A 144179-nucleotide genomic window follows, 5' to 3' on the forward strand; every position below is an offset into this window, starting at 1 on the left:
GAGGACAAGATGTTCACACCGGTGTGCTCTCAAGTCTCAACCCACAACGAGAATCCACTTAGACCTTTTTCTCAAATCAAAACTCCCCAGAGATCCAATATTTTTTACCTTGAAGACTCCACCTTTTTCTTATCATCAACCCCAACCCAGCAAAATCAAACTCGAACCCTTCAAAATCCGTGTTTCATCTCCCTCTACCACTCATGAATCATCGATCTTGGATAATAATAATCATGATCTTGACAATAATAAAAAAGTAAAGAAGAAACTGGGAGTTGTGGTGATGCCTATGGAGGGACCGAGGCTGGTTTTGAAATTCTTTTGGATGGAAAAGAACATAGGGATAGCTTTAGATCAAGTGATTGCGGGAGGTCATGGGACTGTTCCTTTGAGCCCATATTATTTTTGGCCGAGGAAAGATGCGTGGGAAGAGCTTAAAATTTTTCTGGAGAGTAAGCCTTGGATTTCCCAGAAACAGATGGTTGTTCTGCTCAATCAAGCTACTGATATCATTAATTTGTGGCAGCAGAGTGGAGGGAACTTATCTTAGTAAGATTTTCTGAGTTATTGTTCCCCTTTTTGGTATGATCCAGGCAGACCCTCTTTAACTGGACGAAGAGACTTTTAAATTTTCATGTGTCTTATAGAAATTTTTTGGGTTTGCCTCTTGAATCAACTTCCAAATTTTTTGGGTTTACCTCCCTTGTGTTATTAATTATTATCAGTGCGATGTTCGGACTAGTTTCGTGTCAGTTTGAGAGAATTCGAATAACTTTTTTTTGTGGGGAAATCAGATATTATACATTAATTAAATCAACAGTAGCTAAATCCATCAATCACGATGGGTAAAAATCTTCCATCCAACATGAACGAGAAGGATGAGATAAAGCAAAACGCGCTAAACAGTGCGCTAACTTGTTTGCATTTCTACTAACATGATCTAACTTTTTAAATCTACCAGAAGTTAAAATATCCAATATGTTCAAGACTAACAGTCCTTGATGGTTGCGAGCCTCAGACTTCGACGTCACCTCTTTAACAGCATTACAGGAGTTCGAGAAAACCCAAACATCAGAAAAGTTACCTCTCACAGCAAGCATCAAACCAAAATGAATAGCCGAGAGTTCTGCCTCCAACACTGATCCTGGTTTTCGTATGCCAATGGCTGAGGCAGCAAAAATAATTCGAAAATGATTTTGAATCACATCACCCACACTATATTTACCAACAGTATCATTAAACCCAGCATCGACATCAAGTCGCCACTGCCCCAACGGAGGAGGCACCCACCTCATATCCCTGCTACTCTGCACCTCCCCTGAAGCTAAATTTCAAGCACATCTAGCTGTTCTAAATTGCTCAAGATACGACATAACCCACTCAACTTTAATACATTTGTTGGGAATATGTCTATTATGTTTTAAAATACAAATCTCTTTCCAAATTTCCCAAGCCAGCATTGCAAACAATTCAAATTCAGCAGGTGAAACTTGATCCATTAGGCACAACTCACATGATATAAACAACAACACACCACATTTCTTTAGATATGGCCAAAAAAGCGTACCTTTCTAGATATGCCTTACAAGGGGACAAAAGATTAGACAATGGCTTGTTGAAGCATTCGAAGAGCTACAATAAAAGCAACATCTATTGGTATGTAAATGTCTTCTAAACAAGTTCAGTTAAGTGGGAATTAATTCATTGCTCGCACACCAAAAAAATATTCGAACTTTATGTGGGATGTTTAGCTGCCAAATCTTTTTCCACCGCTTTTCCAACGAGAATGCGATAGAGATTCATGTGGATCGAAGCATCCAATTTGAGCCAGGTAGCCTGATTTAACTGTGTACTTGCCTTTCTTTCCCCACTTCCAGAATCTATCATCTTCAGTGTGCTGATTTCTCAGAGGTATATCAAGAATACATTCTGCTTCGAACGAAGGAAATTTGGAGCGTACCTCAACTTCATTCCACGTTCTGTCACATGAAATAAGTTCTTGAACCTTACTCAACCACTTGAGCCTGTCATCGAGCTTTTCCCAGAAAAGAGATTAGGAATCCAACGATCAATAAGTGCATTGATGTGGGATCCATTCCCCACTCTCCACATTAATCCTTTTTGAATAAGATCTCGACTCCAAAGGATCGATCGCCATATGTAGGATGGATTCGATCCTAAAATAGCATCCATAATGTCACAATATTTAAAATATCGAGATTTGAGCGTTTGTGCCATAAGCGAGGAAGGATCCGTAATAATTTTCCATACCTGTTTAGCAAGAAAAGCACGATTAAATTCAGAGAGATTACGAAACCCCATACCTCCATATTGTTTTGGTCTACATAATTCCTCCAGCTAGCCCAATGCATTCCCTCTCCATCGGTTGTTTTATTCCACCAAAATTTAGCGCACAACTGCTCCAGTTCATGGCATAATGAAATAGGTAGCTTAAAGCAGGACATTGCATAAGAGGGTATGGCTTGCAAGATTGATTTAATCAGAGTTTTTTTTCCTACAGCAAAGAAAAACCGTGATGCCCAGACATTGATCTTCTTCATAAGTCTTTCAATAAGATTAGAGAATTGAATGCGCTTACTACGAAGAGAGAACGTAGGAAGGCCCAAATAAATTTCATGGCCTTGAACCACAGGTATAGAGAAGGTAGTCTGGATTGCATTTATAGTATCCAAAGAAACACTCGGACTGAAGGTGAGGGCCAATTTATCATAATTTACTGTTTGTCCATAAGCTATTTCATAAACTCTCAAACATCTTCGAAGCTGTATGCACTCTGTTTCCTTAGCACGAAAGAAGTTTAATCTATCATCTGCAAACAGTAAGTGAGAGATTTCTTGACAATTATGGGCAATTTTAACTCCTTGAAACAGTTTATTTCGCACCGCAAGAGATAATATGGCCGAAAGTCCTTGAGCACATAAAACAAATAGATATGGAGATAAAGGATCACCTTGACGAATACCACGCTTTGGGATCAGCTTACCATAAGTATTGTGATTAACACGGATGAATAAGAGACAATAGATATACATTTTAAGATCAGCCTTACAAAACTCGCAGCGAAGCCTAACTTCAGCATGATGGCTTCCAAGTATCTCCATTCTACGCGGTCATATGTTTTGCTCATGTCTAACTTCAAAGCTCCAAATCCCTTCTTGGCTTTCCTTTTATTGCGAATACAATGCATACATTCAAATCCAATAATAAAATTATCATGGTAACCAATGCAAGAGTCCAGTGGTCCGTGTAACATGTATGGACAACTGATGATTAAACAAGACATAGAAAAAAGTATTAAAGGAACGATCAAGAGGGGATAGTATTACATTTGTGATATTGGCACACGGAAAACACTGAAAAAATCTTCAAGAAAAAGCACCGATAAAGAAATTCAAATGGAGAACTACATACAGTTATGTAAGACTCAGGGTTCAAATTACAACGCTGTATGAAAGCATCTACTGCGGCAGAACTTTGACCTGGAAGAATCTCAAGAACATCGCCCACTTCATATTCTATTGACTGCAGACATGAACACAACACATTAATAGAAAAGAACATATGTATGGTTTTAACCATAAAAGAAAACGGACAACTGCCTATTTGAGAATGTTTAGCATGACTTACAGATGAAACAACATCGAACTCAAAGTGGCGCACATCCTTCCCACTGCCCTCTCTACTTAATCGAATATTCTTGGTCTATAATTACAAACAAACTTGATCACTAAGGTGCAAGTTCGATATATATGATAACTGTTCATATCTATCATATTTTCAAACAACTCAATACTCATGTTTACCAGTAGGAGCATGTGTAACCTATGGATACTTATATACCTTGCACATGAGTTTCAAATAGACAGATGAACTGAAAAAAACAAATCAACTCATCCCTCTAGTACCCAAGCATTTCTTAAGAAAATTAACTAGCTGGGAAAAACTCAGTGCACATGAAACAAAATGCAAGTCAAAGGTTTCCAGATCAACCTGTAGCTAAAACACACTTCCATCAGCCCCTCAACCAACCAACAACAAAAAGCATTTGAATGTTGTCAGCAAGAACAAACAGACAAGAGTTGTTTGATCAAGTGCTTTGTCATTATATTGTAACCAATCAAATTCATGAACCAAAAGAAGTTGCTTTTGGAAGCACGTGTGGCCTCATAAAAACTTTGGTATCTATATATACATCATTACAAATTTACAATCAGTGTTCTTGTCAGTAGGTTGTGGGTAAATTATAGTCAAAACAGGCTTCCTGTGGATCGGAAACCTTTTCTATTTCTGTCAGAAAAACACACTTTCAAATATTCTCAAGTCAAGGATTTATCCCTAGGAAGAAAGATATGCTATACTGCTGAAATTTGACGGAATAGTTTTGAAAGACTCAAAACACTTGTAGATGAAGAAAGCACAACTGAACAGGTAAACAGAATATCACGACAACTATTTTACTGCTAAAGACAAAATATGATGATAATACCATTTTCAGGAAGCACTCAGGCCTGTTCTTCCCAGAAGGTACTGCAGGAGTCATTGAACGGGTCCTCTCAACCTGCATCTCAAGATACTTCAAACCTGTACAGAGTTTTCACTTCAATACGATCTTATAGTGGCAGAAACATAGACATATTTCTAATAAAATAAAAACTTCGGATATCATCAATGCATTATAATATCGAGGAATAATGAAACAATGAAATATGGAAGACTTGTTGGACTTTCAAGTTCACCAAATATCTAAGAAACAAGTAACCTGTGGCATTTGAAACTGGTGGTACCCCTTCATTGATGTCATGATATATAATTTGTGCTCTAGGTCGATCAATTAAAGCTGCATCTGGATTGACAAAAACTGGACCATTTGGAAGTAATTTGGGATTCATTTGATATAATATATTCCACAAGGAGGACATCCAGGGATCCAAAGCCCCTTCATACCTATGAACGAAATGCCAATCATAAACCTTTTATGAGAATGAATAATTTAAAATCTTCACATTAATTTGAATAAATGAAAATTAAAAAGTTGAATATCTTAAAATATGCAGGAAACAACATAAAGTGCACAAATCATCTGAGAGCCATTGTCACAGGAATAGCCAGATGAACAATTAGCATCATACTACAAGCATTTTGGCAAGTGAAAATTAGTACCAAATGACACAGCCATTAAAATACACCATCAAGACTAAAATTTCGTGTTCTACACATATATGGACTACACAAAACTAGAAGGTTATTCGAGCACACTAAACTTGACTTCATATATAAGAGGAAAATAATTAGGTAGGAGGAGTGGAATTCCTAATGTTAGATGCACACTCCATAATTGCTCTGATATCCATAAAATGTTTATAATGCAGCGAAAATGTCCTATTGCAAACTGACACGTTTCCCTGTAAATTGATTACACGCTAACACCATTTGGAAGTTGAATTTGCATCTCACTGGAATCCAAACAACATGAAGTGCTTTCATTTCTCATGTTTTATTGAATTAAACGGGGAAAGACCGTAAATTCCATATTGTAAATTTCATAAGAGCTAATGGTTAATCATCTAAAATCATGTGAATAAATATTGTACCCTGAAGGATGCTGATCATCTCCCAGACCTCTTTCAATAATTGCCAATGCACCAAGATCTAACAGCCGTTTATCGAGCTTCTTCGCTACAAACTACGACCAGAAAATCCATTTATGTCATGGAATTAATAAGCAAGGAAAGATTATGGAAAAAACTTTTTGAAGATGCAATCTGTTAAAACAATTATGACGGAACATTCCAATGAGAATTTACAACCAAACATATGATACCTATCCAATAACAATACACCCTGGTAATCTGAAAACAGGAGAACCAAAAATTTCCTCTATTTATGACAATTGAAAAAAAATAACATCAGGCCAATTATATCAAGAAGATCACTTTTTTTTTCATCATTATATTTAGAATGTTCAACAAAAAAATACATGTTTACAGTGCGGAAGAAGGAATACCTTCCTTTAGAAATAAGTTCATGAATTGTAATAAGGTGTTGATCTAGAAATAAGGTCATAAGATGATTTAATAAAGTAAAAATAAAAACTTTACACTATATTTTTGGTAACTTGAATCACCCAATCCAAAAACGGCATAACAAACTCCATTAAGCCACCCATGTGACAAATTGTTTTGCAGCAAAAACCTCCAAAACCCCTGCCAAATAATCTTGATTATGACGGATTAAAGCTAAGCACAAAAACAAAGAATTTATTATCATTAAACATAAATAAAACCTTAATAGAATCAGGGGCATCTCCTTGTCCTGTGGTTGACACCACAAAAATCACTTTCTCTGTTTTTGGTAAGTCACTCTGGCCAAGTAACCAATATAATCAGCCTACAAAACATTTAAAAAAACTGAAAGTTGGTATGTTCTGAAATAACGAGTAGAAGTATACCGGATGAAACTCATCCACAGAGAGGACAGAGACAGAAGGGCAACCGCGGCGCTCTGCCTCACGACCAACCTGCTCAGCAGCATCTATGGCATTTCCTGTTTCTGAAGCATACAATATCAGCAGATGCGTATTTAATTTCCCGTCCATTGTGCCAATCTGTTTTTGCATCATCAGATCTTTTAGGCACAGGAGCTGATCGTTGTAACATTACTAAAATAACTAGCCAAAATACCTGATTCTCGTAATCATTAATGATCCAAATAAAAACAAAGTAAGAAATTCAACACGTACATCATTGAGTAAATCGCAGATAAAGGTCAGTGAGGTACAGCAAAACTGCTGAATACAACCATAAAGAAAAGTAAATAGTAAGACAAGACATTCAACATATCAATACTTTCTGACTGAAGAACTCTTTTCCATTTCTAAATGTCAATTCTTAGGCACCCAATTGTGCTGCCCATATTAACCTAAGAATCAAAAAAGTTTCCCATAACCTTATTCTAACAACCAGATTTGGTAACCAATTCAAAATGGTGCTATTAAATTTTACTTCTTTTGCATTGAAGTTTATCATTATTTCTAATGATATGATATTACTGCTTCAAAAGAATATTATTTTTTAAGATCAACACATATATCATGTGAGCTAACAAATTGAGTTTGATATATTTATTTAAGCTTTGGAATCTCTGGCTTTTCATGGATCAAGTACAAATGTTTTTACTCTCATGGTATTGTAAAATCACGAAGATTTAATATATTATTCTCATATATTAATGACACACGCAACGCGTGTGTCTTGGTGGCTAGTGCCATATTAATGTAGATTGATGAATAATGAAATTATTTAGAACTGTTAAAAAATAACATAAAATAATTCTTTTGAAAACATAATTATAAAACTGATATATTTATTCAGCCAAGAACCATCTCAAAACTGCTCGCGATATTTCTAGGCACAGTTTGCTCCCGCTTTTTGAGTTGGCTCACAGTTTGCTGTAATTCAGTGTAAAGAATCGAACTTTATGTGGCAACGGAGTTTTAGCTAAATCCTGGGCATATAGATCTCTCTCAGTACCACTGTTTCTGTTTGAAATGAATTATCACTGATCTTAGATCAGTTAGCCAAAGTTACTGGATTTTTTTTATACACATTAATCTTGACATCTCTATCATTCATATAGGGTTCTTAAATTTTTTGAAATTCGTTAAAGTTCAACAAAATTCATCACCATCCTCGATAAACAAAAAGTACATAAGCTTTTGTTTCTAAATTTTTTTTAAAAAAATATTAATTGTTGTAATCATTTAGGTCTGAATTCGATAAAATTTTAACAAAATTCATCACCATACTCAGTAAACAAAATGTACACAAATCATCAAGAGACAACCTTTAGTTGTCCAATAAACATAAAAACACATTTTGAATAATTTATTAATGGGAAGGCCACTCATTGCATAGATTCAATAAAATAAATGATATCAAAATAAGACTATCCCTAGCGCAAAATAAAGACAGTCAACACTCCTCCAAAAGTTACAAATGTGAAAGAAAAGCATACTGAATTCGTCTTTGTTTTCACTAAATTTAAATCCTCTATGTAAGAGTACCGAGAAAAAATGTTCAAGCCTTATTTGCTGAGAAAGCATACCAGTATAATCGATCATCTTCTTCAAATACTCCCAGAAGATTTGAAAGATTTGAATAAAAGTATTTAATATGATTTATTAAATATTTCATAAATAATGAATATGGAGATAAGCCACTATGTGTTTTTCAGGTATAAATTGATTTTCGAGTCATATGACCTATACAGGTGAGGCTTCACCTATGCTGCTCTCTTTACCATCTACTTTCCTGATTTATTCTGAACAAAAAAGACTTAAATCATCTTTTCTTCCTCCTATTTCTGAACATGATTATAATGTCATATATCAAATGTGCAGGGAGAGGAGCTGAGAAAGATGATTGGTTCTCCTGCTTACACTGAATGTAGTTAAATGTATTCTCGAGATTCAATATTCAAGTTTTTAGTTTCTTTTATTCGTACCTTCACTCTTTCAACATGCTGCACTCATTTACCCCATTATGTTTTCCCAACAGAATGTCACAAAGTCTGGATTAAATGGGTAGCATTTAACCACCACTGGCCTGAATCCCGAACCTAACCCATGATCTCAGTTTGGATGTGACAGTCCAAACCTCTGGAAAATTTAATAGACTGGAATGAAGAACAAACCTTCTCTTGCAGCTTTCAGCTCATCTGCCTAAACGAAAGAAAGGAAAAAGATGAGAAAATGGAACCAAAACATTTAGCATGATAGCACCATCCTTCAAGTGTATAAGCACAGTTTCATCATTTCCTGTTATTTTCTAAATAAATGAAAAGAGTGATTCAAGTCTCTGCTGGTTTTGGAAGCCACCAATCTAACATATTGTTTTAATTCCTCCCTAATAAAGGGATCAATATTTGAACTGTCAAAAGGCAACAAAAAGTTGGCGGTCTATTTAGAATAGAGAACCGTAAAACTTACAATGGAATATGTGCACCATGCATGAGGTGTTTAAATAGCTCAGCAGTTCTAAGGCTCTTAATTTTTTGGTATTTCAATTTTTACATGTACAGAGTTTTTTGCAACGACAAAAACTGAGAAATTTTTCAATGTTCTGATAAATATATATATTTTTAGTTAAGAAAATATATTTTCCCAACATGCTAGTTTCTAGTTTCTTTTATTCGTACCTTCATTCTTTGAACATGCTGCAATCATTTACCTCGTTATCTTTTGCTATCAAAGTCGTGCTCCAGCCACCCAAGCAAAAGAAAAAGAAGAGTAAGGCTCAAAAGGCATGTTCTATATTGTGATCAGCATTATGCACAATAAGGACAATAACCCACCATTGTTTCTCCTCCATCAACTTCATTTGCTTTTCCCTCCTCAAAGTAGGAACCGTTGTCTGCCTTCGCTTGCTCCAAGTTCTAGCAATTCGTCTAGATGACTTAAACCCGAATAGTTAAGTCATATGTAGTCAATTGCCCATTGTGTTTTGATTTGTTTTATCTTGTTAATGTCCATTTTGATTACACACAACTGCAATATTTTAATACATGTGAGAACTGAGAACATAAGTCAGCCATATGAATCGCAATTCTAGAATCTAGAAATAAATTAGATTGACGCAAACGATTACTGCTTTAATTGATGGATCGAGACAGTTTCCAGAAATTGCAAAAGAACGTTGTCATATTAACAACTACGTGCCGTTTCAGCCCGACATTAAACGCAATTCGAATTAATGAGAAGCCAAAATTCAACCAAAAAATACATTACCTCAATCAAGCTTGTGTTCTCTCGGCACCTTCCTTGGTAAAGTAACTCGAATCTTCTGCAAGAGGACCAGATAATTTTCAAAATACCAAATTGAAGTACCTTTCGAAACTTGTCTTTGCTTGAACATAAAATGAAAAAGATTACAAAAACTTGCATCTGTGGCTATTCTGGAGTTAGCTCATCATGCGAGTCAAAATCCAAAGCAAACAGATTAAAGAATCTGTAGTGCCTTGTTATCCCGATCACTTCGAAAACTTGAGGATCAAAGAGCTAAAAACAACATAGTAATCTTTCATCAATCACGGAAGGACCCTTATGATTTCTTGGCCGGAAAATTAAATTTGAACCGACAGATAGGAGGCTGGCGATCGATTGCAATGGATGTGGTGTTGAGTTCGTCGAGGCCTCAACCGAGTATTTGTTGGAGGAGATCGTGGATTTGGAGGAGATCCACCTTGTCGAGACGATTTGTGAAGGTAAATCAATTATATCTGAGAGAATCGTGGTGCGTAGTTGTGTGGAACGGTTTGCTGGAGATGTGGATTGATTTTGAATGAGATATTTTTGAGCTGAAACAAAAGGGCAAAATGGTCAATAAAAAATTGGTGTCCGCTTCGACAGTTTTTATGTGCCTCTCATCTTTAATAAAATAGTAGAGATATTGGCATAAAAAAAATGAAATAAATTTTCTACATTTTTTCAAAATATTGCATATAATTAAAAAAATTAAGATCTTTTTTTGATAACAAAATATAAGATATTTCAACTTATTGATAATTGTTTTATTGTGTTTAAAATAATATTTTTTTGAAAAACTTTGTGTGAAAATCCATAAATTAAATATTTTTCTGTTTCATATAAAAATCTCACCAAATCAAAGTCCCATATTTTCTTTCTCTGTTACCTTATTTATTAATCATTATATTGCAAAAAATTTCATTAGAAATTTTTAAAATTGTTGTGAAAAAGTAAAAATTTATGGTAAAAAGTAAAAATCTCAAACTCTCAAAATTTACCAAACTACACACTTTATAATATTTTTCTCTCTACTCAATTGTTATTTTCTTCACAAATGAGAGATCTATTTATAGAGCTTCATTACACATAATCCAAAAATAAATTCATCATTACATACATCATCACACACTAATTTTCAATATTCAACACCTAATTTTACCTAATTTTCAACATTCAACATACACATTTTAATATTATATTTTCAACACTCCCCCTTGTGATGATGATCATAATGATTGTCTTCATTACGTGTTTTTATACTGCCTCGTTAAAAACCTTACTTGGAAAAACCCATTGGGATAAAAACCATAGTAAGGGAAAAAGAGTGCAGTCACGTAAACTCCCCCTGATGTTGACATGAACAATTCTTCACAAATTTCGTAGATTGCGCATCCCAATATTATATATGTGCTTTCTGAATATTGACGTAGGAAGTGCCTTTGTGAAGAGATCTGATGAGTTTTCACTTGATTGAATGTGACGAACATCAATACATTTATTCTTCTCAAGCTCCTTGGTGAATGCGAAGAACTTAGGAGGAATATGTTTAGTTCTGTCGCTTTTTATGTGTCCTTCTTTCATTTGAGCAACACATGTAGCATTATCTTCATATAGTATAACAGGCTTCTCATCGAATGATAATCCGCATGAAATTTGAATATGTTGGGTAATTGATTTTAACCACACACATTCACGACTTGCTTCATGTAGTGCAATAATCTCGGCATGATTTGATGAAGTTGTTACGAGCGTTTGTTTCTGTGAACGCCAAGATATTGCAGTGCCTCCACGAGTAAATACATATCCAGTTTGGGAACGTGCCTTGTGTGGATCGGATAAGTATCCAGCATCAGCATAACCAATTATACTTGGATTAGCATCTTTTGAATACAAAAGTCCCAAGTCTGTCGTTCCTCGTAGATAACGGAATATATGTTTAATTCTGTTCCAGTGTCTCTTTGTTGGATATGTGCTAAATCTTGCCAACAGATTCACGACAAAAAATATATATCAGGCCTTGTACAATTTGTAAGGTACATAAGGGCACCGATGGCACTTAGATATGGTACTTCTGGACCAAGAATATCTTCATCATCTTCACATGGACGTAATGGATCCTTTTCTATGTTTAATGATCTAACAACCATTGGAGTACTTAAAGGATTTGATTTATCCATATTAAAACGTTTAAGGATCTTTTCTGTATAATTTGTCTGGTGAACAAACATTCCACATTCTTTTTGTTCAATTTGCAAACCCAGACAATACTTGGTTTTTCCAAGATCATTCATTTCAAATTCTTCCTTCAAGTATGACACAACTTTTTAAATTTCCTTACTCGTTCCAATGATGTTTAAATCGTCAACATATACAGCAATAATTACGCATCCGGATGTTGTTTTCTTAATGAAAACACAAGGGCATATTGAATTATTTACATATCCCTTCTTCATCAAGTGATCACTTAGCCGATTATACCACATTCGGCCAGATTGCTTTAACCCATATAATGATCTTTGTAATTTCACAGAATAACATTCTCTGGGTTTTGAACTTTGTGCTTCAGGCATCTTAAATCCTTCAGGGATTTTCATATATATATATATTACTATCAAGTGATCCATATAAGTAAGATGTAACAACATCCATAAGACGCATTTCTAAATTTTCAGATACCGCCAAGCTAATCAAATACCGAAACGTAATTGCATCCATCACGGGAGAATACGTTTCTTCATAATCAATTCCAGGCCTTTGAGAAAAACCTTGTGCAACAAGTCGAGCTTTATATCTTACGATTTCATTTTTCTCATTTCGCTTTCGAATAAAAACCCATTTGTATCCAACAGGTTTTACACCTTCAGGTGTAAGGACTATAGGTCCAAAAACATTACATTTATTTAGCGAATCTAATTCAACCTGGATAGCATCTTTCCATTTTATCCAATCCTGCCGATTTTTACATTCACCAAAAGATTTTGGTTCATGATCTTCGTTATCATTTATGATGTCGATTGCCACATTATAAGAAAATATATCATCAATTTCATCTATATCTTTTCGGTTCCATATTTTTCCAGTATTAATGTAATTGATAGAGATTTCATGATTCTCGTCAGTTTGTGGTTCTGACAGAACATTTTCATCATCATGTGTTTCTTCAGGAACACCATTCTCTATTTTGTGATCATCATGTGTTTCTTCAGAAACATCATTCTTTATTTTGTGATCATCGTGTTTCTCTATGAATTTTCTTTTTCGAGGATTTTTATCCTTGGAACCGACTGGCCTTCCACGCTTCAGGCGTTTAATGACATCATGAGTATCTTCCATTTGTTTCTTTGGAATTTCAATTCGAGCAGGGGCATTTGCAGCATGTATATATGATTTAGTTACCCTTTTGTGTCTGCAAATGCATCTGGTATTTGATTTGCTATTCTTTGCAAGTGCACAATTTGTTGTACATCCTTTTCACATTGTTTTGTTCTTGGATCCATATGTAACAATGATGATACATACCACGTAATTTCCTTTTCGGTATGTTTCTGTTCTCCCCCTAACATTGGGAAGATTTCCTCATTAAAATGACAATCAGCAAAACGTGCTGTGAACACGTCTCCTGTCTGAGGTTCAAGATATCGAATGATTGATGGACTATCATAACCGATATAAATTCCAACCTTTATTTGAGGTCCCATTTTCTTTCGTTGCGGTGGTGCAATAGGCACATACACCATACATCCAAAAATTCTCAGATGAGAAATGTCTGGTTCTTTACCAAATGCAAGCTGTAATGGGGAGTATTTATGATATGCACTCGGTCTGATGCGAATTAATGCAGCGGCATGTAAAATTGCATGTCTCCATATAGAAATAGGGAGTTTTGTTTTCATAATCATTGGTCTAGCAATCATTTGCAGACATTTAATCAATGATTCAGCCAATCCATTCTGTGTATGTACATGAGCAACAGGATGCTCAACAATGATTCCCATAGACATACAATAATCATTGAAAGTCTGGGAAGTAAATTCACCAGCATTATCAAGTCTAATTTTCTTGATTGTATAATCGGGAAATTGATTCCTCAATTTTATTATTTGAGCAAGTAATCTTGCAAATGCAACATTTCGAGTTGACAATAAACATACATGTAACCATCTGCTGGAGGCATCAATCAATACCATAAAGTATCTGAATGGTCCACATGGTGGATGGATTGGTCCACAAATATCACCCTGAATACGTTCAAGAAACATTGGTGATTCAGTTTGGATTTTGCCTGGTGATGGTCTTATAATAAGTTTTCCGAGAGAACAAGCTTTACATTGAAACTTATTATTCTGAAAGATCTTCTGGTCTTTCAACGGATTACCATGTGTATTTTCTATAATTCTTCGCATCATTGTTGAACCAGGATGTCCCAATCGATCATGCCAATTGATCAGTATTGAAGAATTATCAACTACCATGTTTGATTCAATTGGACTTATGTTTGTATAATGCAATCCAGTAGAGAGCATTGGTAGTTTTTCAATCACATATTTCTTTCCTGATTTATATGTGATAAGACACATATATTTCTCATTCCCTTCATTCATTGTTTGAGTATCATACCCATGGGAATATATATCATTAAAACTCAACAAATTTTTTTCGATTGTGGTGAATATAAAGCATCATTGATCAAAAATTTTGTACCATTAGGTAACAAAAATTGTGCTTTACCACATCCTTTAATCAAGTCTACAGGACCTGATATTGTATTCACCGTTGTTTTTGTTGGTTTTAGTTCCAAGAAATATCTTTTATCTCGGAGGATAGTGTGCGTTGTACCACTATCGGGTATGCAAACTTCAGCTTTGCTCATAGCATTTTCCATATTTGAACTTCAAAAAAATATATGCAATGAAATAAATTACTGGCAATATATATTTAAATATAACACATATCATAATTATACAATAAAACATTATTCTATGAATACATGAAAATAAATTATTGTACATTTATATTCTCATTATATTGTTCATTTTCAGAGAAATCGTTGAGAAAATCTGCAGCATCAATATTGTTCATTTCTATCCCACCAGCATATTGATCATTTCTAGAGAAATCATTCATAAAATCACCAGCATCAAAATGAGTTGAATCACTCAAACGGTCACTGCGTTCAGTGAAGTTGGTCTCCTTTTCTTTCCCCTTTAATGATTCTTTATAAAGTTTACAAAGGTGCTCAGGGGCTCGACAAACTTTGGACCAATGTCCTGGAGTATCACATCTGTAACAAGAACTTTCATATCTTTTTGAGTGATTCTCATTAACACTTGTATTCTCATGATGCCTTTTCAGTGGATGGTTTGGGACGCTCTTTTGAGATGAGTTATAAAAATAACTATCTCTATTATTTTCAAAACCACGGCCGCGTCCACGACCACGACCAATTCCACGTCCACGTCCACGTCCACGACCTCGAACTCGACCAAAACCTTGTCTTTGAAATTGATTTTGGTTTCCAGGTTTAAATTCATTTTTACTTACAACATTTACTTCTGGAAATGCTGTTGATCCAGTGGGTCGGGACTGATGATTTCTCACTAGAAGCTCGTTGTTCTTTTCCGCCACAAGAAGACAGGCGATGAGTTCAGAATATCTCGCGAATCCACGTACTCTATATTGTTGCTGTAGAGTAATATTTGATGCATGAAACGTGGAAAATGTTTTTTCAAGCATCTCAGATTCTGTGACCTCATGTCCACAAAATTTTAATTGCGAGATTATTCTATACATCGCCGAATTGTAATCACTGACTTTTTTAAAGTCTTGGAATCTCAATGTATTCCATTCATCCCGGGCGGTCGGAAGTATAACTTCTCTTATATGTTCGAATCTTTCTTTTAATCCCTTCCACAAAGCCATGGGATTTTTTTCAGTCAGATATTCACATTTCAATCTATCGTCGAGATGTCGACGCAAAAATATCATGGCTCTTGCCTTTTCTTGTGACGAGCATATGCTATTTTCTTTAATGGTCTCGCTTAGACCCAATGACTCAAGATGCATTTCTACATCTAGAGTCCATGGCATATAATTTTTCCCAGTAATGTCAAGAGCGATGAATTCGAGCTTTGTCAAGTTTGCCATGGTGGTACTAAAAATCACGATGCATTTTATTAGTTAATGAATATTGCAATACAAAGTAATGGATAAACAAGTACAAGTATTCGTAAAAATAAAGAAAACACACGAGGAGGATATTCTCCGATAAATACAAGACTCGTGAGTATGATAACTAAAATAATTAAAAATAACCTTGCGAAAGCCATCTTCTTTTTTTCTTCGAAAAATTTGATGATGAATAATTTTTAGAGAAGAAGAGAAAGTTGGAGTGATTGAATGTGTTTATGAGATCATATTTATAGGGCAAAAACTAGCCGTTTTTTACCATTTATGACCGTTGGTGTACAAAAAAATAAAGGTATGTATTTGTATAATTTTATGGTAATAATATGGTATATATAATATTAAACATGTTTAAATAATTATGTATATCATATCATAATATTATAATGAGTGTCATAATTTATTTTGTTTAAAAACCTTATAGGCTTTTATACTTGTCGTATCCATTACCGGGAGTGTGGGATGTCGTCCTAACATCCTCCCAGGATTTATAACAAGTTTATGAAAAATTTATTTTATTATTTCTAATAATAACATTATATTGTATATTAAATAAATACACAATAAATAAATAAGTAAAATAAATATAATTACTTTTGTTACCTTTTTCTTCTGTTTGGAGCTTGGAAAAGTATGTAGGACTTTTAGAGCTTCGTGCTGATAACGTGTTGTGAAAAAGTAAAAATTTATGGTAAAAAGTAAAAATCTCAAACTCTCAAAATTTACCAAACTACACACTTTATAATATTTTTCTCTCTACTCAATTGTTATTTTCTTCACAAATGAGAGATCTATTTATAGAGTTTCATTACGCATAATCCAAAAATAAATTCATCATTACATACATCATCACACACTAATTTTCAATATTCAACACCTAATTTTACCTAATTTTCAACATTCAACATTCAACATTCAACATACACATTTTAATATTATATTTTCAACATAATTTATTAGGTTTATTATTATATAAAAGCTATAACTCACTTTTTGTGTTTTTTAAAAATACTTTTAAATTTTTATGTTTGTATCAATGAATAAAGATTCGTGATTCAATTATGTATACGAACATATATCTCTATATTATATTTCATACGCATAAATCATAATATAAATATATTAACTTGATATGTTTTTTTCCCTAAAAATTTAAGATTTTTTAAATAAAGTTATTAGGTTTAAAATTTTAAATTAAATATTTTTGTATGAATTACATTTGTTATAATAATAAAATTGATAGAAACTCCTAAAATATATTGGGAATTTGTTTCTGGAAGTATCATCCATTCCATGGAAAGATGGTTTCCGAGTCAGATACGCGCTTCAATTCAACTTGAAATCACTGTTGAAACCTACCCAAAATTTGTGGCTGCGCAGCCACAGCCTCCATCGAAAGACACGTTCTTTGAGAACTTGTCGTAGAAGCCCGCCGGTGCAGTGGCATCCCACTAATTATGGCCTCCAAAACTGTTGTTATTGCATGGTCTCCCCCATTACCTCATCAAACTACAGTCTACCCTACATGCTCTTTCTCAATTTTCACTCGTATCTAGGTTTCAATGGTTTTTTAGGGGTTCTGGAGAAGATGGGCAGTTGGGAATTGGAAACAGTGAGGAGAAAGAATGGGTTTGTGCCATTTCTGCTCTGAGTTCTAGCAACGTTTGCTCTGTAGTGGCCGGCAGCCGTAACTCCCTTGCTATATGTGATGACGGAAAGGTTCTAATTTTGAACTCCTTTATCTTGGTTTTACTGTATTTGATGATATGTCTATACTGTGTTTGATAGTGTGCTTGTTTGCTTGATGCTTGTGATGATTTAGTTATTTACATGGGGCTGGAATCAAAGGGGAACACTGGGCCATCCACAGGAAACCAAAAATGAGAATGTTCCCAGCCAAGTTAAGGCACTTGCCAATTTCAAAATTATTCAGGTGTTTCATGGTTTCTTTTCTGTGACTTATTTATTTATTTGTTTTTTTGACAATGGTGTAGACTTTGGCATTCTTTGTAAGTAAAGTGTTCTGGTTTTGATCATAGGCTGCTATTGGTGGCTGGCATTGCTTGGCCGTTGATGAACAAGGTCGAGCTTATGCATGGGGTACGTCTACTGTTTTTGCTCAGTACCTTTTTTTAATGTGTTTACATTTTACAGAGGCCAAGTGAGAGTGGAAAATGTTGAAGTTTCAGCTTTCAAAGTTATTTGTGGTTAATAAGTGGAAATTTTGATCTCGTGCTAGGATAGTTTCGTGATTCATATGTGGACTAAAAAGTAGAGTTAGCTCCTTTTATTTCTGAACGGTGAACCTTCTTCGGTGCAGGTGGGAATGAGTATGGACAGTGTGGTGAAGAACCTGAACGGAAAGAAGACATGGGCAAACCTGTCAGAAGAGATATAATCATTCCACAGCGATGTGTGCCAAGACTTTCTGTTCGTCAGGTGGTTAAACTTCCGTATCTCAGTTTTAAGCATGGAAAATAATCATTTTAATACTTCATTCCCCTCGGATAATTGGGTTAATTAATATCAAAAAAATTGTTGCAGTGAACTTGTACTGAATGAAACATTTCAATATCAAGCATAGCTGATAATTATTCTTCTAGATGATCTATGATTACCATCGACATTTATTCATGTTTGGCCCCAAAGACTTAGAATTATTTTTTATCAACCCAAGAAGCAGCATTTGACTGTTTTTGCCATGTGTTTGATTTTCTAATGTATATGCAATACGCATGCGCCAAGCCACTAGTCAGATTCACCGGTGACAGTCCTAACTTTTTCACCTCACAGGTAGCTGCTGGTGGAACTCATTCTGTTGTTCTTACCCGAGAAGGACATGTATGGACATGGGGTCAACCATGGCCTCCTGGAGACATGTATGTTTGGTTTACTGAAGTCTGTGATAAATATATTATTTCTTTTCTGATTTTTTCTTATCTGTTACTGGCATTCATTGGATTAAGTAGCTTAGTTAGTTGCTTACACTTGTTTAACGTCAATCAATCTACAGAAAGCAAATTTCGACCCCAGTTCGAGTGCAAGGTCTTGATAGTGTTAGGTTAATTGCAGTAGGTGCATTTCACAATTTAGCTCTTCTTGACGATGGAACTTTGATGGCTTGGGGCAATAATGAGTATGGTCAGCTTGGAACTGGTGATACCCAGCCAAGATCACAACCTATTCCTGTCCAGGGCCTCTCTGATCTTACTTTGGTTTGTGTTACCATCCTCTATATATACTCTGTTGGCCATTAGTTTCCTTTTTCCATTGCATAGAATCTTGTGAGCATTTTATTTTTGCCACCAGTCAGTGATTGTTTCATTATATCAACTTCAACTAACTTTTGTGGTTGATTTTTATAGTAATGATAATTTCTGAACAAAAGACGGTGAATAGAGATGGAATTTTGAAGGTTATACGTTATGAAATTACTGATATCACATGGCAATAACAATTTGGAGTTCTATGGAAAAGAGTATAGTCTAGAACTTACCGTTATAATAAATTTTGAGAAATAGAACATCTTTGATTTTACTTATGGTTGGACTTAAGCGATTCTCTGCATTGTTGTCCAGGTTGATATTGCTGCTGGAGGATGGCATTCTACCGCGTTGACTGATGATGGAGAGGTATATATTATGTCTCTTCATTCAGCTAAAAATTTGTGCATTTGAACACATGTCGGTGCTTCTATCTAGTTCATGTTTTTCTTTAGGTGTATGGATGGGGCAGAGGGGAGCACGGAAGACTTGGATTTGGAGATGACAAGAGCAGCAAAATGGTTCCTCAAAGGGTTCAACTTTTAGTGGGCGAGGACATTGTTCAGGTTCTTACATGTATCAGCATCCTTGTGATTCTTATATTAAAAATTTGTAATGACTTAAATAAAAATGCAACAAACGAAATGCTCCTTCAGCCTTCCATTCATTTCGTTGCTTTCATAAAAATTGAGTAACATCAGTTTTGCGTGACTGCATGTGTGTCATGGTACTTAAAACACCTTAACTCACATTCTTATAGTATCATGAATTTGGGTATAGACTAAGCCAAATTCTAGCTTTTGCTCTTTAAGACTGTGTTGACATATCTATGTTTGTTACGAATTTAATATATCTGTTAATGGCTTCTTTTCTTTTCTTTGTTTTGTGGTTTGTCCCTTTGAGTAATTAGGCAATTTTATGATGTGAACATTTTGTTTTGTTATTTATAGCATGCTTCTTTGGAAAACCAAATATAAAAACTTCTGTTTTTTTTTTGCAGGTTTCTTGTGGAGGTACTCACTCCGTTGCATTAACGAGGGATGGCTGCATGTATTCAGTAAGTGCTTTACACATCTTTTAATCTTTTTTATGCAAAAATGAACGTACCATCAACCCACCCAGAGGTATACGCTCTTCAGAAAAATAAACAAGCAATATATGCATCTTTTTTATGCATCAAATGGACATACTATCAGCCATTCAGCCCACCAAACGGTATATGCTCTTCAGAAAAATAAACAATCAATATATGCCCTTCAGGAATATAAAAAACAATGTAGATAGCCGCAAACAAAATAAAAATGTTTGGAACATCAACTCTAATGTTATATATTTTCTATCCCTGACCATTTGATATAGGTTTTATGTACATAGTCTTGAATAAATATTGATGAACAAAATTCACCAATTCGACTTAATTCAGTTGAAATCGGAAAGTTCTGTTTTTCTGTTTTGGAACATCAGCTCTTGTGGTTATTACAAGGTATTTATTTAATGCATCTCTGTAACACTCAATAAATGCTTCGTTTTCTCTCTGCTGTACATTTTTCCGAGTGTTGAAACTCAATCAGGAACCCAAGATGAGCAAAACTTTCTATTTCCAATTCACGTTTAACTTGAATCCAAGTGGTTTTCAAGGCAGTCATGCAAAACACATCTGACTTATCTTGATGCTTGCAGTTTGGACGAGGGGACCATGGACGTTTGGGATATGGACGAAAGGTGACAACAGGGAATCCAGCTGAAGTTCCGATAACAATTCCACCTCCTAAAGGCATCAGCGGCAGTGCAGCTGAAGGCCGGTGGTGTGCTAAACTAGTTGCTTGTGGTGGCCGTGATACTCTGGCGATAGCCGAATGGCACTCTTCTGAGGCGGATCACGAACTCTGAAGCGCTAAAAAGGTAATGGGTCTACGAGAAATGGCCTAGTTTGTTATTTTGTAGTAGAAAACCTTGTATATGAGATATGGGGTACTGTGAGATACCTTGGATTTGCGTCTTGTACTCTTTCCATCTGCCGTGTAACTTACTAACACTAATATTTGTTTTACAATATTAGTTTTTTGGAGGGGAAAAAATACCCTACTAATTCGCTTTTTGGGTAAATTGCACGATCTAATTGCCATAAATACCATCGGAGGTTTGGGGAACTAAAATGTCCCCTGAAAGATTGTTCTAATCGCCATAAATACTTGCGAGGTTTAAAGAACTACGATGTGTTCCAAAATGTTACGGAAGATGTGACACCTCGACCCAATTTTAAATAAAATACAGCGGAAATTTTAAACTTTTTTTTTTTCAAATGAGGAAGGCTAACATTTTATATCATAAAAACATTTACAAATATTTTCCAACAGAAGTAAATACATGATCATTCAAATGATACAACAAAAATACAAAATATCATTCCTATGATCATGTCAAAATAGCCTTCACTTCATTCCTCTATGCATATGACTCCAGCCCACATCAACGTCCCGGCTGATCGCTCTTATCTGCATCACATGAAAATAACTGAAATGAGTATAAAACTCAGCAAGTGGAACTCTTACATAGCAATATCATAATCTGTAAAACATGACTTTGAAATCAAAATACCATCCTCTTGAAACATAACATATCATAACATAGCATATCATAATAAAACTGTAGTGATGGTATTTCTCTTTGCTCTGGGGATTGATATCAATAGTATCTCTGTCTGTGGGTGCAAATATCCCATCGATATAAATCGATAACTGTGAGGGATATAAGACTATGGGCGATGATCATCTAATTGCATGCAATTCTCTGACTATGTATCTATCAATCCAATAAAACCTTTGAAACTCTCTCTTGGTATTTAAACCAATACTTTGAAACTCTATCTTTTCTCTTGTATTCCCTTTTCAATACAATTGAGACATAACAATGCCTCTACTATATATACAATGAAATCAATACATAACAATTGAACAATTGAAGGGAATAACACATTTAAACTCTTTGAAACACCATACATATATCATCATGTGAGCAAAGGAATGAGATTCCACTTACAACTCACTTGAACCTCCAACCTATACTCTTGGATGAATTCCTACAACAACAATCCATAAATAACACCAACATTAACTCAATATCCAAGAATCTAAGTCACATAATCCATTAATCAACTCAATAATCAACCCAAATCGTCTCTTCACCAAAACCATGAAATAAAGCATCCAAAAGCTTACCTTAGCTTCCTAGAGCAACCAAGAACCTCAATCTTAACTCGAATCACCAACCAAATCCAAGAATCAAAGGTTTGGAAATCATAGAAAATGGAAAACCCTAAGCTTCCATGAGAGAAAATCGGAAATGGAGTAAAGAAGAAGGAGGAAAATGATCCAACCACTCCAAAAGTACACTTAAAATCTCGACCATGCCTCTACTGTACACGACCGCGGGTGCGCTCCAACAAGCACCGCGGGTGCGCTGATAGGCCAGAATCAACAAACATCACCCTGAAAATATGACCGCGGGTGCGGTCCTGAATCTACGGCGGGTGCGCTGCTGCACCGCGGGTGCGGTACCAACTCTGCCGCGGGTGCGGTACATAGGCAGAACCACCACTTTTCATAAGGTATGACCGCGGGTGCGGTCCTTGCATAAGCGCGGGTGCGGTGCTGTCACGGCAGAAAAAAAAACCAAGGCAACTGAAATCGAACCGAAACGACGCAACAACAACCACACATCTAACAATATCCAACAAGCCAACAAACAATCATATCAACTATACTATAACCCATAACACAACTATAAACATCTAAATCACATAAAACCCAATAAACAATAATCATACGAAACTTAAACCGTACCGTACACCGGGCTAGGTTATTACAATCTCCCCTCCTTAAGGGAATTTCGTCCTCGAAATTGACGTCACTGCAGGAACAACTCAGGATACTTCTCTCTCATCTCATCCTCTGGTTCCCACGTAGCCTCTTCAATCAAATGGTTCTTCCAAAGGACTTTAACGATGCTGATCTCTTTGTTTCTCAACACTTTAACTCTGCGATCCAGAATCTGAATCGGAATCTCTTGGTACGTCAAATTCGGCGTCAAGTCCAATGGCTCGTGGCGAAGAACATGGGAAGGATTCATAACATACTTCCTGAGCATCGATACGTGAAAAACATTATGGACTCTGTCAAGATCTGGCGGCAAGGCTAATCTGTAGGCTCGATCACCAACTCTGTCTAAGATCTCAAACGGGCCTATAAATCTCGGACTCAACTTGCCCTTCCTGCCAAACCTCATCACACCCTTGAGAGGTGCAATCTTCAGAAACACGTGGTCGCCAACCTCAAATTGCAAAGGTCTACGACGAACATCTGCATAGCTCTTCTATCTCGACTGAGCTGTCTTCATTCTCTCTCTAATGACAGCAACAACATCGGCCGTCTGCTGGACCAACTCTGGACCCAACATCTTCCTCTCACCAACCTCATCCCAAAACAAGGGCGATCTACATTTTCTGCCATAAAGTGCCTCATACGGTGCCATGCCAATCGTCGCCTGGTAGCTATTGTTATACGTGAACTCAACAAGAGGCAACTTAGAATCCTAGCTACCAGAATAATCAATAGTACAAGCTCTGAGCATATCCTCTAGAATCTGAATGACTCTCTATGACTGACCGTCGCTCTGAGGGTGATATGCTGTACTGAATGCTAACCGTGAACCCATAGCTCTGTGCAAACTCTTCCAAAACTCTGAAGTAAATCTAGGGTCACGATCAGACACGATCGACACTGGAACACCATGAAGTCTAACAATCTCTGCTATGTACTCCTCGGCATACTGATTCATGGAGTACGTCGTCTTGACTGGGAGAAAATGCGCTGACTTGGTCAATCGATCAACAATGACCCAAATGGAATTAAAACCTTTCTGCACTCTGGGAAGACCAGTCACGAAATCCATCGTAATATGCTCCCACTTCCACTGAGGAATCGGCAATGATAGCAATGTCCCAGCAGGTCTCTGGTGCTCAATCTTCACCTGCTGACAAGTAAGGCACTTAGAAATGAACAAAGCTATATCTTTCTTCATACCTGGCCACCAATAAAGTCGACGAAGATCCTGATACATCTTGGTGCTGCCTGGATGTATCGAATATGGTGCGGTATGAGCCTCTGTCAAAACATCTAGCCGAATATCATCGCCATTAGGAACTCAAATACGGCCTCTGAAAGTCACCAAACCGTCTCCATTCAAACCAAACTCTGAATTACCTCTCTCCTCTGCTCTAGCTCTCAACTCTATCAACTGAACATCAACAGTCTGCTCTCTACGGATCCTGTCCGTCAATGTAGCCCGAATGACCAACGCTGAAAGGCGAGCAATGGTCCCCGGAACCACCAAATCTATCTCCTCTCTCTGCAAATCTATCAACAATGGTCTCTGAATCAAAGAACTCAAGGAAGAACTCGACTTACGGCTCAAAGCATCTGCTACAACATTCGCCTTCCCTGGGTGATAACTGATCGTCACATCATAGTCTTTGACCAGCTCTAACCACCTTCTCTGTCGCATATTGAGCTCTTTCTGATAAAACAGATACTTCAAACTCTTGTGGTCTGTGAAGATCTCACACTTTTCGCCATATAAGTAGTGTCTCCAAATCTTCAGGGCGAAAACCACAGCTGCTAGCTCTAAATCATGCGTCGGATAATTCTTCTCATAGTCTTTCAACTGGCGAGAAGCATATGCGATAACCTTACCTCGCTGCATAAGAACTGCACCGAGACCCTTCTTCGAAGCAGCAGTGTAGACAACAAAGTCCTCTGAACCACTGGGCAATGCTAGAACAGGAGCTGTCGTCAATCTATCCTTCAACTCCTGGAATCCACTCTGGCAATCATGAGACCACTCGAACTTCACAGTCTTCCTCGTTAAATTGGACAATGGCAGGGCAATCTTGGAAAAATCTGAAATAAAACGACGATAGTAACCCGCCAAACCAAGGAAACTGCGTACCTCTGAAACAGTAGTAGGAATAGGCCACCTCTGAATCGCCTCAATCTTGGTCGGATCAACAGCTATGCCATCTTTCGAAACCACATGGCCTAGAAAAGAAATCTGCTCCAACCAGAACTCACACTTCTTCAACTTGGCATACAGCCTCTTCTCTCTCAACAACTGCAGAACAACTCTGAGATGCTCTGAATGAAGCTCTCTGGTCTTGGAATAGATCAGAATGTCATCAATGAAGACAATGACAAAACTATCCAAATATGGCTTGAACACACGGTTCATCAGATCCATAAAGACTGAAGGGGCATTAGTCAGACCAAATGACATCACAAGAAACTCATAATGACCATACCTGGTCCTGAACGCCGTCTTAGGGATATCAGACTCCCTAACCTTCAACTGATAGTAGCCAGACCGAAGATCAATCTTCGAAAATACAGTAGCACCATGAAGCTGATCAAACAAATCATCTATCCGTGGCAACGGATACTTATTCTTGACAGTCACTTTGTTAAGCTCTCTATAATCGATACATAGCCGCAACGATCCATCTTTCTTCCTGACAAACAAAACCGGAGCTCCCCAAGGCGAAGAACTCGATCGAACAAAACCTTTATCTAACAGATCCTGCAATTGCGCCTTTAGCTCTTTCATTTCTGTAGGGGCCAATCTGTACGGAGCCTTAGAAATAGGAACCGTACCTGGGACTAGATCAATCAAAAACTCAACATCTCTGTCCGGCGGCAAACCCGGCACATCATCCTCAAACACATCAGCAAACTCTCTCACAACATCAATATCATCAACATTCGACTTAACCAATCTATTCATATCCACAATAGAAGCTAGAAACACATCACAACCTCTACACAAAAACTTCTCAGCCTCAAGACACGAAATAAAAGGAAGGACCAGCGAAGTACCTGCACTGGCGAGCATACCTCTCTGGCCATCATCTGCAAAGGTCACCGTCTTAGCAACACAATCAATAACAGCACGATAGGTCGATAGCCAATCCATGCCAAGAATAACATCAAAGGCAACCATCGGTATAACAATCAAATCAGCAAAAACAACTCGCTCCTCAATACGAACAGGACATGCAATAACAATCGAAGTCGGGCACAAAACATCCCCCGAAGGCAAAACAACACTAAGCTGGAGGGGAAGAACAGAAGGAACTATACCCAAAGATCTCAAAAACATATCAGACATAAAAGAATGAGTAGCACCTGTATCTATCAATGTCGTAGCTACCCTGTCTGCAATTAATATAGTGCTAGAGATCAAATAAGAATCATGATTAATACCTTCCTTTGTCATCGTGAAAATGCGCCCCTGAACTTTCTCTTTGCTCACTCCTCTTGGACAGTCTCTGGCAACATGGCCTGCAGTGCCACAACGGTAACAAGTATGAGTGCCAAATCTGCACTCTCCTCGATGATGCCTGCCACACTTTGGACACAAAGGCTTCTCGGGATCGAAAGGAACTGCTGGTGGCTTAGGACTCTGCTCTAACTTGCCTTTCCCTTTGAATTGTTCTTTGCCTCTTTGATTTGATCCCTGACCTTTCTGAGTAAAGGCCTGATGCCTCGCCTGTCTTTCTTTAGCAATGTCCTTCTCGTCCTGTTCAGCCAACAAAGCTTTAGACACGATCTCTTTGAAAGTCACAGCCTTGGACATGTTGATATCTCTTCTGATCTCCGCTCTAAGGCCTCTAATGAAATGAGCACCTTTGTCTTTATCATTCGAGGCAATGTACGGAGCAAACAGACATCCCTCTTCAAACTTCAAAATATACTCATCCACGTTCATGCTACCCTGACGAAGCTCCAGAAATTCAGTCACTTTCCTAGCTCGAAGTGCATCGGGAAAGTACTTATCATAGAACAGATCAGTGAACTCTGACCACTTCAGTGTCGGTAGATCAATACCAACCTTGGTTGCATTCCACCAGATTCGGGCAGCTTTGACCAACATGAATACTGCACAGCTGATTCTGTCTCTGTCTGAATAATTGAGATGATCGAAGATCGCCTCAAGAGCCTTGACCCACTCGACTGCCATTAAAGGATCGGTGCTACCTGAAAATTCTGGCGGATCCATCCTCTTGAAAGAAGTAAAGACACTGTCTGAACCAACTGCCTGAGCCACCTGTCCTCTACCCTGACCTCTGCCCTGACCAGCACCTTGCATACGAAGTAACTGCTGGATCTGCTCACTATGAACTTTGGCCTGCTCTTTAAGCAACTTGCCGAACTCATCGACAACTCTCGAGGAAGAACTATCCTCACCCTCTACGGCTTTCCTCTTAGGACCCATACTCTACAATGTGCTCACAATGTATAAATCAATAGATAACAATGAATAGATGCAAAAGAAAACATACCCGGACCATTGAACGTAGACGAAGTCATATGCATTGGTCCGAAGAACCGGTGCTCTGATACGACCAAATGTGACACCTCGACCCAATTTTAAATAAAATACAGCGGAAATTTTAAACTTTTTTTTTTCAAATGAGGAAGGCTAACATTTTATATCATAAAAACATTTACAAATATTTTCCAACAGAAGTAAATACATGATCATTCAAATGATACAACAAAAATACAAAATATCATTCCTATGATCATGTCAAAATAGCCTTCACTTCATTCCTCTATGCATATGACTCCAGCCCACATCAACGTCCCGGCTGATCGCTCTTATCTGCATCACATGAAAATAACTGAAATGAGTATAAAACTCAGCAAGTGGAACTCTTACATAGCAATATCATAATCTGTAAAACATGACTTTGAAATCAAAATACCATCCTCTTGAAACATAACATATCATAACATAGCATATCATAATAAAACTGTAGTGATGGTATTTCTCTTTGCTCTGGGGATTGATATCAATAGTATCTCTGTCTGTGGGTGCAAATATCCCATCGATATAAATCGATAACTGTGAGGGATATAAGCCTATGGGCGATGATCATCTAATTGCATGCAATTCTCTGACTATGTATCTATCAATCCAATAAAACCTTTGAAACTCTCTCTTGGTATTTAAACCAATACTTTGAAACTCTATCTTTTCTCTTGTATTCCTTTTCAATACAATTGAGACATAACAATGCCTCTACTATATATACAATGAAATCAATACATAACAATTGAACAATTGAAGGGAATAACACATTTAAACTCTTTGAAACACCATACATATATCATCATGTGAGCAAAGGAATGAGATTCCACTTACAACTCACTTGAACCTCCAACCTATACTCTTGGATGAATTCCTACAACAACAATCCATAAATAACACCAACATTAACTCAATATCCAAGAATCTAAGTCACATAATCCATTAATCAACTCAATAATCAACCCAAATCGTCTCTTCACCAAAACCATGAAATAAAGCATCCAAAAGCTTACCTTAGCTTCCTAGAGCAACCAAGAACCTCAATCTTAACTCGAATCACCAACCAAATCCAAGAATCAAAGGTTTGGAAATCATAGAAAATGGAAAACCCTAAGCTTCCATGAGAGAAAATCGGAAATGGAGTAAAGAAGAAGGAGGAAAATGATCCAACCACTCCAAAAGTACACTTAAAATCTCGACCATGCCTCTACTGTACACGACCGCGGGTGCGCTCCAACAAGCACCGCGGGTGCGCTGATAGGCCAGAATCAACAAACATCACCCTGAAAATATGACCGCGGGTGCGGTCCTGAATCTACCGCGGGTGCGCTGCTGCACCGCGGGTGCGGTACCAACTCTGCCGCGGGTGCGGTACATAGGCAGAACCACCACTTTCCATAAGGTATGACCGCGGGTGCGGTCCTTGCATAAGCGCGGGTGCGGTGCTGTCACGGCAGAAAAAAAACCAAGGCAACTGAAATCGAACCGAAACGACGCAACAACAACCACACATCTAACAATATCCAACAAGCCAACAAACAATCATATCAACTATACTATAACCCATAACACAACTATAAACATCTAAATCACATAAAACCCAATAAACAATAATCATACGAAACTTAAACCGTACCGTACACCGGGCTAGGCTATTACAGAAGATTTCTGTTTCCGTCACCGATCTGTCACATCAGTATCACAAAGCTTTACTAGAATAAATAGATATTTTTTGAAGCAACGAAACATCTCTAGTTATCAAAAATCTTGCAATTTTCCACTTCTTACAACTCAGAAATGCCAAGATTCTAATATTCACCACATGATAATCACTTGGTTCAGACTTACACGGACGTTAACCTTGTGGAAACCCGAAAGATTGTGAACTTGGAAATTGTGGTACTATTTTTTGAGGTTCCCTTAACGTTGGTAAGTCGGCCCGAATCTGCTGTTAAAGACGCCAGCATGCAGACGAAGCAGGTAGAGTAGTTGGATGAGACCCGATATCGCAATAAACGCTTCCAGTGTTTGCTGTGATTTGCAAGCTTAAAATCAAGAACCGGTGATGGATGCAATGGATATTCTATGTTAATTTAGACACCTTACCAAGCTAGCGTTTACCCGTGTCCTCCCACTATGGTTTGTTTGCAAACCAGGCGCTGTTTCAATTAGCAAAGAGCATATTGTATGTTTAGAACACAAACAAGCTTGGGGAACGCAGGATATGATGCAGGCACGAGCAATTGAAATGCATAATATTTTAGACTATCTTTTGACAACATTAATAATAAACATATTTTATATGGTGGAGATTGAAGATTAATATATGTGATGCATACCCAAAAGCAAGAGCAGTAATCCCCCAAGAGCAGTAATCCCCCATGAGATAACAACTCAAAAAGCGGGAGCAAACTGTGCCTAGAAATATCGCAAGCAGTTTTGAGATGGTTCTTGGCTGAATAAATATATCAGTTTTATAATTATGTTTTCAAAAGAATTATTTTATGTTATTTTTTAACAGTTCTAAATAATTTCATTATTCATCAATCTACATTAATATGGCACTAGCCACCGAGGCACACGCGTTGCGTGTGTCATTAATATATGAGAATAATATATTAAATCTTCGTGATTTTACAATACCATGAGAGTAAAAACATTTGTACTTGATCCATGAAAATCCAGAGATTCCAAAGCTTAAATAAATATGTCAAACTCAATTTGTTACCTCACATGATATATGTGTTGATCTTAAAAAATAATATTCTTTTGAAGCAGTAATATCATATCATTAGAAATAATGATAAACTTCAATGTAAAAGAAGTAAAATTTAATAGCACCATTTTGAATTGGTTACCAAATCTGGTTGTTAGAATAAGGTTATGGGAAACTTTTTTGATTCTTAGGTTAATATGGGCAGCACAATTGGGTGCCTAAGAATTGACATTTAGAAATGGAAAAGAGTTCTTCAGTCAGAAAGTATTGATATGTTGAATGTCTTGTCTTATTATTTACTTTTCTTTATGGTTGTATTCAGCAGTTTTGCTGTACCTCACTGACCTTTATCTGCGATTTACTCAATGATGTACGTGTTGAATTTCTTACTTTGTTTTTATTTGGATCATTAATGATTACGAGAAGCAGGTATTTTGGCTAGTTATTTTAGTAATGTTACAACAATCAGCTCCTGTGCCTTAAAGATCTGATGATGCAAAAACAGATTGGCACAATAGACGGGAAATTAAATACGCATCTGCTGATATTGTATGCTTCAGAAACAGGAAATGCCATAGATGCTGCTGAGCAGGTTGGTCGTGAGGCAGAGCGCCGCGGTTGCCCTTCTGTCTCTGTTCTCTCTGTGGATGAGTTTCATCCGGTATACTTCTACTCGTTATTTCAGAACATACCAACTTTCAGTTTTTTTAAATGTTTTGTAGGCTGATTATATTGGTTACTTGGCCAGAGTGACTTACCAAAAAAAGAGAAAGTGATTTTTGTGGTGTCAACCACAGGACAAGGAGATGCCCCTGATTCTATTAAGGTTTTATTTATGTTTAATGATAATAAATTCTTTGTTTTTGTGCTTAGCTTTAATCCGTCATAATCAAGATTATTTGGCAGGGGTTTTGGAGGTTTTTGCTGCAAAAAAATTTGTCACATGGGTGGCTTAATGGAGTTTGTTATGCCGTTTTTGGATTGGGTGATTCAAGTTACCAAAAATATAATGTAAAGTTTTTATTTTTACTTTATTAAATCATCTTATGACCTTATTTCTAGATCAACACCTTATTACAATTCATGAACTTATTTCTAAAGGAAGGTATTCCTTCTTCCGCACTGTAAACATGCATTTTTTTGTTGAACATTCTAAATATAATGATGAAAAAAAAGTGATCTTCTTGATATAATTGGCCTGATCTTATTTTTTTTCAATTGCCATAAATAGAGGAAATTTTTGGTTCTCCTGTTTTCAGATTACCAGGGTGTATTGTTATTGGATAGGTATCATATGTTTGGTTGTAAATTCTCATAATGGAATGTTCCGTCATAATTGTTTTAACAGATTGCATCTTCAAAAGTTTTTTCCATAATCTTTCCTTGCTTATTAATTCCATGACATAAATGGATTTTCTGGTCGTAGTTTGTAGCGAAGAAGCTCGATAAACGACTGTTAGATCTTGGTGCATTGGCAATTATTGAAAGAGGTCTGGGAGATGATCAGCATCCTTCAGGGTACAATATTTATTCACATGATTTTAGATGATTAACCATTAGCTCTTATGAAATTTACAATATGGAATTTACGGTCTTTCCCCGTTTAATTCAATAAAACATGAGAAATGAAAGCACTTCATGTTGTTTGGATTCCAGTGAGATGCAAATTCAACGTCCAAATGGTGTTAGCGTGTAATCAATTTACAGGGAAACGTGTCAGTTTGCAATAGGACATTTTCGCTGCATTATAAACATTTTATGGATATCAGAGCAATTATGGAGTGTGCATCTAACATTAGGAATTCCACTCCTCCTACCTAATTATTTTCCTCTTATACATGAAGTCAAGTTTAGTGTGCTCGAATAACCTTCTAGTTTTGTGTAGTCCATATATGTGTAGAACACGAAATTTTAGTCTTGATGGTGTATTTTAATGGCTGTGTCATTTGGTACTAATTTTCACTTGCCAAAATGCTTGTAGTATGATGCTAATTGTTCATCTGGCTATTCCTGTGACAATGACTCTCAGATGATTTGTGCACTTTATGTTGTTTCCTGCATATTTTAAGATATTCAACTTTTTAATTTTCATTTATTCAAATTAATGTGAATATTTTAAATTATTCATTCTCATAAAAGGTTTATGATTGGCATTTCGTTCATAGGTATGAAGGGGCTTTGGATCCCTGGATGTCCTCCTTGTGGAATATATTATATCAAATGAATCCCAAATTACTTCCAAATGGTCCAGTTTTTGTCAATCCAGATGCAGCTTTAATTGATCGACCTAGAGCACAAATTATATATCATGACATCAATGAAGGGGTACCACCAGTTTCAAATGCCACAGGTTACTTGTTTCTTAGATATTTGGTGAACATGAAAGTCCAACAAGTCTTCCATATTTCATTGTTTCATTATTCCTCGATATTATAATGCATTGATGATATCCGAAGTTTTTATTTTATTAGAAATATGTCTATGTTTCTGCCACTATAAGATCGTATTGAAGTGAAAACTCTGTACAGGTTTGAAGTATCTTGAGATGCAGGTTGAGAGGACCCGTTCAATGACTCCTGCAGTACCTTCTGGGAAGAACAGGCCTGAGTGCTTCCTGAAAATGGTATTATCATCATATTTTGTCTTTAGCAGTAAAATAGTTGTCGTGATATTCTGTTTACCTGTTCAGTTGTGCTTTCTTCATCTACAAGTGTTTTGAGTCTTTCAAAACTATTCCGTCAAATTTCAGCAGTATAGCATATCTTTCTTCCTAGGGATAAATCCTTGACTTGAGAATATTTGAAAGTGTGTTTTTCTGACAGAAATAGAAAAGGTTTCCGATCCACAGGAAGCCTGTTTTGACTATAATTTACCCACAACCTACTGACAAGAACACTGATTGTAAATTTGTAATGATGTATATATAGATACCAAAGTTTTTATGAGGCCACACGTGCTTCCAAAAGCAACTTCTTTTGGTTCATGAATTTGATTGGTTACAATATAATGACAAAGCACTTGATCAAACAACTCTTGTCTGTTTGTTCTTGCTGACAACATTCAAATGCTTTTTGTTGTTGGTTGGTTGAGGGGCTGATGGAAGTGTGTTTTAGCTACAGGTTGATCTGGAAACCTTTGACTTGCATTTTGTTTCATGTGCACTGAGTTTTTCCCAGCTAGTTAATTTTCTTAAGAAATGCTTGGGTACTAGAGGGATGAGTTGATTTGTTTTTTTCAGTTCATCTGTCTATTTGAAACTCATGTGCAAGGTATATAAGTATCCATAGGTTACACATGCTCCTACTGGTAAACATGAGTATTGAGTTGTTTGAAAATATGATAGATATGAACAGTTATCATATATATCGAATTTGCACCTTAGTGATCAAGTTTGTTTGTAATTATAGACCAAGAATCTTCGATTAAGTAGAGAGGGCAGTGGGAAGGATGTGCGCCACTTTGAGTTCGATGCTGTTTCATCTGTAAGTCATGCTAAACATTCTCAAATAGGCAGTTGTCCGTTTTCTTTTATGGTTAAAACCATACATATGTTCTTTTCTATTAATGTGTTGTGTTCATGTCTGCAGTCAATAGAATATGAAGTGGGCGATGTTCTTGAGATTCTTCCAGGTCAAAGTTCTGCCGCAGTAGATGCTTTCATACAGCGTTGTAATTTGAACCCTGAGTCTTACATAACTGTATGTAGTTCTCCATTTGAATTTCTTTATCGGTGCTTTTTCTTGAAGATTTTTTCAGTGTTTTCCGTGTGCCAATATCACAAATGTAATACTATCCCCTCTTGATCGTTCCTTTAATACTTTTTTCTATGTCTTGTTTAATCATCAGTTGTCCATACATGTTACACGGACCACTGGACTCTTGCATTGGTTACCATGATAATTTTATTATTGGATTTGAATGTATGCATTGTATTCGCAATAAAAGGAAAGCCAAGAAGGGATTTGGAGCTTTGAAGTTAGACATGAGCAAAACATATGACCGCGTAGAATGGAGATACTTGGAAGCCATCATGCTGAAGTTAGGCTTCGCTGCGAGTTTTGTAAGGCTGATCTTAAAATGTATATCTATTGTCTCTTATTCATCCGTGTTAATCACAATACTTATGGTAAGCTGATCCCAAAGCGTGGTATTCGTCAAGGTGATCCTTTATCTCCATATCTATTTGTTTTATGTGCTCAAGGACTTTCGGCCATATTATCTCTTGCGGTGCGAAATAAACTGTTTCAAGGAGTTAAAATTGCCCATAATTGTCAAGAAATCTCTCACTTACTGTTTGCAGATGATAGCTTAAACTTCTTTCGTGCTAAGGAAACAGAGTGCATACAGCTTCGAAGATGTTTGAGAGTTTATGAAATAGCTTATGGACAAACAGTAAATTATGATAAATTGGCCCTCACCTTCAGTCCGAGTGTTTCTTTGGATGCTATAAATGCAATCCAGACTACCTTCTCTATACCTGTGGTTCAAGGCCATGAAATTTATTTGGGCCTTCCTACGTTCTCTCTTCGTAGTAAGCGCATTCAATTCTCTAATCTTCGTGAAAGACTTATCAAGAAGATCAATGGCTGGGCATCACGGTTTTTCTTTGCTGTAGGAAAAGAAACTCTGATTAAATCAATCTTGCAAGCCATACCCTCTTATGCAATGTCCTGCTTTAAGCTACCTATTTCATTATGCCATGAACTGGAGCAGTTGTGCGCTAAATTTTGGTGGAATAAAACAACCGATGGAGAGGGAATGCATTGGGCTAGCTGGAGGAAATTATGTAGACCGAAACAATATGGAGGTATGGGGTTTCGTAATCTCTCTGAATTTAATCGTGCTTTTCTTGCTAAACAGGTATGGAAAATTATTACGGATCCTTCCTCGCTTATGGCACAAACGCTCAAATCTCGATATTTTAAAGATTGTGACATTATGGATGCTATTTTAGGATCGAATCCATCCTACATATGGCGATCGATCCTTTGGAGTCGAGATCTTATTCAAAAAGGATTAATGTGGAGAGTGGGGAATGGATCCCACATCAATGCACTTATTGATCGTTGGATTCCTAATCTCTTTTCTGGGAAAAGCTCGATGACAGGCTCAAGTGGTTGAGTAAGGTTCAAGAACTTATTTCATGTGACAGAACGTGGAATGAAGTTGAGGTACGCTCCAAATTTCCTTCGTTCGAAGCAGAATGTATTCTTGATATACCTCTGAGAAATCAGCACACTGAAGATGATAGATTCTGGAAGTGGGGAAAGAAAGGCAAGTACACAGTTAAATCAGGCTACCTGGCTCAAATTGGATGCTTCGATCCACATGAATCTCTATCGCATTCTCGTTGGAAAAGCGGTGGAAAAAGATTTGGCAGCTAAACATCCCACATAAAGTTCGAATATTTTTTTGGTGTGCGAGCAATGAATTAATTCCCACTTAACTGAACTTGTTTAGAAGACATTTACATACCAATAGATGTTGTTTTTATTGTAGCTCTTCGAATGCTTCAACAAGCCATTGTCTAATCTTTTGCCCCCTTGTAAGGCATATCTAGAAAGGTACGCTTTTTTGGCCATATCTAAAGAAATGTGGTGTGTTGTCGTTTATATCATGTGAGTTGTGCCTAATGGATCAAGTTTCACCTGCTGAATTTGAATTGTTTGCAATGCTGGCTTGGGAAATTTGGAAAGAGATTTGTATTTTAAAACATAATAGCCATATTCCCAACAAATGTATTAAAGTTGAGTGGGTTATGTCGTATCTTGAGCAATTTAGAACAGCTAGATGTGCTTGAAATTTAGCTTCAGGGGAGGTGCAGAGTAGCAGGGATATGAGGTGGGTGCCTCCTCCGTTGGGGCAGTGGCGACTTGATGTCGATGCTGGGTTTAATGATACTGTTGGTAAATATAGTGTGGGTGCTGTGATTCAAAATCATTTTCGAATTATTTTTGCTGCCTCAGCCATTGGCATACGAAAACCAGGATCAGTGTTGGAGGCAGAACTCTCGGCTATTCATTTTGGTTTGATGCTTGCTGTGAGAGGTAACTTTTCTGATGTTTGGGTTTTCTCGAACTCCTGTAATGCTGTTAAAGAGGTGACGTCGAAGTCTGAGGCTCGCAACCATCAAGGACTGTTAGTCTTGAACATATTGGATATTTTAACTTCTGGTAGATTTAAAAAGTTAGATCATGTTAGTAGAAATGCAAACAAGTTAGCGCACTGTTTAGCGCGTTTTGCTTTATCTCATCCTTCTCGTTCATGTTGGATGGAAGATTTTTACCCATCGTGATTGATGGATTTAGCTACTGTTGATTTAATTAATGTATAATATCTGATTTCCCCACAAAAAAAGTGATTCGATTCTCTCAAACTGACACGAAACTAGTCCGAACATCGCACTGATAATAATTAATAACACAAGGGAGGTAAACCCAAAAAATTTGGAAGTTGATTCAAGAGGCAAACCCAAAAAATTTCTATAAGACACATGAAAATTTAAAAGTCTCTTCGTCCAGTTAAGAGGGTCTGCCTGGATCATACCAAAAAGGGGAACAATAACTCAGAAAATCTTACTAAGATAAGTTCCCTCCACTCTGCTGCCACAAATTAATGATATCAGTAGCTTGATTGAGCAGAACAACCATCTGTTTCTGGGAAATCCAAGGCTTACTCTCCAGACAAATTTTAAGCTCTTCCCACGCATCTTTCCTCGGCCAAAAATAATATGGGCTCAAAGGAACAGTCCCATGACCTCCCGCAATCACTTGATCTAAAGCTATCCCTATGTTCTTTTCCATCCAAACGAATTTCAAAACCAGCCTCGGTCCCTCCATAGGCATCACCACAACTCCCAGTTTCTTCTTTACTTTTTTATTATTGTCAAGATCATGATTATTATTATCCAAGATCGATGATTCATGAGTGGTAGAGGGAGATGAAACACGGATTTTGAAGGGTTCGAGTTTGATTTTGCTGGGTTGGGGTTGATGATAAGAAAAAGGTGGAGTCTTCAAGGTAAAAAATATTGGATCTCTGGGGAGTTTTGATTTGAGAAAAAGGTCTAAGTGGATTCTCGTTGTGGGTTGAGACTTGAGAGCACACCGGTGTGAACATCTTGTCCTCCGCTGGCAGAATTATTCGAGGGAGAAGAAAATGGCTTCGGGGACTGCGCTTGTTCAACTGCGCTCGTACTCTTAATAAATAACTAGTAACCGTGGCTAATATATTAAATATTTATGATATTACAACATAATGACGTCACAACATAAAGAAGAGAGTTTATTTTTCACGGTGGTTAGTTTGGAGAAGAAATAACATTATTTTTCACGTGAGCAGTTTCCTTATGACGGTGAATATAATATTATTTGTTAAGAAAAAATATAATATAAAAAATGAAAAGGGTAAAATAAGAAAGAAAGTTGGTGTTCTCATAGAGCGGTTATTATTAGGGGCTCAACTATAATAAAATAGTAAATAGTAAATATAAAAAATTAAAAAGGGTAAAACAGGAAAGAAAGTTGGTGTCTTCACAGAGCAGTTATTATTAGGGTCTCATACTTAATATAATAGTATAGATAATTTTCATTTTTTAACTTTTACAAAAATACAGTTTATTTTTTTCCTTCATAATTTATAGATAGATAATTATTGTTTCCCAAATTTGTTTCATCGTACTACATTTTAAGACAACTGTATTTTCCTTCCAAACATCATATATACACTAGTAACCGTGGCACACACGTTGCGTGTGTCCTGAATACATGTGGCTAATATATTAAATATTCATGATATTACAACATAATGACGTCACAACATAAAGAAGAGAGTTTATTTTTCACGGTGGCTAGTTTGGAGAAGAAATAATATTATTTTTCACGTGAGCAGTTTCTTTATGACGGTGAATATAATATTATTTGTTAAGAAAAAATATAATATAAAAAATGAGAAAGGGTAAAATAGGAAAGAAAGTTGATGTCCTCATAGAGACGGTTATTATTAGGGGTTCAACTATAATAAAATAGTAAATATAAAAAATTAAAAAAGGTAAAACAGGAAATAAAGTTGGTGTCCTCATAGAGCGGTTATTATTAGGTCCTCATACTTAATATAATAGTATAGATACACACACACACACACACGATGTTTCATATCTTTGATTGTGATAAATTGATCACGAATATATTATATTTACATCTTTTTCCTTCAACATTTCAAATACCGAAAAATAATAATGCATATATAAATGTAATTCAAAAATATCAAAGTTAGAATATCGCAAGAATCAATTTCTCAGACCAATAATGTTCCTAATCTCTTTTCCAACCATTTTCTTGTATTTAAATGAGAGAATCAACTCTATTAAAAAAAATAAGAAGAGAAAATCAACTATTTTCAAGACCAGGCTTCGACATAATACTTGCCGGCCTTCTCCAGTGCTCGAATCCATCTCGAAGCAACCTCTTTCGAAACCCCACTTTCAGCAGAAACTATATCTTCAAAGGCTGATAATACATCTGAAGGCATCTTATTTGACGATCCAGCAATGTACACAGAAGCACCTTGACTAAGCAAACCCCATATCTTAGTGCTTTGCTCCTTAATTTTGTGTTGCACATACACTTTCCGTGGCTGGTCCCTTGAAAACGCAGCATAGAATCCTCCACCCTTGTCTTCGGATAGTACCCCTCCGTTCTGTGAATGTTTCATCCAAAAATCTTGATAGAGAAAGTCATTGTCTCTGTTTCTGCATCCGAAGAAAAAAATCATCGGAGCTGTTGGGTCAGATTCATTTTGAAGTGCTCTTACTTCCACAAATCCACGAAAAGGTGCACATCCCGTTCCAGGACCAATGAGGATAAGAGGAAGGGATGGCGGTGGAGGAGGAAGCGAACCTTTCTTAAACCACACTGCTACTAGTACATCTGATGAAGATTAAATACAATTTGTGAAAGTATATAACAGGAGACTAAGATTTTCTTGGTATAATAGATTGAAGTCAGAATATGATAATGGACTACACTCTGCTGAGGATCAAGACTGGCTAGCCAAGACGAGCAAAGACCTGAACGCTTCCTCTTGTATGGGGTCTTCCACGTGACCACACTTACCGTTAAGTGCACTTGATTTGGATGAGCTGAATGACAAGAAGAGATGGAGAAGGCCCTTGTTTTTAATGGAGGAACCAACTGTACCAACCATTCGAAGGGCATTTGCACAGAAGGGAAATCCTCCAATACCTACATTACATTACAGCTCCGGTGAAAAATGAGTAAGAATGCAGAGTAGAAAAGAGTTCATAAATTCTCCTCGTCCTTCTAACATAAATATGAAGCACTTGAACCTATCAAAGAGCACGTTATCTGAAAACCTAAAAAGATTACCTATTATATCTCTGATATGAAGCAATATTTAAAGACGATGCTCTTATTTTTCCTTTGTTCATCAATAGAAAGAAATCACAGTTTATGCGTACAAAACAAAATTATTTCCTTGATGCAAATGGTTTAGTGGTATATTTTCCGAAATATAACAGGTCAGAAATAAAAGTTGCAAACCAAGGACACTACCATTTTCCCGGGACAAGATGAAACATCAAAGGAGAATATCAGACAAACGTCTTGCATTTTCCAGGGTTGATCGCATAGTACATTTTACACGTAAAAAGACGTTGAAAAAGGTTTACATAAGAAATAAGAAAATCTAAAGGACAAATGAATGCAAAATAATACTTGTAGAAAATTAACAATATCTTGTCACCTCTAAAACAGTCCTTCGCTCCTTCTGGTTGTATTGGTATAGATCATCTCTTCCTTCTGGCGAGGCAAAATATTGAAGCCTTTCTTCTCATGTTCAGCACTGGCAAAAAAACTCATGACCTAAAGAAGCCCATAGATTAGAAACAACAACTGAATGTGTTATGGAGAACATCAGAAACAATTGTCTTGATAATAAAGCAGATGTGCAAGATTAAGATATTGCGACACAGGATACACCAATCAATCATATCTTCAATTCAGAATAAATTGACAAAGCAAAAGATACAAATCAATTGGTACAAGCTTACCTCAAAGAAGTAACGTCTAGGAGAAGCTGAGGCCACATCCATATTCAGCTCAACAAAAGTTTTTAGTTTCACAGGGAACAGGGAGGTATTTATCCCAGCTTTATTCCCTTTATCTCGCGGCTGAATCTAAAGACAAGTATTGTAATGAAAATAAAATTGGAGAACTAGTTAAACAAACCAAATCCACTTAGATAAAGCACCAAGCAGCAATTTATCATGGTAACCAATGCAAGAGTCCAGTGGTCCGTTTAACATGTATGGACAACTGATGATTAAACAAGACATAGAAAAAAGTATTAAAGGAACGATCAAGAGGGGATAGTATTACATTTGTGATATTGGCACACGGAAAACACTGAAAAAATCTTCAAGAAAAAGCACCGATAAAGAAATTCAAATGGAGAACTACATACAGTTATGTAAGACTCAGGGTTCAAATTACAACGCTGTATGAAAGCATCTACTGCGGCAGAACTTTGACCTGGAAGAATCTCAAGAACATCGCCCACTTCATATTCTATTGACTGCAGACATGAACACAACACATTAATAGAAAAGAACATATGTATGGTTTTAACCATAAAAGAAAACGGACAACTGCCTATTTGAGAATGTTTAGCATGACTTACAGATGAAACAACATCGAACTCAAAGTGGCGCACATCCTTCCCACTGCCCTCTCTACTTAATCGAAGATTCTTGGTCTATAATTACAAACAAACTTGATCACTAAGGTGCAAATTCGATATATATGATAACTGTTCATATCTATCATATTTTCAAACAACTCAATACTCATGTTTACCAGTAGGAGCATGTGTAACCTATGGATACTTATATACCTTGCACATGAGTTTCAAATAGTTAGATGAACTGAAAAAAACAAATCAACTCATCCCTCTAGTACCCAAGCATTTCTTAAGAAAATTAACTAGCTGGGAAAAACTCAGTGCACATGAAACAAAATGCAAGTCAAAGGTTTCCAGATCAACCTGTAGCTAAAACACACTTCCATTAGCCCCTCAACCAACCAACAACAAAAAGCATTTGAATGTTGTCAGCAAGAACAAACAGACAAGAGTTGTTTGATCAAGTGCTTTGTCATTATATTGTAACCAATCAAATTCATGAACCAAAAGAAGTTGCTTTTGGAAGCACGTGTGGCCTCATAAAAACTTTGGTATCTATATATACATCATTACAAATTTACAATCAGTGTTCTTGTCAGTAGGTTGTGGGTAAATTATAGTCAAAACAGGCTTCCTGTGGATCGGAAACCTTTTCTATTTCTGTCAGAAAAACACACTTTCAAATATTCTCAAGTCAAGGATTTATCCCTAGGAAGAAAGATATGCTATACTGCTGAAATTTGACGGAATAGTTTTGAAAGACTCAAAACACTTGTAGATGAAGAAAGCACAACTGAACAGGTAAACAGAATATCACGACAACTATTTTACTGCTAAAGACAAAATATGATGATAATACCATTTTCAGGAAGCACTCAGGCCTGTTCTTCCCAGAAGGTACTGCAGGAGTCATTGAACGGGTCCTCTCAACCTGCATCTCAAGATACTTCAAACCTGTACAGAGTTTTCACTTCAATACGATCTTATATTGGCAGAAACATAGACATATTTCTAATAAAATAAAAACTTCGGATATCATCAATGCATTATAATATCGAGGAATAATGAAACAATGAAATATGGAAGACTTGTTGGACTTTCATGTTCACCAAATATCTAAGAAACAAGTAACCTGTGGCATTTGAAACTGGTGGTACCCCTTCATTGATGTCATGATATATAATTTGTGCTCTAGGTCGATCAATTAAAGCTGCATCTGGATTGACAAAAACTGGACCATTTGGAAGTAATTTGGGATTCATTTGATATAATATATTCCACAAGGAGGACATCCAGGGATCCAAAGCCCCTTCATACCTATGAACGAAATGCCAATCATAAACCTTTTATGAGAATGAATAGTTTAAAATCTTCACATTAATTTGAATAAATGAAAATTAAAAAGTTGAATATCTTAAAATATGCAGGAAACAACATAAAGTGCACAAATCATCTGAGAGCCATTGTCACAGGAATAGCCAGATGAACAATTAGCATCATACTACAAGCATTTTGGCAAGTGAAAATTAGTACCAAATGACACAGCCATTAAAATACACCATCAAGACTAAAATTTCGTGTTCTACACATATATGGACTACACAAAACTAGAAGGTTATTCGAGCACACTAAACTTGACTTCATATATAAGAGGAAAATAATTAGGTAGGAGGAGTGGAATTCCTAATGTTAGATGCACACTCCATAATTGCTCTGATATCCATAAAATGTTTATAATGCAGCGAAAATGTCCTATTGCAAACTGACACGTTTCCCTGTAAATTGATTACACGCTAACACCATTTGGAAGTTGAATTTGCATCTCACTGGAATCCAAACAACATGAAGTGCTTTCATTTCTCATGTTTTATTGAATTAAACGGGGAAAGACCGTAAATTCCATATTGTAAATTTCATAAGAGCTAATGGTTAATCATCTAAAATCATGTGAATAAATATTGTACCCTGAAGGATGCTGATCATCTCCCAGACCTCTTTCAATAATTGCCAATGCACCAAGATCTAACAGTCGTTTATCGAGCTTCTTCGCTACAAACTACGACCAGAAAATCCATTTATGTCATGGAATTAATAAGCAAGGAAAGATTATGGAAAAAACTTTTTGAAGATGCAATCTGTTAAAACAATTATGACGGAACATTCCATTATGAGAATTTACAACCAAACATATGATACCTATCCAATAACAATACACCCTGGTAATCTGAAAACATGAGAACCAAAAATTTCCTCTATTTATGGCAATTGAAAAAAAATAAGATCAGGCCAATTATATCAAGAAGATCACTTTTTTTTTCATCATTATATTTAGAATGTTCAACAAAAAAATGCATGTTTACAGTGCGGAAGAAGGAATACCTTCCTTTAGAAATAAGTTCATGAATTGTAATAAGGTGTTGATCTAGAAATAAGGTCATAAGATGATTTAATAAAGTAAAAATAAAAACTTTACATTATATTTTTGGTAACTTGAATCACCCAATCCAAAAACGGCATAACAAACTCCATTAAGCCACCCATGTGACAAATTTTTTTGCAGCAAAAACCTCCAAAACCCATGCCAAATAATCTTGATTATGACGGATTAAAGCTAAGCACAAAAACAAAGAATTTATTATCATCAAACATAAATAAAACCTTAATAGAATCAGGGGCATCTCCTTGTCCTGTGGTTGACACCACAAAAATCACTTTCTCTTTTTTTGGTAAGTCACTCTGGCCAAGTAACCAATATAATCAGCCTACAAAACATTTAAAAAAACTGAAAGTTGGTATGTTCTGAAATAACGAGTAGAAGTATACCGGATGAAACTCATCCACAGAGAGGACAGAGACAGAAGGGCAACCGCGGCGCTCTGCCTCACGACCAACCTGCTCAGCAGCATCTATGGCATTTCCTGTTTCTGAAGCATACAATATCAGCAGATGCGTATTTAATTTCCCGTCCATTGTGCCAATCTGTTTTTGCATCATCAGATCTTTTAGGCACAGGAGCTGATCGTTGTAACATTACTAAAATAACTAGCCAAAATACCTGCTTCTCGTAATCATTAATGATCCAAATAAAAACAAAGTAAGAAATTCAACACGTACATCATTGAGTAAATCGTAGATAAAGGTCAGTGAGGTACAGCAAAACTGCTGAATACAACCATAAAGAAAAGTAAATAATAAGACAAGACATTCAACATATCAATACTTTCTCACTGAAGAACTCTTTTCCATTTCTAAATGTCAATTCTTAGGCACCCAATTGTGCTGCCCATATTAACCTAAGAATCAAAAAAGTTTCCCATAACCTTATTCTAACAACCATATTTGGTAACCAATTCAAAATGGTGCTATTAAATTTTACTTCTTTTACATTGAAGTTTATCATTATTTCTAATGATATGTTATTACTGCTTCAAAAGAATATTATTTTTTAAGATCAACACATATATCATGTGAGCTAACAAATTGAGTTTGACATATTTATTTAAGCTTTGGAATCTCTGGTTTTTCATGGATCAAGTACAAATGTTTTTACTCTCATGGTATTGTAAAATCACGAAGATTTAATATATTATTCTCATATATTAATGACACACGCAACGCGTGTGCCTCGGTGGCTAGTGCCATATTAATGTAGATTGATGAATAATGAAATTATTTAGAACTGTTAAAAAATAACATAAAATAATTCTTTTGAAAACACAATTATAAAACTGATATATTTATTCAGCCAAGAACCATCTCAAAACTGCTTGCGATATTTCTAGGCACAGTTTGCTCCCGCTTTTTGAGTTGGCTCACAGTTTGCTGTAATTCAGTGTAAAGAATCGAACTTTATGTGGCAACGGAGTTATAGCTAAATCCCGCTTCTGATTCTTTCTGGGCACTTTCATTTTTGGTAAATGGGCATTTTGCAATTTAATTTTGGATTGCTATGTATTTGTTGGAATTCCCCTTTCAAAAGTCGTTGTAAACTTGTTCCTTGTTGAATAATGACTTTTTATTCTGATTCTCTAGGTTTTTTTGTGGCTATAGGCTTTGGTTGTTTAGTTAAAGAAGCATTGCAGTTTATGATGGTTTTGAATCCATCAAATAAGAAGTTCATGTATTGTATTAACTTTTTATTCGCGATGTGGAATAAGAGTCTTTGAAGTTTTATATGTATGATCAAACTCATTTCGTGGGCTTGTCTATGTTTTTTCCATTTCCTATTTGTTGGGAATCTGCGAGGGAAAGGGAATCCTTCAGTTTCTTATGATTTCATTTAGTTCAGTGCCAATTAAATGTTTAAAAAAAACTGACAACCAGATTTGGTAACCAATTCAAAATGGTGCTATTAACTAGATTATCATTACATACAATGTCCACTAATGTTGAAGGCTGGTTTTTGGCTTCCCCTTTTAATCTTAATGAGACAACTAAGATGTTAATATTCGACCATCCTACTATGTCCTCGTCAGAACTCAAATATAACATTATTATTCACAAAGAGTAGATACCAAACCTTGTGGCCTTAGGAACTAAACTCGGGCTTCAGATTGAACAACTTGAAGGCTCTACTACCTCGAGCGTAAAATTTGAACGGGGGATCTAGCAACCATGGGCATATAGATCTCTCTCAGCACCACTGTTTCTGTTTGAAATTAATTATCACTGATCTTAGATCAGTTAGCCAAAGTTACTGGATTTTTTTTATACACATTAATCTTGACATCTCTATCATTCATATAGGGTTCTTAAATTTTTTGAAATTCGTTAAAGTTCAACAAAATTCATCACCATCCTCGATAAACAAAAAGTACATAAGCTTTTGTTTCTAAATTTTTTTAAAAAAATATTAATTGTTGTAATCATTTAGGTCTGAATTCGATAAAATTTTAACAAAATTCATCACCATACTCAGTAAACAAAATGTACACAAATCATCAACAGACCACCTTTAGTTGTCCAATAAACATAAAAACACATTTTCAATAATTTATTAATGGGAAGGCCACTCATTGCATAGATTCAATAAAATACATGATATCAAAATAAGACTATCCCTAGCGCAAAATAAAGACAGTCAACACTCCTCCAAAAGTTACAAATGTGAAAGAAAAGCATACTAAATTCGTCTTTATTTTCACTAAATTTAAATCCTCTATGTAAGAGTACCGAGAAAAAATGTTCAAGCCTTATTTGCAGAGAAAGCATACCAGTATAATCGATCATCTTCTTCAAATACTCCCAGAAGATTTGAAAGATTTGAATAAAAGTATTTATTATGATTTATTAAATATTTCATAAATAATGAATATGGAGATAAGCCACTATGTGTTTTTCAGGTATAAATTGATTTTCGAGTCATATGACCTATACAGGTGAGGCTTCACCTATGCTGCTCTTTTTACCATCTACTTTCCTGATTTATTCTGAACAAAAAAGACTTAAATCATCTTTTCTTCCTCCTATTTCTGAACATGATTATAATGTCATATATCAAATGTGCAGGGAGAGGAGCTGAGAAAGATGATTGGTTCTCCTGCTTACACTGAATGTAGTTAAATGTATTCTCGAGATTCAATATTCAAGTTTTTAGTTTCTTTTATTCGTACCTTCACTCTTTCAACATGTTGCACTCATTTACCCCATTATGTTTTCCCAACAGAATGTCACAAAGTCTGGATTAAATGGGTAGCATTTAACCACCACTGGCCTGACTCCCGAACCTAACCCATGATCTCAGTTTGGATGTGACAGTCCAAACCTCTGGAAAATTTAATAGACTGGAATGAAGAACAAACCTTCTCTTGCAGCTTTCAGCTCATCCTTCAAGTGTGTAAGCACAGTTTCATCATTTCCTGTTATTTTCTAAATAAATGAAAAGAGTGATTCAAGTCTCTGCTGGTTTTGGAAGCCACCAATCTAACATATTGTTTTAATTCCTCCCTAATAAAGGGATCAATATTTGAACTGTCAAAAGGCAACAAAAAGTTGGCGGTCTATTCAGAACAGAGAACCGTAAAACTTACAATGGAATATGTGCACCATGCATGAGGTGTTTAAATAGCTCAGCAGTTCTAAGGCTCTTAATTTTTTGGTATTTCAATTTTTACATGTACAGAGTTTTTTGCAACGACAAAAACTAAGAAATTTTTCAATGTTCTGATAAATATATATATTTTTAGTTAAGAAAATATATTTTCCCAACATGCTAGTTTCTAGTTTATTTTATTCGTACCTTCATTCTTTGAACATGCTGCAATCATTTACCTCGTTATCTTTTGCTATCAAAGTCGTGCTCCAGCCACCCAAGCAAAAGAAAAAGAAGAGTAAGGCTCAAAAGGCATGTTCTATATTGTGATCAGCATTATGCACAATAAGGACAATAACCCACCATTGTTTCTCCTCCATCAACTTCATTTGCTTTTCCCTCCTCAAAGTAGGAACCGTTGTCTGCCTTCGCTTGCTCCAAGTTCTAGCAATTCGTCTAGATGACTTAAACCCGAATAGTTAAGTCATATGTAGTCAATTGCCCATTGTGTTTTGATTTGTTTTATCTTGTTAATGTCCATTTTGATTACACACAACTGCAATATTTTAATACATGTGAGAACTGAGAACATAAGTCAGCCATATGAATCGCAATTCTAGAATCTAGAAATAAATTAGATTGACGCAAACGATTACTGCTTTAATTGATGGATCGAGACAGTTTCCAGAAATTGCAAAATAACGCTGTCATATTAACAACTACGTGCCGTTTCAGCCCGACATTAAACGCAATTCGAATTAATGAGAAGCCAAAATTCAACCAAAAAATACATTACCTCAATCAAGCTTGTGTTCTCTCGGCACCTTCCTTGGTAAAGTAACTCGAATCTTCTGCATGAGGACCAGATAATTTTCAAAATACCAAATTGAAGTACCTTTCGAAACTTGTCTTTGCTTGAACATAAAATGAAAAAGATTACAAAAACTTGCATCTGTGGCTATTCTGGAGTTAGCTCATCATGCGAGTCAAAATCCAAAGCAAACAGATTAAAGAATCTGTAGTGCCTTGTTATCCCGATCACTTCGAAAACTTGAGGATCAAAGAGCTAAAAACAACATAGTAATCTTTCATCAATCACGGAAGGACCCTTATGATTTCTTGGCCGGAAAATTAAATTTGAACCGACAGATAGGAGGCTGGCGATCGATTGCAATGGATGTGGTGTTGAGTTCGTCGAGGCCTCAACCGAGTATTTGTTGGAGGAGATCGTGGATTTGGAGGAGATCCACCTTGTCGAGACGATTTGTGAAGGTAAATCAATTATATCTGAGAGAATCGTGGTGCGTAGTTGTGAGGAACGGTTTGCTGGAGATGTGGATTGATTTTGAATGAGATATTTTTGAGCTGAAACAAAAGGGCAAAATGGTCAATAAAAAATTGGTGTCCGCTTCGACAGTTTTTATGTGCCTCTCATCTTTAATAAAATAGTAGAGATATTGGCATAAAAAAAATGAAATAAATTTTCTACATTTTTTCAAAATATTGCATATAATTAAAAAAATTAAGATCTTTTTTTGATAACAAAATATAAGATATTTCAACTTATTGATAATTGTTTTATTGTGTTTAAAATAATATTTTTTTGAAAAACTTTGTGTGAAAATCCATAAATTAAATATTTTTCTGTTTCATATAAAAATCTCACCAAATCAAAGTCCCATATTTTCTTTCTCTGTTACCTTATTTATTAATCATTATATTGCAAAAACTTTCATTAGAAATTTTTAAAATTGTTGTGAAAAAGTAAAAATTTATGGTAAAAAGTAAAAATCTCAAACTCTCAAAATTTACCAAACTACACACTTTATAATATTTTTCTCTCTACTCAATTGTTATTTTCTTCACAAATGAGAGATCTATTTATAGAGTTTCATTACACATATTCCAAAAATAAATTCATCATTACATACATCATCACACACTAATTTTCAATATTCAACACCTAATTTTACCTAATTTTCAACATTCAACATACACATTTTAATATTATATTTTCAACACTCCCCCTTGTGATGATGATCATAATGATTGTCTTCATTACGTGTTTATATACTGCCTCGTTAAAAACCTTACTTGGAAAAACCCTTTGGGATAAAAACCATAGTAAGGGAAAAAGAGTGCAGTCACGTAAACTCCCCCTGATGTTGACATGAACAATTCTTCACAAATATCGTAGATTGCGCATCCCAATATTATATATGTGCTTTCTGAATATTGACGTAGGAAGTGCCTTTGTGAAGAGATTTGATGAGTTTTCACTTGATTGAATGTGACGAACATCAATACATTTATTCTTCTCAAGCTCCTTGGTGAATGCGAAGAACTTAGGAGGAATATGTTTAGTTCTGTCGCTTTTTATGTATCCTTCTTTCATTTGAGCAACACATGCAGCATTATCTTCATATAGTATAACAGGCTTCTCATCGAATGATAATCCGCATAAAATTTGAATATGTTGGGTAATTGATTTTAACCACACACATTCACGACTTGCTTCATGTAGTGCAATAATCTCGGCATGATTTGATGAAGTTGTTACGAGCGTTTGTTTCTGTGAACGCCAAGATATTGCAGTGCCTCCACGAGTAAATACATATCCAGTTTGGGAACGTGCCTTGTGTGGATCAGATAAGTATCCAGCATCAGCATAACCAATTATACTTGGATTAGCATCTTTTGAATACAAAAGTCCCAAGTCTGTCGTTCCTCGTAGATAACGGAATATATGTTTAATTCTGTTCCAGTGTCTCTTTGTTGTATATGTGCTAAATCTTGCCAACAGATTCACGACAAAAAATATATCAGGCCTTGTACAATTTGTAAGGTACATAAGGGCACCGATGGCACTTAGATATGGTACTTCTGGACCAAGAATATCTTCATCATCTTCACATGGACGGAATGGATCCTTTTCTATGTTTAATGATCTAACAACCATTGGAGTACTTAAAGGATATGATTTATCCATATTAAAACGTTTAAGGATCTTTTCTGTATAATTTGTCTGGTGAACAAACATTCCACATTCTTTTTGTTCAATTTGCAAACCCAGACAATACTTGGTTTTTCCAAGATCTTTCATTTCAAATTCTTCCTTCAAGTATGACACAACTTCTTGAATTTCCATACTCGTTCCAATGATGTTTAAATCGTCAACATATACATCAATAATTACGCATCCGGATGTTGTTTTCTTAATGAAAACACAAGGGCATATTGAATTATTTACATATCCCTTCTTCATCAAGTGATCACTTAGCCGATTATACCACATTCGGCCGGATTGCTTTAACCCATATAATGATCTTTGTAATTTCACAGAATAACATTCTCTGGGTTTTGAACTTTGTGCTTCAGGCATCTTAAATCCTTCAGGGATTTTCATATATATATTACTATCAAGTGATCTATATAAGTAAGCTGTAACAACATCCATAAGACGCATTTCTAAATTTTCAGATACCGCCAAGCTAATCAAATACCGAAACGTAATTGCATCCATCACGGGAGAATACGTTTCTTCATAATCAATTCTAGGCCTTTGAGAAAAACCTTGTGCAACAAGTCGAGCTTTATATCTTACGATTTCATTTTTCTCATTTCGCTTTCGAATAAAAACCCATTTGTATCCAACAGGTTTTACACCTTCAGGTGTAAGGACTATAGGTCCAAAAACATTACGTTTATTTAGCGAATCTAATTCAACCTGGATGGCATCTTTCCATTTTATCCAATCCTGCATATTTTTACATTCACCAAAAGATTTTGGTTCATGATCTTCGTTATCATTTATGATGTCGATTGCCACATTATAAGAAAATATATCATCAATTTCATCTATATCTTTTCGGTTCCATATTTTTCCAGTATTAATGTAATTGATACAGATTTCATGATTCTCGTCAGTTTGTGGTTCTGACAGAACATTTTCATCATCATGTGTTTCTTCAGGAACACCATTCTCTATTTTGTGATCATCATGTGTTTCTTCAGAAACATCATTCTTTATTTTGTGATCATCGTGTTTCTCTATGAATTTTCTTTTTCGAGGATTTTTATCCTTGGAACCGACTGGCCTTCCACGCTTCAGGCGTTTAATGACATCATGAGTATCTTCCATTTGTTTCTTTGGAATTTCAATTCGAGCAGGGGCATTTGCAGCATGTATATATGATTTAGTTACCCTTTTGTGTCTGCAAATGCATCTGGTATTTGATTTGCTATTCTTTGCAAGTGCACAATTTGTTGTACATCCTTTTCACATTGTTTTGTTCTTGGATCCATATGTAACAATGATGATACATACCACGTAATTTCCTTTTCGGTATGTTTCTGTTCTCCCCTTAACATTGGGAAGATTTCCTCATTAAAATGACAATCAGCAAAACGTGCTGTGAACACGTCTCCTGTCTGAGGTTCAAGATATCGAATGATTGATGGACTATCATAACCGATATAAATTCCAACCTTTATTTGAGATCCCATTTTCTTTCGTTGCGGTGGTGCAATAGGCACATACACCCTACATCCAAAAATTCTCAGATGAGAAATGTCTGGTTCTTTACCAAATGCAAGCTGTAATGGGGAGTATTTATGATATGCACTCGGTCTGATGCGAATTAATGCAGCGGCATGTAAAATTGCATGTCTCCATATAGAAATAGGGAGTTTTGTTTTCATAATCATTGGTCTAGCAATCATTTGCAGACATTTAATCAATGATTCAGCCAATCCATTCTGTGTATGTACATGAGCAACAGGATGCTCAACAATGATTCCCATAGACATACAATAATCATTGAAAGTCTGGGAAGTAAATTCACCAGCATTATCAAGTCTAATTTTCTTGATTGTATAATCGGGAAATTGATTCCTCAATTTTATTATTTGAGCAAGCACTACAAGAAATTTTCAAAACAACAACACACATACGACAACGGTTTTTGCTAAAACCGTTGTTGTAGATCAAATTTTAAACAAAAAGACAACGGTTTTTATAAAACCGTTGTCTTTTGGGGGTCAAAGACAACGGTTTTTAGGATAAATGACAACGGTTCTACAGAACCGTTGTCTTTGAGCGCTTATGACAACGGTTTATAAAACCGTTGTCTATTAGCGTGTTTTTTTGGACAATCGACAACGGTTTTCTAAAACCGTTGTCTATTAGTGTGTGAAATGGCAAAGCACAACGGTATTTAGCGACGGTTTTGGTAAACCCGTCGCTAATGTTAGCGACGGTCATCTCCATCCGTCGCCGATTTAAAATTTGCGACGGTTGTTCCAACACCGTCGCTAATTTAGCGACGGAATTTGTTCAACCGTCACTAAATTTAGCGACAGTTATATACAACCGTCGCCGATGTATAATTTAGCGACGGTTAAAATTAAAAACCGTCGCTAATTTCAAAATTTCCATCCCGCCAAAACTTCCCTCCATTTTCTTCTTCTACCTTCTATAAATATCTGCAAATTAACTCCATTTTCTTCCACTTCACTTTACAACACTTAAAATTTTTCTCATTTACACGATTTTACAACACTTAAAATTTTTATCTCTTACACAATTTACCACTTCACAACAATTAAAATTTTTATATTTCACAATATTTTATAACTTCACGACACTTAAATTTTTTTATCTCTTACATTATTATATTAATTCACAAAACAGATTTATTAAATTATTAATTTTTTTTTATTTTACCTAAAATTGTAGCGACGGAATTCATGTATATACCGTCGCTAAGTAGCGACAGTTTTGGACATGATGTCCGTCGCTAATTTGCGACGGAATTCATGTATTAAACCGTCGCTAATTTGCAACGGATTATATATGAATACCGTCACAAAATATATTTGCGACAGTTGTTCAAAACCGTCGCAAATTGTAGCAACGACAACGGTGAAAAACCGTTGTCTTTGAGCGAGACATTTAACCACAGGGGCTTTAACAACAGTTTTAAAAGGGCTACGACAACGGTTAAAAACCGTTGTCTTTCGCCTTTTTTCTTGTAGTGAAGTAATCTTGTAAATGCAACATTTCGAGTTGACAATAAACATACATTTGACCATCTGCTGGAGGCATCAATCAATACCATAAAGTATTTGAATGGTCCACATGGTGGATGGATTGGTCCACAAATATCACCCTGAATACGTTCAAGAAACATTGGTGATTCAGTTTGGATTTTGCCTGGTGATGGTCTTATAATAAGTTTTCCGAGAGAACAAGCTTTACATTGAAACTTATTATTCTGAAAGATCTTCTGGTCTTTCAACGGATGACCATGTGTATTTTCTATAATTCTTCGCATCATTGTTGAACCAGGATGTCCCAATCGATCATGTCAATTGATCAGTATTGAAGAATTATCAACTACCATGTTTGATTCAATTGGACTTATATATATATAATGCAATCCAGTAGAGAGCATTGGTAGTTTTTCAATCACATATTTCTTTCCTGATTTATATGTGATAAGACACATATATTTCTCATTCCCTTCATTCATTGTTTGAGTATCATACCCATGGGAATATATATCATTAAAACTCAACAAATTTCTTTTCGATTGTGGTGAATATAAAGCATCATTGATCAAAAATTTTGTACCATTAGTGTAATGCCCGAGATTTTAATTAGATTAATATGAGATTATGGATTATGACTTAATGTGGTTATAGCCGGGCCAGTCTGAGATTTTATTGGACCAAGAAATAGGAAGAGCCAAGATGTGGGCCGAAAGTGTCTCGCCCGGGCGGAAGTTTTTGTCCGCTCGAGCGAGACAGAATTATGCAAGAGGGCCGAGAGTTACTCGCCCGGGCGGAAGTTTGTGCTCGCCCGAGCGAGACTGAATCGCGCAGAAGGGCCGAGAGTTGCTCGCCCGGGCGGAAATTTATGTCCGCTCGAGCGAGAGACGTGTTTTGAAAAGGAAGAGGCCACGTTTTGAAATCATGCAACGTATATATATACATATATACGAACGAAATTCTTCAGAAGCTTCAGAATATAACCGAGAAAAGGGTTTGGGAAAAAGAGTGAAAATCCTTACGTCTTTATATTTCAATCTGTCCGTTAGATTTTAAATCCGACTTCGGTGTTGTGTTCCTAGCAACGCAGGCTTCAACTGGACGTAAGTTTTACTACGTTTTGACATGTTTTGAAATTATGATGTTGTTAGAATTGAACACACGTCATATATGTTATTCTTGACATGTTAGACAACGTAGAATCGAAGTCAGATTAAGAAACGGACTGAATATGGAATTGTTATGAATTTCAGAATGAAATTGACTAGAATTGACATCAGATTTGGATGGTGGTTGATTGTAAACGTTTGGAATTGATATAGACTGATATAGTATTATCAGTATCGCAAGATTGTACGATTGTACCGTCAGAATTTGATAAAACAGAGATGTTGTGATTTGATTAGAATATTGATACAGAATATTGATATTGTCATTGCCAGATTGAACAGTGACGGACTTCGATTGTATCAGAGTGACAGCAAGAAAGGTATAAATAAATGTTGATTCGGGATTGCACAACTCGAGTTGGGTTTGACTTGAGTTTCCCTAAATCACATACTTTATTTTATTGCATTGATATTTGCAGATTATCAGATTGATATGTTAATGTATTGACTTAGAACAGAGTCAGAGTCCGAGTCTAGGGCAGACAGCCTAGCTAGGGCAGAACCGCCGAGTCTTTCTCAGAACCGATAAACTCTAGACTTACGGTGTATCGAAGAGCTTTAGTTGTAGATCGACTTCTATCTCAGATACTCGATACAGAATACCAAAGTCTAAATTAGATTGGGATCCCTAGATTTGAGATAAGATAAGATTAGATCACGAGTCATTGATTCATGTAGTCAGACTGGATACATGTTTTGATGTTTGTTTATGTTTTTATATATGATTTATATGATTGCATTTAATACATTGTTTATACTGGGATATTTATATCTCACCGGAGTTATCCGGCTGTTGTCTTGTTTGTATGTGTGCATGACAACAGGTGGGACATGTACAGGGTCACAGAGATGAAGACAGACTGAGATTAGAGTGGTGATACAGGACTTGGACTAGAGCTAGGGTTTGAACACTTGATAGTAGTTGTTGAACCTGAGTTTGTATGATTGTATATTTTATCAGATTTATACTTTTATACTGATATGTATAGGAGTTTGATTCCATTACCTTCCGCATTTTAAAGAAAAATTAGACCCTGTTTATTATAATTGATTAATTAGTCCCAATCATGATTGAAAAGATGATTAGCGTCCGGGTCCCCACAACAGGTGGTATCAGAGCGATAGATCCTTTAGATTGAGATAGAAGAGGCTAGTGAGCGGGGTAGACTGAGGTTTTCTTTCCTGCTTTTGAATGCTAGCATGTCTTCCTGCTTTATTACATGTTACTTGTTTATCTGATTGATATAGTAATATGTTTTATTGAAATTGGATCAGTACTGATTCTAGATCAGCAGTAAGATGATCAGAGAAGGATTGAAACAGAATTGTTGTACTTGTTACTAATCTATTTGATTATTAGTTATGCCTCCGAGACGAGTACCAGAACAGGGAAGTACATCAAATACTCCAATGGATGTCACACCGACTCCAATGGAAACGTTACTGAAACGATTTCAGTCATTTCATCCGCCGACATTGAAAGGAACAGAGAACGCTGTAGAGTGCGAGAGTTGGCTCGATGATATAGAAATGTTGTTCGAATCCTTGGAGTATACAGATGAGAAGAGAGGGAAATTAATTGGACACCAGTTACACGACATTGCTAAGGACTGGTGGATTACGAGGAAAAGAGCCATGGAGCATAGAGGTACGATGATTACCTGGAATATATTTAGAACTGAATTTTATCAACGATTCTTTCCAGTGTCGTACCGGAAGGATAAGGGGGCGGAGTTTGCCAATCTAAAGCAAGGACCGATGAACATAGAAGAATACGTGTCAAAGTTCTCCTCCTTGCTGAAATTTGCTCCACATGTGGCTGACAGCGAAGAAGCTACTGCTGACCAGTTCATCAATGGCCTGAACCCCGACATTTTCACATTGGTGAACACCGGGCGACCGGATAATTTTACTGATGCCCTGAACAGAGCCAAGGGAGCAGAAGCCGGTCTGATGAGACAGAAAGGGGCTTCATTTGTGCCTCCAGCACCGAGACCACAGCAACCACCTCCCAGATTTGAGAGTGGCAGCAGTAGCGGAGGAAAGAAAGAATTTTTGAAAGCCAGGGGAAAGCAATTCAAGAAATCTGGCAGTAGTTCTTCCAGCTCCGGTGGTTCCAGACTGAGCCAAAGTTACACTGGAGTTTATTGCAAGACTTGCGGAGGAAGACATGCTACTGAGCAATGCCAGGGAGTGACTGGTAGTTGCAATTTCTGTAAACAGCCGGGGCACTTTGCTAAAGTGTGTCCCCAGAGAGGTTCCCAAAGATCGCAGGGGGCCGAGTCATCGGGATCAGCAGCACAGACTGAGAGACGATCCGCTGCTGTTCATACATTCCAGCCAGCGCCAGCTCAGTCACAGCAGAGGCCAGGAGGAAGCCAGACAGTTGGCCAGCCTCCGAGACAGCAGGCCAGAGTCTTCGCTTTGACAGAGGAGCAGGCCCAGGAAGCCCCAGATGACGTTGTAGCAGGTAACTGTTCTTTATGTGGTTACTCTGCTTACGTATTAATTGATACCGGTGCTTCACACACATTTATTTCTGAACGATTTGCATTAAGTCGTGCATTGCCTGTAGAGTCTTTAGCTACTGTAGTGTCTGTCTCTTCTCCGTTGGGGATGGGTTTGATATCCGTAAATTCGGTTAACCATTGTATGCTACAGTATGACGGGCATGAGATTGAGTTAGATTGCATCGTACTTGGGTTGTCAGATTTTGATTGTATTATCGGTGTCGATATGCTAACCAAGTACAGAGCGATAGTTGATTGTTTCCACAAGATAGTGAGATTCAGACCAGATATGGCTGAAGAGTGGAAATTTTACGGTAAGGGTTCTAGATCGAGAATTCCTTTAGTATCCGTATTATCTATGACTCGATTGTTACAGAAAGGAGCAGAAGGATTCCTTGTATATTCAGTAGATTTACTGAAGTCGAGTCCAGCATTGGCAGATCTGCCAGTGGTACGTGAGTTTGCTGACGTCTTCCCAGATGAGATCCCGGGATTACCTCCAGTTAGAGAGATAGACTTCAGCATTGAACTGATGCCAGGTACAGTACCGATTTCTAGAGCTCCGTACAGAATGGCACCAGTTGAATTGAAAGAATTAAAAGACCAGCTGGAAGATTTACTGGCCAAGGGGTACATCAGATCGAGTGTGTCTCCTTGGGGTGCTCCAGTACTGTTTGTAAGAAAGAAAGATGGTTCGATGAGACTCTGCATCGACTATCGGCAACTGAACAAGGCAACGATAAAGAATAAATATCCCTTGCCTCGTATAGATGATTTATTCGATCAGTTGCAGGGTTCTTCAGTATATTCCAAGATTGATTTGAGATCGGGATATCATCAGCTGAGAGTCAGAGATTCTGATATCTCAAAGACGGCATTCAGAACCAGGTATGGACACTATGAATTTATTGTCATGCCATTTGGTCTAACGAATGCTCCAGCTGTATTCATGGGATTGATGAACCGTATCTTCCAAAAATATCTCGATGATTTTGTGATTATTTTCATCGATGATATATTGATTTATTCAAAGAATATGAGTGAGCATGCTGAGCATTTAAGAACTGTGTTGCGAATTCTAAGGGCTGAGAAATTATATGCTAAACTGTCGAAATGTGAGTTTTGGCTAAGACAGGTAGTATTTCTGGGTCATATTATATCTGGAGATGGTATATCTGTTGATCCCAGTAAAGTGGAAGCCGTGATTTCTTGGCCAAGACCGACATCAGTACCTGAAATTCGCAGTTTCATGGGTTTAGCCGGATATTACCGTCGTTTTATTAAAGATTTCTCGAGTATAGCTAAACCAATTACTCAGCTGACTCAAAAGAATGCTCCATTTGTTTGGTCTGAAGAATGTGAGACCAGTTTTCTGGAGTTGAAGAAGAGGTTGACCAGTGCACCAGTGTTGACTATTCCATCCGGTACTGGTGATTTTGTGGTTTATTGCGACGCTTCTCACAGAGGGTTGGGATGTGTGCTGATGCAACGAGGGCATGTTATCGCTTATGCCTCAAGACAGCTTAAACCACATGAGACCCGTTATCCAATTCATGACCTAGAATTGGCAGCCATTGTCTTTGCATTAAAGATATGGCGACATTACCTTTACGGTGAAAAGTTTGAGATATATTCTGATCATAAGAGTTTGAAATATCTGTTTTCACAATCTGAATTGAATATGAGACAGCGAAGATGGCTTGATTTGCTTAAAGATTTTGATTGTGAAATCAAATACTATCCGGGAAAGTCTAATGCAGCAGCTGATGCACTAAGTCGAAAGGTATGTTCTTTATCCTTGTCGACGATTGGTGTTTCAAATTTAATAGAGGACTGCTGTTTGTCTGGATTAGAATTTGAAACAGATTATAGACCGTTAAGACTTTATACGGTGCAAGTAGAACCCGAGCTGATACTGAAGGTAAAGGCAGCTCAGAAAGTGGATCAGAATATACAGAAATCAGTATCGATGGTCAGAGCAGGACATCGATCAGAGTATCAGGTACGTGATAACGTCTTGTATGTCAATAATCGTCTAGTTGTGCCAAATGTTTCAGATTTGAGACGACGGATATTGTCAGAAGCGCACAACAGTCGATTTAGTATTCATCCTGGTGGCAGAAAGATGTATAACGATTTAAAAAGACAGTTCTGGTGGAAACAAATGAAGACTGACATTGCCGAATTTGTTTCCAGATTTCTGAATTGCCAGCAGGTGAAGGCAGAAAGAAAGAAACCAGGAGGTTTATTACAGAGTTTGTCCATTCCCGAATGGAAATGGGATCACATTTCCATGGACTTTGTGACGCAATTGCCGCGTTCCTCCAAAGGTTGTGATGCGATTTGGGTCGTAATTGACAGATTGACCAAATCCACATGTTTTATGCCGTACAAGATGACGTACAGATTTGACCAGATGGCAGAGATCTATGTCAGAGAAGTGGTCAGATTGCATGGAGTGCCGAAGTCGATTGTATCAGAACGCGATCCTCGATTTACTTCGCACTTCTGGCAGAGTTTGCAACAGGCTCTCGGTACGAAGTTACATCTGAGTACCGCATATCATCCACAGACCGACGAGCAGTCAGAGCGGACTATCCAGACACTGGAAGATATGCTGAGAGCGGTGGTGCTAGATTTTAGCACTACTTGGCAAGATGCATTGTCTCTTTGTGAGTTTTCGTACAACAACAGCTATCAGACGAGCATTGAGATGGCACCATTTGAAGCGTTGTATGGAAAGAAGTGTAGATCCCCTCTTTATTGGGATGATATCTCTGAAGTTCCTGAGATTGGACCAGATATGATCAGAGATATGACCGAAAAAGTGAAGCTAATTCAAAAGAAGATGAAGGCAGCACAAGACAGACAGGCCAAATATGCCAATGCTCGACGTAGACCGTTGGTATTTGAGGTTGGGGACCTAGTATTTTTGAAGATCTCACCTTTCAGAGGAGTTGTCAGATTTGGCAAGAAAGGAAAATTATCTCCACGATATATTGGGCCTTATGAGATTCTCGAGAAGATAGGAGATCGTGCCTATCGACTAGCCTTACCGCCTTCATTATCAGGAATACATGATGTCTTTCATGTATCGTTACTAAGAAAGTATCTTCCTGATGCTTCACATGCTATTCAACCAGACGAGGCCGAACTGGATGAGACGTTGAGCTATATTGAAAAACCGATTCAGATTATCGATCGTAAAGAAAAACAGCTCAGAACGAAGATGATTACACTTGTAAAAGTGCAATGGACTCGTCATGGTGTTGAAGAAACAACCTGGGAAACTGAATCAGATATGAAACAAGAATTCCCAGAGTTATTTCGATGATGTAAATTTGCATACAGTTTTGTATATACACTCCTTAGTGATACGAATAAAATACCTGTGATTTCGAGGACGAAATCGTATCTTAGGAGGGGAGAAATGTAATGCCCGAGATTTTAATTAGATTAATATGAGATTATGGATTATGACTTAATGTGGTTATAGCCGGGCCAGTCTGAGATTTTATTGGACCAAGAAATAGGAAGAGCCAAGATGTGGGCCGAAAGTGTCTCGCCCGGGCGGAAGTTTTTGTCCGCTCGAGCGAGACAGAATTATGCAAGAGGGCCGAGAGTTACTCGCCCGGGCGGAAGTTTGTGCTCGCCCGAGCGAGACTGAATCGCGCAGAAGGGCCGAGAGTTGCTCGCCCGGGCGGAAATTTATGTCCGCCCGAGCGAGAGACGTGTTTTGAAAAGGAAGAGGCCACGTTTTGAAATCATGCAACGTATATATATACATATATACGAACGAAATTCTTCAGAAGCTTCAGAATATAACCGAGAAAAGGGTTTGGGAAAAAGAGTGAAAATCCTTACGCCTTTATATTTCAATCCGTCCGTTAGATTTTAAATCCGACTTCGGTGTTGTGTTCCTAGCAACGCAGGCTTCAACTGGACGTAAGTTTTACTACGTTTTGACATGTTTTGAAATTATGATGTTGTTAGAATTGAACACACGTCATATATGTTATTCTTGACATGTTAGACAACGTAGAATCGAAGTCAGATTAAGAAACGGACTGAATATGGAATTGTTATGAATTTCAGAATGAAATTGACTAGAATTGACATCAGATTTGGATGGTGGTTGATTGTAAACGTTTGGAATTGATATAGACTGATATAGTATTATCAGTATCGCAAGATTGTACTGTCAGAATTTGATAAAACAGAGATGTTGTGATTTGATTAGAATATTGATATTGTCATTGCCAGATTGAACAGTGACGGACTTCGATTGTATCAGAGTGACAACAAGAAAGGTATAAATAAATGTTGATTCGGGATTGCACAACTCGAGTTGGGTTTGACTGGAGTTTCCCTAAATCACATTCTTTATTTTATTGCATTGATATTTGCAGATTATCAGATTGATATGTTAATGTATTGACTTAGAACAGAGTCAGAGTCCGAGTCTAGGGCAGACAGCCTAGCTAGGGCAGAACCGCCGAGTCTTTCTCAGAACCGATAAGACTCTAGACTTACGGTGTATCGAAGAGCTTTAGATGTAGATCGACTTCTATCTCAGATACTCGATACAGAATACCAAAGTCTAAATTAGATTGGGATCCCTAGATTTGAGATAAGATAAGATTAGATCACGAGTCATTGATTCATGTAGTCAGACTGGATACATGTTTTGATGTTTGTTTATGTTTTTATATATGATTTATATGATTGCATTTAATACATTGTTTATACTGGGATATTTAAATCTCACCGGAGTTATCCGGCTGTTGTCTTGTTTGTATGTGTGCATGACAACAGGTGGGACAGGTACAGGGTCACAGAGATGAAGACAGACTGAGATTAGAGTGGTGATACCGGACTTGGATTAGAGCTAGGGTTTGAACACTTGATAGTAGTTGTTGAACCTGAGTTTGTATGATTGTATATTTTATCAGATTTATACTTTTATACTGATATGTATAGGAGTTTGATTCCATTACCTTCCGCATTTTAAAGAAAAATTAGACCCTGTTTATTATAATTGATTAATTAGTCCCAATCATGATTGAAAAGATGATTAGCGTCCGGGTCCCCACAATTAGGTAACAAAAATTGTGCTTTACCACATCCTTTAATCAAGTCTACAGGACCTGATATTGTATTCACTGTTGTTTTTGTTGGTTTTAGTTCCAAGAAATATCTTTTATCTCGGAGGATAGTGTGCGTTGTACCACTATCGGGTATGCAAACTTCAGCTTTGCTCATAGCATTTTCCATATTTGAACTTCAAAAAAAAATATGCAATGAAATAAATTACTGGCAATATATATTTAAATATAACACATATCATAATTATACAATAAAACATTATTCTATGAATACATGAAAATAAATTATTGTACATTTATATTCTACCATTATATTGTTCATTTTCAGAGAAATCGTTGAGAAAATCTGCAGCATCAATATTGTTCATTTCTATCCCACCAGCATATTGATCATTTCCAGAGAAATCATTCATAAAATCACCAGCATCAAAATGAGTTGAATCACTCAAACGGTCACTGCGTTCAGTGAAGTTGGTCTCCTTTTCTTTCCCCTTTAATGATTCTTTATAAAGTTTACAAAGGTGCTCAGGGGCTCGACAAACTTTGGACCAATGTCCTGGAGTATCACATCTGTAACAAGAACTTTCATATCTTTTTGAGCGATTCTCATTAACACTTGTATTCTCATGATACCTTTTCAGTGGATGGTTTGGGACGCTCTTTTGAGATGAGTTATAAAAATAACTATCTCTATTATTTTCAAAACCACGGCCGCGTCCACGACCACGACCAATTCCACGTCCATGTCCACGTCCACGACCTCGAACTCGACCAAAACCTTGTCTTTGAAATTGATTTTGGTTTCCAGGTTTAAATTCATTTTTACTTACAACATTTACTTCTGGAAATGCTGTTGATCCAGTGGGTCGGGACTGATGATTTCTCACTAGAAGCTCGTTGTTCTTTTCCGCCACAAGAAGACAGACGATGAGTTCAGAATATCTCGCGAATCCACGTACTCTATATTGTTGTTGTAGAGTAATATTTGATGCATGAAACGTGGAAAATGTTTTTTTCAAGCATCTCAGATTCTGTGACCTCATGTCCACAAAATTTTAATTGCGAGATTATTCTATATATCGCCGAATTGTAATCACTGACTTTTTTAAAGTCTTGGAATCTCAATGTATTCCATTCATCCCGGGCGGTCGGAAGTATAACTTCTCTTATATGTTCGAATCTTTCTTTTAATCCCTTCCACAAAGCCATGGGATTTTTTTCAGTCAGATATTCACATTTCAATCTATCGTCGAGATGTCGACGCAAAAATATCATGGATCTTGCCTTTTCTTGTGACGTGCATATGCCATTTTCTTTAATGGTCTCGCTTAGACCCAATGACTCAAGATGCATTTCTACATCTAGAGTCCATGGCATATAATTTTTCCCAGTAATGTCAAGAGCGATGAATTCGAGCTTTGTCAAGTTTGCCATGGTGGTACTAAAAATCACGATGCATTTTGTTAGTTAATGAATATTGCAATACAAAGTAATGGATAAACAACAAGTACAAGTATTCGTAAAAATAAATAAAACACACGAGGAGGATATTCTCCGATAAATACAAGACTCGTGAGTATGATAACTAATATAATTAAAAATAACCTTGCGAAAGCCATCTTCATTTTTTCTACGAAAAATTTGATGATGAATAATTTTTAGAGAAGAAGAGAAAGTTGGAGTGATTGAATGTGTTTATGAGATCATATTTATAGGGCAAAAACTAGCCGTTTTTTACCATTTATGACCGTTGGTGTACAAAAAAATAAAGGTATGTATTTGTATAATTTTATGGTAATAATATGGTATATATAATATTAAACATGTTTAAATAATTATGTATATCATATCATAATATTATAATGAGTGTCATAATTTATTTTGTTTAAAAACCTTATAGGCTTTTATACTTGTCGTATCCATTACCGGGAGTATGGGATGTCGTCTTAACATCCTCCCAGGATTTATAACAAGTTTATGAAAAATTTATTTTATTATTTCTAATAATAACATTATATTGTATATTAAATAAATACATAATAAATAAATAATAGTAAAATAAATATAATTACTTTTGTTACCTTTTTCTTCTGTTTGGAGCTTGGAAAAGTATGTAGGACTTTTAGAGCTTCGTGCTGATAACGTGTTGTGAAAAAGTAAAAATTTATGGTAAAAATTAAAAATCTCAAACTCTCAAAATTTACCAAACAACACACTTTATAATATTTTTCTCTCTACTCAATTGTTATTTTCTTCACAAATGAGAGATCTATTTATAGAGTTTCATTACACATAATCCAAAAATAAATTCATCATTACATACATCATCACACACTAATTTTCAACATTCAACACCTAATTTTACCTAATTTTCAACATTCAACATTCAACATACACATTTTCATATTATATTTTCAACATAATTTATTAGGTTTATTATTATATAAAAGCTATAACTCACTTTTTGTGTTTTTTAAAAATACTTTTAAATTTTTATGTTTGTATCAATGAATAAAGATTCGTGATTCAATTATGTATACGAACATATATCTCTATATTATATTTCATACGCATAAATCATAATATAAATATATTAACTTGATATGTTTTTTTCCCTAAAAATTTAAGATTTTTTAAATAAAGTTATTAGGTTTAAAATTTTAAATTAAATATTTTTTGTATGAATTACATTTGTTATAATAATAAAATTGATAGAAACTCCTAAAATATATTGGGAATTTGTTTCTGGAAGTATCATCCATTCCATGGAAAGATGGTTTTTGATTCAGATACGCGCTTCAATTCAACTTGAAATCACTGTTGAAACCTACCCAAAATTTGTGGCTGCGCAGCCACAGCCTCCATCGAAAGACACGTTCTTTGAGAACTTGTCGTAGAAGCCCGCCGGTGCAGTGGCATCCCACTAATTATGGCCTCCAAAACTGTTGTTATTGCATGGTCTCCCCCATTACCTCATCAAACTACAGTCTACCCTACATGCTCTTTATCAATTTTCACTCGTATCTAGGTTTCAATGGTTTTTTAGGGGTTCTGGAGAAGATGGGCAGTTGGGAATTGGAAACAGTGAGGAGAAAGAATGGGTTTGTGCCATTTCTGCTCTGAGTTCTAGCAACGTTTGCTCTGTAGTGGCCGGCAGCCGTAACTCCCTTGCTATATGTGATGACGGAAAGGTTCTAATTTTGAACTCCTTTATCTTGGTTTTACTGTATTTGATGATATGTCTATACTGTGTTTGATAGTGTGCTTGTTTGCTTGATGCTTGTGATGATTTAGTTATTTACATGGGGCTGGAATCAAAGGGGAACACTGGGCCATCCACAGGAAACCAAAAATGAGAATGTTCCCAGCCAAGTTAAGGCACTTGCCAATGTCAAAATTATTCAGGTGTTTCATGGTTTCTTTTCTGTGACTTATTTATTTATTTGTTTTTTTGACAATGGTGTAGACTTTGGCATTCTTTGTAAGTAAAGTGTTCTGGTTTTGATCATAGGCTGCTATTGGTGGCTGGCATTGCTTGGCCGTTGATGAACAAGGTCGAGCTTATGCATGGGGTACGTCTACTGTTTTTGCTCAGTACCTTTTTTTAATGTGTTTACATTTTACAGAGGCCAAGTGAGAGTGGAAAATGTTGAAGTTTCAGCTTTCAAAGTTATTTGTGGTTAATAAGTGGAAATTTTGATCTCGTGCTAGGATAGTTTCGTGATTCATATGTGGACTAAAAAGTAGAGTTAGCTCCTTTTATTTCTGAACGGTGAACCTTCTTCGGTGCAGGTGGGAATGAGTATGGACAGTGTGGTGAAGAACCTGAACGGAAAGAAGACATGGGCAAACCTGTCAGAAGAGATATAATCATTCCACAGCGATGTGTGCCAAGACTTTCTGTTCGTCAGGTGGTTAAACTTCCGTATCTCAGTTTTAAGCATGGAAAATAATCATTTTAATACTTCATTCCCCTCGGATAATTGGGTTAATTAATATCAAAAAAATTGTTGCAGTGAACTTGTACTGAATGAAACATTTCAATATCAAGCATAGCTGATAATTATTCTTCTAGATGATCTATGATTACCATCGACATTTATTCATGTTTGGCCCCAAAGAATTAGAATTATTTTTTATCAACCCAAGAAGCAGCATTTGACTGTTTTTGCCATGTGTTTGATTTTCTAATGTATATGCAATACGCATGCGCCAAGCCAGTAGTCAGATTCACCGGTGACAGTCCTAACTTTTTCACCTCACAGGTAGCTGCTGGTGGAACTCATTCTGTTGTTCTTACCCGAGAAGGACATGTATGGACATGGGGTCAACCATGGCCTCCTGGAGACATGTATGTTTGGTTTACTGAAGTCTGTGATAAATATATTATTTCTTTTCTGATTTTTTCTTATCTGTTACTGGCATTCATTGGATTAAGTAGCTTAGTTAGTTGCTTACACTTGTTTAACGTCAATCAATCTACAGAAAGCAAATTTCGACCCCAGTTCGAGTGCAAGGTCTTGATAGTGTTAGGTTAATTGCAGTAGGTGCATTTCACAATTTAGCTCTTCTTGACGATGGAACTTTGATGGCTTGGGGCAATAATGAGTATGGTCAGCTTGGAATTGGTGATACCCAGCCAAGATCACAACCTATTCCTGTCCAGGGCCTCTCTGATCTTACTTTGGTTTGTGTTACCATCCTCTATATATACTCTGTTGGCCATTAGTTTCCTTTTTCCATTGCATAGAATCTTGTGAGCATTTTATTTTTGCCACCAGTCAGTGATTGTTTCATTATATCAACTTCAACTAACTGTTGTGGTTGATTTTTATAGTAATGATAATTTCTGAACAAAAGACGGTGAATAGAGATGGAATTTTGAAGGTTATACGTTATGAAATTACTGATATCACATGGCAATAACAATTTGGAGTTCTATGGAAAAGAGTATAGTCTAGAACTTACCGTCATAATAAATTTTGAGAAATAGAACATCTTTGATTTTACTTATGGTTGGACTTAAGCGATTCTCTGCATTGTTGTCCAGGTTGATATTGCTGCTGGAGGATGGCATTCTACCGCGTTGACTGATGATGGAGAGGTATATATTATGTCTCTTCATTCAGCTAAAAATTTGTGCATTTGAACACATGTCGGTGCTTCTATCTAGTTCATGTTTTTCTTTAGGTGTATGGATGGGGCAGAGGGGAGCACGGAAGACTTGGATTTGGAGATGACAAGAGCAGCAAAATGGTTCCTCAAAGGGTTCAACTTTTAGTGGGCGAGGACATTGTTCAGGTTCTTACATGTATCAGCATCCTTGTGATTCTTATATTAAAATTTGTAATGACTTAAATAAAAATGCAACAAACGAAATGCTCCTTCAGCCTTCCATTCATTTCGTTGCTTTCATAAAAATTGAGTAACATCAGTTTTGCGTGACTGCATGTTTGTCATGGTACTTAAAACACCTTAACTCACATTCTTATAGTATCATGAATTTGGGTATAGACTAAGCCAAATTCTAGCTTTTGCTCTTTAAGACTGTGTTGACATATCTATGCTTGTTACGAATTTAATATATCTGTTAATGGCTTCTTTTCTTTTCTTTGTTTTGTGGTTTGTCCCTTTGAGTAATTAGGCAATTTTATGATGTGAACATTTTGTTTTGTTATTTATAGCATGCTTCTTTGGAAAACCAAATATAAAAACTTCTGTTTTTTTTGCAGGTTTCTTGTGGAGGTACTCACTCCGTTGCATTAACGAGGGATGGCTGCATGTATTCAGTAAGTTCTTTACACATCTTTTAATCTTTTTTATGCAAAAATGAACGTACCATCAACTCACCCAGAGGTATACGCTCTTCAGAAAAATAAACAAGCAATATATGCATCTTTTTTATGCATCAAATGGACATACTATCAACCATTCAGCCCACCAAACGGTATATGCTCTTCAGAAAAATAAACAATCAATATATGCCCTTCAGGAATATAAAAAACAATGTAGATAGCCGCAAACAAAATAAAAATGTTTGGAACATCAACTCTAATGTTATATATTTTCTATCACTGACCATTTGATATAGGTTTTATGTACATAGTCTTGAATAAATATTGATGAACAAAATTCACCAATTCGACTTAATTCAGTTGAAATCGGAAAGTTCTGTTTTTCTGTTTTGGAACATCAGCTCTTGTGGTTATTACAAGGTATTTATTTAATGCATCTCTGTAACACTCAATAAATGCTTCGTTTTCTCTCTGCTGTACATTTTTCCGAGTGTTGAAACTCAATCAGGAACCCAAGATGAGCAAAACTTTCTATTTCCAATTCATGTTTAACTTGAATTCAAGTGGTTTTCAAGGCAGTCATGCAAAACACATCTGACTTATCTTGATGCTTGCAGTTTGGACGAGGGGACCATGGACGTTTGGGATATGGACGAAAGGTGACAACAGGGAATCCAGCTGAAGTTCCGATAACAATTCCACCTCCTAAAGGCATCAGCGGCAGTGCAGCTGAAGGCCGGTGGTGTGCTAAACTAGTTGCTTGTGGTGGCCGTCATACTCTGGCGATAGCCGAATGGCACTCTTCTGAGGCGGATCACGAACTCTGAAGCGCTAAAAGGTAATGGGTCTACGAGAAATGGCCTAGTTTGTTATTTTGTAGTAGAAAACCTTGTATAAGAGATATGGGGTACTGTGAGATACCTTAGATTTGCGTCTTGTACTCTTTCCATCTGCCATGTAACTTACTAACACTAATATTTGTTTTACAATATTAGTTTTTTGGAGGGGAAAAAATACCCTACTAATTCGCTTTTTGGATAAATTGCACGATCTAATTGCCATAAATACCATCGGAGGTTTGGGGAACTAAAATGTCCCCTGAAAGATTGTTCTAATCGCCATAAATACTTGCGAGGTTTAAAGAACTACGATGTGTTCCAAAATGTTACGGAAGATTTCTGTTTCCGTCACCGATCTGTCACATCAGTATCACAAAGCTTTACTAGAATAAATAGATATTTTTTGAAGCAACGAAACATCTCTAGTTATCAAAAATCTTGCAATTTTCCACTTCTTACAACTCAGAAATGCCAAGATTCTAATATTCACCACATGATAATCACTTGGTTCAGACTTACACGAACGTTAACCTTGTGGAAACCCGAAAGATTGTGAACTTGGAAATTGTGGTACTATTTTTTGAGGTTCCCTTAACGTTGGTAAGTCGGCCCGAATCTGCTGTTAAAGACGCCAGCATGCAGACGAAGCAGGTAGAGTAGTTGGATGAGACCCGATATCACAATAAACGCTTCCAGTGTTTGCTGTGATTCGCAAGCTTAAAATCAAGAACCGATGATGGATGCAATGGATATTCTATGTTAATTTAGACACCTTACCAAGCTAGCGTTTACCCGTGTCCTCCCACTATGGTTTGTTTGCAAACCAGGCGCTGTTTCAATTAGCAAAGAGCATATTGTATGTTTAGAACACAAACAAGCTTGGGGAACGCAGGATATGATGCAGGCACGAGCAATTGAAATGCATAATATTTTAGACTATCTTTTGACAACATTAATAATAAACATATTTTATATGGTGGAGATTGAAGATTAATATATGTGATGCATACCCAAAAGCATGAGCAGTAATCCCCCATGAGATAACAACTCAAAAAGCGGGAGCAAACTGTGCCTAGAAATATCGCAAGCAGTTTTGAGATGGTTCTTGGCTGAATAAATATATCAGTATTATAATTATGTTTTCAAAAGAATTATTTTATGTTATTTTTTAACAGTTCTAAATAATTTCATTATTCATCAATCTACATTAATATGGCACTAGCCACCAAGGCACACGCGTTGCGTGTGTCATTAATATATGAGAATAATATATTAAATCTTCGTGATTTTACAATACCATGAGAGTAAAAACATTTGTACTTGATCCATGAAAAGCCAGAGATTCCAAAGCTTAAATAAATATGTCAAACTCAATTTGTTAGCTCACATGATATATGTGTTGATCTTAAAAAATAATATTCTTTTGAAGCAGTAATATCATATCATTAGAAATAATGATAAACTTCAATGTAAAAGAAGTAAAATTTAATAGCACCATTTTGAATTGGTTACCAAATCTGGTTGTTAGAATAAGGTTATGGGAAACTTTTTTGATTCTTAGGTTAATATGGGCAGCACAATTGGGTGCCTAAGAATTGACGTTTAGAAATGGAAAAGAGTTCTTCAGTCAGAAAGTATTGATATGTTGAATGTCTTGTCTTATTATTTACTTTTCTTTATGGTTGTATTCAGCAGTTTTGCTGTACCTCACTGACCTTTATCTGCGATTTACTCAATGATGTACGTGTTGAATTTCTTACTTTGTTTTTATTTGGATCATTAATGATTACGAGAAGCAGGTATTTTGGCTAGTTATTTTAGTAATGTTACAACGATCAGCTCCTGTGCCTAAAAGATCTGATGATGCAAAAACAGATTGGCACAATGGACGGGAAATTAAATACGCATCTGCTGATATTGTATGCTTCAGAAACAGGAAATGCCATAGATGCTGCTGAGCAGGTTGGTCGTGAGGCAGAGCGCCGCGGTTGCCCTTCTGTCTCTGTCCTCTCTGTGGATGAGTTTCATCCGGTATACTTCTACTCGTTATTTCAGAGCATACCAACTTTCAGTTTTTTTAAATGTTTTGTAGGCTGATTATATTGGTTACTTGGCCAGAGTGACTTACCAAAAAAAGAGAAAGTGATTTTTGTGGTGTCAACCACAGGACAAGGAGATGCCCCTGATTCTATTAAGGTTTTATTTATGTTTAATGATAATAAATTCTTTGTTTTTGTGCTTAGCTTTAATCCGTCATAATCAAGATTATTTGGCAGGGGTTTTGGAGGTTTTTGCTGCAAAAAAATTTGTCACATGGGTGGCTTAATGGAGTTTGTTATGCCGTTTTTGGATTGGGTGATTCAAGTTACCAAAAATATAATGTAAAGTTTTTATTTTTACTTTATTAAATCATCTTATGACCTTATTTCTAGATCAACACCTTATTACAATTCATGAACTTATTTCTAAAGGAAGGTATTCCTTCTTCCGCACTGTAAACATGCATTTTTTTGTTGAACATTCTAAATATAATGATGAAAAAAAAAGTGATCTTCTTGATATAATTGGCCTGATCTTATTTTTTTTCAATTGCCATAAATAGAGGAAATTTTTGGTTCTCCTATTTTCAGATTACCAGGGTGTATTGTTATTGGATAGGTATCATATGTTTGGTTGTAAATTCTCATAATGGAATGTTCCGTCATAATTGTTTTAACAGATTGCATCTTCATAAAGTTTTTTCCATAATCTTTCCTTGCTTATTAATTCCATGACATAAATGGATTTTCTGGTCGTAGTTTGTAGCGAAGAAGCTCGATAAACGATTGTTAGATCTTGGTGCATTGGCAATTATTGAAAGAGGTCTGGGAGATGATCAGCATCCTTCAGGGTACAATATTTATTCACATGATTTTAGATGATTAACCATTAGCTCTTATGAAATTTACAATATGGAATTTACGGTCTTTCCCCGTTTAATTCAATAAAACATGAGAAATGAAAGCACTTCATGTTGTTTGGATTCTAGTGAGATGCAAATTCAACGTCCAAATGGTGTTAGCGTTTAATCAATTTACAGGGAAACGTGACAGTTTGCAATAGGACATTTTCGCTGCATTATAAACATTTTATGGATATCAGAGCAATTATGGAGTGTGCATCTAACATTAGGAATTCCACTCCTCCTACCTAATTATTTTCCTCTTATATATGAAGTCAAGTTTAGTGTGCTCGAATAACCTTCTAGTTTTGTGTAGTCCATATATGTGTAGAACACGAAATTTTAGTCTTGATGGTGTATTTTAATGGCTGTGTCATTTGGTACTAATTTTCACTTGCCAAAATGCTTGTAGTATGATGCTAATTGTTCATTTGGCTATTCCTGTGACAATGGATCTCAGATGATTTGTGCACTTTATGTTGTTTCCTGCATATTTTAAGATATTCAACTTTTTAATTTTCATTTATTCAAATTAATGTGAATATTTTAAATTATTCATTCTCATAAAAGGTTTATGATTGGCATTTCGTTCATAGGTATGAAGGGGCTTTGGATCCCTGGATGTCCTCCTTGTGGAATATATTATATCAAATGAATCCCAAATTACTTCCAAATGGTCCAGTTTTTGTCAATCCAGATGCAGCTTTAATTGATCGACCTAGAGCACAAATTATATATCATGACATCAATGAAGGGGTATCACCAGTTTCAAATGCCACAGGTTACTTGTTTCTTAGATATTTGGTGAACTTGAAAGTCCAACAAGTCTTCCATATTTCATTGTTTCATTATTCCTCGATATTATAATGCATTGATGATATCCGAAGTTTTTATTTTATTAGAAATATGTCTATGTTTCTGCCACTATAAGATCGTATTGAAGTGAAAACTCTGTACAGGTTTGAAGTATCTTGAGATGCAGGTTGAGAGGACCCGTTCAATGACTCCTGCAGTACCTTCTGGGAAGAACAGGCCTGAGTGCTTCCTGAAAATGGTATTATCATCATATTTTGTCTTTAGCAGTAAAATAGTTGTCGTGATATTCTGTTTACCTGTTCAGTTGTGCTTTCTTCATCTACAAGTGTTTTAAGTCTTTCAAAACTATTCCGTCAAATTTCAGCAGTATAGCATATCTTTCTTCCTAGGGATAAATCCTTGACTTGAGAATATTTGAAAATGTGTTTTTCTGACAGAAATAGAAAAGGTTTCCGATCCACAGGAAGCCTGTTTTGACTATAATTTACCCACAACCTACTGACAAGAACACTGATTGTAAATTTGTAATGATGTATATATAGATACCAAAGTTTTTATGAGGCCACACGTGCTTCCAAAAGCAACTTCTTTTGGTTCATGAATTTGATTGGTTACAATATAAGGACAAAGCACTTGATCAAACAACTCTTGTCTGTTTGTTCTTGCTGACAACATTCAAACGCTTTTTGTTGTTGGTTGGTTGAGGGGCTGATGGAAGTGTGTTTTAGCTAGAGGTTGATCTGGAAACCTTTGACTTGCATTTTTTTTCATGTCCACTGAGTTTTTCCCAGCTAGTTAATTTTCTTAAGAAATGCTTGGGTACTAGAGGGATGAGTTGATTTGTTTTTTTCAGTTCATCTAACTATTTGAAACTCATGTGCAAGGTATATAAGTATCCATAGGTTACACATGCTCCTACTGGTAAACATGAGTATTGAGTTGTTTGAAAATATGATAGATATGAACAGTTATCATATATATCGAATTTGCACCTTAGTGATCAAGTTTGTTTGTAATTATAGACCAAGAATCTTCGATTAAGTAGAGAGGGCAGTGGGAAGGATGTGCGCTACTTTGAGTTTGATGCTGTTCCATCTGTAAGTCATGCTAAACATTCTCAAATAGGCAGTTGTCCGTTTTCTTTTATGGTTAAAACCATACATATGTTCTTTTCTATTAATGTGTTGTGTTCATGTCTGCAGTCAATAGAATATGAAGTGGGCGATGTTCTTGAGATTCTTCCAGGTCAAAGTTCTGCCGCAGTAGATGCTTTCATACAGCGTTGTAATTTGAACCCTGAGTCTTACATAACTGTATGTAGTTCTCCATTTGAATTTCTTTATCGGTGCTTTTTCTTGAAGATTTTTTCAGTGTTTTCCGTGTGCCAATATCACAAATGTAATACTATCCCCTCTTGATCGTTCCTTTAATACTTTTTTCTATGTCTTGTTTAATCATCAGTTGTCCATACATGTTACACGGACCACTGGACTCTTGCATTGGTTACCATGATAATTTTATTATTGGATTGAATGTATGCATTGTATTCGCAATAAAAGGAAAGCCAAGAAGGGATTTGGAGCTTTGAAGTTAGACATTAGAAAAACATATGACCGCGTAGAATGGAGATACTTGGAAGACATCATGCTGAAGTTAGGCTTCGCTGCGAGTTTTGTAAGGCTGATCTTAAAATGTATATCTATTGTCTCTTATTCATCCGTGTTAATCACAATACTTATGGTAAGCTGATCCCAAAGCGTGGTATTCGTCAAGGTGATCCTTTATCTCCATATCTATTTGTTTTATGTGCTCAAGGACTTTCGGCCATATTATCTCTTGCGGTGCGAAATAAACTGTTTCAAGAAGTTAAAATTGCCCATAATTGTCAAGAAATCTCTCACTTACTGTTTGCAGATGATAGCTTAAACTTCTTTCGTGCTAAGTAAACAGAGTGCATACAGCTTCGAAGATGTTTGAGAGTTTATGAAATAGCTTATGGACAAACAGTAATTTATAATAAATTGGCCCTCACCTTCAGTCCGAGTGTTTCTTTGGATACTATAAATGCAATCCAGACTACCTTCTCTATACCTGTGGTTCAAGGCCATGAAATTTATTTGGGCCTTCCTACGTTCTCTCTTCGTAGTAAGCGCATTCAATTCTCTAATCTTCGTGAAAGACTTATCAAGAAGATCAATGGCTGGGCATCACGGTTTTTCTTTGCTGTAGGAAAAGAAACTCTGATTAAATCAATCTTGCAAGCCATACCCTCTTATGCAATGTCCTGCTTTAAGCTACCTATTTCAATATGCCATGAACTGGAGCAGTTGTGCGCTAAATTTTGGTGGAATAAAACAACCGATGGAGAGGGAATGCATTGGGCTAGCTGGAGGAAATTATGTAGACCGAAACAATATGGAGGTATGGGGTTTCGTAATCTCTCTGAATTTAATCGTGCTTTTCTTGCTAAACAGGTATGGAAAATTATTACGGATCCTTCCTCGCTTATGGCACAAACGCTCAAATCTCGATATTTTAAAGATTGTGACATTATGGATGCTATTTTAGGATCGAATCCATCCTACATATGTCGATCGATCCTTTGGAGTCGAGATCTTACTCAAAAAGGATTAATGTGGAGAGTGGGGAATGGATCCCACATCAATGCACTTATTGATCGTTGGATTCCTAATCTCTTTTCTGGGAAAAGCTCGATGGCAGGCTCAAGTGGTTGAGTAAGGTTCAAGAACTTATTTCATGTGACAGAACGTGGAATGAAGTTGAGGTACGCTCCAAATTTCCTTCGTTCGAAGCAGAATGTATTCTTGATATACCTCTGAGAAATCAGCACACTGAAGATGATAGATTCTGGAAGTGGGGAAAGAAAGGCAAGTACACAGTTAAATCAGGCTACCTGGATCAAATTGGATGCTTCGATCCACATGAATCTCTATCGCATTCTCGTTGGAAAAGCGGTGGAAAAAGATTTGGCAGCTAAACATCCCACATAAAGTTCGAATATTTTTTTGGTGTGCGAGCAATGAATTAATTCCCACTTAACTGAACTTGTTTAGAAGACATTTACATACCAATAGATGTTGTTTTTATTGTAGCTCTTCGAATGCTTCAACAAGCCATTGTCTAATCTTTTGCCCCCTTGTAAGGCATATCTAGAAAGGTACGCTTTTTTGGCCATATCTAAAGAAATGTGGTGTGTTGTCGTTTATATCATGTGAGTTGTGCCTAATGGATAAAGTTTCACCTGCTGAATTTGAATTGTTTGCAATGCTGGCTTGGGAAATTTGGAAAGAGATTTGTATTTTAAAACATAATAGCCATATTCCCAACAAATGTATTAAAGTTGAGTGGGTTATGTCGTATCTTGAGCAGTTTAGAACAGCTAGATGTGCTTGAAATTTAGCTTCAGGGGAGGTTCAGAGTAGCAGGGATATGAGGTGGGTGCCTCCTCCGTTGGGGCAGTGGCGACTTGATGTCGATGCTGAGTTTAATGATACTGTTGGTAAATATAGTGTGGGTGCTGTGATTCAAAATCATTTTCGAATTATTTTTGCTGCCTCAGCCATTGGCATACGAAAACCAGGATCAGTGTTGGAGGCAGAACTCTCGGCTATTCATTTTGGGTTGATGCTTGCTGTGAGAGGTAACTTTTCTGATGTTTGGGTTTTCTCGAACTCCTGTAATGCTGTTAAAGAGGTGACGTCGAAGTCTGAGGCTCGCAACCATCAAGGACTGTTAGTCTTGAACATATTGGATATTTTAACTTCTGGTAGATTTAAAAAGTTAGATCATGTTAGTAGAAATGCAAACAAGTTAGCGCACTGTTTAGCGCGTTTTGCTTTATCTCATCCTTCTCGTTCATGTTGGATGGAAGATTTTTACCCATCGTGATTGATGGATTTAGCTACTGTTGATTTAATTAATGTATAATATCTGATTTTCCCACAAAAAAAAGTGATTCGAATTCTCTCAAACTGACACGAAACTAGTCTGAACATCGCACTGATAATAATTAATAACACAAGGGAGGTAAACCCAAAAAATTTGGAAGTTGATTCAAGAGGCAAACCCAAAAAATTTCTATAAGACACATGAAAATTTAAAAGTCTCTTCGTCCAGTTAAGAGGGTCTGCCTGGATCATCACGTGAGCAGTTTCCTTATGACGGTGAATATAATATTATTTGTTAAGAAAAAATATAATATAAAAAATGAAAAGGGTAAAATAAGAAAGAAAGTTGGTGTTCTCATAGAGCGGTTATTATTAGGGGCTCAACTATAATAAAATAGTAAATAGTAAATATAAAAAATTAAAAAGGGTAAAACAGGAAAGAAAGTTGGTGTCTTCACAGAGCAGTTATTATTAGGGTCTCATACTTAATATAATAGTATAGACAATTTTCATTTTTTAACTTTTACAAAAATACAGTTTATTTTTTTCCTTCATAATTTATAGATAGATAATTATTGTTTCCCAAATTTGTTTCATCGTACTACATTTTAAGACAACTGTATTTTCCTTCCAAACATCATATATACACTAGTAAATGTGGCACACACGTTGCGTGTGTCCTGAATACATGTGGCTAATATATTAAATATTCAAGATATTACAACATAATGACGTCACAACATAAAGAAGAGAGTTTATTTTTCGCGGTGGCTAGTTTGGAGAAGAAATAATATTATTTTTCACGTGAGCAGTTTCTTTATGACGGTGAATATAATATTATTTGTTAAGAAAAAATATAATATAAAAAATGAGAAAGGGTAAAATAGGAAAGAAAGTTGATGTCCTCATAGAGACGGTTATTATTAGGGGTTCAACTATAATAAAATAGTAAATATACAAAATTAAAAAAGGTAAAACAGGAAATAAAGTTGGTGTCCTCATAGAGCGGTTATTATTAGGTCCTCATACTTAATATAATAGTATAGATACACACACACACACACGATGTTTCATATCTTTGATTGTGATAAATTGATCACGAATATATTATATTTACATCTTTTTCCTTCAACATTTCAAATACCGAAAAATAATAATGCATATATAAATGTAATTCAAAAATATCAAAGTTAGAATATCGCAAGAATCAATTTCTCAGACCAATAATGTTCCTAATCTCTTTTCCAACCATTTTCTTGTATTTAAATGAGAGAATCAACTCTATTAAAAAAATAAGAAGAGAAAATCAACTATTTTCAAGACCAGGCTTCGACATAATACTTGCCGGCCTTCTCCAGTGCTCGAATCCATCTCGAAGCAACCTCTTTCGAAACCCCACTTTCAGCAGAAACTATATCTTCAAAGGCTGATAATACATCTGAAGGCATCTTATTTGACGATCCAGCAATGTACACAGAAGCACCTTGACTAAGCAAACCCCATATCTTAGTGCTTTGCTCCTTAATTTTGTGTTGCACATACACTTTCCGTGGCTGGTCCCTTGAAAACGCAGCATAGAATCCTCCACCCTTGTCTTCGGATAGTACCCCTCCGTTCTGTGAATGTTTCATCCAAAAATCTTGATAGAGAAAGTCATTGTCTCTGTTTCTGCATCCGAAGAAAAAAATCATCGGAGCTGTTGGGTCAGATTCATTTTGAAGTGCTCTTACTTCCACAAATCCACGAAAAGGTGCACATCCCGTTCCAGGACCAATGAGGATAAGAGGAAGGGATGGCGGTGGAGGAGGAAGCGAACCTTTCTTAAACCACACTGCTACTAGTACATCTGATGAAGATTAAATACAATTTGTGAAAGTATATAACAAGAGACTAAGATTTTCTTGGTATAATAGATAGAAGTCAGAATATGATAATGGACTCACTCTGCTGAGGATCAAGACTGGCTAGCCAAGACGAGCAAAGACCTGAACGCTTCCTCTTGTATGGGGTCTTCCACGTGACCACACTTACCGTTAAGTGCACTTGATTTGGATGAGCTGAATGACAAGAAGAGATGGAGAAGGCCCTTGTTTTTAATGGAGGAACCAACTGTACCAACCATTCGAAGGGCATTTGCACAGAAGGGAAATCCTCCAATACCTACATTACATTACAGCTCCGGTGAAAAATGAGTAAGAATGCAGAGTAGAAAAGAGTTCATAAATTCTCCTCGTCCTTCTAACATAAATATGAAGCACTTGAACCTATCAAAGAGCACGTTATCTGAAAACCTAAAAAAGATTACCTATTATATCTCTGATATGAAGCAATATTTAAAGACGATGCTCTTATTTTTCCTTTGATCATCAATAGAAAGAAATCACAGTTTATGAGTACAAAACAAAATTATTTCCTTGATGCAAATGGTTTAGTGGTATATTTTCCGAAATATAACAGGTCAGAAATAAAAGTTGCAAACCAAGGACACTACCATTTTCCCGGGACAAGATGAAACATCAAAGGAGAATATCAGACAAACGTCTTGCATTTTCCAGGGTTGATTGCATAGTACATTTTACACGTAAAAAGACGTTGAAAAAGGTTTACATAAGAAATAAGAAAATCTAAAGGACAAATGAATGCAAAATAATACTTGTAGAAAATTAACAATATCCTGTCACCTCTAAAACAGTCCTTCGCTCCTTCTGGTTGTATTGGTATAGATCATCTCTTCCTTCTGGCGAGGCAAAATATTGAAGCCTTTCCTTCTCATGTTCAGCACTGGCAAAAAAACTCATGACCTAAAGAAGCCCATAGATTAGAAACAACTGAATGTGTTATGGAGAACATCAGAAACAATTGTCTTGATAATAAAGCAGATGTGCAAGATTAAGATATTGCGACACAAGATACACCAATCAATCATATCTTCAATTCAGAATAAATTGACAAAGCAAAAGATACAAATCAATTGGTACAAGCTTACCTCAAAGAAGTAACGTCTAGGAGAAGCTGAGGCCACATCCATATTCAGCTCAACAAAAGTTTTTAGTTTCACAGGGAACAGGGAGGTATTTATCCCAGCTTTATTCCCTTTATCTCGCGGCTGAATCTAAAGACAAGTATTGTAATGAAAATAAAATTGGAGAACTAGTTAAACAAACCAAATCCACTTAGATAAAGCACCAAGCAGCAATTTATCATGGTAACCAATGCAAGAGTCCAGTGGTCCGTGTAACATGTATGGACAACTGATGATTAAACAAGACATAGAAAAAAGTATTAAAGGAACGATCAAGAGGGGATAGTATTACATTTGTGATATTGGCACACGGAAAACACTGAAAAAATCTTCAAGAAAAAACACCGATAAAGAAATTCAAATGGAGAACTACATACAGTTATGTAAGACTCAGGGTTCAAATTACAACGCTGTATGAAAGCATCTACTGCGGCAGAACTTTGACCTGGAAGAATCTCAAGAACATCGCCCACTTCATATTCTATTGACTGCAGACATGAACACAACGCATTAATAGAAAAGAACATATGTATGGTTTTAACCATAAAAGAAAACGGACAACTGCCTATTTGAGAATGTTTAGCATGACTTACAGATGAAACAGCATCGAACTCAAAGTGGCGCACATCCTTCCCACTGCCCTCTCTACTTAATCGAAGATTCTTGGTCTATAATTACAAACAAACTTGATCACTAAGGTGCAAATTCGATATATATGATAACTGTTCATATCTATCATATTTTCAAACAACTCAATACTCATGTTTACCAGTAGGAGCATGTGTAACCTATGGATACTTATATAACTTGCACATGAGTTTCAAATAGACAGATGAACTGAAAAAAACAAATCAACTCATCCCTCTAGTACCCAAGCATTTCTTAAGACAATTAACTAGCTGGGAAAAACTCAGTGCACATGAAACAAAATGCAAGTCAAAGGTTTCCAGATCAACCTGTAGCTAAAACACACTTCCATCAGCCCCTCAACCAACCAACAACAAAAAGCATTTGAATGTTGTCAGCAAGAACAAACAGACAAGAGTTGTTTGATCAAGTGCTTTGTCATTATATTGTAACCAATCAAATTCATGAACCAAAAGAAGTTGATTTTGGAAGCACGTGTGGCCTCATAAAAACTTTGGTATCTATATATACATCATTACAAATTTACAATCAGTGTTCTTGTCAGTAGGTTGTGGGTAAATTATAGTCAAAACAGGCTTCCTGTGGATCGGAAACCTTTTCTATTTCTGTCAGAAAAACACACTTTCAAATATTCTCAAGTCAAGGATTTATCCCTAGGAAGAAAGATATGCTATACTGCTGAAATTTGACGGAATAGTTTTGAAAGACTCAAAACACTTGTAGAACCCGGATTTTTAGACTGCGTACAAGCCATGCATAATTCTATTATTTTAAAAATTTAATTGACTTCAGTGCATGTTTATTTTAATACATTCCTTTGAATTTTATTATTTCATTATTTCAGTTCAGTAGCTTGATTTTCAGCTTTTCAGTAAATTCAGTGAGGCCGGACCGGAGTTGGAGCATAGAGATAAATTTTAATATTTGGGAAATATTACTAGAATTTATTTAAGCTAATTAATAAGTGATTTTAGTGTAAAATAAAGTTTTTGGGATTTTCTAATTAAGTTGAGATAGAATAGTAAATAAGTTAGATAATTAGTTTCTTAATTCCATAAAATATTTATTGGATAAATTAAACACTAGAGATTTAAAATACAAGGTTTAAGAAAATATTTTTTTTCCTCCCCACTTATCCTCAAATTTTCGGCCACCATGATTTGTTTAAACAATTAATTTCCTTATCATCATATTATCTCATCTTTGAATTTAATTAGAAATTTAAGTCTAGGATTTTTGGGAGCAACATTTAATTAATTATTGGAGCTTTTCCTAGTCTAGATTAGCCAAGCATTATCGGCCACTTCATCAATCTAGCACCAACAAGCTTTTGTTATCAAACTTGAATTTCAAACTCAAAAGATTGTTGAGACTTGGCCACCCTTTATCCCATGTATTTTGGATCTCCCCCTCCATATCTAGATCACCCTCTCCCCTCTCCTTAATCTCGAAACCAGCAGCCATATTCAGTAGAAAATCGTGAGAAGCATAGCAAGAAATAGGCAAGAAAAATCGAGAGCAAGGAACAAGAGAAGCGCTTCACTCCTCCGCGTCGCGTCGTCGTTATTTCTTTTCGTTTCTAGTAAAAACGAAACCAGGCATGTCTATGTTCTTTTCCAAACCTCAATCAAGTCCTATGGTATTTTTATAGCATCTCATGGTCTCGATTTTTCAGCAGAAAACCGATTATTTGACAGCAACATCTTTAAAAGAAATTCTGTGCAGATTTTGTTCTTGTGCTCCTCACGGTTTGCTTGTTTGTGTGTGTTCAGGTCATTGGCTCAACTCCAGGCTCCTAGGGCGACTTATATACATATAGTCGGATGCATTAGGACCATGTTGGTCCAATAAATCAAGCCCCACGCGTGCTGGAAACTCAGAATGACAGCAACCCTCCCCCTTGCATCTTATGTGCTTCGAAAATTCAGATTTGCTGTCAAGGGGATTGGATCTGATCTTGGCTGCCCTAAGGGCTCTTAGCCATGGTTGGATCACTCCCCTAGCATGTCAAAGACGTGATTAAGTCACCCTTTTAGTGGCTTGGTCCATGGCTCCTCGGTTTTTAATAAAAACATCACAACAGCCCCTCCCCTTTCTCGGCTCTTGAGTTTTGACAGCAGGTTTGCATTTCGTTTTTGTGGCTTGGTGTGGATCTGGTTCGGCCTTGTGCCCTTAGCCACGGTCCATACCACACCCCAAGATGTCTAGGTCGTGCCACGGTAAATTAATGACCACTGGTGTAATGCCCAAGAATTAATCACTGTAATTAGCGATGATTGATTTATCATTTCATGTGATTATGAAGGGATTAATCGGGACACCGAGAAACGTATTCAGAAATAAAATTATGAAAAATAGGGGCATGCAAGACCGCACCCGCGGTAAGGGGAGGACCGCACCCGCGGTTGTGCTTCGGGAAATATTGTGCATCGAGACCGTAGGGTGACCGCACCCGCGGTGCTTACGCGACCGCACCCGCGGTGCAGCAGCGACCGCACCCGCGGTGCTGCGTGTTGCGCGGAAATACAGCCACTTGCTGTGATGCATGCGCGAGTTGTCTATATATATATATATATACGTGCAACTTCATCCTTAAAGATAGAAATCGAAATCTGAAGGGGAAGTTTAGCTTTTGGGATTTCAAGCTTCAGCTGTGAGAAATCCGTCCGTCTGATTTTGAATCCGACTTCGGTATTGAGTTCCTAGCGACGTAGGCTACAACTGGACGTAAGTTTTACTACGTTTTGACATGTTTTAGAATTATGATATTGTCAGAATTGAATAGAATTCATTTATGATGTTCTTGATATGTTAGACATCGTAGAATCGAAGTCAGAATAAGAAACGGACTGATTATGAAATTGTTATGAATTTTCTGAGGTATAGTGATTTATACCGGACAGATTTGAATTGTGACGGGATTACGGACTGTATTGGATATGAGTTATGGATTGTAACTATTATCTGTTGAATTGATATTGACGGGGATATTGAAATTGTACCGTTATACCGTTGATTTGAATTAAATCCAGATTCATCAGATTGATATTGATTCGAGTGGTATATTGACATAAGATTATTGATATTGTCATTACCAGACAGACTGTGAATTCAAGACTTCGACTGAGCAGGAAACCGAGACTGCAAAGAAAGGTATAAGTCAATGTGGTATTGGGAGATCGACTTGAGTCGGATTAGACTTGAGTTTCCCTAAATCACATACTTTACTTTATTGCATTGATATTTGCATTGATTTGACTGATGTACTTGTTCTCTTGACTATAGATAGCAGGTATCAGATGAGTTATCTTGTGACAGAAGTTCCTGATAGTGGTGGAGTCGCCACGGGAACATTGCACGATGTCTCAAGATAATGATATTAGCGATAGAGCTACAGTCCATGACGGATAGGTCAGGACACCAGATGTTTGGTTATATCGAGTAATAGGAATTGGAATTCTTCTATTACGGAATTCGATATAGGAACACCGGATATGGTTATATCGAGTAATAGGAACAGAGTTCCCTCTATTACGGAATTCGATATAGGAACACCACATTTGGAAACCGGGATCCCTAGACTAGGATTGAGTCTAGTCTGAATTGTAGAATTGTAAATATGTTTCAGATTTGGATACATATTACTGTTACCTGATTACATGCTTTATATTTGTTTATATGATTGCATGTTTCGTTGATTTATACTGGGATTTATTCTCACCGGAGTTATCCGGCTGTTGTCTTGTTTGTATGTGTACATGACAACAGGTGGGACAGGATCAGGGTCCAGGAGATGAGGAGAGATCGTGATTAGAGTGGAGGCTCCGGACTTGGATTAGAGATAGGGTTGAGCACTTGACATTAGTGGTTAAACCTTAGTTTATTTTGAATGCATGCAGTACAGGACTTGTATTGTATTTTATATACTGAGATGTATATATGTTTGATTTCACTACGTTCCGCATTTTAAAAAAAAAATTAGACCCTGTTTTTAATTGATTAATTAGTCCTAATGATGATTAAGAACTTGATTAGCGTCCGGGCCCCCACAACTGGGACGACGCAAGATAACCCACGAAAACAAGAGCAGCGCCCCCTCCCCCTTCTCGGCCCTTCTCTTGTACAGCAGGTTTAATTCGAATTGTATGGTTTGGTGTGGATCTTGGTTGGCCTATGGCCCTTAGCCACGGTCCATACCACACTCCTATATGTCTAGATCGAGCCTTGGTCAATCAAATGGCCATAGGAACGATAAAAGACAGCAAGCGAACCGATGCATCACAGTACAGATTTTTGGTGCATTCGGGTAGGAATTTCGGGTCTCTCATGGTGTGGTTCGAGTTGTGGCTGGTCTTGTGCCCTTAGCCATGGTTCAAACCCTTCCTTGGGATGTTGGTAAGGGTCCGTGGTCGGTGGTGCAAGCCCCAATGGCCGGCGGACTCGAAAACGACGCAAGCAAAGCGAGTACGCAGCTGCTGGAAATTACAGCAACTTGCTGTGTCGATTAGGAGGCTTGTTTGAGTTCTTGGTTGGCTTCTAGCCTATGGCCTTAGACTGGACAGTGCCCCATTGAGTGGCCACAGGCGTAAAACATAATCTCAACAGAAAATTTTACCAGTCATTTCAGTACAAGCTCCAAGGAGCAAATATTTTTACTGTGATTTTCATTTCAGATATGCACGTAATTTAATTGCTCAGTACAGATTATTTTCAGCACATCCCATGAATATTTTAATTCAGATTTTACTCGTTACCTGCGATATATGCATGCTGAGTCTTTAGGCTCACTAGACTTGATTGTTGTAGGTGTTGATGAGGCTAGGGCTGAGGGCAGGGACCAGTGAGTCAGCTTGGGTCGACAGTAGTGGCACCCGAGGACCTCAGAGCAGCAGTTACTATTTTTATTTCTCAAACAGTATTTTATCAGTCGTTGGATATAATTTTAAATTGTGATTTGTGGCAACTTTATTTTTTTCTTCCGCTGCGATATTTTAAACTTTGACTTAGATTTATCAGTCGATTTTATGAACGAGGCAATTTCAGTTATTTTAAAAGAAAATTTTTAATTTTCCGCAAATTTTCAAGCAAGTATTTTCGGGCCTTCACAGTTGGTATCAGAGCCTATGTTCTTGTAAAGGGTTACACTACTACTGACCGCGAGAAGCTCACAAAGTCCCGCCTTTGGTCTGTAAGTTTTACGTTTCAGCATTTTATTTGAAGCATGATTTATTTTGACAGCATGCTTCCATGAAATAGTTTTGGTCAGATCTTTTTCAGATTTTCAGTACTTCAGCTCTCATTTAAAATAAATTATGGAATTATGCATGTTAGTTACGTACGGGTTATGTTTGGAACAGTATGGCTCCTAGACGCCAAGTAGGACGCCCGAGAGGGGGCCGTGCCTACCATCACGAGGACGATTTTGATCAGAGACAGGAGAGGCAGGCACCTCCACCTCCTCCTCCACCTCCTCCTCCTCCTCCTCCTCCACCTCCACCAGATATGAATGCCCAGATGCTGGCTGGGATGAACAGGTTCTTTGCACGGTTTGCGGAGAATGAGGCCGTTCCAGTTGCCGCAGCCAGGCCGACAGGGCCCGAGGCTGTTTATGAGAGGTTTATGAAGATGCGACCAAAGGAGTTTTCTGGGACGTCTGATCCCATGATTGCCGAGGGATGGATCAAATCCCTCGGGGTTATTTTTGAGTTCATGGAGCTTAGAGATGCTGACCGAGTTAGATGCGCCACTTATCTGTTCAGTGGTGATGCCCGCTTATGGTGGGAAGGAGCTTCGGTAGCCTTGCATGTGGCTACATTATCTTGGGCTCGTTTTACGGAGGTTTTCTACTCCAAGTATTTCGCCGAGGAAGTGCGAACCAGGCTGACTACTGAATTCATGAGCCTGAGGCAGGGAGATCTATCTGTTACGGAGTTCATCCGTAGGTTTGAGAGGGGCTGTCACTTTGTGCCCCTGATAGCGAATGACGCCAGAGCAAAGATGATGCACTTTCTGGTGGGTCTGCGGCCGATCTTGCGCCGCGATGTTAGGGTGTCTGACCCTACTACCTATGAGATTGTGGTCTCCAAAGCTCTTGCCGCAGAGCAAGACCAGCGAGATATTGAGAGGGACCGGCAGGGCAAGCGTCCAGCCCAAGTACCGCACCGTCCTCCTCCTCAACAGCATCAGCATCAGCATAAGAGGCCTTTCCACGGGCCGCCTAGAAACAATGGTCGTCAGCAGCAGCAGCAGCAGCGGGGGCGCCCGGCCCCGAGATATGTAGAGCACCCACTCTGCCCCAGGTGCTCACGCCGCCATCCTGGAGCGTGTATGGCTGGCTCTAGAAATTGTTTCAAGTGTGGTAGTCCAGACCACGTACTGCTGCAGTGCCCTCAGCGGAATCTGCCTACCCAAGGCAGAGTTTATGCTCTCCATGCTGCTGAAGCAAACCCAGACACGATGTTGTTGACAGGTACCTTTAAGCTTTGATTTATTGTTTGAATTTCAGTATTTTGAGAATTGGGATTAAGATTTGAACTTAGAACCGCGATAGGATTGCATGCTATACTCAGTATTATTTTTGGTATTTAAGTTAGAAGAACTTTGACCTTTGCATGCCTATAAGATTAGTTCTGGTAACTTTTGGGTTCAACTTAGAGTTCCGATCTTTCAGGGAGAATTTTCATAGCCGGCTCAGCCACAAAAGCCTTGATAGATTCAGGGGCTACTCACTCGTTCATTTCAGAGGTCTTTGCGAACTTTCTCAAGGTTAAGACAATTGGGATAGACATAGCCTTTTCAGTAGTGTTGCCGTCAGGCGAGGAGATGACAGCCACCAACGTGATCCGAGACATAGACCTCGAGCTGCATGGAAATCTTGTTTATGCGGATCTAATCGTGCTACCCATGCCAGAGTTTGACATCATCCTAGGGATGGACTGGCTATTGAGGAACAGGGTGTTGATAGACTTCCAGCGGAGATCTGTTCTGGTCCGACCGCCTGGAATGGAGCAGTTCTTAATTGAGCCTGACAGGTACTTTCCTCTACCGCGTATTATTCCTTATGTTCAGGCTAGGAAGCTCATGCATAGAGGGTGTCGGGAATTTTTAGCAACCTTTATATCTGTCCCCGAGGAACCCAGTCCGTCAGCCTCAGATGTTCCGATCGTCAGAGATTTCTTAGACGTTTTTCCCGACGACGTCTCTGGTATACCACCCGAGAGAGAGGTGGAATTTTCCATTGAGCTCATGCCAGGTACGACTCCGATTTCCAAAGCGCCTTACCGGTTAGCGCCGACAGAGATGGCAGAGCTTAAGAAGCAGATAGAGGAACTTCTGGACAAGGAGTTCATTCGCCCTAGTTTTTCACCATGGGGCGCGCCAGTCTTATTTGTGAAGAAGAAAGATGGCACGATGAGACTATGCATTGACTACCGGGAGTTGAACAGGGTTACAGTGAAGAATAAATACCCACTTCCGAGGATAGAGGATCTATTTGACCAGCTACAGGGAGCTTCGATCTTCTCCAAGATTGATCTGCGCTCCGGTTATCACCAGTTGAAAGTGAAAGACGCCGATGTTTCAAAGACTGCTTTCAGGACTCGTTACGGTCACTACGAGTTCCTTGTGATGCCGTTCGGTTTGACGAATGCGCCAGCGATCTTCATGGATCTCATGAATCGCGTATTTCAGCCGTATCTTGACCAGTTTGTGATAGTGTTCATAGACGACATTCTCGTCTACTCCAAGAGTCAAGAGGATCACAGCAGACACCTGACCACAGTTTTGCAGACCTTGCAAAAGAACAAATTATTCGCAAAGTTCAGTAAGTGCGAATTCTGGTTAGAGAAAGTGGCGTTCTTAGGCCACATTGTTTCTAGCAGTGGCATTGAGGTAGACCCAGCAAAGGTTGCAGCAGTCAGAGATTGGGTTGTGCCGCAGAATGCATCCGAGATCCGTAGTTTTCTTGGGCTAGCAGGATATTACAGGAAGTTCATTCAGCGATTCTCATTCATTGCCGTTCCACTCACTTCATTGACCAAGAAAAATGCTAAATATGTGTGGAGCGATGAGTGCCAGAAGAGCTTCGATACTTTGAAGCAAGCTCTTATCTCAGCACCAGTTTTGGCCATGTCGTCAGGGCCCGGCGAGTTTGTCCTTTATACCGATGCTTCGAAGCTCGGTTTAGGCGCAGTATTGATGCAACATGGGAAGGTAATAGCTTATGCTTCTCGACAGCTGAAAATCCATGAGAAGAATTACCCTACCCACGATCTAGAGTTGGCAGCAGTAGTTTTTGCCTTGAAGATCTGGAGGCATTATTTATATGGAGAGAAGTGTCAGATCTTTACCGACCACAAGAGCCTCAAGTATTTCTTTACGCAGAAGGAACTGAACATGCGTCAGAGGCGTTGGTTGGAGCTTGTGAAGGATTACGATTGTGACATTAGCTACCACCCGGGTAAAGCTAATGTAGTTGTAGATGCTTTGAGCAGAAAGGTCGCAGTAATGGCTCAGTTGACGATTCAGAGACCTCTTCAGCATGAGATACAGAGGTTTGATCTAGAGTCATATCCTCAAGGTAGAGTTCCTCGTCTATCTACCTTGACCATTCAGTCTTCCCTTATTGACCGTATTCGCAGCGGTCAGTCCACCGATGAGCAGTTGGCACAATGGAAACAGAGGGATGAAGCCAAGGGCAGTGTCTTGTATACAGTCAGCGACGGTATTGTGAGATACCAAGACAGGATGTGGGTTCCTAGCAGTGATACTATCCGTGCAGATATTCTATCAGAGGCCCACATGTCGACGTACTCAATTCACCCAGAGAGTACGAAGATGTACAAAGATCTACAGCTATTGTACTGGTGGCCAGGGATGAAGAAGGACGTCAGCCGTTTTGTATCCGAGTGCCTGACTTGTCAGTTAGTGAAGGCAGAGCATCAGAGACCAGCAGGTTTGCTCAAGCCTCTTCCTATCCCCGAGTGGAAATGGGATAATGTTACCATGGACTTTGTGACCAGATTACCGAATTCAGTCAGAGGATCCAATGCCGTTTGGGTGATTGTAGATCGTCTTACCAAATCAGCGCACTTCTTGCCTATTAAGACGACTTTCACCATGGTTCAGTATGCACAGTTATATATCCGGGAGATAGTCCGCCTTCATATTATTCCAGTTTCGATCGTATCTGACAGAGATCCTAGATTTACCTCCTCTTTCTGGAAGAGTTTGCATTCGACCATGGGTACGAAGTTGCTGTTTAGCACAGCTTTCCACCCACAGACAGATGGTCAGTCAGAGAGGGTTATTCAGATTTTAGAGGATCTTCTCCGTGCTTGTGTGATTGATTTCTCTGGGAGTTGGGAGTCAAACTTACCTTTGGTAGAGTTCACCTATAACAACAGTTTCCAGTCGTCTATAGGTATGGCTCCGTATGAAGCACTGTATGGCCGTAAGTGTAGGTCTCCTGTTCATTGGGATGAAGTAGGAGAGAGAGCAGAATTGGGTCCAGAAATTATTCAGCAGGCCGCCGAGGTAGTAGTCAAGATCCGGGATAGGATGAGGACTGCTTAGAGCCGACAGAAAAGCTATGCCGATCAGAGAAGGAGAGATCTAGAGTTCGCTGTCGGCGACCACGTCTTCGTGAAGATAGCACCTATGAAAGGTGTTGTGCGATTTGGAAAGAAAGGAAAGCTCAGTCCGAGATTCATTGGACCCTTTGAGATCCTTGACAGAGTTGGGACGCTAGCTTATCGTGTTGCTCTTCCGCCGAATCTGGCCGGAGTACACAATGTGTTCCACGTCTCCATGCTAAGAAAGTACATGGCGAATCCTTTGCATGTGCTGAATTTTGAGCCGTTGCAACTTACTCCGAACCTGTCTTATGAAGAGAGACCAGTGCAGATCTTAGACAGACAGGAGAAGAAACTTCGGAACAAGTTGATTAAGCGAGTCAAAGTCAAATGGCTCAACCATTCAGAAGAGGAAGCTACATGGGAGTCTGAGCCAGAAATGAGAAGTCGGTACCCTGAGTTGTTCGGTGAGTTCTAATTTCGAGGACGAAATTTATTTTAAGGGGGGAAGGATTGTAGAACCCGGATTTTTAGACTGCGTACAAGCCATGCATAATTCTATTATTTTAAAAATTTAATTGAATTCAGTGCATGTTTATTTTAATGCATTCCTTTGAAGTTAATTATTTCATTATTTCAGTTCAGTAGCTTGATTTTCAGCTTTTCAGTAAATTCAGTGAGGCCGGACCGGAGTTGGAGCATAGAGATAAATTTTAATATTTGGGAAATATTACTAGAATTTATTTAAGCTAATTAATAAGTGATTTTAGTGTAAAATAAAGTTTTTGAGATTTTCTAATTAAGTTGAGATAGAATAGTAAATAAGTTAGATAATTAGTTTCTTAATTCCATAAAATATTTATTGGATAAATTAAACACTAGAGATTTAAAATACAAGGTTTAAGAAAATATTTTTTTTCCTCCCCACTTATCCTCAAATTTTCGGCCACCATGATTTGTTTAAACAATTAATTTCCTTATCATCATATTATCTCATCTTTGAATTTAATTAGAAATTTAAGTCTAGGATTTTTGGGAGCAACATTTAATTAATTATTGGAGCTTTTCCTAGTCTAGATTAGCCAAGCATTATCGGCCACTTCATCAATCTAGCACCAACAAGCTTTTGTTATCAAACTTGAATTTCAAACTCAAAAGATTGTTGAGACTTGGCCACCCTATCCCATGTATTTTGGATCTCCCCCTCCATATCTAGATCACCCTCTCCCCTCTCCTTAATCTCGAAACCAGCAGCCATATTCAGTAGAAAATCGTGAGAAGCATAGCAAGAAATAGGCAAGAAAAATCGAGAGCAAGGAACAAGAGAAGCGCTTCACTCCTCCGCGTCGCGTCGTCGTTATTTCTTTTCGTTTCTAGTAAAAACGAAACCAGGCATGTCTATGTTCTTTTCCAAACCTCAATCAAGTCCTATGGTATTTTTATAGCATCTCATGGTCTCGATTTTTCAGCAGAAAACCGATTATTTGACAGCAACATCTTTAAAAGAAATTCTGTGCAGATTTTGTTCTTGTGCTCCTCACGGTCTGCTTGTTTGTGTGTGTTCAGGTCATTGGCTCAACTCCAGGCTCCTAGGGCGACTTATATACATATAGTAGGATGCATTAGAACCATGTTGGTCCAATAAATCAAGCCCCACGCGTGCTGGAAACTCAGAATGACAGCAACCCTCCCCCTTGCATCTTATGTGCTTCGAAAATTCAGATTTGCTGTCAAGGGGATTGGATCTGATCTTGGCTGCCCTAAGGGCTCTTAGCCATGGTTGGATCACTCCCCTAGCATGTCAAAGACGTGATTAAGTCACCCTTTTGGTGGCTTGGTCCATGGCTCCTCGGTTTTTAATAAAAACATCACAACAACCCCTCCCCTTTCTCGGCTCTTGAGTTTTGACAGCAGGTTTGCATTTCGTTTTTGTGGCTTGGTGTGGATCTGGTTCGGCCTTGTGCCCTTAGCCACGGTCCATACCACACCCCAAGATGTCTAGGTCGTGCCACGGTAAATTAATGACCACTGGGACGACGCAAGATAACCCACGAAAACAAGAGCAGCGCCCCCTCCCCCTTCTCGGCCCTTCTCTTGTACAGCAGGTTTAATTCGAATTGTATGGTTTGGTGTGGATCTTGGTTGGCCTATGGCCCTTAGCCACGGTCCATACCACACTCCTATATGTCTAGATCGAGCCTTGGTCAATCAAATGGCCATAGGAACGATAAAAGACAGCAAGCGAACCGATGCATCACAGTACAGATTTTTGGTGCATTCGGGTAGGAATTTCGGGTCTCTCATGGTGTGGTTCGAATTGTGGCTGGTCTTGTGCCCTTAGCCATGGTTCAAACCCTTCCTTGGGATGTTTGTAAGGGTCCGTGGTCGGTGGTGCAAGCCCCAATGGCCGGCGGACTCGAAAACGACGCAAGCAAAGCGAGTACGCAGCTGCTGGAAATTACAGCAACTTGCTGTGTCGATTAGGAGGCTTGTTTGAGTTCTTGGTTGGCTTCTAGCCTATGGCCTTGGACTGGACAGTGCCCCATTGAGTGGCCACAGGCGTAAAACATAATCTCAACAGAAAATTTTACCAGTCATTTCAGTACAAGCTCCAAGGAGCAAATATTTTTACTGTGATTTTCATTTCAGATATGCACGTAATTTAATTGCTCAGTACAGATTATTTTCAGCACATCCCATGAATATTTTAATTCAGATTTTACTCGTTACCTGCGATATATGCATGCTAAGTCTTTAGGCTCACTAGACTTGATTGTTGTAGGTGTTGATGAGGCTAGGGCTGAGGGCGGGGACCAGTGAGTCAGCTTGGGTCGACAGTAGTGGCACCCGAGGACCTCAGAGCAGCAGTTACTATTTTTATTTCTCAAACAGTATTTTATCAGTCGTTGGATATAATTTTAAATTGTGATTTGTGGCAACTTTATTTTTTTCTTCCGCTGCGATATTTTAAACTTTGACTTAGATTTATCAGTCGATTTTATGAACAAGGCAATTTCAGTTATTTTAAAAGAAAATTTTAAATTTTCCGCAAATTTTCAAGCAAGTATTTTCGGGCCTTCACAACACTTGTAGATGAAGAAAGCACAACTGAACAGGTAAACAGAATATCACGACAACTATTTTACTGCTAAAGACAAAATATGATGATAATACCATTTTCAGGAAGCACTCAGGCCTGTTCTTCCCAGAAGGTACTGCAGGAGTCATTGAACGGGTCCTATCAACCTGCATCTCAAGATACTTCAAACCTGTACAGAGTTTTCACTTCAATACGATCTTATAGTGGCAGAAACATAGACATATTTCTAATAAAATAAAAACTTCGGATATCATCAATGCATTATAATATCGAGGAATAATGAAACAATGAAATATGGAAGACCTGTTGGACTTTCATCTTCACCAAATATCTAAGAAATAAGTAACCTGTGGCATTTGAAACTGGTGGTACCCCTTCATTGATGTCATGATATATAATTTGTGCTCTAGGTCGATCAATCAAAGCTGCATCTGGATTGACAAAAACTGGACAATTTGGAAGTAATTTGGGATTCATTTGATATAATATATTCCACAAGGAGGACATCCAGGGATCCAAAGCCCCTTCATACCTATGAACGAAATGCCAATCATAAACCTTTTATGAGAATGAATAATTTAAAATATTCACATTAATTTGAATAAATGAAAATTAAAAAGTTGAATATCTTAAAATATGCAGGAAACAACATAAAGTGCACAAATCATCTGAGAGCCATTGTCACAGGAATAGCCAGATGAACAATTAGCATCATACTACAAGCATTTTGGCAAGTGAAAATTAGTACCAAATGACACAGCCATTAAAATACACCATCAAGACTAAAATTTCGTGTTCTACACATATATGGACTACACAAAACTAGAAGGTTATTCGAGCACACTAAACTTGACTTCATATATAAGAGGAAAATAATTAGGTAGGAGGAGTGGAATTCCTAATGTTAGATGCACACTCCATAATTGCTCTGATATCCATAAAATGTTTATAATACAGCGAAAATGTCCTATTGCAAACTGACACGTTTCCCTGTAAATTGATTACACGCTAACACCATTTGGACGTTGAATTTGCATCTCACTGGAATCCAAACAACGTGAAGTGCTTTCATTTCTCATGTTTTATTGAATTAAACGGGGAAAGACCGTAAATTCCATATTGTAAATTTCATAAGAGCTAATGGTTAATCATCTAAAATCATGTGAATAAATATTGTACCCTGAAGGATGCTGATCATCTCCCAGACCTCTTTCAATAATTGCCAATGCACCAAGATCTAACAGTCGTTTATCGAGCTTCTTCGCTACAAACTACGACCAGAAAATCCATTTATGTCATGGAATTAATAAGCAAGGAAAGATTATGGAAAAAACTTTTTGAAGATGCAATCTGTTAAAACAATTATGACGGAACATTCCATTATGAGAATTTACAACCAAACATATGATACATATGCAATAACAATATACCCTGGTAATCTGAAAAACAGGAGAACCAAAAATTTCCTCTATTTATGGCAATTGAAAAAAATAAGATCAGGCCAATTATATCAAGAAGATCACTTTTTTTTTCATCATTATATTTAGAATTTTCAACAAAAAAATGCATGTTTACAGTGCGGAAGAAGGAATACCTTCCTTTAGAAATAAGTTCATGAATTGTAATAAGGTGTTGATCTAGAAATAAGGTCATAAGATGATTTAATAAAGTAAAAATAAAAACTTTACATTATATTTTTGGTAACTTGAATCACCCAATCCAAAAACGGCATAACAAACTCCATTAAGCCACCCATGTGACAAATTTTTTTGCAGCAAAAACCTCCAAAACCCCTGCCAAATAATCTTGATTATGACGGATTAAAGCTAAGCACAAAAACAAAGAATTTATTATCATTAAACATAAATAAAACCTTAATAGAATCTGGGGCATCTCCTTGTCCTGTGGTTGACACCACAAAAATCACTTTCTCTTTTTTTGGTAAGTCACTCTGGCCAAGTAACCAATATAATCAGCCTACAAAACATTTAAAAAAACTGAAAGTTGGTATGTTCTGAAATAACGAGTAGAAGTATACCGGATGAAACTCATCCACAGAGAGGACAGAGACAGAAGGGCAACCGCGGCGCTCTGCCTCACGACCAACCTGCTCAGCAGCATCTATGGCATTTCCTGTTTCTGAAGCATACAATATCAGCAGATGCGTATTTAATTTCCCGTCCATTGTGCCAATCTGTTTTTGCATCATCAGATCTTTTAGGCACAGGAGCTGATCGTTGTAACATTACTAAAATAACTAGCCAAAATACCTGCTTCTCGTAATCATTAATGATCCAAATAAAAACAAAGTAAGAAATTCAACACGTACATCATTGAGTAAATCGCAGATAAAGGTCAGTGAGGTACAGCAAAACTGCTGAATATAACCATAAATAAAAGTAAATAATAAGACAAGACATTCAACATATCAATACTTTCTGACTGAAGAACTCTTTTCCATTTCTAAATGTCAATTCTTAGGCACCCAATTGTGCTGCCCATATTAACCTAAGAATCAAAAAAGTTTCTCATAACCTTATTCTAACAACCGGATTTGGTAACCAATTCAAAATGGTGCTATTAAATTTTACTTCTTTTACATTGAAGTTTATCATTATTTCTAATGATATGATATTACTGCTTCAAAAGAATATTATTTTTTAAGATCAACACATATATCATGTGAGGTAACAAATTGAGTTTGACATATTTATTTAAGCTTTGGAATCTCTGGCTTTTCATGGATCAAGTACAAATATTTTTACTCTCATGGTATTGTAAAATCAGGAAGATTTAATATATTATTCTCATATATTAATGACACACGCAACGCGTGTGCCTCGGTGGCTAGTGCCATATTAATGTAGATTGATGAATAATGAAATTATTTAGAACTGTTAAAAAATAACATAAAATAATTCTTTTGAAAACATAATTATAAAACTGATATATTTATTCAGCCAAGAACCATCTCAAAACTGCTTGCGATATTTCTAGGCACAGTTTGCTCCCGCTTTTTGAGTTGGCTCACAGTTTGCTGTAATTCAGTGTAAAGAATCGAACTTTATGTGGCAACGGAGTTTTAGCTAAATCCTGCTTCTGATTCTTTCTGGGCACTTTCATTTTTGGTAAATGGGCATTTTGCAATTTAATTTTGGATTGCTATGTATTTGTTGGAATTCCCCTTTCAAAAGTCGTTGTAAACTTGTTCCTTGTTGAATAATGACTTTTTATTCTGATTCTCTAGGTTTTTTTGTGGCTATAGGCTTTGGTTGTTTAGTTAGAGAAGCATTGCAGTTTATGATGGTTTTGAATCCATCAAATAAGAAGTTCATGTATTGTATTAACTTTTTATTCGCGATGTGGAATAAGAGTCTTTGACTATGTTCATGTATTGTATCAAACTGTTTGACTATGTTCTCAATGGACGAGGTAACAAGACTCACCTGCTGCTGTTGAAATACCATGTCTTTATGACACTTGGAGCACATATTCATGGTAGCTGCACTTCCGATGAAACCACAGTTGTTAATGCAAAGAATTGGGCCTTCGGGAACTTGACAACCGGTTTCTTTTGAAGACTCCATTCCTGTAAGTCCTGATATTTTGACATACATGCACTCGATGTGTATAAGGCTATTCAAGAAATGCATCAAAATTGAAGGGCACTAGCATTTCCCGAAGAAAATTCCCACCCAGGAAATGAAACCCAATTGCAAGAATCTATAACATCCAAATCCATATTTAATACCTAAATCAAGTGACCTTGGATACAAAGACATTCAGCCTGCTCAACAAAGAGTTTTACCAAACAAAAGCTTTTTAATATATTCTTTTTTTTAAAAGAAAAAAAAAGAAGCAGAACCAATTCAGATACACAATAAGACACTTTTTGAAGGAGTAACTGCATAGTCGTGTTGCATAATTGTTGAGGCAACATGCATTGAACACATCTCCCATCCACAAGATATTCAATAAAGTAGCCATTGTAATTGAACAATCCAGAAACAATAAAAGAAAAAAAGGTTTACAGGAGCAAAAATCAGTTTATGCAAAAAAGTAAAGTTATGGACCAACTGAGCCGATAGAAGTAAATCAGGCTTCAAGTGCTTAAGAAAGTTAAATAAAGTGAAATAGCAAGGTCCAAGTACAAAACTAGACCTTAATCCATTGGTATTTCAACAACAGCAGGTGACTGCCACCGAACCAACCGATCCCGTAACTTACATACAAAATCCCAAAAATCCTAGATTTCCACCATTCTCAAAATCCTTTAGTTCGAAACCAAAAGAGATTCCATAGGTGAAAAATATTTCAGTCAGAAAGATCGTAACACTTCCATAAGCAGCATAATCAATAGGATAAAATAAAAGTTAAGTACATACAACAAATAACAATCAATTCACGCCAAATAAGAAAGAAAGCAAAAGCCAGCAGACACACGCAAAGAAAATTTTCATCTCTAAAATTGAACAAATGACGAAGCTTATCCCGATCTCGACTTCGCAAAATCAACCCAACAATTTTATACTATATCCCGACCCACGAGAAAAAGGAATACGAGCGAAAGATTCAATCTTTTTACGAAATTAACAAAACCCATGAGCAGATCACAAAACCGAGTGAATTTTTTGCAAAAGAAAAAAAAACAGATTAAAAAGCCCAAAAGCGCGGATAATACCTCGACTGAGAGATAATTGGAGCAGTTTGAGGGCTCAAAAAAGAAAAAGTAGGAATAGAGAAAGAACACCGCAGAGGAGAGTAATTTCTTACTGAATAACCAATTTTTCTCTCTTCGAAATTCGTTTAAGAAATCGAATTGAATATGTAGATATCTTTTGATAGGTTGCATGCGATACCCATTTATTCATGTATTGTATCAAACTGTGCCTAGAAATATCGCAAGAAGTTTTGAGATGGTTCTTGGCTGGATAAATATATCAATTTTATAATTATGTTTTCAAAAGAAATATTTTATGTTATTTTTTAACAGTTCTGTTTGCACAATATTTGGTATTTGCGGGCGTGCCAGGTGCGAAGTGCACCAATTTACGTAAATCTAACTTCTAAATATTCAAGCGACGTGAATTCTAAATTCGACCGTCAGTTCTAGTCTCCTAAAACAAATGCGATGCCAAAATTAAGAAAACTATTGGAAAGTGATGGAAATAAACCCCTGACATGATTTTATTTTCAATAAACCGTAGGAATTCATCAAAGACATGAAAAACTGACAACCAGATTTGGTAACCAATTCAAAATGGTGCTATTAACTAGATTATCATTACATACAAAATCAGTTTTTTTTAAACATTTAATTGGCACTGAACTAAATGAAATCATAAGAAACTGAAGGATTCCCTTTCCCTCGCAGATTCCCAGCAAATATGAAATGGAAAAAACATAGACAAGCCCACGAAATGAGTTTGATCGTACCTATAAAACTTCAAAGACTCTTATTCCACATCGCGAATAAAAAGTTAATACAATACATGAACTTCTTATTTGATGGATTCAAAACCATCATAAACTGCAATGCTTCTCTAACTAAACAACCAAAGCCTATAGCCACAAAAAAACCTAGAGAATCAGAATAAAAAGCCATTATTCAACAAGGAACAAGTTTACAACGACTTTTGAAAGGGGAATTCCAACAAATACATAGCAATCCAAAATTAAATTGCAAAATGCCCATTTACCAAAAATGAAAGTGCCCATAAAGAATCAGAAGCAGGATTTAGCTAAAACTCCGTTGCCACATAAAGTTCGATTCTTTACACTGAATTACAACAAACTGTGAGCCAACTCAAAAAGCGGGAACAAACTGTGCCTAGAAATATCGCGAGCAGTTTTGAGATGGTTCTTGGCTGAATAAATATATCAGTTTTATAATTATGTTTTCAAAAGAATTATTTTATGTTATTTTTTAACAGTTCTAAATAATTTCATTATTCATCAATCTACATTAATATGGCACTAGCCACCGAGGCACACGCGTTGCGTGTGTCATTAATATATGAGAATAATATATTAAATCTTCGTGATTTTACAATACCATGAGAGTAAAAACATTTGTACTTGATCCATGAAAAGCCAGAGATTCCAAAGCTTAAATAAATATGTCAAACTCAATTTGTTACCTCACATGATATATGTGTTGATCTTAAAAAATAATATTCTTTTGAAGCAGTAATATCATATCATTAGAAATAATGATAAACTTCAATGTAAAAGAAGTAAAAAAATTAGTCAAAAAAATGTCTTAAAAATATAAGAACTCTGCTAGATCTTGAAAGTTTGAGTTTAAAATCTACCACCCAAAATGTAAATTTATCTCCAAAGATTATAATAAAACAATGTATAAGAAGTCCTAATATAATGATTTAGTGAATCTACAAGAATAAATGCTCATGATGACATTGATAAATGTCATCATATTCAATATTTAGTGACATTTAAGTTTTAGTGACACCTCCAACAAATGTCCTCTATTCTAATGTCGTCTTAAGCTTCCTGACATTTTTTAATGTCATTATAAGATGTTAATGATAACTTCATACGTGTTACTAATTATCATATAATGACAATTTTAAATGTCAGGAAAACTCGTGTTTTAAAGACATTTATACATGTCTTGTTATTATAGTAATAATGACAAATTTATATGTCAGTTAAAATCATTTATAATGACAATTAAAAGTGTCGTGTATGTTATTTAAAGTGACATTAAAAAATGTCAATAATGATAGGTTATAAGGTTAATTTAAAATGTCTCATTATGTAATCTGTAATGACACTTACAAATGTCTTCTATACTAATATATAAGGACATTGAAAATTGTCATTAATAGTTGTTTATAATGACTTTTGAAATGTCTCCATATGAGTTTTATAATGATATTTTTTATGTACATGATTTAATGTTCTATTGTGACATAAAAAACACCATATTTTATGAAATGTCATCGATTTTCAATATTTTCATGATATAATATTCAAAGATATAACAAATTAACATAACTACAAATACAAAATTTTAAAATAGAAATTAAATTGCTAACCAATAATTGTCATTAATTTTGCAATAATTAATGTATAAGACTGACAAATTTGTTACCTCGAAAAACATCTATACCCCAACAAATGTACCAAATGTATTTAGTTTAAGAACAAGTAAACAATTAAGTCTTGTAAAACAAAACATAAGCAAACTTGTGACGCATCTTCATTCTTCAATCATCTCATCTTAATCAAAATCCAATATTCGTGTCACCTACAATAAAAATTCATATATTTGTTAATGAATGAAATAAAATTAAAGAAGCACAAAATAAAGAGATTAAAATTTAATTCAAACTAGTGAATATCATACCAAATGATAAACTGGAAAATTATTATTTATCCAAATTCATCTAGTAGAAATCTTCCTCCTTAACTGTCAACTGCAAATATAATTGATATTGATTTAAAAAGATACTAACATGACGGACATAACAATAAATACTAGTTAATTGAAAAGTTGAATATCATACCAAATGACAAGGCCAAGCTATCATTCCTCCAAGTGTATCCCCAACCTTTTGTTAAAGATCATATGACCTAATCAAACTCTCTTCCCGTTCTAGGACAACTAGAACTTGTATTTCACACAATAAATAATAAAACATCGATTATATATGTAATATATATTCTCAACCAAAATATACTATCTAAATCAATAAATGGCTAACTCGAGATAATTAAAAGCTCACACAAAATATAGCTTACAAAAAAGCAAACTCCAACTCATTATGACACATCAAATAATAAATAATATCAAAATAAACAAAAGAAAAACCATTTACCCATCTGACGTATATTCAAATAAAAAATGATTGTCTCTGCCTCTACAAGTTCCATCGATGACTCATGGGCTGTTACCAAAGCTTTAAATCCATGCCCATTTTCAGGAGGTCATTGTATTTTCCAGATTGAACAATCATCCGTCTCTCATGACCTGGATTGAAGATGCCACCGTTGAGTACCCTTTATATCCGATTTAAAACTCGAAAATTGATGCAATTAAGATTTCGGAAATCAAAGGGTTTCATACATACCAAAATTTGATCAACATTATTCAAGAAGTCCACCTGGTGGGTGATAAGTATAATGGTCTTACCTCTAAGGGTTCCTCTCACACATTCCTGCGAAAGAACAATAAAATGTTTTGATTCCTTGTAATAAAAAACATTTCGATACATTCATTATTCATTTGTGAAAGAAATTCCCAAAATATAGAGGAACAATAATCTAAAAATTGCATGACATTAAAAATTAATGAGGATAGTCGATTCTTCTTGATAAGATAAGCAAAATTTGCACCTTGAGTATGTCTGATCCACTGTGAGCATCAACAGCACTAAACACATCATCAAGTAAATAAATATCACAATCCTGATAAACAGCTCTTGCAAGTTGAATTCGTTGTTTCTGGCCACCACTAAAATTGATACCACGTTCTCCAATTTCAGTTTGGTCTCCAAACTCCATCATTTCCAAGTCTTTCTCCAAGCAGCACACCCTGATAGTTTCCTTGTATCTCTTTCCATTAATAGGTAAGCCAAATAATATGTTTTCTTGTACTGTCCCACTTTGGATCCATGGTGTTTGAGCGACATAGGCTGTGGAACCACATACTCTGATCTGTGATGCAGAAAAACAAGTTAGATCGAGTTCATAAGAGTCTGATACATTCGATGAAATGGAGGTATAAGTTGAAAAATAAGATCCTCAAAAGATTGAAAATGGTATCCACTAAACATAAGATTTGAACATTGCACCTTTCCTGATAGTTTGTTAATCTCGCCAAGAATTGCCGCCAGAAGGGAAGACTTCCCTGATCCCACAGACCAACAATTGCAGCAAGCTCCCCTTTTCCGAACTCGAAATTTAAGTTCTTAACTATCTCTTTTCCACTGTTATCCTCCCAGTTAAACAACCCGTTTTCGACCTCTACAGCAATCTCTCCTCCACAATCTACTTAAACTAGTTCAGCAAACAAATATATAATATGTGTATGTGGGGAGTAAAATATCGAACAAGATATATACCATAATGAACCAGATAAAATATCTTAACTATTGTTGAAAATACAAATACAATAATCCATAAATATCCCTAGTTTTTAGCAAGAGATTTCACAAAATATCCACAATAAAAAGCACACAAAACACAAAAGGTGGACATACAGAAAATTCAATATACAAATATTTAGTTCTGTTATTGCCTCTTTTAAAAGGATAATTTATTAACTCAATAATGTGCCGATGTCGATCTCTCCATGAACTTGTGCTCTTGTGAAAACTCCTCGAAACCTTCCATTAGTCTGAGCAAGAGTCATACACAAAATCTAAACATCATAACGTCATAAAACAAAAAAAAAACACTTACAAGCCAAAGAGAACCCAATGCTATGAGCAAGAGCACTGCTACCAATCCAACAGAGAACAACCGAGAACGCAGCCAAAGAACCTGCCTTTTTTTATCTAAACCAATATAATAAAAGGAAAAAATTACAATGAACAGAAACCTGTAATTGAAAATAAGAAACCATGGTAATATGAGAATATAGAAACAAAGGCCAAGGAAATTTGTACCAGTAAATTACATAATAAGTGGTCAGATTTGTAAAGTGTTGAGTTGATGACATAATCTTTTGACTAGGCTGTAGTAGGTGATAAAGGGAAGAAGGTTGAAGAGTTAGGTGGCAGTTAGTTGTTGGTTAAAAACAACAAGTATAAAAGAAAATAAAGGCATATATTTTCTATGTATTCTTCATAAAAGGTCTTCACATTGTATAGAGCATTTTCTTCTGTGAATAAAAGTCTTCTTTCTCCCACAAACACTACAAGAAAAACGCACAACGACAACGGTGAAAAACCATTGCCGTCTTTTGACCGCACCCTTTAACAATACAGCATTTCACAACAGTTTGAAAAGACCTACAAGGAATATCAACTTACAAGTAAAAACAGCAACGACTCACATCCATAACTGAATACTAAAAGGATAAGAAAATTACTTTAACAACTTTATACATAAATGCATAAACTCTTTACCTCTTGTTGAGCAGCTTTCTTCATGTTTGCCTTTGCTTGCAAATTAGCATTTCTTAAATCCACCCACAGACTAAATAAAAGACAACCAGTTAAAACAAAATACATACTATTATACTCCACATACCTACGTAATCACCTGATTGATTAAATGATGAAATGTAATAGAAATTCTATGTTATGAACCGAGAAATAGCAGATTTTATATCCCAAGATTCCATTTCTAACTCTATTGTCTTTCGGTTACTCTTCTTTTTTGGCTGCCTTCTTCTAAAGAGGTCTCAGGAATCCCCAGAAAGACATCTTCACCACCAAAGTCATAAAATACTTCACAGACGTGCTTGATTGTGGAAAACATACACACAAAAGAATACAATTTTTTAGCAAGAAAACAACAAAACCTTGAGCTCTTGTAAGAATTATTTACCAACACTCTCATTCTAAAAAATCCAAGGCATGCTTCTGTAAATACATAGAACAGCTGCAACAAACGTCTTGTCTCCTATCTCCGATAACACGGTCATCGCGAGTGACTTCGTGAACCCCTATTAATTCCTCACAAAGACAAAATACGCAATAAAAAAACTAAAATCAGATGAATTTGAGAGAAAAAATTATCATAAGCAACACCACAAGCACATAATCATAGTTGAACAATGGAGAGATCCATTTTCACCGAAGAAATGGTGAAAGCGAAACGAACCATGAATGCGGAGAGATGGAAGAGCTTGGAAAGATCCATTTTTGAAGCCCTTAAAACTAACCAATATACCAAGAATCGACCAAAAACGAAGTCAAGAAACTCACCGAAGCCCGAAAGAATTCGCGCGCAGAAACAGGTCACGAACAGCACCTCCATTCGCGCGATTCAGGGTTCGATTTATACGATTCAAAGCTTAATTGAAAGCTACACATCATGGGCCAGGTGAGGGGTGGTCAGCCGACCCATTTCCGGTGGTGAACGATGGCAGCAAGGAAGATTGTGGAAGAAGGGGAGGAGGAAACGGGTTTGGGGATTTGGTTCTCTTTCTTTTTCCCTTCTCCGTTAAAAGGTAAACGTACGTACATGTGTATATATATTATAACGTATATCGATTACTAAAAAAATAATAAGGTAAATGTATTTACACGTGTATATAATGACATCAATTAAAAATGTCAGGATAAATAATCTAATATGTTTTTTTTATTTTACACATTATTAATTTTTTACAAGGTAAATATATGTACACTTGTATATAATGACATCAATTAAAAATGTCAGGATAACTAATCTAATATGTTTTTTTATTTTACAAATTATTAATTTTTTACAAGTGTCATTATTAAGTATTCGTAACAACATTTAATTAAAAGTGTCTACAAAAAAGTGTCACAATAGCCATATATTGTTGTAGGTGAGAGATTAGATCATAAGATCTTGAAGCTCTTAATAAATATATTATCTCACCTGCAAGATCAAAACGAACAGATGAATCTGATATGACCACTAATATAAAGTAACATAATAAATCATAGAACATAAACTATTTGATTGTTAAAAACAAACCAGATGAAGATGAGGGCGAGTATATCTAATCCATTGAATTGAGTATGCGATTTATACAAATGCTTTGTTTGCAACCATTGTCCTTCAGCTTTTGAGAAAAAAATACAAAGGCAATTATGAATAAAACAATGTATCTAATGAATGTTTGAGTTGGTATAGTAGGTGAATAGGCCACTAATGTTGAAGGCTGGTTTTTGGCTTCCCCTTTTAATCTTCATGAGACAACTAAGATGTTAATATTCGACCATCCTACTATGTCCTCGTCAGAACTCAAATATAACATTATTATTCACAAAGAGTAGATACCAAACCTTGTGGCCTTAGGAACAAAACTCGGGCTTCAGATTGAACAACTTGAAGGCTCTACTACCTCGAGCGTGAAATTTGAACGGGGGATCTAGCAACCATGGGCATATAGATCTCTCTCAGCACCACTGTTTCTGTTTGAAATGAATTATCACTGATCTTAGATCAGTTAGCCAAAGTTACTGGATTTTTTTTATACACATTAATCTTGACATCTCTATCATTCATATAGGGTTCTTAAATTTTTTGAAATTCGTTAAAGTTCAACAAAATTCATCACCATCCTCGATAAACAAAAAGTACATAAGCTTTTGTTTCTAAATTTTTTTAAAAAAAATATTAATTGTTGTAATCATTTAGGTCTGAATTCGATAAAATTTTAACAAAATTCATCACCATACTCAGTAAACAAAATGTACACAAATCATCAAGAGACCACCTTTAGTTGTCCAATAAACATAAAAACACATTTTGAATAATTTATTAATGGGAAGGCCACTCATTGCATAGATTCAATAAAATACATGATATCAAAATAAGACTATCCCTAGCGCAAAATAAAGACAGTCAACACTCCTCCAAAAGTTACAAATGTGAAAGAAAAGCATACTAAATTCGTCTTTGTTTTCACTAAATTTAAATCCTCTATGTAAGAGTACCGAGAAAAAATGTTCAAGCCTTATTTGCAGAGAAAGCATACCAGTATAATCGATCATCTTCTTCAAATACTCCCAGAAGATTTGAATAAAAGTATTTATTATGATTTATTAAATATTTCATAAATAATGAATATGGAGATAAGCCACTATGTGTTTTTCAGGTATAAATTGATTTTCGAGTCATATGACCTATACAGGTGAGGCTTCACCTATGCTGCTCTCTTTACCATCTACTTTCCTGATTTATTCTGAACAAAAAAGACTTAAATCATCTTTTCTTCCTCCTATTTCTGAACATGATTATAATATCATATATCAAATGTGCAGGGAGAGGAGCTGAGAAAGATGATTGTTTCTCCTGCTTACACTGAATGTAGTTAAATGTATTCTCGAGATTCAATATTCAAGTTTTTAGTTTCTTTTATTCGTACCTTCACTCTTTCAACATGCTGCACTCATTTACCCCATTATGTTTTCCCAACAGAATGTCACAAAGTCTGGATTAAATGGGTAGCATTTAACCACCACTGGCCTGACTCCCGAACCTAACCCATGATCTCAGTTTGGATGTGACAGTCCAAACCTCTGGAAAATTTAATAGACTGGAATGAAGAACAAACCTTCTCTTGCAGCTTTCAGCTCATCTGCCTAAATGAAAGAAAGGAAAAAGATGAGAAAATGGAACCAAAACATTTAGCATGATAGCACCCTCCTTCAAGTGTATAAGCACAGTTTCATCATTAATTTCCTGTTATTTTCTAAATAAATGAAAAGAGTGATTCAAGTCTCTGCTGGTTTTGGAAGCCACCAATCTAACATATTGTTTTAATTCCTCCCTAATAAAGGGATCAATAATTGAACTGTCAAAAAGCAACAAAAAGTTGGCGGTCTATTCAGAACTGAGAACCGTAAAACTTACAATGGAATATGTGCACCATGCATGAGGTGTTTAAATAGCTCAGCAGTTCTAAGGCTCTTAATTTTTTGGTATTTCAATTTTTACATGTACAGAGTTTTTTGCAACGACAAAAACTAAGAAATTTTTCAATGTTCTGATAAATATATATATTTTTAGTTAAGAAAATATATTTTCCCAACATGCTAGTTTCTAGTTTCTTTTATTCGTACCTTCATTCTTTGAACATGCTGCAATCATTTACCTCGTTATCTTCTGCTATCAAAGTCGTGCTCCAGCCACCCAAGCAAAAGAAAAAGAAGAGTAAGGCTCAAAAGGCATGTTCTATATTGTGATCAGCATTATGCTCAATAAGGACAATAACCCACCATTGTTTCTCCTCCATCAACTTCATTTGCTTTTCCCTCGTCAAAGTAGGAACCGTTGTCTGCCTTCGCTTGCTCCAAGTTCTAGCAATTCGTCTAGATGACTTAAACCCGAATAGTTAAGTCATATGTAGTCAATTGCCCATTGTGTTTTGATTTGTTTTATCTTGTTAATGTCCATTTTAATTACACACAACTGCAATATTTTAATACATGTGAGAACTGAGAACATAAGTCAGCCATATGAATTGCAATTCTAAAATCTAGAAATAAATTAGATTGACGCAAACGATTACTGCTTTAATTGATGGATCGAGACAGTTTCCAGAAATTGCAAAAGAACGCTGTCATATTTACAACTACGTGCCGTTTCAGCCCGACATTAAACGCAATTCGAATTAATGAGAAGCCAAAATTCAACCAAAAAATACATTACCTCAATCAAGCATGTGTTCTCTCGGCACCTTCCTTGGTAAAGTAACTCGAATCTTCTGCAAGATGACCAGATAATTTTCAAAATACCAAATTGAAGTACCTTTCGAAACTTGTCTTTGCTTGAACATAAAATGAAAAAGATTACAAAAACTTGCATCTGTGGCTATTCTGGAGTTAGCTCATCATGCGAGTCAAAATCCAAAGCAAACAGATTAAAGAATCTGTAGTGCCTTGTTATCCCGATCACTTCGAAAACTTGAGGATCAAAGAGCTAAAAACAACATAGTAATATTTCATCAATCACGGAAGGACCCTTATGATTTCTTGGCCGGAAAATTAAATTTGAACCGACAGACAGGAGGCTGGCGATCGAGTGCAATGGATGTGGTGTTGAGTTCGTCGAGGCCTCAACCGAGTATTTGTTGGAGGAGATCGTGGATTTGGAGGAGATCCACCTTGTAGAGACGATTTGTGAAGGTAAATCAATTATATCTGAGAGAATCGTGGTGCGTAGTTGTGTGGAACGGTTTGCTGGAGATGTGGATTGATTTTGAATGAGATATTTTTGAGCTGAAACAAAAGGGCAAAATGGTCAATAAAAAATTGGTGTCCGCTTCGACAGTTTTTGTAGAACCCGTAAATTGGACTGCGTATAAGCCATGCATAATTTCTAGTAATTTAATTGCATGAGTATTTAAATTCTTTTCTTTAAATTTATTTATTTTACGCAGTAGTTTAATTGTTATCTTTTCAGTTAAATAAGTGAGGCCGGACTGGAGATGGAGTATTGAGATAAATTAATAAAAAATTATTTAAGAAGTGGTAATTTAACATGTTTATTTCATTAATTTATGTTTAATTATTTTTATGCATTTTATCGAATCGGAGGACTTTTTAATGATTCGACTAATATTTTCAAATTCTTTCCAACATGAAATATTTTTCGGGAGTGCGTTTGGAGTTAATGAGCCCACTTTTGGACTTATTGGGCTTAAAACCCTTTTAAAAACCTTTAGAATAAAATTGTGGCCCATTAACCTAACATTATCTATATAATTAACTCCTAAACTACTCATTAACCTTAACCTAATAAGTGTACCAGCCGACACAACTCATTTTCAGAACCCTCCCCCTCGGTTTCAGAGAACAGCAGCTGTAGGCTTCGGTGTCCACTTGTTTTGCATCGTTCTTGTTCTTCCACTCATCAGGCACGCATTGTACCATCCTTTTACGCATCATGCACGCTATATACTTGCTGTAAAATGTATATATGTCTGTGCATATTCAGATCCAATCGGGAGTGTACATGGTTTGCGATTTCTCAAATGTTTCTTGCATTGTTTTGAATTGTCACTCACGTTTTCCTCCAGTGGGTGCAAGGGGCTGCTGTAGGGTGTGTTGAAGGCTGTTATCTCCGTGAGGAGTAGAGTGGTAGGCTGGAAACAAGATCATCACAGCAATTCGTAAGGGTGGTCTCGTTTCTTGTTTCTTGGGTCGGTATAATTGGGTTTGGCCGATTTTTGGAGGATTCGGCTGTGCTTGGGCTTGAACCCAGCCATGTATCAGCATTTGTTAGGTCTGGTAGGATACTAAGGGTGGACCATGGGCACTTGGACGAGGGAGAAGTTCAGATCTTGGAGGTGCAGCTCGATAGGGAAGATATACAATAGCTTGCTCTCGGGTTATACGTATGGTTGTACAGCAGCATCTCACGAAGGCTTAGCTGGGTTTAGAAGGTCCCTTAGAGCTTTAAGAATGAGATTTAAAGGTAGGACAAGTGGTTATAGGAGAGTGGACCGAGTGAATGAAATGGTGGAACCATGTGTTGAATCATAATATGGTAATTAGTGGGGGTGGCCGAGAATTAATGGAGGAAAAGTGGGTTGGCCGAGATTGGTTGAGATGGGGTAGGTGCTGGCCGTTGCTTAGAGGAATTAAATATGTAGCAAATGATTTAGAATGAGTTGTTTAATTTATGGTTCAAGTTTGGGAATAATTTAGTTAAGTTTTGAGTCGATTCGGGTTAAAACGGGAGCCCGGTACAAGTTTTAAAATAATTTGGTTAAGTTATGAAATGGGCTCGAGTTTATGTCTAGCAATGCTTTTAATAATGTTTTGGAATATTTTAAGGAGTTTGGTAAGCTTCGGGTAATTTTAAAGGCCCAGGATTAAAACTATAATTTTTGGGTTACCAGGGGCAAAACGGTCATTTTGCAGCCGGGGTGAGATTTTAGTCATAGCAGCGCCCTGAGCACAAATCATAATATTTTTAAATGTTCATGCATCACGTTTAAGATTTTTACGCTATTATAATAATTATGGTGCATGCTTAATTTAAAGGAATTAAGTGAGAAAGTGAAGAGCACTCCATCTCCGCCGCGCCGCGTCGTTATTTCGTTTGTTTTCTGTCAAAACAAACCAAGGTATGTTCATAGTTGTCAAAGGCGCGAGGCGCAAAAAAGCGCTCAAGTGTCTTGGGGCTTCAAGCGCAAAGCGCAAAGCGAAGCGCACGCTTTACGGAAAAAAGCGCAATAAACAAAATATTATTAAAAAAAGCAAAATAAAATAAAAAGTCTTTGAAAATGTGATAGATGAAATGTCACACGTCATTATAATCGTCATATTCATCTTCCAAATCTACGTCATGCCACGATAAACAAAATATTATCAAAAAAATCAAAATAAAATAAAAAGTCTTTTAAAATGTGATAGATGAAATATCAAATGTCATTTTAATCGTCGTCTTCATCTTCCAAATCTACGTCATCAGCCCCATCACTTGATTTGTATCCATCGGTATCTTCTTCTTCTTCAGTTTCATCATCAATGTTGATCTCTTCTTTATCCACTTCATCCACAAGACTAGTTCGAGCTGAAGATTGCTTTCTTTTTGCTGAAGTGGATGATGACGCTCCTTTTGAAGTAGATGCATTTCGAGATCGAAAGTCATATGCACTTTCACCAACCCCAACCGCTTGTGCTACATCACTCCAACGCAAATCATCATCTTCAAAGACCAAATCATTATCATCATTCTCGTTATCACTATCATCCAACTTTCCCAACAACCATTCGTTACTATCATCTATTTCTGACAAAGAAATAGGATCAATCGTATCTCGCATGGCATATCTTCGCCTCAACGCTCTGTTGTATTTGATATATACCAAATCATTCAATCGTTGTTGAGACAACCTATTTCTTTTTTTAGAATGTATCTGCCAAAAAAATAGAAAGTAAGAAGTTAGTTTCATACTCCATAATATAAAATTTAATATGTAAAAAAAACTTTTAACTTACATGTTCAAATACACTCCAATTACGTTCACAACCTGAAGAAGAGCATGTGAGGTACAAAATCTTCATTGCAAATGTTTTTAATTCAGGTGTTGATGCACCATAAGAAGACCACCAATCAGCTTGAAAGTTGAAACACAAAAAAATATAAGATTAAATTCTTATCATTCAAAGTTTGTATCAATATTCAATACTATAAGTAAAGTTTGAGAAATAAATTAATATTGCACTAAATGTTATTTACCTGGTGATTTTGAAGCTCTTTGTCTAATAGCCATGGGTAAACCAAAAAGTCCTTCCGCTTTTTTGTATTTATCCAATTGATTTGTAATCTTATCTTGTAAATCTTCACCTCGCACCAATCTAGCTATGCATTTGTACAGACCCTCCAACACTTCTTCATCATTTTCTATGTCACAGTTTGAGTAAAAAAACTCGGGATTTAAGAAATATCCAGCCGCATGCAAAGGATGATGGAGTTGAACATTCCATCTTTTGTCGATGATTTCAAAAATACCACGATATTTCTCTTCATTATTATTAAATGATGCAGAGATAGCTTCTTTGGCTCTGTCCATTGCCTCATAGATGTAACCCATTGGGAACCTTTTTTCACCGTCTACTAGCCGCAATACTTTCAGCAATGGGCCGCCAACTTTTAATGCAAAAACTGTAGTTTTCCAAAAAGAAGGCATCAGTATCACTTCTGCAACACGTTTTCCAGCCGCCTCTCTTGAATATCGACTTTTTGCCCACTTTTCAGATGTAAACATCTTTCTCAGATTTGCTTGTTGAACTTGAAACCGCTTTAAAGTCAAAAAAGCGGTTGCGAAACGAGTCTTTGCAGTTCTTATCATGTCTCTCTGTCCAGTAAACTCTCTCATCATGCTCAACAATTGTGGTCTATTGTAAATATAACCATTCACCATCAATGCCCGTTCATGCAATTTTTTGAGGTTAGGAATTTTGAATATTTCCTCAAGCATCAAATCTAAGCAATGAGCTGCACATGGAGTCCAATACAAGTGTGGAAAAGTGTTTTCCAAAAGACGACCTGCAAAAATGAAGTACATTATTTACTTTAAAAATCGAAAAATCAGATTTTTAATTCAATTTGCAATTTAAAATATTACCTGCTCTAACATTGCAGCTTGCATTATCTGTTACAACCTGAACCACATTCTGTTCTCCAATTCGATTCACAAATTTAGAAAGTAACTCATACATCTTATCAGCAGTGTGAGAATAATTTGAAGCATCCACAGATTCAACAAATATAGTTCCTTTAGGACCATTTACCAAAAAGTTTATAAGACTTCTACTTTTTTTATCCGTCCACCCATCTGCCATGATTGTACAACCATACCTAGCATGATCTTCTTCGTGGGATTTGAGAAACAGGTTCGTATTTGTCAACTCCTTCTTCAAATACTTAACTCTTACTTCATGATATGATGGAGGTTTCATTCCCACTCCAAAAGTCCCAATAGCATCAATACATGGTTGTAAAGAATCATATTTAACAGCATTAAAAGGAATTCCGGCATCATACATCCACGTAGCAAATTTCTGAACCGCATCCTCTCTTAATTTCTTCTTATTTTCATCAAACTGGCCTTTATTTTTTGCACGTCTCTGTCTGACAATTTCTTCTACATCTTTTGCAAAATAAAGATCAATAGGCCCTGCTTGTTTACACTTTTTACCCTGCACTGTAGGACCTGACATTGGTCGTTTCCCTTTCATTTTAGCTTGAATATCATCATCATCCTCATCTTCTTCCAAATCAACAGTATCATCTAAATGAGGAATATCATCCATTTGATTCTTCAAAACACTCTTTTTTTGCATGAACTCTTTAATTTCTACTTTAACATGCTCAGGACACTTCGGACAAGCTTTCACATTTCTATTGCCCCCAACTAAATGTTGTTTGTGCCGATAAATCCCACCATTTGTTATTTTGGAACAAAAACAACAGCATACAATATTTGGATTTTTAGGATCCGGAAGTGTTGCATAATTCCAAGCAATGTCCTTTCGATTTGATGGAATTGTTGTGTTTGACATGATGAAATACTGAAATATAAATACAAGTCAACTATTATATTATTAAAAAAAAACACAGTTTTTAAGTTAGCGTGGAAATATTACATTTTAGAATCAATATATGACTGTAAGTCTATAACTATGTGCTTTACATGCCCTTAAAATCAATCCACGGTAAATTGGATTAAAAATATGTTAAGATAATCAGCCATATATTTAAAATTATTTATTTTATTGTTTTATTGTATTAATTATTTTTAATATTTTATTTATTTTCTAATTCTATCATTAAAAATATTAGATTGATTACGTGATTTTTTAGAAATAATATACATACATATACATATATATATATATATATATATATATATATATATATATATAAAATAAAGTTGAAAACTAATAATTTTTTAGTTAAACGAGAACATGAAGACAGTGTTTGCATCTATTTTTTTAAATAAAACTTAATATAATTTTTTTTATAATTCATAGATTATAGCAGCAATTAATACTAAGCGAAACAATACAATTGGATACATAATTCTTAAAATTAGGATTTACCTAGCAAATAAGAAAGGAACAAGGTGACGGCGGCGGCGGCGGTACGGGAGGCGGCGGCGGTATGGTCGGCGGCGGCGGCGGCGGCAAGGCTGAGCAGAGAGGAGACACGCAGAGAATATGCAGCAGAAGACGTGCAGACACAGTGTTTAATAGAAATATTGACATGGGCTGGGCTTATATTTGGATTTTGTACTTGGTCTAAACCTGAACTTGGGCTAAACTTGGACTTGGACAGATTTTAAAAAGACTAGCTAAAGCGATCGCTCCAACATCACAATTGAAGCGCACAGAAGCGTGCGCTTCTTCCACCTGATGGGCTTCGGATCAATCCGAAGCCCATCCATGGCGCCTCACCTCGCCTCGCGCTTAAGCGAGCGAGGCGAGCGCCTTTTACAACTATGGGTATGTTTATATCTTCTTTCACTCTTCAATCAAGTCATATAGGTATTTTTAAATATCGCAAGTGCATGATTTTAATGCAAGAAAATCGAATTGTTTATATTTAATTATATCACGTGCAAAAATATTCATTTTGAGATTTATGCGATATGGCTTGGGGTCACTTTACTATCCTGGGATTATTATGTTATCCGGTCGCCAGTTACCGGTCAGTTCAGTTTCATCCGGTCGCCAGTTACCGGTCCGGTCGTCAGTTACCGGTTAGTTTCACCCGGTCGCCAGTTACCGGTCAGTCCCGGTCGTCAGTTACCGGTCCGGTCGCCAGTTATCGGTCAGTTCAGTTCAGGGACCACTTGCGTAGACCATAATCTCACCAAGAAAATTGTTACAAGTTATTTCAGTACAGGGTTCCAAGGAGCAAAAATTTTTACCATGATATTTTTATTTCAGTTACGCACGTGCTATAATTACCAGTGAAATGATATTTTACGTTACAAATTATTACAAGATATTTTCACTTGCATGCGACTTTATTATTTATTTACTTGTTATTTATGATATATGCATGCTGAGTCTTTAGACTCACTAGACTTGATTGTTGTAGGTACTAATGATGAGGTCGGGACCGAGGACGGAGATCAGTGAGCCAGCTTGGGTCGGCAGTAGTGGCACCCGAGGACCTCAGTTCAGCATTTATTATTTTATTTCTCAAACAATTTTTATCAGTTGTTGAATATTTTTAACTTGTTATCTTCGCAAACAAATATTTTTCTTCCGCTGCAATTTTTGAATATCAAACTTTGTTTATCAGTTTAATTATGAATGAGGCCTTTTAATTATTTAAAAAGAAAATTTTTAATTTTCCCCAAATTTTCAAGCAAGTATTTTCGGGCCTTCACAGTTTTTATGTGCCTCTCATCTTTAATAAAATAGTAGAGATATTGGCATAAAAAAAATGAAATAAATTTTCTACATTTTTTCAAAATATTGCATATAATTAAAAAAATTAAGATCTTTTTTTGATAACAAAATATAAGATATTTCAACTTATTGATAATTGTTTTATTGTGTTTAAAATAATATTTTTTTGAAAAACTTTGTGTGAAAATCCATAAAATAAATATTTTTCTGTTTCATATAAAAATCTCACCAAATCAAAGTCCCATATTTTCTTTCTCTGTTACCTTATTTATTAATCATTATATTGCAAAAAATTTCATTAGAAATTTTTAAAGTTGTTGTGAAAAAGTAAAAATTTATGGTAAAAAGTAAAAATCTCAAACTCTCAAAATTTACCAAACTACACACTTTATAATATTTTTCTCTCTACTCAATTGTTATTTTCTTCACAAATGAGAGATCTATTTATAGAGTTTCATTACACATAATCCAAAAATAAATTCATCATTACATACATCATCACACACTAATTTTCAATATTCAACACCTAATTTTACCTAATTTTCAACATTCAACATTCAACATACACATTTTAATATTATATTTTCAACACTCCCCCTTGTGATGATGATCATAATGATTGTCTTCATTACGTGTTTTTATACTGACTCGTTAAAAACCTTACTTGGAAAAACCCATTGGGATAAAAACCATAGTAAGGGAAAAAGAGTGCAGTCACGTAAACTCCCCCTGATGTTGACATGAACAATTCTTCACAAATTTCGTAGATTGCGCATCCCAATATTATATATGTGCTTTCTGAATATTGACGTAGGAAGTGCCTTTGTGAAGAGATCTGATGAGTTTTCACTTGATTGAATGTGACGAACATCAATACATTTATTCTTCTCAAGCTCCTTGGTGAATGCGAAGAACTTAGGAGGAATATGTTTAGTTCTGTCGCTTTTTATGTATCCTTCTTTCATTTGACCAACACATGCAGCATTATCTTCATATAGTATAACAGGCTTCTCATCGAATGATAATCCGCATGAAATTTGAATATGTTGGGTAATTGATTTTAACCACACACATTCACGACTTGCTTCATGTAGTGCAATAATCTCGGCATGATTTGATGAAGTTGTTACGAGCGTTTTTTTCTGTGAACGCCAAGATATTGCAGTGCCTCCATGAGTAAATACATATCCAGTTTGGGAACGTGCCTTGTGTGGATCAGATAAGTATCCAGCATCAGCATAACCAATTATACTTGGATTAGCATCTTTTGAATACAAAAGTCCCGAGTCTGTCGTTCCTCGTAGATAACGGAATATATGTTTAATTCTGTTCCAGTGTCTCTTTGTTGGATATGTGCTAAATCTTGCCAACAGATTCACGACAAAAAATATATCAGGCATTGTACAATTTGTAAGGTACATAAGGGCACCGATGACACTTAGATATGGTACTTCTGGACCAAGAATATCTTCATCATCTTCACATGGACGGAATGGATCCTTTTCTATGTTTAATGATCTAACAACCATTGGAGTACTTAAAGGATTTGATTTATCCATATTAAAATGTTTAAGGATCTTTTCTGTATAATTTGTCTGGTGAACAAACATTCCACATTCTTTTTGTTCAATTTGCAAACCCAGACAATACTTGGTTTTTCCAAGATCCTTCATTTCAAATTCTTCCTTCAAGTATGACACAACTTCTTGAATTTCCTTACTCGTTCCAATGATGTTTAAATCGTCAACATATACAGCAATAATTACGCATCCGGATGTTGTTTTTTTAATGAAAACACAAGGGCATATTGAATTATTTACATATCCCTTCTTCATCAAGTGATCACTTAGCCGATTATACCACATTCGGCCGGATTGCTTTAACCCATATAATGATCTTTGTAATTTCACAGAATAACATTCTCTGGGTTTTGAACTTTGTGCTTCAGGTATCTTAAATCCTTCAGGGATTTTCATATATATATTAGTATCAAGTGATCCATATAAGTAAGCTGTAACAACATCCATAAGACGCATTTCTAAATTTTCAGATACCGCCAAGCTAATCAAATACCGAAACGTAATTGCATCCATCACGGGAGAATACGTTTCTTTATAATCAATTCCAGGCCTTTGAGAAAAACCTTGTGCAACAAGTCGAGCTTTATATCTTACGATTTCATTTTTCTAATTTCGCTTTCGAATAAAAACCCATTTGTATCCAACAGGTTTTACACCTTCAGGTGTAAGGACTATAGGTCCAAAAACTTTACGTTTATTTAGCGAATCTAATTCGACCTGGATGTCATCTTTCCATTTTATCCAATCATGCCGATTTTTACATTCACCAAAAGATTTTGGTTCATGATCTTCGTTATCATTTATGATGTCGATTGCCACATTATAAGAAAATATATCATCAATTTCATCTATATCTTTTCGGTTCCATATTTTTCCAGTATTAATGTAATTGATAGAGATTTCATGATTCTCGTCAGTTTGTGGTTCTGACAGAACATTTTCATCATCATGTGTTTCTTCAGGAACACCATTCTCTATTTTGTGATCATCATGTGTTTCTTCAGAAACATCATTCTTTATTTTGTGATCATCGTGTTTCTCTATGAATTTTCTTTTTCGAGGATTTTTATCCTTGGAACCGACTGGCCTTCCACGCTTCAGGCGTTTAATGACATCATGAGTATCTTTCATTTGTTTCTTTGGAATTTCAATTCGAGCAGGGGCATTTGCAGCATGTATATATGATTTAGTTACCCCTTTTGTGTCTGCAAATGTATCTGGTATTTGATTTGCTATTCTTTGCGAGTGCACAATTTGCTGTACATCCTTTTCACATTGTTTTGTTCTTGGATCCATATGTAACAATGATGATACATACCACGTAATTTCCTTTTCGGTATGTTTCTGTTCTCCCCCTAAAATTGGGAAGATTTCCTCATTAAAATGACAATCAGCAAAACGTGCTGTGAACACGTCTCCTGTCTGAGGTTCAAGATATCGAATGATTGATGGACTATCATAACCGATATAAATTCCAACCTTTATTTGAGGTCCCATTTTCTTTCGTTGCGGTGGTGCAATAGGCACATACACCATACATCCAAAAATTCTCAGATGAGAAATGTCTGGTTCTTTACCAAATGCAAGCTGTAATGGGGAGTATTTATGATATGCACTCCGTCTGATGCGAATTAATGCAGCGGCATGTAAAATTGCATGTCTCCATATAGAAATAGGGAGTTTTGTTTTCATAATCATTGGTCTAGCAATCATTTGCAGACATTTAATCAATGATTCAGCCAATCCATTCTGTGTATGTACATGAGCAACAGGATGCTCAACAATGATTCCCATAGACATACAATAATCATTGAAAGTCTGGGAAGTAAATTCACCAGCATTATCAAGTCTAATTTTCTTGATTGTATAATCGGGAAATTGATTCCTCAATTTTATTATTTGAGCAAGTAATCTTGCAAATGCAACATTTCGAGTTGACAATAAACATACATGTGACCATCTGCTGGAGGCATCAATCAATACCATAAAGTATCTGAATGGTCCACATGGTGGATGGATTGGTCCACAAATATCACCCTGAATACGTTCAAGAAACATTGGTGATTCAGTTTGGATTTTGCCTTGTGATGGTCTTATAATAAGTTTTCCGAGAGAACAAGATTTACATTGAAACTTATTATTCTGAAAGCTCTTCTGGTCTTTCAACGGATGACCATGTGTATTTTCTATAATTCTTCGCATCATTGTTGAACCAGGATGTCCCAATCGATCATGCCAATTGATCAGTATTGAAGAATTATCAACTACCATGTTTGATTCAATTGGACTTATATATGTATAATGCAATCCAGTAGAGAGCATTGGTAGTTTTTCAATCACATATTTCTTTCCTGATTTATATGTGATAAGACACATATATTTCTCATTCCCTTCATTCATTGTTTGAGTATCATACCCATGGGAATATATATCATTAAAACTCAACAAATTTCTTTTCGATTGTGGTGAATATAAAGTATCATTGATCAAAAATTTTGTACCATTAGGTAACAAAAATTGTGCTTTACCACATCCTTTAATCAAGTCTACAGGACTTGATATTGTATTCACCGTTGTTTTTGTTGGTTTTAGTTCCAAGAAATATCTTTTATCTCGGAGGATAGTGTGCTTTGTACCACTATCGGGTATGCAAACTTCAGCTTTGCTCATAGCATTTTCCATATTTGAACTTCAAAAAAAAATATGCAATGAAATAAATTACTGGCAATATATATTTAAATATAACACATATCATAATTATACAATAAAACATTATTCTATGAATACATGAAAATAAATTATTGTACATTTATATTCTACCATTATATTGTTCATTTTCAGAGAAATCGTTGAGAAAATCTGCAGCATCAATATTGTTCATTTCTATCCCACCAGCATATTGATCATTTCCAGAGAAATCATTCATAAAATCACCAGCATCAAAATGAGTTGAATCACTCAAACGGTCACTACGTTCAGTGAAGTTGGTCTCCTTTTCTTTCCCCTTTAATGATTCTTTATAAAGTTTACAAAGGTGCTCAGGGGCTCGACAAACTTTGGACCAATGTCCTGGAGTATCACATCTGTAACAAGAACTTTCATATCTTTTTGAGTGATTCTCATTAACACTTGTATTCTCATGATGCCTTTTCAGTGGATGGTTTGGGACGCTCTTTTGAGATGAGTTATAAAAATAACTATCTCTATTATTTTCAAAACCACGGCCGCGTCCATGACCACGACCAATTCCACGTCCACGTCCACGTCCACGACCTCGACCTCGACCAAAACCTTGTCTTTGAAATTGATTTTGGTTTCTAGGTTTAAATTCATTTTTACTTACAACATTTACTTCTGGAAATGCTGTTGATCCAGTGGGTCGGGACTGATGATTTCTCACTAGAAGCTCGTTGTTCTTTTCCGCCACAAGAAGACAGGCGATGAGTTCAGAATATCTCGCGAATCCACGTACTCTATATTGTTGCTGTAGAGTAATATTTGATGCATGAAACGTGGAAAATGTTTTTTCAAGCATCTCAGATTCTGTGACCTCATGTCCACAAAATTTTAATTGCGAGATTATTCTATACATCGCCGAATTGTAATCACTGACTTTTTTAAAGTCTTGGAATCTCAATGTATTCCATTCATCCCGGGAGGTCGGAAGTATAACTTCTCTTATATGTTCGAATCTTTCTTTTAATCCCTTCCACAAAGCCATGGGATAATTTTCAGTCAGATATTCACATTTCAATCTATCGTCGAGATGTCGACGCAAAAATATCATGGCTCTTGCCTTTTCTTGTGACGTGCATATGCCATTTTCTTTAATGGTCTCGCTTAGACCCAATGACTCAAGATGCATTTCTACATCTAGAGTCCATGGCATATAATTTTTCCCAGTAATGTCAAGAGCGATGAATTCGAGCTTTGTCAAGTTTGCCATGGTGGTACTAAAAATCACGATGCATTTTATTAGTTAATGAATATTGCAATACAAAGTAATGGATGAACAACAAGTACAAGTATTCGTAAAAATAAAGAAAACACACGAGGAAGATATTCTCCGATAAATACAAGACTCGTGAGTATGATAACTAAAATAATTAAAAATAACCTTGCGAAAGCCATCTTCTTTTTTTCTTCGAAAAATTTGATGATGAATAATTTTTAGAGAAGAAGAGAAAGTTGGAGTGATTGAATGTGTTTATGAGATCATATTTATAGGGCAAAAACTAGCCGTTTTTTACCATTTATGACCGTTGGTGTACAAAAAATAAAGGTATGTATTTGTATAATTTTATGGTAATAATATGGTATATATAATATTAAACATGTTTAAATAATTATGTATATCATATCATAATATTATAATGAGTGTCATAATTTATTTTGTTTAAAAACCTTATAGGCTTTTATACTTGTCGTATCCATTACCGGGAGTGTGGGATGTCGTCTTAACATCCTCCCAGGATTTATAACAAGTTTATGAAAAATTTATTTTATTATTTCTAATAATAACATTATATTGTATATTAAATAAATACACAATAAATAAATAATAGTAAAATAAATATAATTACTTTTGTTACCTTTTTCTTCTGTTTGGAGCTTGGAAAAGTATGTAGGACTTTTAGAGCTTCGTGCTGATAACGTGTTGTGAAAAAGTAAAAATTTATGGTAAAAAGTAAAAATCTCAAACTCTCAAAATTTACCAAACTACACACTTTATAATATTTTTCTCTCTACTCAATTGTTATTTTCTTCACAAATGAGAGATCTATTTATAGAGTTTCATTACACATAATCCAAAAATAAATTCATCATTACATACATCATCACACACTAATTTTCAATATTCAACACCTAATTTTACCTAATTTTCAACATTCAACATTCAACATTCAACATACACATTTTAATATTATATTTTCAACATAATTTATTAGGTTTATTATTATATAAAAGCTATAACTCACTTTTTGTGTTTTTTAAAAATACTTTTAAATTTTTATGTTTGTATCAATGAATAAAGATTCGTGATTCAATTATGTATACGAACATATATCTCTATATTATATTTCATACGCATAAATCATAATATAAATATATTAACTTGATATGTTTTTTTCCCTAAAAATTTAAGATTTTTTAAATAAAGTTATTAGGTTTAAAATTTTAAATTAAATATTTTTTGTATGAATTACATTTGTTATAATAATAAAATTGATAGAAACTCCTAAAATATATTGGGAATTTGTTTCTGGAAGTATCATCCATTCCATGGAAAGATGGTTTCCGAGTCTGATACGCGCTTCAATTCAACTTGAAATCACTGTTGAAACCTACCCAAAATTTGTGGCTGCGCAGCCACAGCCTCCATCGAAAGACACGTTCTTTGAGAACTTGTCGTAGAAGCCCGCCGGTGCAGTGGCATCCCACTAATTATGGCCTTCAAAACTGTTGTTATTGCATGGTCTCCCCCATTACCTCATCAAACTACAGTCTACCCTACATGCTCTTTCTCAATTTTCACTCGTATCTAGGTTTCAATGGTTTTTTAGGGGTTCTGGAGAAGATGGGCAGTTGGGAATTGGAAACAGTGAGGAGAAAGAATGGGTTTGTGCCATTTCTGCTCTGAGTTCTAGCAACGTTTGCTCTGTAGTGGCTGGCAGCCGTAACTCCCTTGCTATATGTGATGACGTTAATGTTCTAATTTTGAACTCCTTTATCTTGGTTTTACTGTATTTGATGATATGTCTATACTGTGTTTGATAGTGTGCTTGTTTGCTTGATGCTTGTGATGATTTAGTTATTTACATGGGGCTGGAATCAAAGGGGAACACTGGGCCATCCACAGGAAACCAAAAATGAGAATGTTCCCAGCCAAGTTAAGGCACTTGCCAATGTCAAAATTATTCAGGTGTTTCATGGTTTCTTTTCTATGACTTATTTATTTATTTGTTTTTTTGACAATGGTGTAGACTTTGGCATTCTTTGTAAGTAAAGTGTTCTGGTTTTGATCATAGGCTGCTATTGGTGGCTGGCATTGTAATATCCCAAGTTTTTATTGTTCAATGATCAATGATTTCATGTGTTATGGTTAAGGGATATTCATATTTATTGATATGGTCAAGTTTTAGTATTGATTATAGTTCATGTTATTGTCAAGGGTTTAGAGAAATTTATAGTGGCCTAGTTGTTGATGATTTTGGGAATGAATTAATGTTAGTGTGATGCTTATATGCTTAATTTTATAAGGAATTAGGTTGTTATAATTCATATAAATTGAGTGGAATAAGAAAAGGTTGGATAATAAGTCAAGAAAAGTCGTTTTTAGAGGTTCGTGTCGGAGGAGTCGGGCGACGGTGCGGGCGGCAGCGCCGCACCTGCGCTGTCTATAGCAGCGCAGGGGCGCTGCCCCTGCCGAGGCAGTGCCACACCGGCGCTTCTGGCAGCGCGGGTGCGCTGCCCCTGCCGAGGCAGTGCCGTACCTGCGCTGCCAGAGGCAGCGCAGGGCAGTGCAGCGCCGCACCTGCGCTGCCCAGACGAGCGCAGGTGCGCTGCCCTGCATTATTGGACGAAAATTTTGTTTTTAAAATGCGATTTTAAGGTATGGGAATGATTTTTATATCATGGATTGAGAAATATCTTCATTCCTTCATTTCTTCCTTTCTCTCCTACGTTTCTCATCTTTTTCCCCAAAATTCTCTCTACTAAATCTTCATCAAGTTCAAGGATTTTTTGTGGAAATCTTAGCATCTCCTAGTCTAGGTGCTAGCTACAAGGTAAGATCTTGGTTTTTATTGGGTTTTGTAAAGAATTATTGGGTTGAAGGGTTGAGTTGACTTTATGGATCTAAGTATATATGATGTTAATTCATAGTTTTTATGATGTTTATTGTTGTAGGGATTCTATTGAGGTCATCTTTGCAACCAAGTGTTGATTGGGTTGTAAGTAGAAGCTATTTCTTGTGCTCACATGATATATATGTATCCAAGCCATGTTTATTGATGTCTAGCTTCTTTTATGGTTATATTATGCCATATTCATTGTTATATATTCAAAGATCCAAGAATTCCATTGATATCATTGATAAAGAAGCTAACAAGCTATTGTGCCTATCAAGTGTTTGATGAATTATCCCAATGAATTTCATATGCTACAATGCTTTGTGCATATCAAGTGTTTGATTAATTGTTTCAATGAATTTCATATGTTCCAATCCAAGAAATGATAGTAATTCATGCATGTCATTGGCCAATCACATGAATAGTATCTCTCACAGCCTGGTATATATTTTCATATATCACAGAGATGCTATACATAGATTATCTCTCACAGTCCGATATATATTTATATATATCAATAGAGATAATATTTACAGTTCACAGATTACAAGTTACAGACTATCATTTCATGTCATGGTTATCTCTCACAGTCCGATATATATTTATATATATTAACAGAGATAACATTCACAGATACAGATCATTGAGCTATTGTTTCATATTCATGCTATGATATACCATCTATATCGATATCTTCATTATTGTTCATTGAAGATGGTATTGTTAATGTTTATTGCCATTGTTATATTTCAAGCCAAGCCATATATATATGTACTTGTTATGTAAAGTTCTCTACTTACTGAGTTTTATCTCATTTCAGTTATTTCATGTGATGCAGGTAATAAAAGGATTTGAAGCAGATTGTCCAAGGAGAAGAAGTCATATAGTTATTGAAATGGAACAATTTTATTTGGTCATGTTAAATGTTTTATTGGTGTGTGTTGAACATTTAAAGTTTTAAAAATATCATGTATTTTAGTATATGTATTGTTGGTATTTGAATTATGATGTATGGGATTATGTATTGTATGGTTTGTATTTTATGAAAATGGTTACAATGGATATAAAGTATATTTTGTTCAAGATAAATGCTTCCGCTGATGTCAAGTTATATTTCAATTTAAAATAATTTTAAGTGGGGTGTTTCAATTGGTATTAGAGCAATGTTCTTTGGACCATATATGACTTCTTCTGCCTAGGACAATCTGGTATGTTTTCGATACTGCATCTATTGATTTTAACATTGACATTTGATTCTATTTCATTGCCATTGATGTATCCTTTCATCCTATCCATGTTAACATGAGCACATATATAAGAAATGCCTACCAAGCGTAAGAATGTTGACGGGGATGATAGTACTACTTCCTCAGATAAGACTAATCGTGTAGTAGATGAATTTACTAAGTTATTGCAAGATCAAGCTAAAGTTGATGGTGATCAGATACAACAGTTATTGGTTATGCAAACTACGATTCAAGGTCAAGCTCAAGAAAGAATTCAAGGTGCGACAAATAATTCTGATAATGGTGCTTATGATCGTTTCAGGAGGATGAATCCTCCTGATTTTATTGGTGGTCCTGATCCATTATTAGCTCTTGAATGGGTCAAAGCTTTGGAAGCCATCTTTGAATATTTGAAATTTTCTGATCAAGATAAAGTTGGTTGTGCTGTGTTTATGTTGGTAAAGGCTGCTCGTATTTGGTGGGAAGCCACCAAAGTGACTGTTAATGTTAAAGAACTGGTGTGGAATGAGTTTAAAGAATTATTTCATGCCAAATATTTTTCAAAGGAAATTAAGGCCAAGAAAGTGAAAGAGTTTCTTGAGTTGAGACATGCTTCTTTGTCTGTTACTGAGTACATACTGAAATTTGAAGAAGGTTGTGTGTTTTTTCCGTTTATTGCTGAGAATGACAAGGATAAAGGTGAACATTTTATTCGTGGGTTGAAGTCCGAAATTTGTAGGGATGTCCATATGTCCAAAGTGGTGAATTATCAAGAAATTGTGGAGAGAGCCTTACTTGCTGAACATGATGAGCACGAGATAGAGAAGGATAGACAGTTGAGGAGGCAAGTTTTTCAAGCTAGAGGGCAGGGTCAGGGTTCAAGTGTGAATGTTAGAGGAGGAGGTTATAAAGGCAAAGGCAAGATGGATCAGCGTAGTAGGTTTCCTTTACCTCCTACAGATAGTGATCGACTATTGTGTGCCAAGTGTGGAAAGTCACACAAAGGAGAATGTTTAATTGGCAGCGGTCGTTGTTATAGGTGTAAGGAAGTTGGACACACGGTTTATAACTGTCCTCTTTCTTTTGGAAAAGGTAAAGTGCAAGGTAGAATCTTTTCGATGACCAAAGAGGGCGCAAATCCTGATGCTTCAGTCATATCAGGTAACATTTTCATTTTGGGCAAAGAAGCACTTACCTTAATTGATACTGGTGCAACACATTCTTTTATATCTGAGGATTTTATGCATACTATATCTGTTGAACCTACTGTGGTGCCTGTTCAATTTAATATTGTGTTGCCTTCTGGGGAAGAAATTTGGACAAATAGTATAATTAAGGCTTGTCCTGTGTTGATGGGATCAAGATTGTTGTATGCAGATTTAATTGTAATTTCATTGGTTGCATTTGATGTGATATTGGGTATGGATTGGTTGTCTGCTTATCGTGCTGTGATAGACTGTGTTAGTAAGACAGTAAAATTTTTAGAAGATGATATTGAGAAGGATTTATTTGTTGGTGGTACCTCTTCATTAAGTATCCCTATTATTTCTTGCCTTCAAGCTACTAAATTGTTGCACAAGGGTTGTGTTGGTTATTTAGCTTCAGTTTTGGATACAAGAAAGGAAAGTAAAATACAGATACAGGATATTGATGTGGTTCAGAATTATCCTGATGTATTTGATGATGATGTACCTGGATTACCACCTGATCGAGAGGTAGAGTTTGTTGTTGATTTAATGCCAGGTACAGCTCCAATTTCTAAGGCTCCTTACAGGTTGGCTCCAACTGAAATGAAAGAATTAAAGAATCAATTGCAGGAGCTATTAGATAAAGGTTTTATCCGTCCTAGTTTCTCACCTTGGGGAGCTCCAGTTTTATTCGTGAAAAAGAAGGATGGATCATTGCGATTATGTATTGACTATCGTGAACTGAACAAGGTAACTATTAAGAATAAATATCCTTTGCCAAGGATAGATGATCTTTTTGATCAATTGCAAGGAGCAATAGTGTTCTCAAAGATTGATTTTCGGTCTGGTTATCATCAATTAAAAGTGAGAAATGAGGATATATCAAAGACTGCTTTTAGAACGAGGTATGTACATTATGAATTTTTGGTGATGTCTTTTGGATTAACCAATGCTCCTTCAGTGTTCATGGATTTAATGAATCGTGTCTTTGCACCGTATTTGGATACCTTTGTCATTGTTTTTATCGATGACATTTTGATTTACTCTAAGACACGAGAACTTCATAGAGATCATTTGAGGATTGTGTTGCAATTGTTGAGGGAAAAACAATTATATGCTAAGTTCAAGAAATGTGAATTTTGGTTAGAACAAGTGGCATTTTTGGGTCATATTGTTTCTAAGGAAGGAATTTCTGTAGATCCTTCTAAGATTGAGTCTATTCAACAATGGTCTATTCCAAAGACAATTTCAGAGGTGAGAAGTTTTCTGGGTTTAGCAGGTTATTATCGAAGGTTTATAGAGAACTTCTCAAAGATAGCATTGCCATTGACGAGTTTAACTCGTAAGTCAGTCAAGTTCGAGTGGACTATAGCATGTCAACAAGCATTTCAAGAGTTGAAAGATAAGTTGACTTCTGCCCCTGTGTTAGTACTTCCGTGTGGTACTGAAGATTTTGTTGTTTATTCAGATGCTTCAAAATTGGGGTTAGGTGCTGTACTGATGCAGCATGGAAAAGTGATAGCTTATGCTTCTCGTCAGTTAAAGGACTACGAGAAAAATTATCCTACTCATGATTTGGAGTTAGCAGCTGTGGTGTTTGCGTTAAAGATTTGGCGACGCTATCTTTATGGTGAGAAATGTGAAATTTTTACGGATCATAAAAGTTTGAGTTATTTGTTTTCACAGAAAGAATTGAATATGCGGCAGCGGAGATGGTTAGAACTTGTCAAGGATTATGATTGTACCATTAGCTATCATCCTGGTAAAGCTAATGTGGTTGCAGATGCTTTGAGTCGCAAGTCAAGTTCAGAATTAAATGCTATGATTTCTAAATTTTTGTTGCTTGATTTGCAAAGGAATGAGATAAATTTGGTATCTTCAGGGACAGTGGCTCGTTTATCTACATTAGTTCTCCGCTCAACTTTGTTTGATCGAATTTTGAAGGAACAACAGTCTGATGTTCAGTTATTGGAGTTAAAAAGGAATAAAGAATTATCAGGAGTTTCTGAATTTGGATTGAATCGTGATGGTTTGATTACCTTTCGAGGTAAAATATGTGTTCCTTTTGGTGATAATATACGAAGAGAGGTACTCATAGAAGCTCATACAGCGCCATATTCTGTACATCCTGGTGGTACTAAGATGTACCAAGATCTTCGTCGTCTTTATTGGTGGCCAGGTATGAAGAAAGATATTACAGTATTTGTTTCTGAATGTCTAACCTGTCAGCAGGTTAAGATTGAACACCAAAGACCGGCGGGATTATTGCAATCTTTGCCTATACCGCAATGGAAATGGGAACACATCACAATGGATTTTGTGGTTGGATTGCCAAAGACTCAGAAAGGTTTCAATTCTATATGGGTGATTGTAGATCGATTGACCAAGTCTTCGCATTTTCTTCCTGTCAAGACAACATATTCTATGAATCAATATGCCGAGGTATATATTCAAGAAATTGTGAGACTTCATGGTATACCGGTATCTATAGTGTCAGATCGTGATCCAAGGTTTACATCAGAGTTTTGGAAAAGTTTACATCGAGCTTTGGGCACGAAGTTAGCCTTTAGCACTGCCTACCATCCTCAAAGCGACGGGCAATCAGAAAGGGTTATTCAAATTCTTGAGGATATGTTAAGAGCGTGCACAATTGATTTCCCAGGGAGTTGGGATTCCAAGTTGCCATTGGTTGAATTCACGTATAATAATAGTTATCAGTCTTCCATTGGCTTAGCACCTTATGAAGCCTTATATGGAAGAAAGTGTAGATCTCCTTTGTATTGGGATGAGGTAGGTGAAAGAAAGATGTTGGGCCCTGAGTTGGTTCAACAAACAGCAGAAGTTGTGGCATTAATCCAAGAAAGAATGAAAACAGCTCAATCTAGACAGAAAAGTTATGCCGATGTGAGAAGACGACCTTTATCATTCGAGGTTGGTGATCATGTTTTTATCAAGATAGCTCCTCTCAAAGGAGTTATGAGATTTGGCAAGAAAGGTAAGTTAAGTCCTCGATACATTGGACCATTTGAAATTCTAAATAAGATTGGAGAACGAGCCTATCGTCTTGCTTTGCCACCGGACTTGGATCGAGTTCATAATGTATTTCATGTATCCATGCTTCGTAAGTATCTTGCTAATCCATCTCATGTTCTTCGGTACGAGTCATTGGAACTTTTGCCTAACCTAAGCTATGATGAAAAGCCGGTTCAAATTCTTGATCGTAAAGTTAAGGTGTTAAGGAACAAAGAAATTGGCATTGTCAAGGTTCTATGGAGAAATCAAGTGATTGAAGAGGCTACATGGGAACCGGAAGAGGAGATGAAGCAACGTTATCCTAATCTATTTCGTTATTAGGTAATTTCGGGGACGAAATTTTTATAAGGAGGGGAGATTGTAATATCCCAAGTTTTTATTGTTCAATGATTTCATGTGTTATGGTTAAGGGATATTCATATTTATTGATATGGTCAAGTTTTAGTATTGATTATAGTTCATGTTATTGTCAAGGGTTTAGAGAAATTTATAGTGGCCTAGTTGTTGATGATTTTGGGAATGAATTAATGTTAGTGTGATGGTTTTATGCTTAATTTTATTAGGAATTAGGTTGTTATAATTCATATAAATTGAGTGGAATAAGAAAAAGTTGGATAATAAGTCAAGAAAAGTCGTTTTTAGAGGTTCGTGTCGGAGGAGTCGGGCGACGGTGCGGGCGGCAGCGCTGCTGGGCAGGCAGCGCCGCACCTGCGCTGCCTATAGCAGCGCAGGGGCGCTGCCCCTGCCGAGGCAGTGCCGCACCGGCGCTGCCCCTGCCGAGGCAGTGCCGCACTTGCGCTGCAAGGGCAGTGCAGCGCCGCACCCGCGCTGCCATATGCAGCGCGGGTGCGCTGCCTGCGCAGGGCAGCGCCGCACCTGCGCTGCCCAGACGAGCGCAGGTGCGCTGCCCTGCATTATTGGACGAAAATTGTGTTTTTAAAATGCGATTTTAAGGTATGGGAATGATTTTTATATCATGGATTGAGAAATATCCTCATTCCTTCATTTCTTCCTTTCTCTCCTACGTTTCTCATCTTTTTCCCCCAAAATTCTCTCTACTAAATCTTCATCAAGTTCAAGGATTTTTTGTGGAAATCTTAGCGTCTCCTAGTCTAGGTGCTAGCTACAAGTTAAGATCTTGGTTTTTATTGGGTTTTGTAAAGAATTATTGGGTTGAAGGGTTGAGTTGACTTTATGGATCTAAGTATATATGATGTTAATTCATAGTTTTTATGGTGTTTATTGTTGTAGGGATTCTATCGAGGTCATCTTTGCAACCATGTGTTGATTGGGTTGTAAGTAGAAGCTATTTCTTGTGCTCACATGATATATATGTATCCAAGCCATGTTTATTGATGTCTAACTTCTTTTATGGTTATATTATGCCATATTCATTGTTATATATTCAAAGATCCAAGAATTCCATTGATATCATTGATAAAGAAGCTAACAAGCTATTGTGCCTATCAAGTGTTTGATGAATTGTCCCAATGAATTTCATATGCTACAATGCTTTGTGCATATCAAGTGTTTGATTAATTGTTTCAATGAATTTCATATGTTCCAATCCAAGAAATGATAGTAATTCATGCATGTCATTGGCCAATCACATGAATAGTATCTCTCACAGCCTGGTATATATTTTCATATATCACAGAGATGCTATACATAGATTATCTCTCACAGTCCGATATATATTTATATATATCAATAGAGATAATATTTACAGTTCACAGATTACAAGTTACAGACTATCATTTCATGTCATGGTTATCTCTCACAGTCCGATATATATTTATATATATTAACAGAGATAACATTCACAGATACAGATCATTGAGCTATTGTTTCATATTCATGCTATGATATACCATCTATATCGATATCTTCATTATTGTTCATTGAAGATGGTATTGTTAATGTTTATTGCCATTGTTATATTTCAAGCCAAGCCATATATATATGTACTTGTTATGTAAAGTTCTCTACTTACTGAGTTTTATCTCATTTCAGTTATTTCATGTGATGCAGGTAATAAAAGGATTTGAAGCAGATTGTCCAAGGAGAAGAAGTCATATAGTTATTGAAATGGAACAATTTTATTTGGTCATGTTAAATGTTTTATTGGTGTGTGTTGAACATTTAAAGTTTTAAAAATATCATGTATTTTATTATATGTATTGTTGGTATTTGAATTATGATGTATGGGATTATGTATTGTATGGTTTGTATTTTATGAAAATGGTTACAATGGATATAAAGTATATTTTGTTCAAGATAAATGCTTCCGCTGATGTCAAGTTATATTTCAATTTAAAATAATTTTAAGTGGGGTGTTTCAGGCATTGCTTGGCCGTTGATGAACAAGGTCGAGCTTATGCATGGGGTACGTCTACTGTTTTTGCTCAGTACCTTTTTTTAATGTGTTTACATTTTACAGAGGCCAAGTGAGAGTGGAAAATGTTGAAGTTTCAGCTTTCAAAGTTATTTGTGGTTAATAAGTGGAAATTTTGATCTCGTGCTAGGATAGTTTCGTGATTCATATGTGGACTAAAAAGTAGAGTTAGCTCCTTTTATTTCTGAACGGTGAACCTTCTTCGGTGCAGGTGGGAATGAGTATGGACAGTGTGGTGAAGAACCTGAACGGAAAGAAGACATGGGAAAACCTGTCAGAAGAGATATAATCATTCCACAGCGATGTGTGCCAAGACTTTCTGTTCGTCAGGTGGTTAAACTTCCGTATCTCAATTTTAGGTATGGAAAATAATCATTTTAATACTTCATTCCCCTCGGATAATTGGGTTAATTAATATCAAAAAAATTGTTGCAGTGAACTTGTACTGAATGAAACATTTCAATATCAAGCATAGCTGATAATTATTCTTCTAGATGATCTATGATTACCATCGACATTTATTCATGTTTGGCCCCAAAGACTTAGAATTATTTTTTATCAACCCAAGAAGCAGCATTTGACTGTTTTTGCCATGTGTTTGATTTTCTAATGTATATGCAATACGCATGCGCCAAGCCACTAGTCAGATTCACCGGTGACAGTCCTAACTTTTTCACCTCACAGGTAGCTGCTGGTGGAACTCATTCTGTTGTTCTTACCCGAGAAGGACATGTATGGACATGGGGTCAACCATGGCCTCCTGGAGACATGTATGTTTGGTTTACTGAAGTCTGTGATAAATATATTATTTCTTTTCTGATTTTTTCTTATCTGTTACTGGCATTCATTGGATTAAGTAGCTTAGTTAGTTGCTTACACTTGTTTAACGTCAATCAATCTACAGAAAGCAAATTTCGACCCCAGTTCGAGTGCAAGGTCTTGATAGTGTTAGGTTAATTGCAGTAGGTGCATTTCACAATTTAGCTCTTCTTGACGATGGAACTTTGATGGCTTGGGGCAATAATGAGTATGGTCAGCTTGGAACTGGTGATACCCAGCCAAGATCACAACCTATTCCTGTCCAGGGCCTCTCTGATCTTACTTTGGTTTGTGTTACCATCCTCTATATATACTCTGTTGGCCATTAGTTTCCTTTTTCCATTGCATAGAATCTTGTGAGCATTTTATTTTTGCCACCAGTCAGTGATTGTTTCATTATATCAACTTCAACTAACTGTTGTGGTTGATTTTTATAGTAATGATAATTTCTGAACAAAAGACGGTGAATAGAGATGGAATTTTGAAGGTTATACGTTATGAAATTACTGATATCACATGGCAATAACAATTTGGAGTTCTATGGAAAAGAGTATAGTCTAGAACTTACCGTCATAATAAATTTTGAGAAATAGAACATCTTTGATTTTACTTATGGTTGGACTTAAGAGATTCTCTGCATTGTTGTCCAGGTTGATATTGCTGCTGGAGGATGGCATTCTACCGCGTTGACTGATGATGGAGAGGTATATATTATGTCTCTTCATTCAGCTAAAAATTTGTGCATTTGAACACATGTCGGTTGTAATAGCCTAGCCCGGTGAACGGTACGGTTTAAGTCTTTATTGTTTATTGGGTTATTTGGTTAGATGTTTATAGTTGTTTTTGGATTATAGTATAGTTGGTTATTATTGTTTTAAGGTATAATTGCTTATAGTTGATGTTTATTGTTGTTGTGTTGTTGCTGTTTGATTTTAGTAGCTTGGGATTTGTCTTCGCTGTGACCAGACCGCACCCGCACTCGTGCAAGGACCGCACCCGCGGTCATGTTTTATGGAAATTGGTAGTTCTGCCTTTGCACCGCCCCCGCGGTAGAGTTGGACCGCACCCGCGGTGTAGCACCGCACCCGCGGTGATTGCAGGACCGCACCCGCGGTCTATGTTTCAGGGTACTGTTTGAGGGTTCTGCCGTATCAGCGCACCCGCAGTGCTTGTTGGAGCGCACCCGCGGTCATGTACAGTAGAGGCATGATCGAGATTTTATGTGTACTTTTGGAGTGGTTGACCTCACTTTCCCCATTTCTTTCTCTCCAAATCTCGTTTTTCTCTCTTTGAGCCAAGGGTTTTCCCATTTTCTTTCCTTTCCAACCTTTGATTCTTGGATTCGGTTGGTGATTCGAGTTAAGATCTAGGTTCTTTGTCGCTCTAGGAAGCTAAGGTAAGCTTTTATTGTTATTTATGCTTGGTTTTGGAGAAGTTATGATTTGGGTTGATTATTGAGTTGGTTTAATGGATTATTTGGTTTAGATTCTTGGTTATTGAGTTGATAATGGTGTTATTTATGGATTATTGTTGTAGGTGGTGTATCAAGTGTATAGTTTGGAAGTTGCTATTGGTTGTAAGTGGAATCTCATTTCTTTTGCTCACATGATGATATATGTATTGTGTTTCAAAGGCTTTAATGTGTTATTTCCTTCAATTGCTTATTGGTTATGTATTGATTCATTTGATATATATATATATAGTAGAGGCATTGTTATGTCTCAAATTGTTAAAAAGGGAATACAAAAGAAAAGATAGAGTTACAAAGTGATTGTTTAAATGCCATAGAGAGAGTTCAAATGTTTTCTGGATTGATAGATACATAGTCAGAGAATTGCATGCAATTAGATGATCATCGCCCATAGGGTTTTATCCCTCACAGTTATCGATTTATATCTATGGGATATTGGCACCCACAGTCAGAGATACTATTGATATCAATCCCCATAGCAAAGAGAAATACCATCACTACAGTTTTATTGATACGAAATGTTATGAAATGTTATGTTTCAAGAGGATGGTATTTATGATTTCAAAGTCATGTTTTACAGATTATGTTTTTGCTATGTAAGAGTTCCACTTGCTGAGTTTTATACTCATTTCAGTTATTTTCATGTGATGCAGATAAGAGCGACCAGCCGGGACGTTGATGTGGGTTGGAGTCATATGCATGAGAGGAAGGAAGTGAAGGCCATTTTGGCAAGCTTTTGACATGATCATAGAAATGATGTTTTGTATTTTGTTATGTCATTTGAATGATCATGTATATACTTTTGTTAAACTTATTTTATGAAATGTAATTTGAAACCTTCCTTCATTTCAAAGAGAAAAGTTTTAATTTCCGCTGTATTTTATTTAAAATTGGGTCGAGGTGTCACATTTAGTGGTATCAGAGCCGTGTTCTTCGGACCAATGCATATGACTTCGTCTACGTTCAACGGTCCGGGTATGTTTTCTTTTGCATCTATTCATTGTTATATATTGATTTATACATTGTGAGCAAATTGTAGAGTATGGGTCCTAAGAGGAAAGCCGTAGAAGGTGAGGATAGTTCTTCCTCGAGAGTTGTCGATGAGTTAGGCAAGTTGCTTAAAGAGCAGGCTAAAGTGCATAGTGAGCAGATTCAGCAGTTGCTTCGTATGCAAGGTGCTGGTCAGGGCAGAGGACAGGTTAGAGGCCAAGTGGCTCAGGCCGTTGGTACAGACAGTGTCTTTACTTCTTTCAAGAGGATGGATCCACCGGAATTTTCAGGCAGTACAGATCCGTTGGTAGCAGTCGAGTGGGTCAAGGCTCTTGAGGCGATATTCGATCATCTCCGCTACAAAGACAGAGACAGGATCAGTTGTGCCGTATTTATGTTGGTTAAAGCTGCACGCATCTGGTGGAATGGAACCAAGGTTGGTGTTGATGTTCCTACATTGAAATGGACATAGTTCACTGATCTGTTCTATGATAAGTACTTCCCCAATGCACTTCGAGCGAGGAAGGTTATTGAGTTTCTGGAGATTCGACAGGGTGGCATGAATGTTGACGAGTATATTTTGAAGTTTGAGGAGGGATGTTTGTTTGCTCCGTATATTGCTGCCAATGACAAAGATAAAGGCGCTCATTTAATTAGAGGCCTTAGAGCAGAGATCAGACGAGATATCAACATGTCCAAAGCCGTGTCTTTCAAAGAGATTGTGTCTAAAGCACTGTTGGCGGAGCAGGATGAGAAAGATATCGCCAAGGAGAGACAGGCTAGGCATCAAGCCTTTACTCAGAGGAGTCAGGGATCGAATCAAAGAGGCAAAGAGCAATTCAAGGGGAAAGGCAAGATTGAGTCGAGTCCTAAGCCACCAGCAGTTCCATCTGATCCCGAGAGGCCTTTGTGTCCCAAGTGTGGCAGACATCATCGAGGCAAGTGCAGATTTGGCACTAGTTCTTGTTATCGTTGTGGCACTGCAGGCCATATTGCCAGAGATTGTCCAAAGGGAGCCAGCAAAGAGAAAGTTCAGGGGCGCATTTTCACGATGACAAAGGAAGATGATGGTCAGAGAGTTATGCTCGCCAGTGCAGGTACTTCGCTGGTCTTTCCTTTTATTTCGTGTCTTGAGGCTGAGAAGATTTTGTGTAGAGGTTGTGATGTCTTTTTGGCTTCTATTGTGGATGTGGATAGATTGATTAAGTTGAATATTGATGTTGTGAGGGATTTTGCTGATGTGTTTGAGGATGATGTTCCGGGTTTGCCGCCGGACAGAGATGTTGAGTTTTCGATTGATCTAGCTCCAGGTACGGTTCCTATTTCTAAGGCTCCGTACAGATTGGCCCCTACAGAGATTAAAGAGCTAAAGGCGCAGTTGCAGGATCTTTTAGAGAAAGGTTTCATTCGGCCGAGTTCTTCTCCTTGGGGAGCTCCGGTTCTTTTTGTCAAGAAGAAAGATGGTTCTTTGCGACTGTGTATTGATTACAGAGAGCTCAACAAAGTGACTGTCAAGAATAAGTATCCGTTGCCACGGATAGATGACTTATTTGATCAGCTTCATGGTGCCACTGTATTTTCGAAGATTGATCTTCGGTCTGGTTACTATCAGTTGAAGGTTAGGGAGTCTGATATCCCTAAGACGGCGTTCCGGACCAGGTATGGTCATTATGAGTTTCTTGTGATGTCATTTGGTCTGACCAATGCTCCTTCGATCTTTATGGATCTGATGAACCGCGTGTTCAAGCCTTATTTGGATAGCTTCGTCATTGTCTTCATCGACGACATTCTGATCTATTCCAAGACCAGAGAGCTTCATTCAGAGCATCTCAGAGTTGTTCTGCAGTTGTTGAGAGAAAAGAGGCTGTATGCCAAGTTGAAGAAATGTGAGTTCTGGTTGGAGCAGATTTCTTTTCTAGGCCATGTGGTTTCGAAAGATGACATAGCTGTTGATCCGACCAAGATTGAGGCGATTCAGAGGTGGCCTATTCCTACTACTGTTTCATGGGTACGCAGTTTCCTTGGTTTGGCGGGTTACTATCGTCGTTTCATTTCAGATTTCTCCAAGATTACCCTGCCATTGTCCAATCTGACGAGGAAGACTGTGAAGTTCGAGTGGTCTATTGATTGTCAAAGTGGATTCCAAGAGCTGAAAGATAAGTTGACGACAGCTCCTGTTCTAGCGTTGCCCAGTGGTTCTGAGGATTTTGTGGTCTACACTGATGCGTCGAAGAAGGGTCTCGGTGCAGTTCTTATGCAGCGAGGTAATGTTATTGCTTATGCTTCTCGCCAGTTGAAAGACTATGAGAAGAATTATCCGACGCATGATTTAGAGCTAGCAGCTGTGGTTTTCGCCTTGAAGATTTGGAGACACTACTTATATGGCGAAAAGTGTGAGATCTTCACAGACCACAAGAGTTTGAAGTATCTGTTTTCCCAGAAAGAGCTCAACATGCGACAGAGGAGGTGGTTAGAGCTTGTCAAAGACTATGATGTGATGATCAGTTATCACCCAGGGAAGGCGAATGTTGTAGCGGATGCTTTGAGCCGTAAGTCGAGTTCTTCTTTGATTTCTATGATTCAGCAGCCGTTGTTGATGGACTTGCAGAGAGAGGAGATTGATTTGGTACTTCCGGGGACCATTGCTCGCCTTTCAGTGTTGGTCATTCGGTTTACATTGACGGACATGATCCGTAGAGAGCAGACTGTCGATGTTCAGTTGACAGAGTTGAGAGCTAGAGCAGAGGAAAGAGGGAACTCAGAGTTTGGTTTGAATGGAGACGGTTTAGTGATTTCAGAGGCCGTATTTGTGTTCCTACTGGCGAGGATATTCGGCTAGATATTTTGACAGAGGCTCATACCGCGCCATATTCGATACATCCAGGCAGTACCAAGATGTATCAGGATCTTCGTCGACTCTATTGGTGGCCAGGTATGAAGAAAGATATTGCTTTGTTCATTTCTCATTGCCTTACTTGTCAGCAGGTTAAGATTGAGCATCAGAGACCTGCTGGGAAATTGCTATCATTGCCGATTCCTCAGTGGAAGTGGGAGCACATTACGATGGATTTCGTGACTGGGCTTCCTAGAGTGCAGAAAGGTTTTAATTCCATTTGGGTCATTGTTGATAGATTGACCAAGTCAGCTCATTTTCTTCCAGTCAAGACGACATACTCCATGAATCAGTATGCTGAGGAGTATATAGCAGAGATTGTTAGACTTCATGGGGTTCCAGTGTCGATCGTGTCTGATCGTGACCCTAGATTTACTTCAGAGTTTTGGAAGAGTTTGCACAGAGCTATGGGTTCACGGTTAGCTTTCAGTACAGCATATCACCCTCAGAGTGACGGTCAGTCAGAGAGAGTCATTCAGATTCTCGAGGATATGCTCAGAGCTTGTATTATTGATTATTCTGGTAGCTGGGATTCTAAGTTGCCACTTGTTGAGTTCACGTACAATAACAGTTACCAGGCGACGATTGGCATGGCACCGTATGAGGCACTTTATGGCAAGAAGTGTAGATCTCCCTTGTTTTGGGATGAGGTTGGCGAGAGGAAGATGTTGGGTCCAGAGTTGGTCCAGCAGACAGCCAATGTGGTTGCAGTTATTCATGAGAGGATGAAGACAGCTCAGTCGAGACAGAAGAGTTATGCAGATGTTCGTCGTAGGCCTTTGCAGTTTGAGGTTGGCGACCACGTGTTTCTGAAGATTGCACCTCTCAAGGGTGTAATGCGGTTTGGCAGGAAGGGCAAGTTGAGTCCGAGATTTATAGGCCCGTTTGAGATATTAGACAGAGTTGGTGATAGAGCCTACAGATTAGCCTTGCCGCCAGATCTTGACAGAGTTCACAATGTGTTTCATGTTTCGATGCTCAGGAAGTATGTTATGAATCATTCCCATGTTCTTCGCCACGAGCCATTGGACTTGACGCTGAATTCGACGTACCAAGAGATTCCAGTTCAGATTGTGGATCGCAGAGTTAGAGTGTTGAGAAATAAAGAGATCGGCATCGTTAAAGTCCTTTGGAGGAACCATTTGATTGAAGAGGCTACGTGGGAACCAGAGGATGAGATGAGAGAGAAGTATCCTGAGTTGTTCGTGCAGTGACGTCAATTTCGAGGACGAAATTCCCTTTAGGAGGGGAGATTGTAATAGCCTAGTCCGGTGAACGGTACGGTTTAAGTCTTTATTGTTTATTGGGTTATTTGGTTAGATGTTTATAGTTGTTTTTGGGTTATATTATAGTTGGTTATTATTGTTTTAAGGTATAGTTGCTTATAGTTGATGTGTATTGTTGTTGTGTTGTTGCGGTTTGATTTTAGTAGCTTGGGATTTGTCTTCGCTGTGACCAGATCGCACCCGCACTCGTGCAAGGACCGCACCCGCGGTCATGTTTTATGGAAATTGGTAGTTCTGCCTTTGCACCGCCCCCGCGGTAGAGTTGGACCGCACCCGCGGTGATTGCAGGACCGTACCCGCGGTCTATGTTTCAGGGTACTGTTTGAGGGTTCTGCCGTATCAGCGCACCCGCGGTGCTTGTTGGAGCGCACCCGCGGTCATGTACAGTAGAGGCATGGTCGAGATTTTATGTTTACTTTTGGAGTGGTTGACCTCACTTTCCCCATTTCTTTCTCTCCAAATCTCGTTTTTCTCTCTTTGAGCCAAGGGTTTTCCCATTTTCTTTCCTTTCCAACCTTTGATTCTTGGATTCGGTTGGTGATTCGAGTTAAGATCTAGGTTCTTTGTCGCTCTAGAAAGCTAAGGTAAGCTTTTATTGTTATTTATGCTGTGTTTTGGAGAAGTTATGATTTGGGTTGATTATTGAGTTGGTTTAATGGATTATTTGGTTTAGATTCTTGGTTATTGAGTTGATAATGGTGTTATTTATGGATTATTGTTGTAGGTGGTGTATCAAGTGTATAGTTTGGAAGTTGCTATTGGTTGTAAGTGGAATCTCATTTCTTTTGCTCACATGATGATATATGTATTGTGTTTCAAAGGCTTTAATGTGTTATTCCCTTCAATTGCTTATTGGTTATGTATTGATTCATTTGATATATATATATATATAGTAGAGGCATTGTTATGTCTCAAATTGTTTAAAAGGGAATACAAAAGAAAAGATAGAGTTACAAAGTGATTGTTTAAATGCCATAGAGAGAGTTCAAATGTTTTCTGGATTGATAGATACATAGTCAGAGAATTGCATGCAATTAGATGATCATCGCCCATAGGGTTTTATCCCTCACAGTTATCGATTTATATCTATGGGATATTGGCACCCACAGTCAGAGATACTATTGATATCAATCCCCATAGCAAAGAGAAATACCATCACTACAGTTTTATTGATACGAAATGTTATGAAATGTTATGTTTCAAGAGGATGGTATTTATGATTTCAAAGTCATGTTTTACAGATTATGTTATTGCTATGTAAGAGTTCCACTTGCTGAGTTTTATACTCATTTCAGTTATTTTCATGTGATGCAGATAAGAGCGACCAGCCAGGACGTTGATGTGGGTTGGAGTCATATGCATGAGAGGAAGGAAGTGAAGGCCATTTTGGCAAGCTTTTGACATGATCATAGAAATGATGTTTTGTATTTTGTTATGTCATTTGAATGATCATGTATATACTTTTGTTAAACTTATTTTATGAAATGTAATTTGAAACCTTCCTTCATTTCAAAGAGAAAAGTTTTAATTTCCGCTGTATTTTATTTAAAATTGGGTCGATGTGTCACATCGGTGCTTCTATCTAGTTCATGTTTTCTTTAGGTGTATGGATGGGGCAGAGGGGAGCACAGAAGACTTGGATTTGGAGATGACAAGAGCAGCAAAATGGTTCCTCAAAGGGTTCAACTTTTAGTGGGCGAGGACATTGTTCAGGTTCTTACATGTATCAGCATCCTTGTGATTCTTATATTAAAAATTTGTAATGACTTAAATAAAAATGCAACAAACGAAATGCTCCTTCAGCCTTCCATTCATTTCGTTGCTTTCATAAAAATTGAGTAACATCAGTTTTGCGTGACTGCATGTGTGTCATGGTACTTAAAACACCTTAACTCACATTCTTATAGTATCATGAATTTGGGTATAGACTAAGCCAAATTCTAGCTTTTGCTCTTTAAGACTGTGTTGACATATCTATGCTTGTTACGAATTTAATATATCTGTTAATGGCTTCTTTTCTTTTCTTTGTTTTGTGGTTTGTCCCTTTGAGTAATTAGGCAATATTATGATGTGAACATTTTGTTTTGTTATTTATAGCATGCTTCTTTGGAAAACCAAATATAAAAACTTCTGTTTTTTTTTTGCAGGTTTCTTGTGGAGGTACTCACTCCGTTGCATTAAGGAGGGATGGCTGCATGTATTCAGTAAGTGCTTTACACATCTTTTAATCTTTTTTATGCAAAAATGAACGTACCATCAACCCACCAAGAGGTATACGCTCTTCAGAAAAATAAACAAGCAATATATGCATCTTTTTTATGCATCAAATGGACATACTATCAGCCATTCAGCCCACCAAACAGTATATGCTCTTCAGAAAAATAAACAATCAATATATGCCCTTCAGGAATATAAAAAACAATGTAGATAGCCGCAAACAAAATAAAAATGTTTGGAACATCAACTCTAATGTTATATATTTTCTATCCCTGACCATTTGATATAGGTTTTATGTACATAGTCTTGAATAAATATTGATGAACAAAATTCACCAATTCGACTTAATTCAGTTGAAATCGGAAAGTTCTGTTTTTCTGTTTTGGAACATCAGCTCTTGTGGTTATTACAAGGTATTTATTTAATGCATCTCTGTAACACTCAATAAATGCTTCGTTTTCTCTCTGCTGTACATTTTTCCGAGTGTTGAAACTCAATCGGGAACCCAAGATGAGCAAAACTTTCTATTTCCAATTCACGTTTAACTTGAATCCAAGTGGTTTTCAAGGCAGTCATGCAAAACACATCTGACTTATCTTGATGCTTGCAGTTTGGACGAGGGGACCATGGAAGTTTGGGATATGGACGAAAGGTGACAACAGGGAATCCAGCTGAAGTTCCGATAACAATTCCACCTCCTAAAGGCATCAGCGGCAGTGCAGCTGAAGGCCGGTGGTGTGCTAAACTAGTTGCTTGTGGTGGCCGTCATACTCTGGCGATAGCCGAATGGCACTCTTCTGAGGCGGATCACGAACTCTGAAGCGCTAAAAAGGTAATGGGTCTACGAGAAATGGCCTAGTTTGTTATTTTGTAGTAGAAAACCTTGTATAAGAGATATGGGGTACTGTGAGATACCTTGGATTTGCGTCTTGTACTCTTTCCATCTGCCGTGTAACTCACTAACACTAATATTTGTTTTACAATATTAGTTTTTTGGAGGGGAAAAATACTCTACTAATTTGCTTTTTGGGTAAATTGCACGATCTAATTGCCATAAATACCATCGGAGGTTTGGGGAACCAAAATGTCCCCTGAAAGATTGTTCTAATCGCCATAAATACTTGCGAAGTTTAAAGAACTACGATGTGTTCCAAAATGTTACGAAAGATTTCTGTTTCCGTCACCGATCTGTCACATCAGTATCACAAAGCTTTACTAGAATAAATAGATATTTTTTGAAGCAACAAAACATCTCTAGTTATCAAAAATCTTGCAATTTTCCACTTCTTACAACTCAGAAATGCCAAGATTCTAATATTCACCACATGATAATCACTTGGTTCAGACTTACACGAACGTTAACCTTGTGGAAACCCGAAAAATTGTGAACTTGGAAATTGTGGTACTATTTTTTGAGGTTCCCTTAACGTTGGTAAGTCGGCCCGAATCTGCTGTTAAAGACACCAGCATGCAGACGAAGTAGGTAGAGTAGTTGGATGAGACCCGATATCGCAATAAACGCTTCTAGTGTTTGCTGTGATTTGCAAGCTTAAAATAAGAACCGGTGATGGATGCAATGGATATTCTAAGTTAATTTATACACCTTACCAAGCTAGCGTTTACCCGTGTCCTCCCACTATGGTTTGTTTGCAAACCAGGCGCTGTTTCAATTAGCAAAGAGCATATTGTATGTTTAGAACACAAACAAGCTTGGGGAACGCAGGATATGATGCAGGCACGAGCAATTGAAATGCATAATATTTTAGACTATCTTTTGACAACATTAATAATAAACATATTTTATATGGTGGAGATTGAAGATTAATATATGTGATGCATACCCAAAAGCAAGAGCAGTAATCCCCCAAGAGCAGTAATCCCCCATGAGATAACAACTCAAAAAGCGGGAGCAAACTGTGCCTAGAAATATCGCAAGCAGTTTTGAGATGGTTCTTGGCTGAATAAATATATCAGTTTTATAATTATGTTTTCAAAAGAATTATTTTATGTTATTTTTTAACAGTTCTAAATAATTTCATTATTCATCAATCTACATTAATATGGCACTAGCCACCGAGGCACACGCGTTGCGTGTGTCATTAATATATGAGAATAATATATTAAATCTTCGTGATTTTACAATACCATGAGAGTAAAAACATTTGTACTTGATCCATGAAAAGCCAGAGATTACAAAGCTTAAATAAATATGTCAAACTCAATTTGTTACCTCACATGATATATGTGTTGATCTTAAAAAATAATATTCTTTTGAAGCAGTAATATCATATCATTAGAAATAATGATAAACTTCAATGTAAAAGAAGTAAAATTTAATAGCACCATTTTGAATTGGTTACCAAATCTGGTTGTTAGAATAAGGTTATGGGAAACTTTTTTGATTCTTAGGTTAATATGGGCAGCACAATTGGGTGCCTAAGAATTGACATTTAGAAATGGAAAAGAGTTCTTCAGTCAGAAAGTATTGATATGTTGAATGTCTTGTCTTATTATTTACTTTTCTTTATGGTTGTATTCAGCAGTTTTGCTGTACCTCACTGACCTTTATCTGCGATTTACTCAATGATGTACGTGTTGAATTTCTTACTTTGTTTTTATTTGGATCATTAATGATTACGAGAAGCAGGTATTTTGGCTAGTTATTTTAGTAATGTTACAACGATCAGCTCCTGTGCCTAAAAGATCTGATGATGCAAAAACAGATTGGCACAATGGACGGGAAATTAAATACGCATCTGCTGATATTGTATGCTTCAGAAACAGGAAATGCCATAGATGCTGCTGAGCAGGTTGGTCGTGAGGCAGAGCGCCGCGGTTGCCCTTCTGTCTCTGTCCTCTCTGTGGATGAGTTTCATCCGGTATACTTCTACTCGTTATTTCAGAGCATACCAACTTTCAGTTTTTTTAAATGTTTTGTAGGCTGATTATATTGGTTACTTGGCCAGAGTGACTTACCAAAAAAAGAGAAAGTGATTTTTGTGGTGTCAACCACAGGACAAGGAGATGCCCCTGATTCTATTAAGGTTTTATTTATGTTTAATGATAATAAATTCTTTGTTTTTGTGCTTAGCTTTAATCCGTCATAATCAAGATTATTTGGCAGGGGTTTTGGAGGTTTTTGCTGCAAAAAAATTTGTCACATGGGTGGCTTAATGGAGTTTGTTATGCCGTTTTTGGATTGGGTGATTCAAGTTGCCAAAAATATAATGTAAAGTTTTTATTTTTACTTTATTAAATCATCTTATGACCTTATTTCTAGATCAACACCTTATTACAATTCATGAACTTATTTCTAAAGGAAGGTATTCCTTCTTCCGCACTGTAAACATGCATTTTTTTGTTGAACATTCTAAATATAATGATGAAAAAAAAAGTGATCTTCTTGATATAATTGGCCTGATCTTATTTTTTTTCAATTGCCATAAATAGAGGAAATTTTTGGTTCTCCTGTTTTCAGATTAACAGGGTGTATTGTTATTGGATAGGTATCATATGTTTGGTTGTAAATTCTCATAATGGAATGTTCCATCATAATTGTTTTAACAGATTGCATCTTCAAAAAGTTTTTTCCATAATCTTTCCTTGCTTATTAATTCCATGACATAAATGGATTTTCTGGTCGTAGTTTGTAGCGAAGAAGCTCGATAAACAACTGTTAGATCTTGATGCATTGGCAATTATTGAAAGAGGTCTGGGAGATGATCAGCATCCTTCAGGGTACAATATTTATTCACATGATTTTAGATGATTAACCATTAGCTCTTACGAAATTTACAATATGGAATTTACGGTCTTTCCCCGTTTAATTCAATAAAACATGAGAAATGAAAGCACTTCATGTTGTTTGGATTCCAGTGAGATGCAAATTCAACGTCCAAATGGTGTTAGCGTGTAATCAATTTACAGGGAAACGTGTCAGTTTGCAATAGGACATTTTCGCTGCATTATAAACATTTTATGGATATCAGAGCAATTATGGAGTGTGCATCTAACATTAGGAATTCCACTCCTCCTACCTAATTATTTTCCTCTTATATATGAAGTC

General features: G+C 36.6%; 12 protein-coding genes and 1 pseudogene across 44 annotated transcripts in view; 9 read left to right on the forward strand and 4 right to left on the reverse strand.

Moving 5' to 3' along the window:
* The first annotated feature begins 17286 nt into the window (after nt 1-17286).
* Nucleotides 17287-21186, forward strand: LOC140817206 (ultraviolet-B receptor UVR8-like). The gene is made up of 11 exons (XM_073176847.1): nt 17287-17492; nt 17581-17725; nt 17829-17939; nt 18046-18106; nt 18327-18445; nt 18800-18885; nt 19020-19221; nt 19585-19638; nt 19725-19835; nt 20270-20326; nt 20950-21186. Exons 1-11 carry the CDS (start codon nt 17464-17466, stop codon nt 21157-21159), a joined length of 1185 nt encoding a protein of 394 aa, XP_073032948.1. The 5' UTR covers nt 17287-17463; the 3' UTR covers nt 21160-21186.
* A 10575-nt stretch (nt 21187-31761) lies between these two features.
* On the forward strand, nt 31762-34796 carry LOC140816725 (NADPH-dependent diflavin oxidoreductase 1-like). Its single transcript, XM_073176147.1, has 5 exons — nt 31762-31927; nt 32575-32759; nt 32938-33032; nt 33817-33891; nt 33997-34796. The coding sequence occupies exons 2-5, from the start codon at nt 32600-32602 to the stop codon at nt 34210-34212; spliced, it is 546 nt and encodes a 181-aa protein (XP_073032248.1). The 5' UTR covers nt 31762-31927; nt 32575-32599; the 3' UTR covers nt 34213-34796.
* Nucleotides 34797-38630: 3834 nt separating this feature from the next.
* Nucleotides 38631-44224, reverse strand: LOC140816728 (NADPH-dependent diflavin oxidoreductase 1-like; annotated as a pseudogene).
* Nucleotides 44225-64764: 20540 nt separating this feature from the next.
* On the forward strand, nt 64765-68724 carry LOC140817323 (ultraviolet-B receptor UVR8-like). Of its 3 annotated transcripts, none has more exons than XM_073176960.1 (11): nt 64765-64931; nt 65020-65164; nt 65268-65378; nt 65485-65562; nt 65765-65884; nt 66239-66324; nt 66459-66660; nt 67024-67077; nt 67164-67274; nt 67706-67762; nt 68386-68724. In XM_073176960.1, exons 1-11 carry the CDS (start codon nt 64903-64905, stop codon nt 68593-68595), a joined length of 1203 nt encoding a protein of 400 aa, XP_073033061.1. In that variant the 5' UTR covers nt 64765-64902; the 3' UTR covers nt 68596-68724. The 3 variants fall into 3 exon arrangements, with proteins under 3 accessions (XP_073033061.1, XP_073033062.1, XP_073033063.1); XM_073176961.1 differs by having other exon boundaries at nt 65485-65545; nt 65766-65884; nt 68386-68722; XM_073176962.1 differs by having other exon boundaries at nt 67164-67284; nt 68386-68599.
* Nucleotides 68725-77413: 8689 nt separating this feature from the next.
* On the reverse strand, nt 77414-96605 carry LOC140816724 (NADPH-dependent diflavin oxidoreductase 1-like). Of its 4 annotated transcripts, XM_073176146.1 has the most exons (14): nt 96061-96605; nt 94944-94991; nt 94653-94808; nt 94488-94565; nt 94303-94407; nt 93794-93885; nt 92978-93146; nt 92689-92775; nt 79888-79962; nt 79672-79782; nt 79259-79384; nt 78954-79073; nt 78216-78432; nt 77414-78118 (listed from the first exon to the last, which is right to left on the reverse strand). In XM_073176146.1, exons 1-14 carry the CDS (start codon nt 96265-96267, stop codon nt 77589-77591), a joined length of 2121 nt encoding a protein of 706 aa, XP_073032247.1. In that variant the 5' UTR covers nt 96268-96605; the 3' UTR covers nt 77414-77588. The 4 variants fall into 4 exon arrangements, with proteins under 4 accessions (XP_073032247.1, XP_073032244.1, XP_073032245.1 ...); XM_073176143.1 differs by lacking the exons at nt 93794-93885; nt 94303-94407; nt 94488-94565; ... (1 more) ...; nt 94944-94991; nt 96061-96605 and having other exon boundaries at nt 92689-92783; nt 92962-93106; XM_073176144.1 differs by lacking the exons at nt 79888-79962; nt 92689-92775; nt 92978-93146; ... (4 more) ...; nt 94944-94991; nt 96061-96605 and having other exon boundaries at nt 79740-79782.
* A 3039-nt stretch (nt 96606-99644) lies between these two features.
* LOC140816726 (uncharacterized) lies at nt 99645-103767 on the reverse strand. 26 transcript variants are annotated; one of them, XM_073176156.1, is made up of 10 exons: nt 103516-103767; nt 103136-103253; nt 102712-102781; nt 101906-101978; nt 101434-101629; nt 100976-101296; nt 100711-100797; nt 100147-100610; nt 99987-100056; nt 99645-99887 (listed from the first exon to the last, which is right to left on the reverse strand). In XM_073176156.1, exons 3-6 carry the CDS (start codon nt 102733-102735, stop codon nt 101143-101145), a joined length of 447 nt encoding a protein of 148 aa, XP_073032257.1. In that variant the 5' UTR covers nt 102736-102781; nt 103136-103253; nt 103516-103767; the 3' UTR covers nt 99645-99887; nt 99987-100056; nt 100147-100610; nt 100711-100797; nt 100976-101142. The 26 variants fall into 26 exon arrangements, 8 of the variants coding, with proteins under 8 accessions (XP_073032257.1, XP_073032249.1, XP_073032253.1 ...); XM_073176148.1 differs by having other exon boundaries at nt 102712-103048; XM_073176152.1 differs by having other exon boundaries at nt 100147-100191; nt 100459-100610; nt 102712-103253.
* A 5599-nt stretch (nt 103768-109366) lies between these two features.
* Nucleotides 109367-113010, reverse strand: LOC140816907 (uncharacterized). The gene is made up of 5 exons (XM_073176402.1): nt 112846-113010; nt 111369-112314; nt 110480-111289; nt 110239-110357; nt 109367-110156 (listed from the first exon to the last, which is right to left on the reverse strand). The coding sequence occupies exons 2-5, from the start codon at nt 112303-112305 to the stop codon at nt 109671-109673; spliced, it is 2352 nt and encodes a 783-aa protein (XP_073032503.1). The 5' UTR covers nt 112306-112314; nt 112846-113010; the 3' UTR covers nt 109367-109670.
* An 8035-nt stretch (nt 113011-121045) lies between these two features.
* On the forward strand, nt 121046-123642 carry LOC140817441 (ultraviolet-B receptor UVR8-like). Of its 3 annotated transcripts, XM_073177120.1 has the most exons (5): nt 121046-121221; nt 121310-121454; nt 121558-121668; nt 122655-122698; nt 123435-123642. In XM_073177120.1, exons 1-4 carry the CDS (start codon nt 121193-121195, stop codon nt 122664-122666), a joined length of 297 nt encoding a protein of 98 aa, XP_073033221.1. In that variant the 5' UTR covers nt 121046-121192; the 3' UTR covers nt 122667-122698; nt 123435-123642. The 3 variants fall into 3 exon arrangements, 2 of the variants coding, with proteins under 2 accessions (XP_073033221.1, XP_073033220.1); XM_073177119.1 differs by lacking the exon at nt 122655-122698 and having other exon boundaries at nt 123435-123641; XR_012114769.1 differs by lacking the exons at nt 121046-121221; nt 121310-121454; nt 122655-122698; nt 123435-123642 and adding an exon at nt 121775-121798 and having other exon boundaries at nt 121462-121668.
* A 275-nt stretch (nt 123643-123917) lies between these two features.
* LOC140816026 (uncharacterized) lies at nt 123918-128363 on the forward strand. The gene is made up of 5 exons (XM_073175092.1): nt 123918-125655; nt 126208-126543; nt 126793-127097; nt 127242-127773; nt 127846-128363. Exons 1-5 carry the CDS (start codon nt 123918-123920, stop codon nt 128361-128363), a joined length of 3429 nt encoding a protein of 1142 aa, XP_073031193.1.
* A 1929-nt stretch (nt 128364-130292) lies between these two features.
* LOC140816027 (uncharacterized) lies at nt 130293-132017 on the forward strand. The gene is made up of 6 exons (XM_073175093.1): nt 130293-130303; nt 130385-130428; nt 130649-130767; nt 131122-131207; nt 131342-131543; nt 131907-132017. Exons 1-6 carry the CDS (start codon nt 130293-130295, stop codon nt 132003-132005), a joined length of 561 nt encoding a protein of 186 aa, XP_073031194.1. The 3' UTR covers nt 132006-132017.
* A 1618-nt stretch (nt 132018-133635) lies between these two features.
* On the forward strand, nt 133636-136556 carry LOC140816028 (uncharacterized). The gene is made up of 2 exons (XM_073175094.1): nt 133636-134972; nt 135687-136556. The coding sequence occupies exons 1-2, from the start codon at nt 134277-134279 to the stop codon at nt 136554-136556; spliced, it is 1566 nt and encodes a 521-aa protein (XP_073031195.1). The 5' UTR covers nt 133636-134276.
* Nucleotides 136557-139502: 2946 nt separating this feature from the next.
* LOC140817442 (ultraviolet-B receptor UVR8-like) lies at nt 139503-141087 on the forward strand. Its single transcript, XM_073177121.1, has 3 exons — nt 139503-139609; nt 140044-140100; nt 140724-141087. Exons 1-3 carry the CDS (start codon nt 139562-139564, stop codon nt 140931-140933), a joined length of 315 nt encoding a protein of 104 aa, XP_073033222.1. The 5' UTR covers nt 139503-139561; the 3' UTR covers nt 140934-141087.
* Nucleotides 141088-143336: 2249 nt separating this feature from the next.
* LOC140816029 (NADPH-dependent diflavin oxidoreductase 1-like) overlaps nt 143337-144179 on the forward strand; it is a 2792-nt gene continuing 1949 nt past the window's right edge. Inside the window, exon 1 of the mRNA XM_073175096.1 lies at nt 143337-143851. The gene's annotated coding sequence lies outside the window, so the exon portion shown is untranslated. The remainder of the gene's footprint in view (nt 143852-144179) is intronic.

Source organism: Primulina eburnea, chromosome 16, assembly GCF_022965805.1.
Source record: "Primulina eburnea isolate SZY01 chromosome 16, ASM2296580v1, whole genome shotgun sequence".
NCBI classification, from domain to species: Eukaryota; Viridiplantae; Streptophyta; class Magnoliopsida; order Lamiales; family Gesneriaceae; genus Primulina; species Primulina eburnea.

Coding starts and splice junctions, on each gene's coding strand:
- LOC140817206 (XM_073176847.1), top strand. CDS start 17,464: ATGGCCTCCAAAACTGTTGTTATTGCATG. Junction 18,107..18,326: donor AGGTCGAGCTTATGCATGGG/GTACGTCTACTG, acceptor TCTTCGGTGCAG/GTGGGAATGAGTATGGACAG. Junction 18,886..19,019: donor CCATGGCCTCCTGGAGACAT/GTATGTTTGGTT, acceptor ATCAATCTACAG/AAAGCAAATTTCGACCCCAG.
- LOC140816725 (XM_073176147.1), top strand. CDS start 32,600: ATGTCCTCCTTGTGGAATATATTATATCAAATGAATCCCAAATTACTT. Junction 33,033..33,816: donor CTGAGTGCTTCCTGAAAATG/GTATTATCATCA, acceptor TTGTAATTATAG/ACCAAGAATCTTCGATTAAG. Junction 33,892..33,996: donor AGTTCGATGCTGTTTCATCT/GTAAGTCATGCT, acceptor TCATGTCTGCAG/TCAATAGAATATGAAGTGGG.
- LOC140817323 (XM_073176960.1), top strand. CDS start 64,903: ATGGCCTCCAAAACTGTTGTTATTGCATG. Junction 66,325..66,458: donor CCATGGCCTCCTGGAGACAT/GTATGTTTGGTT, acceptor ATCAATCTACAG/AAAGCAAATTTCGACCCCAG. Junction 67,078..67,163: donor CGTTGACTGATGATGGAGAG/GTATATATTATG, acceptor GTTTTTCTTTAG/GTGTATGGATGGGGCAGAGG.
- LOC140816724 (XM_073176146.1), bottom strand. CDS start 96,267: ATGCATTTCTTGAATAGCCTTATACACATCGAGTGCATGTATGTCAAA. Junction 79,783..79,887: donor AGTTCGATGCTGTTTCATCT/GTAAGTCATGCT, acceptor TCATGTCTGCAG/TCAATAGAATATGAAGTGGG. Junction 78,119..78,215: donor CAGTCTTGATCCTCAGCAGA/GTGAGTCCATTA, acceptor AATCTTCATCAG/ATGTACTAGTAGCAGTGTGG.
- LOC140816726 (XM_073176148.1), bottom strand. CDS start 102,816: ATGTATTTTGTTTTAACTGGTTGTCTTTTATTTAGTCTGTGGGTGGAT. Junction 101,979..102,711: donor AGAAAGCTGCTCAACAAGAG/GTAAAGAGTTTA, acceptor ACTCTTGCTCAG/ACTAATGGAAGGTTTCGAGG. Junction 101,297..101,433: donor TTAACAAACTATCAGGAAAG/GTGCAATGTTCA, acceptor TCTGCATCACAG/ATCAGAGTATGTGGTTCCAC.
- LOC140816907 (XM_073176402.1), bottom strand. CDS start 112,305: ATGTCAAACACAACAATTCCATCAAATCGAAAGGACATTGCTTGGAAT. Junction 111,290..111,368: donor AAGCTGCAATGTTAGAGCAG/GTAATATTTTAA, acceptor TCATTTTTGCAG/GTCGTCTTTTGGAAAACACT. Junction 110,358..110,479: donor AAGAGCTTCAAAATCACCAG/GTAAATAACATT, acceptor TCAACTTTCAAG/CTGATTGGTGGTCTTCTTAT.
- LOC140817441 (XM_073177119.1), top strand. CDS start 121,193: ATGGCCTTCAAAACTGTTGTTATTGCATG. Junction 121,455..121,557: donor CTATATGTGATGACGTTAAT/GTTCTAATTTTG, acceptor GTGATGATTTAG/TTATTTACATGGGGCTGGAA. Junction 121,669..123,434: donor CCAATGTCAAAATTATTCAG/GTGTTTCATGGT, acceptor CATGTGATGCAG/GTAATAAAAGGATTTGAAGC.
- LOC140816026 (XM_073175092.1), top strand. CDS start 123,918: ATGCCTACCAAGCGTAAGAATGTTGACGGGGATGATAGTACTACTTCC. Junction 125,656..126,207: donor GCAGGAGCTATTAGATAAAG/GTTTTATCCGTC, acceptor GAATTTCTGTAG/ATCCTTCTAAGATTGAGTCT. Junction 126,544..126,792: donor AGTGATAGCTTATGCTTCTC/GTCAGTTAAAGG, acceptor ATGTGGTTGCAG/ATGCTTTGAGTCGCAAGTCA.
- LOC140816027 (XM_073175093.1), top strand. Junction 130,768..131,121: donor CAAGACTTTCTGTTCGTCAG/GTGGTTAAACTT, acceptor TTCACCTCACAG/GTAGCTGCTGGTGGAACTCA. Junction 131,208..131,341: donor CCATGGCCTCCTGGAGACAT/GTATGTTTGGTT, acceptor ATCAATCTACAG/AAAGCAAATTTCGACCCCAG.
- LOC140816028 (XM_073175094.1), top strand. CDS start 134,277: ATGAATGTTGACGAGTATATTTTGAAGTTTGAGGAGGGATGTTTGTTT. Junction 134,973..135,686: donor CTGATGTGTTTGAGGATGAT/GTTCCGGGTTTG, acceptor ACCAAGATTGAG/GCGATTCAGAGGTGGCCTAT.
- LOC140817442 (XM_073177121.1), top strand. CDS start 139,562: ATGGTTCCTCAAAGGGTTCAACTTTTAGTGGGCGAGGACATTGTTCAG. Junction 139,610..140,043: donor TGGGCGAGGACATTGTTCAG/GTTCTTACATGT, acceptor TTTTTTTTGCAG/GTTTCTTGTGGAGGTACTCA. Junction 140,101..140,723: donor GGGATGGCTGCATGTATTCA/GTAAGTGCTTTA, acceptor TGATGCTTGCAG/TTTGGACGAGGGGACCATGG.